The sequence below is a fragment of the Cibotium barometz genome, chromosome 8 (assembly GCF_041138505.1).
Source record: "Cibotium barometz isolate CiBa-2024 chromosome 8, ASM4113850v1, whole genome shotgun sequence".
Lineage (NCBI taxonomy): Eukaryota > Viridiplantae > Streptophyta > Polypodiopsida > Cyatheales > Cibotiaceae > Cibotium > Cibotium barometz.
The window spans coordinates 51,447,261-51,591,439 of NC_141053.1; the positions used below are offsets into that span (position 1 = coordinate 51,447,261).

The following is a 144,179-nucleotide window of genomic DNA, read 5'->3' on the forward strand; positions in this document are numbered from 1 at the left end:
GAGTGCCCTAATAGGCTACAAAAGATCGCTACTCAGATGCAACCAAATCAAGGGAGCACATCGGGAATGCCAGTACTTACATGTAATCGTTGTGGCATAGATCATTTGATTGCTCAATGTCCACATAATCCTAATGCACCCAAGATTACGCCATTGAATTTGGTTGAGGTCACCAACCAGGCACAAGGAACCACACCCGTTGTACCAGCGAATGTAGTTACACGGTCAATGCTTCAAAATCAAAACTACATTCTTGAAGAGAGGGATACTGCATCAATTGCTCGAGCAAAGAAAAAGAAAACGCGACAGAAGAGATCGCTTAATGCCACGAGCTCCAAGCCTAGTTCAAAGACTAACAAGGCTCTAATACCACCAATGTTGGATGTGAAAGGACATGCTCTGTATAGACTCACAAACAAAACATGCACACGAGCTCAGAGAGCAACAGAGACGACAACAATAGCTGGAATGTACTCCTATGTGATAATGATCAGCTGGAGTACAACTCTAGTAGCCCTAGCAATAGGGCTGAAATGGCTGCTAACACACTAACACACTAGTAGCCCTAGCACTAGGGCTGAAATGGCCAAAATGGCTACTAACATACAAAGGGTGTGTGCTCAATAGGAAAAAACCCCTACCAACATAGGGTAAAAAGTTCCCATGATCAACTCTGTTTATGCTTGAACTTCTTAAAGGCAAAAGACTAACATGTGGATAGTCAAAGATGTACGTGCTTAGAGTTTGGTTGGTCCCCCATCAATTACTAAGCATGGCGAGGCTTCATGTGGTAAAATGTGGGCATAAAAATTCTTGATGCAAGGCCTCATCTCTAAGGTTGTGAGTTGTTTGGGGCCGTACAAGGTAAGAGGTCCCATGGCTTTGCTTTATGGATTTATGCACCAAGGCCAATCATTTGATTAGCAATGGTAGTCCATAATTGTTTGGTGTAACAAGGTATGATTCCTAGATCTCATAATAATGAAACTAAATATTGGAGGGCTTCATTAATTCTTGTTGCATCAATGAAACTAAAGATTGACGTCCTTCATTGATGCTTATTGCACCTTTGCTGGTGAGGCCCTGGTTCAGATGGTGGCAAGTTATGATTCCCAAATCCTATGGTGGAACTAGAGATTATAGTGCATTTTTGTTGCTTGTTACACCTTTGGTGGGTGAGGTTCTCGTTGTCACGGGGAGGGTAGTCAAAGAAGAGACAAGGGTCCATAATGGAGAACATAAGGAATTGTTTTCTTTGGAGATCTAGGAGGTTCCTACACATTCAAAAAGAGAATCTAGGTGATGGGTTGTTACGATATCGAGCTCAACTAGTGTGGATATGGATGACAGCTCCCCACTTATGCCAGTAGTATAAGTGGGTGATATGTTGCCAATGGTTTACAGGCTGTGTGATAGCCACTTTGGTTCACTAGAGTTATGGCATAGTTGTAGCGCCAACTCATGTAAACAGGTTCACACTATAGCGCCAGCATATGTAGTCAGGTTCACACTACGGAGACCACTTTCCTTTATAGTATGTACTCTTATCTTTATGGTGGTTGTAGAGAAAGAGAGAGAATAGAAAAAAATTTAGCCATCCATCTCCCTTGTGTTCTTGTCTACTCTTATGCGTATGTGTTTGTTTGCAAGGAGCTTAAGCTTATCCTCTCTTCTAATGGTATTACAGCACCGGTTCATGTGAAGAGCTCAACAGGTAAGCAAACAAAGTGGTACTTGGGGAAGGGTAACTCCATCTCTTCCCCTTTAATTTGGAATCAAATCTCGACAAGTAGTTACTAGTTAAGAGCAACACAACATTAAGGTGCACTATCACATCTTGAGCCGCCCTTCACGGTAAAGCATAGAAGCATTACTAGTCAAGAGCAGTACAACAGTAAGGTGCACTATCACACCTTAAGCGGCCCTTCGCACGGTGAAGCAAAGGGGGCATTATGTTATGTGGAAGAAGTCCATAGGATTTTATAATTTGGATTTGAGGCCATCCCCCCCACCCCCCATTTTGGCTCTACAAGTTTTTTGCATGCACTTTATGAGAGCGTCGATTTTGACTATATATACCTAGTTTCTGGTTTGGTACATAGTTGTGGCAGAAATGGGTTGCAAGACATTCTATGAAGATAATTTGAGATTTGCAGGTTGTTGGCAGATGTATATTTATATGTCTGGTTTACATACAATTGCAATATAATAGGTTTTATAGTACCACCCCACAAGAGGTGATTCTGTTAGAGATTACAGGTTTGCTATAAGTGTAAAAGTTTCTACAAGCATTGTTGGTAAGTTTTTGCTGCGTAGGTAATCATGTCTGACACTTTATCCCAAATTATAAGTAAGAAGCTGGACGAGAACCAACTTTCAAAGGCATGGAAGTTCAGGATGAGAAACTTCCTAATGGAAAAGGATATTATTAGGAGTTTATTTCAGGTGACGCGAGAAGACGCTAAAGCTTCTAGAAGAAAATGTCACTCCTCAACAGGTGCAAGCCTTTAAGTCTTAGCATGAGAAAGCTAGCAAAGTGATATATTAGTTTTTTGTTATCGTGTTGTCGGATGCTATGACCGGCCATATACAGGACGCAATGACACCTAAGGATGCATGGGATACCTTGGTTAAGTTGTATAAGCACAAAGTACCAAGGCAAGAAAGATGCATTGAATGTAAGGATTGCATATTAATGTGCACAGGAGGAATAAAGATGATTACTTGCTAAAAGTGAAAGGATTTTAGACGCCCTCTCCTCTATTGGAGCTCCAATTCATGAGATGACATTTTGGTGTCACATTGAATGAGCTTGGCAAAAACTATGATCAGTTTCAGACATCTATCCAAACTTGAGAAACCTTCCCAAACTTTGAAGACCTTATAGCCCCTTTGACCACTAAGGAGATAAATTTTGGGAGTAAATCATCTTCCAGAAATATGAGAAAGTAGGCCTTCTACATGAACACAAGTAAAGGTAGAGGTAGATCTTCATCTAGAGGTCAAGGTGCATGCCATTTTGGAAACAAAAAGCATGGTCAGCAACAACATGAATCTAATGCACAAACATGTGGAAGAGGTTACTCTAGAGGCAGGGGGATCCAAAGAGGACGAGGTGAATGGCAAAGAAATCAGAGTAGCATAGAGTGATATTATTGTGGCAAACCAAGGCATGTAGCAAAGGACTACTATAAAAAACAAAATGACATCAAAAGTGGGAAGTTACAGTAAGAGAATTATGCATCCTCAAGCAAGGCATAGAAGTGGGCTACTTTTTGTGATACCACTCTTGGGTATTTTGGAGTCTAGTAGTGTGTCCATTGGTGTGAACACCCCCTTGGCATGTGAACAAATCTATGTCTAGGTTTAAAAATGAGGCTTGATACCTATAAAAGCATGTACTTGGATGGCTCCATTACAATAATGACTATCATTTGATTTGTGAAACATGTCTCTCTTGTGGTTTATCACATTTCTCTCTCTCACTCTCTCTCTCTCTCTTCACTAATGTCATGGATTGAACTTTCTCTCTCTCCTTGAACCCTCATCTCTCTTTTCTACACTCACATCATGGATATCTTGCATCCCTCCATATCTTGCTCTCTAACTATATGGATACCAAGGAGCATGTTCATATGCTTCATTCTCTTTTTCTCATTTTTGAGTTTTAGGGTTTTTGTTTGCATTTTAGGGTTTGATGTTGATCAACCATCTCGTCTATATGTTGATGCCCGCCTGAGATCTCACCATCACTACTATAATGTGTATGTTACCATCCATGGTTTATGTCTTAAGGTTTGTTGCTCATCGACCATATTTTGTCCATTTATATGTTGATGCCGACCTGAGATCTCACCATCACAACTACAATGTGTGTATCACTATCCATGTTGTGTTTTTTATCCTACTATTGCCATTATCATCATCATCATGGTGGCTACATTTTTTTTCCTATTATTGCTATCATCATCATATCAAGGCTGATGATATCACCATCATCACCAAGCACCTGTGTTTTTCTCATCATCATTCATGGATGAAGAGAGAGATTAGTTCCTAAAAATCAAGAAAGTTCTCTCAAACTCTAATGGACGTCTAAAACTGATTGTATTCCTTACCAAGACCATTCAAGGTCACCGATACTATATCATTGTCATCTACTGGTGTATCCAATTGAAGCCAGGGCATCTGCAAGCCCTTTAACCATCGAGTAATCATTTATGCTTAGCTTCTCTCTAGTCACATTATGCAACTCTTAGCTACATCTTCCGAGCTTGAGCATTTGTATGTACATCTTCACCAAGGTGTCCTAAGCCTCCTTAGACATTTGTGTATCTTCTATATATACAATCATAAAGTTTGTCACATTGTCAGACAACTAGTATAGCACCTTTCTTGCTCTTTCATGCCATGCTTTATATGCCTACACCTATTGTGGGGTGGGATTTTCTCATTTTCATCACTTTGTGATGAACTCCCAATATCCTTTTTCCATAAGGAAATTGGTCATCCTGAATTTTCAAGCTTGGAAATTAGTCTTACTTAACTTCTTGACCATAATCTGTGATGACAAGCTATCAAACATCTTCACTTGTAACCAACCAAATACTTGTAATAGAGTTATCTTTATACAACTTGCAACACTACTCAATCTACAATGAACTCACTAGTGGCACTTCTTCTTACTCAAATAGTCATAAACAAGTGACTAGAATACATGTACATACATCCACCTGTAACAACTTGCAACACTACTCAATCTACAATGAACTCACTAGTGGCACTTCTTCTTACTCAAATAGTCATAAGCAAGTGACTAGAATACATGTACATACATCCACCTGTAACACTTAAATATATATGAACCAACACTTGTAACACTTAGAATATGTACACAAATTATATACGCACCAAATTCATACTACTTCTCTATAAAAACCATAATTTGGGCAAAAACAATCCTGAAACAACACTTTCCCATAGTGCCTATAGAGGATTAACACACTCCGAGCGACCGAAACAGAGTAGAAAGCATCTCTGAGTGGGTCCAAAAAAATCTAGCTAACGATTTTACCAATGATGATATCAAAACATACATTCTCCGTGTTAAATACAAGAAGCCAATGGAGCTCAACTTTCCCATCAAGAAAGTATCCCAAAATATCATCGTCTTGGATTCATTGTCACCCTTGACCTTATGCAAGCTAGAAATATATCTCAATCGCATGTCAAAAATGGAATGCTACACCATCAAACAAATAAACCTACATCCAACACTACACTCGAATCCTCATAGAAGCAATTTTTTACAGCTCCATATTAGCCAGAGATTCATTGCAAAAAAAATAAATCCATTGACATGGAACACCTCTATATTAGACAAAGATCCATTGTAAAAATTAAAAATTCACTAATGTGGAACATCTCAAAACAAGGTACATTCAACCTCAATAACTCTATGCATAAATAGCCTATGAGGATTTTAAAGGACCAAAACATGGACAAACAACCAAAACCCAAACGTACTTCCATCCAACACCACAAAGTTGGACTCATTTGTCCTAATTATCCTTCTCCACAGGGGATTATTAAGCCAGATCCAGCATCAAGGCATAGTGTCAAGGCGTAGTGTGAGACTTGCTTCCTAACAAGGCTTGGAATAGCTCCACCTTAGACAGAACAGCCTGATGCATGAAGGATTGAGTCCGTGAATCTAAATTGAGCACCACTGGGGTATCGAGGCGACCCCAAAAACCAAGTGTAAGAGCACCCTCATTTATGGACTTCCCAAAAGGATTGATCAATTTCCTACACCTCATTTTGTTCTTCAAAAAAAATCCAAAACACGTGACCATGCTATGCAGTTTAGTTCTTTGAATAGCCCACATGGTCTTGTTGACATCTACCTCCACAAATCCATATTGAATTGTTTTTGCAGCACACGTGGACCCACTCGCTAATTCGCTATTATGGTCACGTACTTTAGCCTGTGACTATCATTCTCATCAAGAACAACACTTGGAGTCATACACGGATGAAAGGATCATACACATGGGCACCCGTTGTAGACCAGCCTTGAACTCGATGCACATGGTCAAACTGAATCCACATCTCTTGGAGATTTCCACCACGATGCATTCTATTCACAAGGTCCAAGCCACTCCGTGGTCCAATAGTGGACATTTTAAATACATGCGGTTGGTGTGAGGTCTCTAGTTGATTAACAGAATGCTGTGAATAAATGGATATCTACATCTATTTTTTAGATCCAACACTGCACCCAATCCCTTTGAACTAACAGAACTTGCTCTCTTTGCATCCTCTCTACACACTTTTGAATCCTCGTCTTATCAGAAAGTGGAGTCACTACATCCACCAGAAGCTCTTTAAGGTCTTGGTGGCCAATAGTGTTGTTTGAAGTGTTGCTTTCCAATCATGGCCAATAGACTCCCTTGAAGTGTGTTGCTTGCCAATATGTGATGATGGATCTACATTCTGTACCATGGAGAGCATGTGAGTGTTTTCCTTTTTACCAGCACTGGTGGTTATGTGTGCAAGGATGATTGTATTATGGGTCTAATATGTATGTATTCCATGCATGATGGCATATGAAAAATCTATAGGGCCTATATGCATATATACTATGCATGAGCAAAATTACATATAATCTATGGGGTCTATATGTATATATACTATGCCTTCCATGGCCAAGCAACCCAATTACGCTTGGAGCCATGGATAATACACTAGATCAAGTACTCAAACTTCCCTCATGTGATTCACCTACATCACCTCGAACTTCTCTCGTGTCAGGCGTAGCATCAACCTTAAGCGGCAATGCTTATGACAGCTTGCATGGCCACCAATAGTGTTTCTTCCCAATACCTACAATTGAGCAGTTCATAGCACGCTTGGCCAACAGTGTTGTTAGCATTCATGTTGCAATCGAGTAGTTGTTCATAGCACACTTGGCTTCTGTATCTTCATGGTAGCTTATAGCATCATATCCATGATGCCCTTTGCTCATCAGTTGGCTTTCATGACATCCATTGGAATCAACTTGGCATTCACTCTATTACAACTAGCCTTTGTAATCAACTTGGCATTCACTCTATTACAACTAGCCTTTGCGCTTGCGTGGCCTTCGCAGCTTGTATATATCATGGACTTCGCAGCATGGATTTGTGTGGCCTTTGCATCATGGACTTTGTACTTGGGAATTCCCTACATAGCCCTACATGGCCTTTTCCTTCACATCGAGCGCCCACAACTAGCTAGCTGGAAATTCCCTACATAGAGTGTTCCACCGCTACTAGAACATACCCCCAACCACATTTGGGGATATGTTCCAAGCCTGACTTTGGCTTTAACATGGTTTGGGGACATGTCCTCTTTCCAAGCCTGACTTTGTCTTGAACGTGGTTGGGGGTATGTTCTGGTAGTGGTGGAACGCCCACTATGTAGGGCATTTCCAGCTAGCTTTCTTGGGCTAAGTTGTGTCATGTAGTTTTTTATCATCTACTAGTCACCATCTACTAGTCGACATCTGCTTGGCTGACTTTAATCGTTATCTACTAGTCAACTTCATAAAAATAGCACTTCTACTGATTACTCCCTTGTTTATGACAATAATAAATAATAAATATGTAATAAATAGTTGATTACTTCTCTCTCATTGAGGGTCACCCTTGTACTAGTGGGGTTTATGTGGATGGTGTGTGTTATCGTCTCATAGGTGCCCTTGACCCTTGCAGTGGTGCTCTCCATTATGGTAGGCAAAATAGGGTTCAATTTTCTCTCTTTGGCATGGAGCTCATTGTCTTCTCTAGGCAGGAAATTGAATTTATTTAGGGTTCAATAGATATTAAGTCAACAAGACTACTACAAAGGTGGTGTTGAGATCAGTATAATGCTAGGAGATGCAACAAAAAAGGTGGGATATACTAGGAGTATCGGGGCTTTGATGTACCCAATATGTGATAGTAAGCTCCTTGATCATTAAGAGATAATAATGTGCTAAGAGTAAACATGTGTAATATGTAGGGTTCCAAAATGTCTTCCACATCTTGCCTCAAGAATCTCAAACACCATCGGCACCATCCATACTATAACTTCCAATATGATATGCAAAGGTTGGTTGATTTTAAAGTGTGTAGGAAAAACTTTTGGTAGCACCTTGGCAGCTCGAGAGCTATAAATGCAACAGAGGGAATCCTACTCAACCTGTGCCTAATAAAAGTAGTGGGGGACATGCCCGCACCACTAACAATCAGAAGTGGGGAGTATCTTCATTCTCCTTCCCTAAAACTCCGCCAAGATGACTTGCACAATAACATGGCTTAAACTGTTGCAACAAGCCTTGAGTTGACTTTAGGGAAACCACAACCAAAAAACCAATTAGATCATTAGTGGATCTCCTCAGTGGGAGGCACCTCTCTATGGGAAGAGCAAAAAGAATCCGACCTCTATAGCATCCAAATCACTCAAAACACCCAATAACCTTGCAGCTGTCCTCTGACCCTTTATTGTTGCACTCCCTCGGTATGAAACTGCTAACCCACCAAAATGTCGGCTTGGGTCACATGTGGCTCTCAACAACCCTGGTCTTTGCTCCTAACGCCTTGGCTAACTTCCTTTGATTAGCTGTGAAACCTTATCTAGCCCTAGCTGATTGCTATTGACCACCTAGCTTATCCCTTCGTATTCCTCTGGACTTTCTAGTAGCTTCTAGTCCTCTAGTGTTAAAACCCTAAGATCTCTCTAGATAATTGTTATGCATAAACATGCATAAATGAGGCATAAACTCAACCACCCAACCACCCCCTAGCCCAAGGGATGCACACGAGTAATAATGAAATACATCATACCTCTACCTTGATGTCCCATACCATCAAGAGGTTTAAGTCCAATCCAATAGCATGTAGCTAAAGTGTGAAATGGTAGATGAATAGATATGGACCTCTACACAAGAGACCATAGCATAAGCCTCCGAGCCCCCAAGCCCCCTTGAGTGTGCCCCATGCCCCTATTATATAGGAGGGCCCTCAAGTGACTCGACTTTCCATTTCTCATGTGTGACCCTTGGATGCCTGACCCTAACCTTAACCCTTAAGGTTAGTCCTAACCCATGCTCCACTAGAGCTTGTTCCCATGCTCCCATGCTCACAAGCCTAATGTGGGTTAGCCTCCTAGTATATGCACACATAATGTGTATATAACATAGCACACATAATGTACATATAACATACTTCCCCTCTCTCAAAACATTACACTCTTGTAATGAAAAGAAGCACTGCGCTGAACAATCTCAATTGACTCCCAAGTCGAATCCTCAATTTCCCTATCTTTCCATCTAATTTTAACCTCAAGGATAAGTCAACTACAAAGTTTCCTTTCCCTGAATTCATGTACCATATCAGGTTCATGTGGAACATTGGATAAATCTTCGACTTCAACAAGTTCTTCAGGAGTAACTCTGTTATCCTCACCTCCCAGTTTCCCTTTCAATCTATTGATATGAAAGACTGGATGAACTCTAACAATTGGAGGTAGTTTTAGTTCATACACAACCATGCCATCTGATGTATAACCACAATATCTAGGAGATAAATTCGAGCATTTTCCCATTGACAAAGTCTGAAAATCTTTAGGAACATTAAAATAAACCAACATTCCTGGTTCAAAAGACCGAGATGAGCGTCCCCTATCAGCATAAAACCATGCCCTATCTTGAGCACTCCTGATAGAATCCCGAGCTTCGGTCAGCATTCCTTGCATATCTTGCAACAAGAAATCCCTCGATGCATCAAGCTCGATGTCCTTAAGACTGACATCAATAGGTGCCCTGGGTTGATACCCATACATAAGTATGCACGGACTAAAACCAATAGCCGTATATTTAAAACTGTTATAGGCGAATTCCATCATTGGAATATTTTCCAATATGATGATTTTTTAGAGACATATGCACGAAGCATATACTCTACAATCTGATTCATACACTCTGTTTGCCCATCAGACTACTGCGGATGATCAGAGCAATTCACATTCAAAGTAACTTCCTCGTTGTAAACCATTCTGAATAAAGTAGGAAAGCATGGCATTATAACAGCAGAAACCAGGGATTCATCGGCGCCCCGACATATCCACATCTGCATATGGAATAATCGACGTCTCGAGTTACCCATATCAACATAGAGAGTCATCAACGTCTCGATGAGTTACATATGTCCATCCGTAAACATTCAGGTTGACTATATAAATCACCTTAAGTACGGAACTAGAGAAAGAAATGCCAACAAAGGAAGAATCCAAATTTCCTTATCCGAACACAACAAGATAAACTTGTTTGAACTCTAAAGAAAGAGATTTCAACAAGTGAAAATGCCGACGAGATTACCTATAGATAAAAGAAATTTATCTAGAGAATCCCCACAGTATAACTTCTAGTGAATTTTAGAAAATAAGATTGTCTTTGAATGTTGAGGTCAACATGCTAAGTGATGTTAGCAAAGCAACAATCTTGCATAAGATAATATATGTGAGGGATCACTAGCGTCCCATACCACCATGATACCACCCATACCACCCATACATACCTTAACAATTTGAAACTCCCTAGTATGCCGTCTAGGAAAATATGAATAAAATCCTATATAAAAGGAATAAGATGGCCTTATCCAGACTTTCACATACTAAACCTGTCTCTATATACTTGAGACTACATCAAGGAATAACTCCTTCTGAGTACATCATTAGAAAAGAAATTGTATTATTGGCGCCTTTCTAATGATAACTACCCAAAACACAATAAAGTTAGGGTAGAAAAATAACTCACCTAGATATATAAGCAACTAAGTATCCGAGTTGGAATATATACAAGAGTATAAGAAATATACTCCAAAATTATGTGCAAAAAACGAAGGCAAATGCTACCTTCAAGGCACATGAAATTATCCAAAAGAACAAAAGATCCTTATAAAACCATGGATAAAAGCATAGAAGCTCCTCCAATCCATAAACACCATAGTTGATCATAAAAATCAATGCATACCATCTAATGGACATAAATCATGCCAAAAGAAGCATTAAAATTGGTGGCTAACTCATCAATCCGGAGTATATGAACGTTGTGTTGTTCAAATAAATCTCTAAAGTAAGAAAGTGAAACATATGTGTGTAGCACTCAATAAGAAAACCCTAGACACAAGTGATCTAGGCAGAACGTGATGAGTCTATATAAAACTTGGAAAACATCCAATAAAATCCACCAAAACAAACCGATCAACTAATCCATGATAGAATTTGTCTTAGGCTTAAGAAATTAAGCACAAACCACACTTAAAAAAAGTGCAAAATAAATTATCATGAAAAAGTGTCAAAGGTGAAACACACTTTGAACGAAAATTATAGCCATCAAAAGAAATTAAGGAACATGTCCAAAAAGAATGGCTAAACAATGGTAAAAAATCATGAATACATCGTTTAGAATTAATCCAAACATAAATATCCATTAATACGAGATATAATCGTATTAATAATATACGAATAACCCGCATCTATCTAATGTCAGTACGAGAAAACGTACTTCAACATTAAATAACCCTCGAAAATATTAAATTCTCAAGAAAAAGAATTATCATGATTTTTTCCTAATTTTTCCTAATTTTCTAGGGCCTCAAAATATTATAATTTTGAATTCCACCAAACCTATCTTATGGCATTCCAAACCTATATTTTTCCAGAAAATTTTTAGCAATTAATTTTGCCAAAATATCATTGATATTTTAAAAAATACCAATTTTTAGGATTTCTAAAAATAATATCTAGAATATTCCTAATTTTTCCTGAGAATCCCATCGTTCACAAAATTTCCAATTCCGCTCAACAATTCTAAAATCCAATGAAATTATTTAATTTTAATAGATTTTTTAATTTTCTGTCAAAAATATATATTTTTAAAGAAATTTGAATGGTCACGGGTGCCTGAATGGACACACCACATGCCAAACACTAACCCCACATTTTTCCAAAATTTAAAATAACCTTTGTCTAATTTTTTACTAATTTTCAAGAATTTTTTAAAACTTTTAAATTACCCCGAATGCATTTAGAATACAAACGGTCAAAAAATTTCGGAATTCCAACGGTTTTCTCGGAATACGGAAAACCAAAAGTTTTGGGAAAATGAAAAGACAAAAAAAAAATCGGAATGTGAAAGGTCAAAGGTTTCCGGAATACGGAAGGTCAAAAGTTTTTCCGGAATTCGAAAAGCCAAAAGGTTTTGGGAAAATGGAAAGCCAAAGGTTTTCCGGAAGACGAAAAGCCAAGAAATTTCAAGAAGAAATTTTCAGAGAATTTTTAGAGATTTTTTTTCTCAAATCCCCTATTTTTCAGTATTTTTCGGGCTTTTTTCAAGCTTTTTTCTGAAATAAATTCAAAAGCTTTTTTTTAAATAAAAAACTCATTTTTTTAAAAAATGAAAAAAATAAATAAATAAGATTCTATTAGCTTATTTAGTGATTTTGATATTTTAGGGGGGGCGTTTTTTTTCGTCGGCTGCTGCTGTGCGCAGCCCCCCCTCCCGTCGCCTGCGCGTAGAAGAGTGAGAGAGAGAGAGGGACTCTCTCTTCTGCCCTCTCTCCTCCCTTTCCTCTTCATTTCCATCTCTCTCTCTCTCTCTCTCTCTCTCTCTCTCTCTCTCTCTCTCTCTCTCTCTCTCTCTCTCTCTTAATCAAAGAGATTAACTTAATCCATGATTAAGTTTTTAATTAAACTTTTTTAAATCATAATTATCATTAATTATTATTAATGTTTAAAAAATCATTTTAAAGAGATTTTCTCCCGAAAAAAGAAGAAAAAATCAGATTTGAGAGGCGGAGAGAGTCCCACGCACACGGGAGAGCATCTCATGCATCAACACGCTGTCCCCTATACTGAATTTCAGTAGAAATTGACAGAAATTTGATCACATTCCCGCAAAAAATGTATAAAAATACATTTTAAATCAAAAAATGCTTAAAAATTTAGAAAAAAATTCTAGAAATTCTAGAAATTCAAGGAATCCATTCTAACAAAAATATCCACCATAAACTCTATGGTATTTTTGTAAAAAAATTTCCATTAATGCTTAATTTTAACCATAAAAAATAAGAAAAAATAGCATTAACTCACGGAATTCTCCCCGCAACGTCGATTCGTCCATTGAATTGAAGTAACACACGTTCCAATCACCATATCGATGATCCATGTACAATTCATCAACACAAATCAACAAAATAACATTTTATTAGTAAATATTAAAATTTACTAAAAAAATCAACAACAATTAAATAGAGATTGCTCTGATACCACTGTTAATACCCTAAGATCTCTCTAGATAATTGTTATGCATAAACATGCATAAATGAGGCATAAACTCAACCACCCAACCACCCCCTAGCCCAAGGGATGCACACATGAGTGATAATGAAATACATCATACCTCTACCTTGATGTCCCATACCATTAAGAGGTATAACTCCAATCCAATAGCATGTAGCTAAAGTGTGAAATGGTAGATGAATAGATAAGGACCTCTACACAAGAGACCATAGCATAAGCCTCCAAGCTCCCAAGCCCCCAAGCCTCCTTGAGTGTGCCCCATGCCCCTATTATATAGGAGGGCCCTCAAGTGACTCTTGACTTTCCATTTCTCATGTGTGACCCTTGGATGCCTGACCCTAACCTTAACCCTTAAGGTTAGTCCTAACCCATGCTCCACTAGAGCTTGTTCCCATGCTCCCATGCTCACAAGCCTAATGTGGGTTAGCCTCCTAGTATATGCACACATAATGTGTATATAACATAGCACACATAATGTACATATAACATCTAGACTCCCAAATTTGCCTCTAGAACCAATAACCCTCAAATCCCTTGCTCCAAAACCCTGCTAATCATGTCAACACCCCTCTATTGACTCTTGTCTGATTCAACCTTGACTCGGCTGAGTTCAAACCTTCCCACTTATGTGTCCTCTAACACAAAACTCAACCATCCACACAACAGGTTTAAACCCAAGAGTAGGAATCAGAGGAGGCAGAATAGAGGAGTCGGAGGAGTCAGAGGAGGTGTCAGGGGAGGGGTCAAAGGAGGTGTCAGAGGAGGGGAGTCAGCGGAGTCAGAGGACCGAATTTAGAGGAGGGGTCAGTGGAGGAGGGCTAAAAGGAGGGGTCAACATCCCTCTGTTGTGACTGCCTATACTGACTCCTGTCTAATTTAGCCCTGACTCAGTTGACTTGAGACCTTTCCATTTTTGTGTCCTTTGACACTTACAAACCCTCAAACACCTTAGATCCCACAACGATTTAGCACTATAGTCCCTTATCTAGTATTAGGTGACCTCTAGCTAACCCTGTTTGACATCCTCCAACTCACAAAACTTTGCTTGTCAGATTTGACTCTAAATGGCTTCCTCTCAGCCCAAAAGTCTTATTTCTACCCTTCTACACTTTCAGCTGACTTATCTGACACTCAGCTGACACTAACTGACCACTATTGATCCTCAACTGACCATGTTGCTAGTCAACCAACTCCTAACACTAACTTAGACATCACTCACAATTAATCTTCTTAGCAATCTCAATCAAAACATCATTACCACCATAACCAAAACACCATATCTCCAACATGACATTGACATCGAGGTCTAGCCCATATCACCTAGAGAACTATATGGTTTTTGCAGTCACTTGAGTTTGGGGCTTGCCTAGTTATGTTCGCTCGGTGTCTTGTAACAGTTGTGTCTATAGAAACCTTGCAATGCCCAAAAGGGGCCTGAATTGTCCTCAAAATATGCAAAATTGCAATTAACTGGTTAACTGCACACAATAGGGTCTTCTTCCTTCACCCAAAGGATTAGTAGTCGATTTGAGACAATGACTTCCTTGCCTATAGCTCTCACACCTACCCAGATGTTGCTCAAAAATTAAAAAGAAAAAGAGATGGAATTACTCTTGCCCATATACCGCGCCCATATACCGCTTCCTTTGCTTGCCTCTTGATCTCTTCACACACAAGCTGCTGGCACTCTGATATACCATGAGAAGAATATAGGATTAGCACTAATTACCTTCTTAATAAAGATAATTTCCTATTAACAGAGCAGATAATGATTTGCCAATTAAAGCTTCAATGATTATTGTTTTAAAAAAATGCTTAAAAGCAAGAAAACTAATCATTTTGCTAATTTATCCTATCCTAAGGTGCATAGCCACTAAAAGGATGATGGGTGGCTTAAATACTAGCTAGAGATTTGCATCTAGAGTGAATAGGGTGTGTAGAAATGGATTAGAATCAACATATTAGCATGCTAGAAAGCAAGAAAGAGATTAACACTAATGATAAAATGAATCATAATGACAAGGTAATAGGTTTAGCTCAAAAGCGCATATGTTTGATCCATAAGATAGAGCGCCTTTTTATAGGCTTGAGTACATCTCCATTAGCGCCTTTTTATAGGCTTGAGTACATCTCCATTAGGTTTAGCTCAAAAAGCTCATATGTTTCATCCATAAGATAGAGTGCCTTTTTATAGGCTTGAGTACATCTCCATTAGCTATTAAACATGGCCCGTAAGCTTGCTTAAGCATCCCATAATCTTTTCTAGATTTGAGCACCATCTCCCTTGAAGTGAGCACCATTTGGCATCCTTTTCCACTTCTTCTAGGTGTCTACTTTTGGCCTCCACATGGGCTACTAACCATTCCACATTTTCCTTCATTTGAGCTCCCTTTGAAACTTTAAACCATCGTCTATGACTTATGCAACTCTTACAAATGTTTGAGGGTCACATACCAATCCCTCTCGCTCTAAACATTTACTATGAAGCATAGTATATGACTTATACAACTCTTACAAATGTTTGAGGCTCACATACCAATTCCTCTCGCTCCAAACATTTACCCCACATCACTCGCTTTTTCAAGGGTCACATATCAATCCCTCTCGCTCCAAACATTTACTCCACATCACTTACTTTTTCAACATTCATTTCTAAGCGTGTAAATGTTTGAGGAGGGGTAGTTTATTATGTACATGATGAAAAGCAATAGGGGTACCTAGTCTCATCTAGGGGTTAGAACTTAGGAGACCCAAGGATTAGGAAAAGTAGGCTAACTATAAGGGTTGAGACCACGTGTGATAATCCCATAAGTATAGTGTTTATTGATAGGCTATATAAGTGAGGATTACGTGATATTACATTATTATGCGGTCCATGGTCAATACTTGGGCCATGAGTGACCTGCTCTTGCTAGTCCAATAGTTAGATATAGACATTCTACCAATGGCCCCTTAAGGTCCTGGTGTCATGGGATGCCAAGGTTGAGTGGTGTTTGTATAAACTGGAGCCTTGACCCCTATGCTTAAGGGTGTATACTCGTAGGTGATTCGATGTACTGGAAGCCTATGCTAATGTATTGGATCTATGATTGGGTGGTGAGATCGAGCCTATGAATTTCTCCTTTTAACTCCATGCAAAAATGAGGGAGAGTGAGGTCCTCTTTTTGAGGCACCACCCTGTATCTCATGGGCATCTGTGGTTTGCTCAGCCTACCTCATGCTCGTGCTCGCTGGTGGGCCTTTGTATGGTTTTCCTTACATGTCATGGGCATCTATGGTTCGCTCGACCTACCTCATGTTCATGCTTATTTAGCCTCTATATGGTTTGCTCTACATGTCATATGGCATATGTGGTTCCCTGGGCGGCCTACCCCATGCTAATGCCCATCCTTGTTAGGCCTCTGTATGGTTCCTTGGACCTAGGGTGTCTGCTATCTGTTTGTGTCTATGTGTGTTCCCTAATGTTTGTTTGTATTTATGTGTATTGCGTTTTGTGTGCTAGTATGTCTTCTCCTAAGCATGCGAAGCATTCTCTAGCCAATATTACAAATGCTGTAGTGGCTTGTGAGGATGTTGCTGTTGGATCATTTCGTCAACACAATCTGATCCCACTTTTCCACAGCTTTTTTGCAGGTGACACGTGGCGGCGAATAGAAGCACTCGATTCTTGGATCATTTTCGTCTCGAATCTTTTTTTTTGGAATCGTTTCGATTCTACTTTTCAACTTTCCTACTCCAAGGATCCTACTTCCACTTCGTCAATTCTAGTTCTTGTGATCGTTTGATTCTACTTTTTTGGATCGTCTAATTCTATTTCTAGGATCATCCAATTCTACTACTAATTTTTCTCAATAGTTTACAGATTGCTTCATAGTGTCTATTGACTTCAGTTCAAGCTTTCCTTTCGTATCTCTCCTCAAATTCAACAAAACAGTTAGATATGGATAACAACTTTATAAATGATTTGTTTGGTATTCTCTCCAAAGAGGATAAATTAGATAAATCAAATTATTTCCTATGGAGTTTTATGGTAAAAAAATGTCCTTGTTGCAAAGGACTTATGGAGGCAATGTGATTGATGAAGAAATCATAAGGGGACATGAGCAATATGAACTTTATAGGCAGGGTAATTCAAAAAACAAAGTTTGTTTGTCATCTATCAACTTGTTTGATCGGGCATATGTGTACATGGATAGTTACATACCAAATAGGCGCGGTGCAACCCTTGAGTTCACCTTGTTGCGCATGCTTCGTAGTGGGAAGTACTACCCAACTGTGTATTGAATTATCCCAAAGATAGACACTGGCATGGAGAAGAGAAGGGCTACAACAGTGTGGAAAGTCATGAAAATGCCGCATGTTACTCAATGCAGACGTTTATAAAATCTTCTTTTTCGAAAATGTTTCTTTCACGTACTTCAAGGATGGTCACGGTCTTGGTAATGAGCCAAAAGGCTACGGTGATGGTCTCGTAGAAGAAAGAGAAGATGGAGAAAATGATGTGCTTGATAGCAAAAGCAACCCAATCTTTTGGATGGCAATGAAGAATGAAAACCGAATCGTTCTCTAGGATAGCTTGTGGAACACTTGAGAAATTCAACACATAAATTCAACCATGAAAACACATGCTTTGCAAGTTTCAACAAAATCAAATAAATTGAACAAAAGAATAGCAAACATAATACTTAGCTCCAAGACAAACATGCTGGGTGCAATCTTCCCCCCCCGCTTGTGCGTGGCCTTCCCCACACAAGAGTATTTTTATTAGCTTTCCACCAAAAATAGGCCATAGCCCCCAAAAATATACAAAGTGTGCTTTTAGAGAGCATGACACTCTTCCACAACAAAAATAGAGTGTCCCAAAAATTGGGGCTAGGGTAAAGCCTTTAGGCTTTAATAAATTCAACATTATAAATGTATTTTTCCCAATGTATCAAAATGGAAAAATCAACTACTAAGGTTAGCTTGTAAAAATAAATATGATGCACATAAGAAACATTCTCCTCGACATTATTCATCAATCCTCGTAATCTTCATCACCTGAAAATATAAGCCCAATTAATAATTAAATTAATCCCACAAATATTAAACAGGCACAAACCATCACCAACTCATGACTACCAGGCGTAAGTACCCCAGGAATCACCCTGCCATACAAACCTAACTGAAATAATCATAGACGGCCCCAAGCATACGTCATATACCGCACGTATTAATATTTATAGTGGTGTCACCCACGATATTAACCTCGCCGGCATGACGCAAGAGTAACCTAGGCGTCCCCAAATTACTTAAGAGGGAAAAATAATATTCTTAAAGAGGACTTAAAATATATTCTCATGACATCCCTCTTGCTTGAGTTTGCAATTGCCCTCAATTGCAAGTTTGTTGGGTTTGAAAAGAACGAAGGATCTCAGGATAAGCTCGGGAAAATTTCTCGGACATCCATTTTGCATCTTCTTGAGGATGGTTTTTGAATGTCAAAAGATATTTGATGTATTGGTTCCCAGTTCTTGTTGTTGTTGTCTCTTGATCAATAATAGCATCAGGAACTAAGACTTCTTCCTCTCCTTCAACAAGAGGTGGTTCCTCATAAATTGGGTAAGAAGGAATTGTTCCTTGAAAGGGTTTCAAGAGATGAATATGGAAAGAGTTGTGGATATTCCAATTAGGGCAACTCTAGTCTATAGGCCACATCGTTAATATTTTCAATAATTTTAAATAGTCTATAGTATCTAGGTGCAAGTTTAACTGCAGGGAATTTTTCCACACTCTTCAATCGTCTCTTTTCAATTCTCAAAAGTACATAATCACCTTCTTGAAATGAAAAATCTTTACGCTTCCTATTTGCTTTAAATGTATACTTCTCTTGAGCTCTTGCAATACAATCACGCACTTCAAATAAAATGCGATCAAAGTCTCGAGTATATTGGTCAGCAGCTTCAATCTTATGGGAGAGTCTAGTAGCCGGAATAGGCAAGGCTCTACCATAGATAATCTCAAATGGTGCTAGACCAGTAGTAGCAGAATGAGGAGTATTATTATAAGCAAATTGGAGTAGATGTATGTACTTATCCCATGAACTAGGTTGCTGGGAAACATAGGCTCTAAGCATATCCAAGATAGTGCTATTCGTGACTTCGGTCTGTCCATTTGATCCAGGATGAAAAGCCGTAGAAAAATCTAACTTAGTGCCTAAGTTTGAGAAAAGAGCAATCCAAAAGCGACTACAAAATTTGGAATCTCTATCAGAAACTCACTTTGGGTAGACCATGATGAACAAAGATTTGCTTGACAAATATGGTCGCAGCTTGCTGAGAAGTCAGTGTCTTTTTACATGGAATGAAATAGGCTTGCTTACTAAACCTGTCCACTATTATCCAAATCATGTCATGATGATTGGAAGTAGTAGGAAAGCCTGTAATGAAGTCCATAGACACTTGTTTCCATGGTCGGTCTGGAATGGGTAAAGGCATAAGCAATCCCAAAGCTTTGCCTTTGTAGCTTTTAATTGCTTGACAAATGTTACACTTAGCTACAAATTTTGCTACATCATTTTTTAAATGAGGCCAAAAGAATTCTCGAGAAACTACTTGAAGTGTTGTGGAAACTCCTCTATGTCCCATGAATGGTGGTTGGTGCATCTCTTCCAAGACAAGTTGTCTATAGGGTTGAGTAACACATAATCTTTTCTCAAAGAATAGATAGCCATCATTATGAGTATCATTTCTTTGAGGTGTTCAATTGTTTTCACGTAATTTGATCCATATCTCAGAAAAATCTGGATCTACTTTATAAGTTTCTTTCATATTAAGTAGAAATGGTTCACTTTCAATAGCGAAAATGTTGTTGATATGAGGTCTTCTACTTAAAGCATCGGCAACAACATTTTCCTTTCCAGGTTGGTATTGAATCATGGGTTGGAAACTTTGTATGAAAGATGTCCATTTGATGTGCCTATCTGAAATAAGGGGTTGCGAAAGCAAATGCCTAATGCTGTGTTGATCAGTCTTAATAAGAAATTCTGAACCCATTAGGTAATGCTTCCAAATCTTCAAGGCATGCACAACTGCTGCCAATTCCTTGTCATATGTACTATAATTTGTTTCAGCAGGTTTTAGCTTTCGACTTTCATAGACAATAGAATGGTTGTCTTGCATAAGCACAGCACCAAAACCTTTGCCACTAGCATCAGTTACTACCACAAAGAATGGTCTTTGAAAGTCAAGTAGTGTAAGAGCTGGTGCATGAGTTAATGCATCCTTGAGTACTAGAAAAGATTTATCTTTACTTTCGGTCCAATGGAAAAATGTAGTTTTCTTGAGAAGTTCCGTCAAAGGATGTGCAATATAAGCGAAATTCTTGACAAACTTCCTATAGTAACTACATAGACCTAGAAAAGATCTAAGGTCATGAATGTCTCGAGGTGTAGGCCAAGAGGCTATACACTCAATCTTCTTAGGATCCACACGGATTCATTCATCTGACACTATATGGCCTAAGTATTCAATCTCTTTTTGAAAGAAAGAACTCTTTTCAGGATTGACATACAATTCATTTTCTCTCAAAAGGTTAAACACTTGCTCCAAGTGTTGCTCATGCTCTTGACGATTCTCGCTGAAAATAAGAATATCATCAAAGAACACCACAACAAAGCTTTGGAACTTTAGGAAAATGTGATTCATCATACAACTGAATGTAGCTGGAGCATTGGTCAAACCAAATGGCATAACCAAAAACTCATAAATAATGGCCAGTCTGGGTTCTAAATGCAGTCTTGAATATGTCTGACTTAGTCATGCGTACTTGATGATAATCAGACTTTAAGTCAATCTTGCTAAAGACCTTTGAACCTCTAAGCTTATCAAGTAAGTCATCTACCCTAGGGATAGGGTATCTGTTCTTCACAGTGATTTTGTTCAATGCTCGGTAGTCAACACACATTCGGAAAGTTCCATTCTTCTTTTTAACAAGAAGGACTAGAGCTCCAAAGGGTGAACTACTAGGTCTAATAAGGCCTCTTTCTAACAAATCCTTGATTTGTTTTTGGATTTCTTTTTGCTCTAATTTGTTGACTCTATAAGGAGCTTTACAAGGTGGAGAATTGCCTGGCAATAAGTCAATACCATGGTCTTCAGGCCTAGACTTAGGTAATCCTGGAGGTAAATCTTCCATAAAACAATCCCTGAATTTGGAGATATAAGGATCAAGTTTTGGACTTTTGGATGTGTTAAACTCAGTGCTAAGCTGCTTAACCCAAACCATATTAGTCTTCTCCCTTTTCCTAAAAGAGCTCGCTTTGCTTGAGTATGACTCAATAAAGGGCTCGTCTCTCCTTTGACTAGACATTGGAGGAAAATATTTTCATTGTCCTTCCTTACACAAATGCTATGTGTATCATAGTCTATAATAGGGTTGTACATATGTCTCCAAGGCATACCCAATATTACATCTACGCCTTGTAAAGGTGCAACTAAGAAATCCCTTTTTTCTGTTAAGGAATTGAAGCTTAAAGTTAAACCTTTCACCTCTTGCATGCAATTATACTTGGTTCCAGTAAATGCAGCTTTGACTCTATAATGTGTAGGTGAAGGTTGAATGTTTAAAGCTCTAATTTCCTTTTCAGAAATAGAGGCATGAGTGCTACCATCGTCATGCAAAACAATAACTTCATGCTCATTAATTTTTCCTTTTACTTTGAGTAGTGAATGAGCTTGAGGCTTACCTTCTGCTTCAGAATAGTTGAGGTCGGAGTTACCCTCTTGCTTGAGCGATTCATCTTCATTGTCGTCCCCTTCAAGCATATTGACTCGTGCCGCAGGTGTCGGATTCTTTGCACGTTCTGGGCAATTTGGTGCTATATGTCCTTCTTTATAACATCGAAAACATTTGATTGGAGGACATTTGGGCTTGCCACCGTTGACTTTCTTTGAATTTGATTCGCATTTGACCATCTCCTTGCCTTTGTTAAACCCTGGCTTATGAAAATTTCTTGAAGCATGAAAAGGTTTAGAAAAAGGTTTAGAGTGGTTACTCTCAAATGACTTGGCCTCTCTAGGAAAACCATTTTTGCGTTCGGAATTTGTTGCTAAAGATATAGCTGTAGAAAGTGAATGAGGTCTAAACATATTCACATTGGCCCTAATTGTAGACTTAAGGCCTGAAATGAATTTCCTCTTTTGGTCCTTCTCATTAACTTTCTCCACAACCTGTACCTGTAGTAATGTATTCCAAAACTTCTCCACATACTGAGACATGCTTTCTTTTTCAAGTTGATGCAATGTATCCCATTGATGCCTAGTTTTATATTTAAATCGTGAAGGTAAGAAATGCTTTTTCACTAGCCTTTGAAACCTTTTCCATGAATCCGGTTTATCACGTCCTTGCTTGATGACGCTCCACCATAAAGCTACGCTATCCACCATGTGATTAGCCGCACATTTGATCTTGTCCTTCTCGGAAAATTTCTCCCCCAAAAAGTAGTCATCCAACTGGCTAAGCCATGCCAAAAGGACTCGAGCATCTTTCTTGCCATCATAATTCTGAAATGAAAAAGCTTTACGACCGATTTTAGAATCTTTCCGTGAATTTTGTGCTTGAAGTGTAACATTGACAGCTCTTTGGATGATGTCGTCTTCGTCATCATAAGATGGCAAAGAGTCATGCTTACGCCTTCGACTCGTGAGCTGTCGTTCCAATTCAATTCGCATCTCTCTCTCTTCTACAATTTGTTATTGTAGAGATTGGAGTTGCTCTTGAATTGAAGGTAAAATGGAAAAATTTGCCATAGTGCTAATGCAAACAATGTAAATAAGTAAATTTGATATTATTTGATGTATGTAAATAAAGCAAATGATTGTACTTATCTCAATTCTCCCGCAATTCGATTTGTATTGAAACTAAACAAATACTTTGGTTCAATGGTTGGGTCGAATTTCCTTCGTTTCGCACAAGTCCCAAGCAATTCCGAGTGATTTAGGAGACTTGGGCTAGTCGAAATGCTGAAGAAATAATTTTTTGCACGTTGAACACTGCTCAAACAATTCTCAAAACTTGGCCAAAACTTTGTAATAATTTTTGAGAATTTTTAGAATTTTTTAGAAATTATTTTGGAATTTTCTAGCATTTATTTGGCCTTTTTAAGCCTCTTTGAGCCTTGAAAAATCAATTTTTCTGCACCCAAAAATCTGAAAATTACAATTCTTTGGAATTTTCCTTGAAATAGGAAAATAGGTAGTGTGAAAGCTCCAAAAGTTGATGTGACATGCATTGGGCTTGGGAAAAATAGAATTGGATTAAGTTGAGGATTTGGCTTAATAGAGATTAGTAATTAGTAGCTTCTTCTCACGTTTTTTTTCGCCCGTATGAGGCTGCAAATCGGCGCATCGCTTTGGCTTCTTTTTGATTAATTTACAAAGCTAGTTGCTCACAAAACATGCAGACCGTCAATTATAGGATTTTTGCAGCTTGAACCTCTTTTAATTCTGAGCAGGGCAGGTGAGGTTTTTGGCCATGGGGAATCCATCTGTACGGTCAGATCTGAAATTCATGGAGCCTTGAGCAAAACCACTTTTTGATGAAGAAGAATGGTTTTGGGAAGAGGTAAGTGGGTTTGAGAAGTAGAGCTAGTTTGAGAATTTGAATTTTTGGTCAAAGACCTCCAACACCTCCTTCTGTCCACACCGGTTAAAAGCCTGCAACTTTCTTGAGAGTTGTGTTGATGAAGACCTTTCCCACCTTTCCACAAATCTCCTAGCCCAAGCTTTGATACCACTGAAAACGGAATCGTTCTCTAGGATAGCTTGTGGAACACTTGAGAAATTCAACACATAAATTGAACCATGAAAACACATGCTTTGCAGGTTTCAACAAAATCAAATAAATTGAACAAAAGAATAGCAAACATAATACTTAGCTCCAAGACAAACATGCTAGGTGCAATCTTCCCCCCCCCTTGTGTGTGGCCTTCCCCACACAAGAGTATTTTTATTAGCTTTCCACCAAAAATAGGCCATAGCCCACAAAAATATGCAAAGTGTGCTTTTAGAGAGCACGACACTCTTCCACAACAAAAATAGAGTGTCCCAAAAATTGGGGCTAGGGTAAAGCCTTTAGGCTTTAATAAATTCAACATTATAAATGTATTTTTTCCAATGTATCAAAATGGAAAAATCAACTACTAAGGTTAGCTTGTAAAAATAAATATGATGCGCATAAAAAACATTCTCCTCGACATTATTCATCAATCCTCGTAATCTTCATCACCTGAAAATATAAGCCCAATTAATAATTAAATTAATCCCACAAATATTAAACAGGCACAAACCATCACCAACTCATGACTACCAGGTGTAAGTACCCCAGGAATCACCCTGCCATACAAAACTAACTGAAATAATCATAAACGGCCCCAAGCATACGTTATATACCGCACATATTAATATTTATAGTGGTGTCACCCACGATATTAACCTAGCCGGCATGACGCAAGAGTAACCTAGGCGTCCCCAAATTACTCAAGAGGGGAAAATAATATTCTTAAAGAGGACTTAAAATATATTCTCATGACAAAGAAGCTTCCTGCCTTGACTACAGTGACAAATATCCTTTTGAGTAGAAGAAAATCCACCTAGCAAAGCCTACTGTCGAGTCTAATGATTTTATGCCTTTTTCATTTGGCTAAAAAGGTAAGGAGGCAGTTTTCATATAAAATGTCTCGAACTATAATATAATTTGTCATCGGAACTTACTTTTTCGGCTTTGCTGTAAGCACATCTTTACATAATATATAAAGTTTCTCATGTTGATCTTTAAAAATTATTTATTTTAATATTCAAATTTTCATCATTGGTAAAACTATTTTTAAACTTTAATTTTAGAATTTGTTTTAATTTAAATAGTTCCATAAGTAATAGCAATAAAATCGTAGATTTTATTTCAATAGAAATTAGTTAATTGATTGAAAAAAGTGAATATGTCACTAGGAGACCCTCACATTTGAAGAATGCGAGGGTCAAATTCTATTTGCTATTAATGAATGAGCGAGAGGGAAGACGTGATGCCTAAAAACCTTAGAAGAGCTTTTAGTTTTTGGGTTATGATTTAATTCTTCTGGCGACTTTTGGAAACAACCAATTTCTGGAGATGTATAAGAGTGCGTAGCCGTGGGGGAGAGAGAGAGAGAGAGAGAGAGAAAGAGAGAGAGAGAGAGAGAGAGAGAGAGTGTTGTCGGTAGGGAGAGATAAGAGGGGGAGAGTGGTGTAGGCAAAAGGAAACAGAAAGAAAGGAAGTTATATTAAACGTCTTTAAAAGACCAGTGGGTCTATGAGACCAAAAGTGATATAATAGATAGATAGAGAGAGAGAGAGAGAGAGAGAGAGAGAGTGGTACACGCAAAGGGAAGGAGGGGGAGAGAGAGAATAAATACAATTTATTTTAGGTATGTTAGGTCTAAGGTAGAACCTTAATTCATTAATCACACGTAGTTCGATTAAATATATATGTAGACTGAATAATATATGTGTGTGAAGAATATATAACTATGGGATTTGTATTGTAATTTGCCTGCGTTTTCGTTCCCACTGCGCGCTCTCTCTCTCTCTGGCCATGGCCGCAGAGGAGGCTCTTGATCGCGACACTCTTTTTCGCAAGCTCAAGTCCAAGCCCGAAAACAAGGTATTCTTCATTCTCTCTGAACGTTTTGCTTGTTTTTTCTGGCAGATTTTCTCCTTTTCTAAATTGCCCAAATTTTAATTGATGTTAGTCTTAATGTTTTAAACGGACGGAAGATATAAAGGTTTTTTTTGGACAAAACAGGGATGTTCACAAAACCCTAGCCGGAAAAATTGAGGTTTACATTTTTGCCATCAGGAAGAATTCATTTTTTGTATCTGGGATAACCTTTTTTAGATCTTTGGTTTTTAGGCAGGAAGACATACAGTGAAGCAAACAACTGCTTTTACTTGATCATGTATGTATTTATGCTATATGTATGTGTGTGCACTTGTGCATGTGTATGTATATTTGTATGTATGTATGTGTATTTGTGCGTGGGAGTATATATGTATATATATCCAGAGAAGATTAAGAGGAAGCTATGTGTGTATTTATGTATATATGCATGTGTCTGTGGTTGCACATTGAATATGTATGCATGTATATCAAGAGGAAGCTTTGCAATATAGTCATCACCATTTTCCCTCAAACATCTGTCACCTGTGTATATGAAGGCTGCTTGCAAGGCTAAAAAAGAAAGGTTTGAAATACCTTCACTTGTTAAGTTTCAAGTTTTTGATGTTCAGTAATCCCTCCACGATTAGCATGGCTTTGGATTGGAGTGCATCAAATCATGCCCTTGTAATGCATCTGCAGAACAGGTTTACTCTATCCTCATAGGGGCTTGGGACAAAGGATAGATTCAAGAGAGGTTGTTGAAGCAAAAAGGAGTCCTCCTTTGATTTATTCACAGGGTGCAATCTAAGGCGGCCTTCTCAGCTTTACTGTGTGAAATGAGACCGCATGAAGAGGATTAGATGGAGCTAAAATGCTTCTAGATATTCTCCTCTAGCTGGGGTGGGGTCATAGTTTCAGAAACGGCGTTTCTGGAGCACTTTCCACGTTTCGGAAACGTTTCCAGAAACGGAAACGGCGTTTCCAGCTTTTATTTTTTCCAGGGTTTCAAAACCCGCGTGCTCTCTTCGCCGGCATTTTTCGCCTTCTTTCCGCTGCCTGTTTGGAGCTGCTCTAGCCATCTACCTTGCCCTCTACTCCTCTACCTCCACATCAGCCCTCTACCACGCCCTCTACCTCTCTACTTGGGGCCTCCACCTTTGCCATCTAAGCTCTACCAAGCAAGAAGGAGTCACACCTTGCTCGCAGCCTGCAGGACCAGAAAAACAGCCTCCACTTCTCGAATCTCTCCGAGTCTTCCGACCTCGAACCGCACAAGTAAGTTAAGTAACATGGCTCGGACTCCGGATCCTTTTTGGCAGCATGTGGAGCAAGTGGGGGCTTATGCAGGATCTGGTGGCTCCAGGAAATGGAGATGTAAATATTGTGGGTTGGTCAAAACGGGGAGTGTCACCCGTGTGAAGGACCATCTTGCTCATGTTCCAAACAAAGATGTAGGGCCATGCCCCTCTGTTCCTCTAGATGTTCGGAAAAGCCTTGAAATGTGGAGGCAAAAGCGTTTTGCCATTCCCGAAGAGGAAGTATCTACAGCAATGGGTGGTCAAGAGCATGAAGCTGGTTCAAGTCAAGCAGCAGCAGCAAAGAGGGCTAGAGGCAGAGACACAGGATCAGATTTCTCCTCAACCTCAGTGTCGGGTGTGCATGCAAGGAGGACTCCTTTGCCAGGTGATGTATCACATTCACAAGACACCCCTCCAATAAATACTGTACAAAGGGCTAGCATCCAAGCAGGATTTCAAAAGCAAGCAATTGCAGAGGCAACTAGGGAGCTCACCCGGATGTTCATACGGTGTGCCATTCCCTTTCATGTGGCCAAGACAAATCAATGGAGGAAGACCATGAGGGCCATCAGCCGCATTGGATGCGAGTGGGATGGGCCTACATCTGAGGCTCTGCGGACACGAGAGCTAAAGCGGGAAAAATCATGCATAGAAGTGCAGCTAGAGCCCTTGAAGGAAACATGGAAAAAGTATGGCTGCACTATATTGTGTGATGGGTGGTCAGATGTACGCAGGAGAAATGTATACAATGTTTTGGTGTCATGCTGCAAAGGCACTATGTTTTTGAAAGCCATTGATGCCTCCCTCCCAGGTCTCACAGTTACAGGTGCATTTATTTGGACACATATAAGGGAGGCTATAGTGCAAGTTGGGCCTGAGAATGTTGTGCAGGTGGTGACAGATAATGGAAGTAATTGTAAGTCTATGGGCTCTATGCTAGAGGATGAATTTCCAGCCATTGTGTGGACCCCTTGTGCATCACATAGCCTCGACTTATTGATTGAGGACATAGGTCAAATACAATGGGTTGAAGCCATCTTTTGCACCGCACGAAGCATGGTGAAGTTTGTGAAGAAGAGGCCAAAAGTCTTGAGCATGTATCGGGCCTACAGCACTCTTGAGCTATTGCAGCCTGCAGCCACCAGATTTGCATACATGTTCATTGTGCTTGAGAGACTCCTGCGAGTCCACAGAGAGTTGGTACGCACTGTCTACTCAAATGAATGGCTAGAGTGGGATGAGAGAGAGAGCCCCAAGGCAAGAGCTTTTGTGCGTGATGTCATGAGAGAGGAGTGGTGGGTAGAGGTTGAGGGGTTGATCAAAACTCTCAACCCCATCTACACAGTGTTACGCATTACAGACATGGAGGGCAGTACTCTAGGCCTTTTATACGAGTACATGGACAAGATTGGGGAGGCTCTCAACAAGCAAGACTACTTGAGAGCAGAGCAGTAAGTCTCCTCAGTCATGGCTACCCTTGCTTTACTTCTTATCTTTATTTTACTCTTGAGTCTTTACATTGGTCTCGACTCTTGACTCTTGTTTTTTGTCCTTTTTTATCTTATGGTTTGATCTCTAAAGGGTTGATGAAATCAAGGCTGTGTGGAATCGGCGATGGGATTGGTTTCACAGGCCGATTCATGCAGTAGCACATGTATTGCATCCTTTGTGGCGAGATGAGGAGCAATACGAGAACGAGGAGCTAGAAGAAGGCTTCATGACATACATGAGGAACTTGACATCTGGTAATGTGCACATGCTGAAATGTATAGAGGATGATCTCTTGGCCTTTCGCAACCAGACAGGGAGCTTTGGTCGAGAGACTACAAAGCTTCGAGAGACTCAGCTACAGCCTGTCTCATGGTGGGAGAAGTATGGAAATTGTGCTCCCACGCTGGTAATTCACTACCCTTAACTACAGTTTACATAGTACACTGTACAATGTGCATCTTTCTTGTTTCCACTTAGTTCTAATTTCTAATTGTATGTGCATTTCAATAACAGAAACGCATCGCCATTCGAGTGCTCTCACAGGATTGCAGTTCGGGTCCATGTGAGAGGAATTGGAGCACTTGGGCCCTCTTCCATACAAAGAAGAGGAATAGGCTGAGTACCGCTCAGCTAGAGCGGTTGGTGTTTTGTCATTGCAACCTCCAGCTCCTTGAGAGGAATGCCCGACATCCGGAGCCTTCACAGGTGAATGTGGATAAGATCGACATCATGAGGGAGAGGTTCATCCCAGAGATCCCACGGAATGAGCGTGATATGTACACCTTGCTTTATGAGGAGCTGACAGTGCCGAGCCACAACACCCGCTGCACCACCCATTCTCAGAGGTAGAGGGGGGGATCCATCGCTTCCACTTCAGCAGAGGCAAGAGGACCATGATCCTACCATTTCTTCATCTGAGCCTGACTCTCATGAGTCGGAGGATGACTCCTCCATGGATGATCTTGATGAGTGATTTTTGGAGCACTTAGCTCTAGGATTTTGTCATGCCAGCAGCTGCTGCCAGCCTGCCAGCCACATGGATATTTTTTGATCATGTTTTGTATTTACTATAGTCTATACATATGGATTATGGATGATGGATGATGGATGATGGATCTTGTTTTGTATTGACTCTTTTCAGGCTTGAGCCTACAGTTGTCATTTCTGAATTTTGATCTATCATTTGAGTCTTTGACATTGAAGTTTTGAACTTAAGCAAAGATGTATTTTTCAAGCTTTTGTAATGTTTTTATTAATTATATATGTATGTATTAAACCCTAAAACCGAAACTCCGTTTCCCCGTTTCTTCCCGAAGGCCGAAACTCCGAAACTCCGTTTCCCGCCGTGCTCCGCACCCCCGTTTCCGAAACTCGTGGAAACTATGGGTGGGGTGGAGACGAGCAAACCATAAGGTGGTGGGTGCATGTTATACTCTCTTTGGCTGGAAGTAGTTGGAGTTATGCCCCCTGTCGAGCCATGTTTTTTGGCTAGAGAGACAGACCCCTCATGCTATCAAGGCCTCACTCTGCTAGCGCCTAACAAGAATAGAGTTTTCTTGCTTGTGAAGCAGTGGGTGAAAGAAGTTTTTCTTCAATAGAGGCCAGACCTGCTTAAGCTGACCTTCAAGCTCAATCTGTAAGCGTGTGTCTTGGTTCTCCTTGCTTTTCTTGGAACTCCTTGCACAAGTACTCTCTAGGGAGAGGCGAGTGATCACAAGTTGGCGGAGGGGTGCAAAGTGGGGAATCCTCAAATAGATTCCCATCCTAGCATCACTAATGAAGTGAAGCCCTCCTTGAAAGGCTTTGTTACATTGGCGTAGCTGGAAGCTTCTTAATTGTGGTTAGGTGTGTGTAAATTGCTGATTATGGAAAGAGCTGGACAGGAGAAGACATTGCGAGAGAAATGGAGCATACACAACACACTGGATGGGGTTCCAATCATCCCAAACTAGATAGAATCATCAAGGTAAAAGCAAAGAAGATGACGGAAGATTTGTATGAAAATCAAGATGGTGGTTCAAGATGATTTACGAAAGCAAGTCATGGTCAAAGTCTAGGAAAAGGAAGTCTAGCAAATAACAATCGAAGTGGAGAAGAAAAAGAAAATTGAGCCGGTTAGAGTTGAAGTCAAGGAAAAGGAGTAGAGGCAATCAAGGCCCTACATATTTGTGTGGGCAGTTTAGTTGAAAAATGGTACATGGATGGAGACGAGGAGGGGTACTTAGGAGTCGAATTAGTCAAAGACATGCCAATGATACAGTGGGATGCGGTCTATTCTAGAGTTTCACGACAAGGCAATTATGTAATAATTTCTCAGTGAACCAAATTGGAGAAGATTGAGCTGCTCAAACATTTAAAGATACTCAAAGGTACCAAGACGTGGATTGCACGTTCCTAAAAGGTGAATTTGGGCATGTTCTTGTATTCATCTAGTTATATATATATATATATTACTAAAGAACTAACTTCAATGCCCGCCCCAACCTACAGAATTAGCCAAAGTTCAAGCACTGCATTGTAAAGAAGGAAACCGCGAGGGAATATTCTCATTGAACCAAAATCCCAACCCCAACACAAACGCAAACCCATATTAAAACCTAGTTATTCTAGGGATGCGCTTTGAGATGATTGCATTTGATGCTTGGCATTGTAGATCTAAGATTGGTATGACTTTTCTTTTTGTGGGAAGTTTTTCTTTTGTTGGAACTCCATAATGTTGTTAAGATTAATATTGATTAATGTTGGAGTATGCACAGGCGGAAACACACACACACACACACACACACACACACACACACACACACATATATATATATATAGATAGATAGATAGATAGATAGAGAGAGAGAGAGAGCGTCTACTAAAGACCTGTTATTGTCAGAATACGCAGCGGAGATGATGACCAGATCTGGGAACACGAGAGCAAAAAACGCATGCAGAAAAACAGCACAAGAGAGAGAGAGAGATGTAGGCGTGTAACTCTACTTTGATATACACAAGAAGATCCCGGTGTTGGTACAATGAGTGGTATGGGGTTGTAACTCTACTCTGATATACACAAGAAGATCCCGGTGTTGGTAAATAGGCCCCCACATGAGCAGTCGGCCTGCTGTAGGCAGCCGATTGTTGCTGAATCTCCACGACCAGCTAAAAACAGCCAGTCGGCCAGTGTGTCAGCAGTCGGCCATCTCAGTAAGGGAGTCGTGGACTAGTGCCTTCAGTCGGCCAGCTACTGGGCCCTCCCGCCACCTCAGGGCTGCCTCCCAAGCCACAGAAAAAATGGGAAAAATAGGAGAAAAATACGAAGAGTGGGGAAAAATGATAAAACACCTGATAAGGGCGGGCACACCCACAACAAAGGCCCTGGTGTATAAATCTAGACAGGAGATGACTTCTAACACCCCCTCTTAGCTCCTGGCTGTGAAACCAACCACATGGAGCTGGGGTGCCGCCTGAGCAAATCCTGAGAGAGCGACTTCGTGAAGAGGTCCACCGTACTGTCCTCCGTCGAACAGAACTCTAGCAAGATGTCATCAGCAACGATCTGTTCACGAACAAAGTGCCTCTGGATGACCATGGGTTCCTCCAGTGGAAGCCCAAACCTGCTATGCAACCTCTGCATCCTCACCACCTCACAAGCAGCATCACAAGCAGCTCGGTACTCTGCCTCTGTGCTCGACAAGGCAAAAGATGACTGCTCGTTACTGCTCCATAAAACTGCTCCTGGACCTGAAGTAGATCTCCTCGTGTCCGGATCTCCTCCCCAAACCGAGTCACTCCAATCGTGGAGTCGGCGGACTCCATCTAACAATCCCCCTCCTGTGTACAAGAGTCCATGATCCTTCGCAAGGCGCAAAAACCACAGGAAACGCAATCCTGTCTCCCAAAGAGTCATCCGCAACCATGAGCTCAACTGCCTCATCAGGAAGCTCCCATCCAATTTGGTGTCCATCAACCAGATCAATGAACCATACAGCTTCTGAGTCAAAGAGGCATCACACTGCTCACAAGGATCAACACCTGTTACGGTGCACAAACAAGTCCTGGAAACCTTTTGAAGACCACGCAAGGCCTTCTGAAACCTGTCAACCACCCCCTCTGAATCCGGAACCACAAAGCCTGGAGAAACCACCTCCTTCTGCAAGTAATCAGCTGCCACCTGCCTGGCTTTCCGAAAGGTCCCCGTGGAAAGAACATCCTCATCTACTGGAGGTTCTTTGTCCCGAATACTACGAGACATCAGAGCATAAGTTACCTGTTCAGTTTCCTCTGACTGATGAACACAAGAACTACTAACATCAGTACTGGAGAGTTCCTGCCAACTGCTGCCATCTACTGGCAAGCTGTCATGTGCATAAGCAATGCCATGGACCTTCTCAAGGCTAAATCCAGAAGGGGGCAAACAGATAAAGACCATGAACCAATAGAAGATAGGTAGAACCAGAATGTAGGAGCATTAGGTGTAGCATCTGTGGTGGACATGGAGCAGGACAAGTGGGATCATGGAGGGAAGCAGACGGCTGAAGCGCATGATCCAGATAAGGGCTGTCGGCCGATTCCAGAGGGGCCAGGGGCTGAAGCGCATCATAAAGACAAGAGCATCTAATAAAAGTACTTGCGTGTTGGTATTTTCTGGCAGGGCTGCTGGCTGACCAGCAGTCGGCCAGTTCCCCAAGGATCCCAAGGGCTATAAATAGGCCCACTTGCTCATTGTTCTAGGCATTCACTCCCTCTAGGGGTGTGAGTCATTAGGGGTTCCATAGGGGACAGATTTTGGTGTGTTCCCACCTTTTATGTAAGGCAGCCCATGGCTGCAGATTTAGGTACCTTTTTGTACCATAGAATATACTGAATTTTCCAGCACCTCTCTCTCTCTACTCTCTCTCTATACCTGCGTTTTTGCATCAGATGGTTCTCAAGAGTGTTTAGGGCTGAAAGAAGACTCTCAGAGCTTCCGCGCATTACATTGGTATCAGAGCATCAGGCTTAGCAAAGCTAAACACTAATTCAGTCCCATATGATGGTGTACAGGTCCAAGGTACAGGAAAGTACACGGATGCGAAGCCCAAGGCAAGGAGCACAGAATCGGGAAGAACTCCCAGGAGGTTTGTTGGTGGTGTTCCACAGTGCCAGATGGGGATGGCAGTTTCGTGAGCCAGATAAGTTCTCAAGCAACGGTCCCAAGGGAGGTTTGTCCTCCAAGGGTGATGTGAGAGTGCCAGACTCATTTCTCAGGAATGAAGACCAAGACGGTGTTCAGAGTCAGGGCAGGAATGGATTGTGGACTAGATGGAACAGATGCATAGATCTTCGTTGGAGACAGAGTGGTTTGGAGAACGTGCCGGGATTTCAGAGAAAAGGGTTTGCTAGGGATGAATGGATGACAGAGGGACTTCGGGAAAAGGATTGGGATGATGACAGTCATCCAAGAGCAGGTTGGATTCCCGTCATCAAGTTTAGCAGAGGGGGATGTCATGTGCATAAGCAATGCCATGGACCTTCTCAAGGCTAAATCCAGAAGGGGGCAAACAGATAAAGACCATGAACCAATAGAAGATAGGTAGAACCAGAATGTAGGAGCTTCAGGTGTAGCATCTGTGGTGGACATGGAGCAGGACAAGTGGGATCATGGATGGAAGCAGACGGCTGAAGCGCATGATCCAGATAAGGGCTGTCGGCTGATTCCAGAGGGGCCAGGGGCTGAAGCGCATCATAAAGACACGAGCATCTAATAAAAGTACTTGCGTTTTGGTATTTTCTGGCAGGGTTGCTGGCCGACCAGCAGTCGGCCAGCTCCCCAAGGATCCCAAGGGCTATAAATAGGCCCACTTGCTCATTGTTCTAGGCATTCACTCCCTCTAGGGGTGTGAGTCATTAGGGGTTCCATAGGGGACAGATTTTGGTGTGTTACCACCTTTTATATAAGGCAGCCCATGGCTGCAGATTTAGGTACCTTTTTGTACCATAGAATATACTGAATTTTCCAGCACCTCTCTCTCTCTCTCTCTCTCTCTCTACTCTCTCTCTATACCTGCGTTTTTGCATCAGATGGTTCTCAAGAGTGTTTGGGGCTGAAAGAAGACTCTCAGAGCTTCCGCGTGTTACATTGATGTCATGTGCATAAGCAATGCCATGGACCTTCTCAAGGCTAAATCCAGAAGGGGGCAAACAGATAAAGACCATGAACCAATAGAAGATAGGTAGAATCAGAATGTAGGAGCTTCAAAGCTATCCACCATCTGGCCGGAAAGCCTGCACCTACAGCGTATCCACACTTGAGTGGCCATTACCAGACTGCCACTCGTCACAACCTTGAGGACCTGGGGGAGAGAGTGCTGAAAGCTTGTAAACTCCATTCTTCACTCCTCCTTCCCAGACCACCTGGCCTGTTGCTTTGTCCCGAAGAGCAACAAAATGCTCATCAAACTCCACCCGTACGCCAGTCTTGCAAACCTGATGTACTGACAACAGATGAAAACCAAGTGTCGGAACATACAACACCTGGGAGGAATGCTTCCCCCCTCTGCCATTGGGAACTATCTCCATCCTGCCCTCACTGTGAACTGGGATAGTGGACGTATCCCCAGTAAGAGTGTGACTAGAAAGCCTGTAGAGATCCTGTAAACCGGAACGGGAAGGAGTCATGTGCCTGGAAGCACCACTATCGAGAATCCACTCCCGAGTAGAATCCTCCAATCTCCTCCCTGTCTGAAGAAAATGAAACATCGGTGTCCACCACCTCCAGGTGCACAAAAGCCGGAGTCTTCATGATTGCTACTGAGGAATCTTCACCCTTCTCGGTCTTCCGCTTGGGACACTGCCTCCAATAGTGGCCTTTCTCGCCACAATCATTACAGGTCCTCTCTGCCTTTAGTTTCTCACGGTGAGCGTCGGACTTCTTCTCAGAAGACTTCTCCGATGAAGCCTTCCCTTTGCCCGAGATACGGCCTTTCGACCGTTGGCCAGTTAAGGCCTCCGAACCTCCACCCTGAGGAGGGTTCGTGAATCGTTCCTCCTGGTCCAGGACCATGGGCACAAGCTCCTCCCACGTGATGGTGCTGAGCCAGCCACTAGTAATCAAAGACGAGTAAAATGCTGAGTACGAAGAGGGCAAGTGCGACAGCAACGTTATGGCCATATCCTGTGATGATATCTCCTTCCCAGCCTGAAGAACCTCTTGCTGAAGAGCATGCAGCTTGTTAATATGCTCCCGCATCGTGGACGACTTTGCAGGGCTCATAACCCGCATTTGTACTTCCAAGGAAATCCTCTTCATGGGCGATACCCTGTTGTAGAGAGAAGCCAAATGCTGCCATATACCCCTGGCCAGCGTCATATGCTTTACATGATTGATTACCTGTGGTGTGCAATTGAGAAAGATAAACGAACGGACCCTGGCGTTGACACGATCCCACATGTGTGTCTGAGCCGACCTCTCCTTTCAGGTTGACGGTAACTCCCCTTCCTCAACTTCCGGCCGTGGAACCCCAACAATGACGAAATCAGCGAGGTCGTAGGACTCCAGAACAGATTCCATCATAACCTTCCATATGCCGTAGTTACTCCCGTCCAACTGACGGTCCACCGGGAACGTGGGGAGTGTCGGGATCTTCACATGCCTCTCGGCCATTTCAAACAGATCTGCCATTGCGGGGATGTACTCTGAATAGGGTGGGTGGGTGGGAACAAAGAAGAACTAAAACCTGCAAGTGGCTGTCCAGCAAATCAGCCCGCCTTCCTCTTGCTTCTCCTCTTCCCAAACAGTCCAAAACAGTCCACCAATCAGCCACACAACAGTCCCCCTCTTGCTCACACAAATCCCAAGACCTATCTAGAGCCTAGGGCTCTGATACCATGTCAGAATACGCAGCGGAGATGATGACTAGATTTGGGAACACGAGAGCAAAAAACGCATGCAGAAAAACAGCACAAGAGAGAGAGAGATGTAGGCGTGTAACTCTACTCTGATATACACAAGAAGATCCCGGTGTTGGTACAATGAGTGGTATGGGGCTGGGGGCCTATTTATATGCCCCCACATGAGCAGTTGGCCTGCTGTAGGCAGCCGACTGTTGCTGAATCTCCACGACCAGCTAAAAACAGCCAGTCGGCCAGTGTGTCACCAGTCGGCCATCTCAGTAAGGGAGTCGTGGACCAGTGCCTTCAGTCGGCCAGCTACTGGGCCCTCCCGCCACCTCAGGGCTGCCTCCCAAGCCACAAAAAAAATGGGAAAAATAGGGGAAAAATACGGAGAGTAAGGGCGGGCACACCCACAACAAAGGCCTTGGTGTATAAATCTAGACAGGAGATGACTTCTAACAGCTACATGCGGAAGCTCTGAGAATCTTCTTTCAGCCCTAAACACCATCTAGAACATGCCGATGCAAAAACGTAGACAGAAGGGAGAGTAGAGAGAGAGAGAGATAGCTGGAAATTCAGTATTTCATATGGTACAAAAAGGTACATAAATCCTTGCAAATCTAGTCCTATTCTAGACCCACACCCAAAGGGGGAGTGAATGAATCTAACTATGAGCATTAGTGCCTTTATATAGGCCCTTGAAGTGACTAGGGGGCTGACTGACTGCAGTTAGACCAGCCGACATGACACTTTAGCTTCACGACCTGAATTTCCTTGCAGCCGATAGCAGCTTCTTGCACTTCTACATAGATGACAGGTCTTCCTTGTCCTTCTCCTAGTCCAACACTTGCCAAATCTGCACTTCATGCTCCAAAATCCTTGGTTCTAATCTCTTTTTCTGGCTGCCCCTTCAGGACTAGCTTCAGGACATGTCCATGGGCAAAAGCTTTGCACATGACATCCCCCTCTGCTAAACTTGATGACGGGATTCCAATCTGTTCTGTCATCAACCCATTCCTTTCTTGGAGTCCTTTTGTCATCCACTCCATCTATGGCAACCCTTTTCATTGAAAACCTAGCCCGGTCCCCAAATCCACTCTAACTTTGAAGAAGATCTATGCATCTGTTCCATCCAGTCCCCAATCCGTTCTTGCCTTGTCTCTGAACACCGTCTTGGTCTTCATTCTTGAGAAATGAGTCTGGCACTCACTCCACCCCTTGGAGGATCATCCTCCCTTGGAACTGTTGCCCGAAAGCCTTTCCTGGCTCATAGGACTGCCATCACCTTTGGGCTTTGTGGAACACCACCAACCAACCTCCTGGGAGTTCTTCCCGGTCTTGTGTTCCTTGCCTTGGGCCTCGTACTTGTGCACTTTCCTGTACCTTGGACCTGTACACCTTCATATGGGACTGAATGAGTGTTTAGCCTTGTTGAGCCTGATGTTACATGCGGAAGCTCTGAGAGTCTTCTTTCAATCCTAAACACCATCTAGAACATGCTGATGCAAAATCGTAGACAGAAGGGAGAGTAGAGAGAGAGAGAGAGAGAGAGAGAGAGAGAGAGAGAGACAGAGAGAGAGAGAGAGAGGTAATTGGAAATTCAGTATTTCATATGGTACAAAAAGGTACATAAATCCTTGCAGCCATGGGCTGCCTTCTAGAAAAGGTAGAATTCCCTAAATCTAGTCCTATTCTAGACCCACACCTAAAGGGGGAGTGAATGAATCTAACTATGAGCATTAGTGCCTTTATATAGGTCCATAGGGGGCTGACCGACTGCAGTCGGACCAGCCGACAGGACACTTTAGCTTCACGACCTGAATTTCCTTGCAACCGACAACAGCTTCTTGCACTTCTACGCAGACGACCGGTCTTCCTTGTCTTTCTCCTAGTCCAACACTTTCCAAATTTGCACTTCATGCTCCAAAATCCCTGGTTCTAATCTCTTTTTCTGGGTGCCCCTTCAGGACTAGCTTCAAGACATGTCCATGGGCAAAACCTTTGCACATGACAAGACCCAATGGGCCTATGAGACCAAAGTGATACAATAATGTCCATGGCATATCTCATCATGGATTGGAAAATAAAACAGAAAGAAAACATAAACATAGCTATCTCACTGGGGTGATACAAAACTGTCCATGGAAACTCATCATGGAATACTAAGAACATAGAAACATGAGAGCAGTATCAGCTCTGCGTAGATGGTATACCACTCTCCAAAATATCAAGCATGGGGCTAATGAGTATGGCCGAGAGGTCTCCCTCAGCTATGTCACGTGGAAAGGTAGCTCGATGGCGGTGGAGCATGTCCTAGATTTGGAGCTGATGAGGTGATCGTGGCCGACGACCGGGGGGCCGGGGTCGTCGAGCATGCTGCAGTGTGGAGGCTCGTTCTGAGGTAACTCCTCTCGAGGGAGGTGGGTCCGGAGTAGCTCTTGTATGGTCCACAAGATCCACTAAATCGGTGTCCACCACCTCTTGGGTCTGGAAGAAATTGGTGATGGTTGGCCGGTGAGGGAGGGGGCAGGTGGTTGGGGCCGAAGCTCTCTCAAGAAGGTGTCCCTGTGTAGGAAGAGGCCTAGGCAACGTTGGTCCTGGAAGTCAATGATCCTGGAGAGTGGACCAAATCCCTCACGAAATAGATAGGGAAACCTCCCATGGATCTTATAGTATACTGGGCACCAACATATGTAATGCTCCTCTGTCTCAACCTCTGTGTGGCATAATCGGCAGATCCCCTCCTCTCTGGGTCTCCGTATGAGCTTCTCGGCTCTGAAGATGCGCTTAGCTCTACCTGTCTCCACTCTGAGGCAGTGGAGTGAAACCCGTATCTAACCAATCGCAATCCGCATGGCATGGGACATGTGAACAGTCAAGTAGCCCGGTTGCAGGATGAATCCATCCTCAGTGAGTGTGAGGAAGTGATCTCTGTATAAGTGCATCTTCGTGGGGAGCTCCAAAGGTGTGATCCTTGTGCAATGGGTGTTGAGGCTGAGAAGATCTAACTGGATAACCTGGTTGGTATCCTTGTGAGAGAGCCGGAGAAAAGGGGAGTCCAAACTGTACTAAAGGAGGTAATACAATGCGTAGGGATTGGATACAAGACAAGTGATGAGGGAGGCCCTTTATATAGGAAGACAAGAAGCTGGGGCTGACTGCTCACGACTAGCATAAATGAGAGAAAAAATATATAATCCCCAAATAAAAGGGCCGGTTCCCACACTGAGATGCACAATATTCTAACTCCCCCTCTGTAGCTCATAGTGTGCAAAAGTCTTAAGAAGATTAAGCTGATGAAGATGCAAGCATGGATGCTCCAGTATTGCATAGTACCGGGTACACCTTGGAAAGAGCACCTATCAACCTGACTCCCCGAAACAGAATGCCACTGTGAACAACAAAGAAATTTGCTTGGCTTCGAATTCCGACACCAATGTGCAGTGAACTCCAAGTATACAGAATGATGAGCTCACGGATATACAACGCCCATAATCTCCCAACAGTGGACTGTGAACACATCACGTCAAACGGTTCCCATGCACTAGAAAATGGAGCTGCTAACAATTCTCTCCCACCCACAAGCCTCATCTAGCTGGAAGCACATGGGGGAAACTATTTGTATAACGAGAGAAGAACACCATCCTGGTCCTCCCAAGCCGGAAGCACCCTGGGAGCCCTAGATGAGTCACTAGAAGTATTTGTATCATTGTCCTGTGTTGTGTCTTTGCCCTTCTTCTGACATGAAGACTTACCCTTGCCCTTGCCCTTCTTCTTCTTCTTGGACAAGTAGTCCTTAGACAAATGTCCTCTCTTCCCACACGAGTAGCAAAACAACTCAGACCTTTCTTTTGTACTGAAGCAAGTGCCTGATTCGGACTATTAAGAGACACCTTGATCTTACCTTGAGAAACGAGGACGGACTCTTCTTTCAAAAGAAGGGAACTGAGGTCATCAAAATCCAGTTGATTGGTTGTGACCTGACAGCTCAAAGCCCGAGAAACCACACCATACTCAGGGGGGAAGCTTTGTGAGGATAAGTGTAGCCAACTGAGCGGAGGACAAGGTAGCACCCATTGCTAGGAACTGGTCATGGATAACCTTGGCCTTTATAAGAAACGACTGCATAGAAATACTAATAGGAAATACCAGACTGTAGAATTGCCCTTGCAAAGTAACTGTCCTCATCGATGAATCTCGAGCATAGAGATCCTCCAACTAGGACCAAACTTGACGTGCATTGGCAAGAGTTTGCACGGCTGGTGAGACCTCCTTCGTAATAGTCCGCACAAGCACTTAGTGCGCCTTCAAATCACGATTCTCCCAATGTTGTAATTCCGCAAGGAGTTCATGCTCTTGAACTTGGGTCCAATGCCTCGAGTTCTGAGGACGCTTGGGCTTTGTCTCATTGCCTTGAACAATCTCCCACAAACCCTTATGGATGAATGGGATCCGCGTATTCAGCTTCCAATGAGCATAGTTGGTTCCGTCCAACTTGTCCTCCTTGTTCGCAAGGGGGGAGCCATATCCACAGCAATGAAGTATGTTGCAAAAACACAAGTCTCATTACTCCAAGACTTCTCTCGAGCACTTTCCAACGGAGCAAGGCACGAGGACCAATCAGCCCCCTCTCAAATCTGAGAGAGAAAGGAGCTGGACAGTGGCAAAACAGTCCACCAAAACACACCGGAAACACCCAACCAGAGGGAAGGGAAGCCGAGGAAGTAGGAGGGTTGTCGGGGTTGCCTGTCGGGTTGCACCATGCACAAATAAACCACCTCTAGAAGCTGTCCCTGCTGTAAAATAGCCCACACTCCTCGCAAAAAAACTGCTGCAAACGCTTAGGAGAGCAAAACGCAGCACCTCCAACATAGCACCTGGGCACCCAGCAGGGAGCACGGCAGGAAGAAAACGTTGAGAGGAAGGAGGGCAAGCAGGAGAAAAATGCAGCCACCTGGTTGCTCCAGAAAACGCAGCACTTCAATAAGAACATAGCACTCTAGAAAATGCAGGAGGAGAGGGAATCAAAACGCAGATGATGGGCAGCCGGGACCTAGTCGTCTGATACCATGTTGGAGTATGCACAGGCGGAAGCGACAAAGAAAGAGAGAGAGAGAAAGAAAGATATATTAAGCGTCTACTAAAGACCCAATGGGCCTGTGAGACCAAAGTGATACAATAATGTCCATGGCATATCTTATCATGGAATGGAATATAAAACAGAAAGAAAACATAAACATAGCTATATGTCACTGGGGTGATACAAAACTGTCCATGGAAACTCATCATGGAATACTAAGAACATCGAAACATGAGAGAAGGGGAGAGAGCAATTTGTTGACAAGATCACCTTTATTAGGCAAGAGGCTTACAATGGCAATAGCTAGCAGATGGGTAATACAATGTGCAGGGATTGGATACCACAAGTGTGATGAGGGAGGCCCTTTATATAGGGAGGCTGGAAGCTGGCTGACTACATATGGAGCTGGCCGACTACTTCCACCTATGCATACTCCAACCTGGTATTAGAGCATAGACAAAGAAAGAGAGAAATGAAATGAAATGATATATTAACGTCTTCAAAAGGCCAAAATGACCTATGAGACCAAAAAGGTTACAACAATTGGTGGATCTGATACAATGTCTGTGTAAGGAAAGCTAAAAACAATTAAACAACTAACTGAAACTGAAACAACTATGAGGAAAAGTACAGTACCAGGAGCTCCTAATGGATAACATGTGGGAGGAAAACTCCAGCAACAAAGGTAAGCATCATACACATCACTATCCAAAGATGTCTCTCATCGGTCGATGGCGGATATCCTCAATGTCCTCCATGGTGAGTACTCTGACTGGACGTCTCCCATGCCGTGCTAGTATGGTCCTGATCCTCTGTTGTAGTCTCAAGAGGCTTTTATTAAGATCAATTGTTGACAAGAGAAAGAGCAATTGTTGACAAGATCACCTTTATTGAGAGAGAAGGAGAGAAAGAGCAATTGTTGACAAGATCACCTTTATTAAGCAAGAGGCTTTTACAATGGCAATAGCCAATAGATGGGTAATACAACGTGCAGGGATTGGATAGAAGACAAGTGACGAGGGAGTCGTTCCCACACACAAAGATGCACAATATTCTAACAATTAGTGTGGGAATAAACTTGTGCTAGGTGGTGGTGTAAACTAGCACTCCAGTGTGTGAATATAGGTTTAAATAATGCAACTTTAGTGTGTGTGTAAACAACTGCTAGTGTTTAGGTTTGTGTGTGTGTAGGAATATCATCTTAGAAGTAAGCAATGATGTGTAAAGTTGACACCTCTTAGGGACACTTGGCATTATGCCTTGACATGTAGCATGTGTGAAGGCAGCATATGCACACACCTTGTAAAGGGGCCTCTCCTATAAAAAGGACCAAGTATCATAATACAAATATGCTTTCCACGACTCATGTGTAACACAATTAGTCCCCTTATTAATCCTTTGTTAACGTGTTGATTATATTGTTGGTCAACATCACTCTCTCTCTCCATCAGTTGTGCTCCTTGTCCACTCTCAACTGGGACAAATAGTTGGTATCAAAGCTCGCGGTCACCTCGGAGAACTAGTCGCTGTCTCACAGAGTCGCTTGTCACCGAGCTGCTACCTCCACAGTTGAGCATCGTCGCTTCAGAGCTAGCGTCGTGTGGAGCCTCAACCACAGTGGGCGTCACCACTGACTTTGCCGCTAGTCAGCCTGGGCAGCGTGAGTGGACAAGGTCTGCCCATTTCAGCGGCATCGCCCGATTCTGCTCGTCTCAGCCATGCTGGCCATGAGTTGCCGCCTTTGCCTTGTTGTTTTGAGTGGCCACTTTTGTGGAGTGCAATCACCGACTACCGATGCCCTGTTTTGAGTGGTTTTTTGTTTTGTACCTAGCACTAACCCATGGGGTTAGGGACTAATCCAACAGGGTTAGGAGAGCCTTGGGATTAGGAAAAGAAGGTGGATTTAGGTGGCTACTAGGGTTCAAATTTAATAAGCACTATATGAGTGAGTCTTGGGTTATTATGGTTTGGACCTAGACCAAGGGGCTTACTCTTGCCATGGACATGGCAGATCACGGGTAGTCTTGCTAAGGGCCCGTGTGGGCACGCACGGGTGGTATTGGACACTAGGGCTGACTGGCATGGACTCGTGGGAGTGGAACCTTAGCCTCTGGCTCGAGGGAGGTTGAGCTTGCGTGCACCTCTTTTATTTGGTTTTTTGAATCTTGTTTATGCTTGTGTATTAGGTGATCCTTGGGAGGAGCCTTTTGCAGTTGGTATCGGAGATTTGTATGCATGTGTGCGGGTGAAATTGTCCTTCTTTTTTGAAAGAAACCCTAGGTTCTCTGAATTGTCAGTGCTATAGATTGGTTGTGTTTTTTCATGGTGTATGTGGTCACTTTGCATGGTCTGTGCCAGGCATGCAAAGATGAGGCGACTATGTGCAAATTCCATGGGATATGCAGCAAGCAATTGGTTATGCTTTGAGCTGGGAGATCAACATCAGTCGGACAAAAGGTGTTGGTAACTCTGGATTGGGTCATGGCGGGAGGTAGGTACTGTTAGAAGTCATCTCCTGTCTACTTTTATACACCAGGGCCTTTGTTGTGGGTGTGCCCGCCCTTATGAGGTGTTTTATCATTTTTCCTCACTCCCCGTATTTTTTTCCCTTTTTTTCCCCATTTTTCAGTGGTGTGGAGGGATGCCAGAAGTTGGCAGAAGACTCTGGTGGCTGGCCGACTGCCCATTCTGCAGTCGTGTGGCTGGCCGACTGCCCAGACATCAGTCGTGGAGTATTTTACGGCTGGCCGATTGGATGTATGCAGTCGTGGACTTCTGTACTGCTGGCCGACTGCTGATGCAGTCGTGGAGTGCTTTTACAGCAGGCCGACTGCTCACATGGGGCATATAAATAGGCCCCATGCCCCCACCACTTTCTCATTCAGTCATTTGCGGGATCTTGTGTATAGAGAAGAGTTTACACACCTATCTCTCTGTGTTTCTTGTGCTGCCTATTTTCTGCATTCTACTTGCTCTTGTCTGCCCAAGTTTGGTTATCATTTCCGCTGCATATTCTGACATGGTATTAGAGCCCTAGGCTCGTGATAGATCTTGGGAGTTTTTCTGAGCAAGAAGGGGAGCGTTAGGTTGCTGATTGGTGGACTGTTTTGGACTGTTTGGGAAGAGAAGGTGCAAGAGAAAGGCGGGCTAAAGGTGCTGGACAGCCACTTGCAGGTTTTACAGATTTTTTTTCCCACCCACCCACCCTTTCACTTTACTCCCCGCGATGGCAGATTTACTAGAGATGGCTGAGAAGCACGTGAAGATTCCGACTCTCCCCACGTTCCCAGTGGATCGTCAGTTGGACGGGTCCAATTACGGCATCTGGAAGGTCATGATGGAGTCTGTGTTGGAGTCATATGACCTTGCTGATTTTATCATCATCGGGGTTCCACGGTCGGAAGCAGAGGAAGGGGAGTTACTGTCGATGAGGAAGGACCGAGAGGCACAGGCACACATGTGGGATCGTGTCAACGCCAGGGTCCGGTCATTTATTTTCGTCAGCTGCACACCACAGGTGATCAATCATGTAAAGCACATGACGCTGGCGAGAGGCATATGGGAGCACTTGGCTTCTTTGTATAACAGGGTATCACCCATGAAATGGATCTCCTTGGAAGTGCAGATGCGGGTTATGAACCCTGCGAAGTCCTCGACGATGCGGGACACATTAACAAGCTGCAGGCCCTTCAGCAGGAAGTCCTACAAGCTGGGAAAGAGATATCATCTGAAGACATGGCCATCACTTTGCTGTCCCACTTGCCTGCTCAGTATTCTGCTTTCTATTCCTCGTTGATTACGAGTGGCAGGCTCAGCATTATAACCTGGGAGGAGCTTGTGCCAATGGTCTTGGACCAGGAGGAACGTTTCACGAACCCTCCTCATAGCGGAGGTTCGAAGGCCTTAACTGGCCAATGGTCGAAAGGTCGGAGTAACAACAAGGGCAAAGGGAAGGCTTCACTTGAGAAGTCTTCTGAGAAGAAGCCTGATTTAGAACGAGAGAAGCTGAAGGCCGAAAGATCCTGTAATGATTGTGGCGAGAAAGGCCACTATTGGAGGAAGTGTCCTAAGCGGACAGGGAAGAGTGCTGATTCCTCAGCCTCAGCTGCAAAGACTCCGGCATTTGTGCACTTAGAGATGGTGGACTCCGATGCTTCATCATCTTCGAGCGAGGAGGCAGTTGGCTTCACCGCGAAGGATACCCGGGAATGGATTCTTGACAGTGGTGCTTCCAGGCCAATGACTCCATCTCGTGACTTCTTTCTGGATCTTAAACGGCAGTCAGGTCGCATCTTTATTGGCGACAACTCCACTATTCCGATACATAGTGAGAGCCGGATGGAGATTATTCCCGATGGCAAGGGAGGCAAGCATGCTTCCCGTGTTCTTTATGTCCCTGCTCTGGGTTTTCATCCTCTGTCAGTGCATGAAGTATGCAAGACTGGCTTTCGGGTGGAATTTGAGGAGCATTCAGTTGCTCTACGGGTCCGTGAGACTGGCCAGGTTGTTTGGGAAGGCGGTGTGGAGAATGGTATCTACAAGCTCTCTGCACTCTTCTCGTTAACAGGTTCTCAGGTCGGAGATTTGTGGCACTTTCGTTTTGGCCACTTAAATGTGGATGCATTGAGGCGAGCTTTTCGAGACCAGATCGTGGTTGGCTTGCCAGATGTTGGTAGTAGGCAAGGGCGCTGCAGTTCTTGCATACGTGGTAAGCAGCACAGGGAATCCTTTCCGAAGCAGGCTTCGAGGCGGGCTTCGAAACCATTGGAGTTGATTCACACTGACCTGTGTGGACCTCAGCAGACACCATCTTTGGGAGGATCTCTCTACTTTATGCTGCTTGTTGATGATTGTACTAGATTCACGTGGGTCTACTTTCTTTCCCAGAAGGACCAAGCTTTTGCTCGGTTCAAGGATTGGCACGTGATGGTGGAGAAAGAGTTTGGATTTCAGGTCAAGACTCTCAGGGCTGATAAAGGAGGTGAATTCTCCTCGACTGTATTTCTCAGATTTTGTGCAGATCAAGGCATCAAAAGGGAACTGGCCAATACAGGATCGCCTTCGGAGAATGGAGTTGTTGAACGCAAGAACAGGATTGTGGTGGAGATGGCGAGGACCATGCTGGAGCATCGTGATCTTCCTCGTCCACTTTGGGGAGAGGCTGTGGCAATGACTGTCCATACCCTCAACCGATCTCCGACGACTTCAGTACCCCATATGACTCCATTTGAGGCATACTTTGGCAGGAAACCTGATGTCTCGCACTTCCGTGTCGTTGGGAGTGACGTGTATGTACATATTCCGAAGAAGTAGAGGGGGAAGCTTGACTCCAAGTCCCGCAAGCTTGTATTTGTGGGGTATAACTCTCTTTCCAAGGGATACAGGTTGTATGATTGAGACAGGAACGAGATTGTTGTCAGCCGGGATGTGGTCTTTGACGAGCATGTTCCAGTATCTACTGTCGAGGAGCTGCCACTTCTTGGAGATCGAGAGGAGTCTGACGATGATTCCCAGACCATTATTTCAATTGATCAACCTCAGTCAATACAGGAGGTTGAGCCCGCAGCTGGAGTTGAGCCCCCGCGACCACAGGAGGCTCCACGATCTGTTCGAGTACCTAGGTGGTTGTTAGACACCCTTCGGGAGTCAGGTGGCACGGAGCTACCCTTCGAGTGGACCACAGAGGACGGCCCTCGAAGATCACATAGAGTCCGAGATAAAAGCAACACAGCGGAGCTTCTTCAGGTGAACTATGCTTTGATGTCTCGTATTATGCGGGACAAAGAGCCCACTTCCGTAAAGGAAGCCCTTTCACAGGATACTTGGAGGAAAGCCATGTGGAACTTGATGCCATCGAGAAGAATAACACTTGGGAGTTGGTACCGAGGCCGTCGAAGCGGTCAGCATTGGTGTCAAATGGGTCTTCAAGACCAAATATGCGTCTGATGGGTTGGTGGACAAACACAAAGCCAGACTTGTGGCTAAAGGTTATTGTCACCAGCCTGGACATTTCCCAGTCTGAAAGGGGTCTGGTGGACTCCAGGATGTTTAAATATTTGGAAAGTACAAGCTTTGGGAATGGGAGATTATCCTAGAATACAAAGAACCATACTCCTAAAATTTAGGAGAGTTGCTATTTTTGGCCCGACTCCGATGGAAATTCTGTTCGCGTCATTACATCTGGAATTGAGCAGATACCAAGAGTTGGCAAAGTGCCTATGACAGAATGTCTACCAGTTGGGATATTTTTAGAGATAAAGTTTATGGAAGGACCCATCTCTTAGATTGGGACATGTGGCAAGGAGGTGGACCAAAGTGAGACAAGTGGCCTGACACTTGTTAGAAAGTGGATCAAAGTGAGACAAGTGGCCTCACACTTGTCACTTCAGCTATTGTGTGGCTCTCCACTTGTCATTGTAGCCTTCTCTTGCCGTTTTAGCTCATGGGAGGCCCAAATCTATAAATTGGAGCCCTCTCTTCATTAATAGAGGCTCTCTTGCTCCACACTAGTCTCTACCACCGTTACAGGTTGCTCTAATGATGGCTACTCTCTTTCTCTCTCACTTGAAGGCTGCCCATGAAGAATACCGGCTGTTGGGGACTGTTTTGGAGGCTTCCATCGCGAAGAAATACTGAAGGCAAGGGTATTTAATCATTTATTATGATTACTTGTTGTACCAGCATTTGTACTTGTTGTACAAGCTGTACCAGCCCTTGTACTGGCTGTACCAACTTCTGTACTTGCTATACCACCCATTGTACCGGCTGTACCAGCCACTGTACCTGCTGCACCAGCCCTTGTATTGGTTGTACCAGCTTTTGTACTTGCTGTACCACCCATTGTACTGGCTGTACCAGCTTCTGTACTTGTTGTACTTGCTGTACTTGCTATACCAGCCACCGTACCAGCTGTACCAGCCACTGTACCTGTTGTACCGGCTTAATGGAGAGTTGTACTTGCTGTACCCTCTCTATTGCATGAAGACCCGTGGTTTTTGGGGAAGAATCAGTACCCACACGGAGGTATATGGATTATATTGTTGGCTCAACATTTCTACAGCCTATGTTCCGGCTTGGTTGCCTCGTGTTGGGCTGTGTTATGGCATTTGTATATGGATAATCCGGCATCTCTCGTGGGGAGAGTAAGGCCCTCAAAGCTTGTACATGATATTATTCTCCTTGGGTAATAAAATACTCCAAGGGGGGGGGTCGGCCCATTCCGGCCTCTATGCGGTGTCACATGTGCAAGCTCCATTTTCAGCATTTGTGGATGTTTTGTCCAGCTTTATGTTTTATGCAAAGTGATGATGGATATGTGTTAAGGCTGTGGCCATGTTTAAATGTTTTAATATGCATTGATGGTATCAATAAGTGTGTCAAAGGCCCTAGTCCCCCGGGCACCCGCCGCGAGTTTCATTGGTTTCAGAGCATAGGCTTTCTTGGAAGCGGAGGCTTCCTTCTATCAATAAGGAAGAGAAAAGATCTCAAGTGGGGACCACACTTACCATCATTGCTGTTAAGCATGGCCAGCCACTTCATAGCTTATGAAGCAAGAGCATGAGCAATAGACAGCTTGTTGATCTAAAGATTTATGAATTCACAGAATTTTATCGTGGAAGTGTGAAGTTGGCTTTATGTGCACACGTTTAGCACTCTTTCCATATGGGTATTGTGGATTATATTATCAAGTTAACAGGCAAGCTATATGGAGATATATCTCGGGATATCTTAAGGATATGGTGACGAGATATTTCTTTTGGCTTCATGACCAACCTGGCAAAGAACAGCGAAGTATACTTTGAGTTTGCAAAGTTGGTGCTTTTGCTATTTAGTATGAAGTGTTTTTGATGTTCACTAACCCTTGTATAGCTATGCAAGGAGAAAGGTGGTGTTGTTTGCCTTGAGATGGTTTCAGGGAAACATTGTTTATGGCTCCCTTTATTGGGATGGATTATATCTATGGAGATTTCTTTCTTGGACGAGATTTATATAGATATTGGGCTTTACAAGCAATTTCTATAGACGAATCTGTCCGAGTTTATAGAGAAGAAATCTTTGGATATCTCATGGATATGATGCTTTTATGGATAAAGTCCACCTCTACTCCAAGGTGTGTGGTTAACACAGAGTATGTGGTAAGAGTTATGGTATACAAGGATTATGGTATACAGGTCTATGGATTCTTGGACTTCTTTTCTAGGAATTTGGATCCATCCTCAGGTTTATGGATTATGTTTATGACTCCCTTTTACTGGGATGGATTATTCTTTTTGGCTCCCTTTATTTGGGATGCATTGGACTTATGAAACTCATGGTTCACATACCCTGTGTAGTGTTCTCTTGTCCTACGTGCTCTCTTGAAGATTGTTTCTACCATGTGAGGGTGGAACAATAGAGAGCAGATGGAAGGGAACATGGGCACTTCAAAGGGTAGTGACAAGCACAACATACCCTGTGTAGTGTTCTCTTGTCCTACGTGCTCTCTTGAAGATTGTTACCATGTGTGGGTGGAACAATAGAGAGCAGATGGAAGGGAACATGGGCACTTGAGAGGGTAGTGTGAGTTGGTGGCCGAAATGCCTACAAACTATTGGTGGCCGAAATGCCTAAAAACTATGTGTAGCAGAAATGCTTATGGAACACCAGGTTATCTATGCCTGCGAGTGATTGTTTTATCTTGTTACTTGAGCCCACCTCTCATCCAAGATGTGTGGTCAGAGTACCAACACGGAGTGCAAGTGGTAAAGTGGACATGACGGGACTTAAGTCTATGCCAAGGGTCATGTGGACCGATGTCTTGTTGGCAGGAGACTTATTTTGTCTCGCCCATTTACTTGGGACATGGATTATGATATCTGGACTTATGGGACTGTTTTGTCTCGCCCATTTACTTGGGACATGGATTATGATATCTGGACTTATGGGACTGATTTGTCTCGCCCATTTACTTGGGACATGATTATGATATCTGGACTTATGGGACTGTTTTTTGTCTCGCCCATTTATCTTGGGACATGATTTTGATATTGGTATTATGGAGACTTATTTAGTCTCGCCCATTTCTTTGGGACATGGATTCTTCAGTTATATTGGATTTTTGAGACTCTCGTCTCGCCCAATCGATGGGACATGATTATATCTTGAATATATGGCTTGAAGCTTAAAGTTGCGGACAACTTTTAAGAAGCTGGGGAGGATGTCACCAGCCTGGACATTTCCCAGTCTGAAAGGGGTCTGGTGGACTCCAGGATGTTTAAATATTTGGAAAGTACAAGCTTTGGGAATGGGGGATTATCCTAGAATACAAAGAACCACACTCCTAAAATTTAGGAGAGTTGCTATTTTTGGCCCGACTCCGATGGAAATTCTGTTCGCGTCATTACATCTGGAATTGAGCAGATACCAAGAGTTGGCAAAGTGCCTATGACAGAATGTCTACCAGTTGGGATAGTTTTAGAGATAAAGTTTATGGAAGGACCCATCTCTTAGATTGGGACATGTGGCAAGGAGGTGGACCAAAGTGAGACAAGTGGCCTGACACTTGTTAGAAAGTGGATCAAAGTGAGACAAGTGGCCTCACACTTGTCACTTCAGCTATTGTGTGGCTCTCCACTTGTCATTGTAGCCTTCTCTTGCCATTTTAGCTCATGGGAGGCCCAAATCTATAAATTGGAGCCCTCTCTTCATTAATAGAGGCTCTCTTGCTCCACACTAGTCTCTACCACCGTTACAGGTTGCCCTAATGATGGCTACTCTCTTTCTCTCTCACTTGAAGGCTGTCCATGAAGAATACCGGCTGTTGGGGACTGTTTTGGAGGCTTCCATCGCGAAGAAATACTGAAGGCAAGGGTATTTAATCATTTATTATGATTACTTGTTGTACCAGCATTTGTACTTGTTGTACAAGCTGTACCAGCCCTTGTACTGGCTGTACCAGCTTCTGTACTTGCTATACCACCCATTGTACCGATTGTACCAGCTTCTGTACTTGTTGTACCTGTTGCACCAGCCACCGTACCGACTGTACCAGCCACTGTACCTGCTGCACTAGCCCTTGTATTGGCTGTACCAGCTTTTGTACTTGTTGTACCACCCATTGTACCGGCTGTACCAGCTTTTGTACTACTTGTACTTGCTGTACATGCTATACCAGCCACCGTACCAGCTGTACCAACCACTGTACCTGCTGTACCAGCTGAATGGAGAGTTGTACTTGCTGTACCCTCTCTATTGCATGAAGACCCGTGGTTTTTGGGGAAGAATCAGTACCCACACGGAGGTATATGGATTATATTGTTGGCTCAGCATTTCTACAGCCTATGTTCCGGCTTGGTTGCCTCGTGTTGGGCTGTGTTATGGCATTTGTATATGGATAATCCGGCATCTCTCGTGGGGAGAGTAAGGCCCTCAAAGCTTGTACATGATATTATTCTCCTTGGGTAATAAAATACTCCAAGGGGGGGGTCGGCCCATTCCGACCTCTATGCGGTGTCACACGTGCAAGCTCCATTTTCAGCATTTGTGGATGTTTTGTCCAGCTTTATGTTTTATGCAAAGTGATGATGGATATGTGTTAAGGCTGTGGCCATGTTTAAATGTTTTAATATGCATTGATGGTATCAACAAGTGTGTCAAAGGCCCTAGTCCCCCGGACACCCGCCGCGAGTTTCAGTTATGCTCAGCGGTTAGGCATCGACTATGAGGATACCTTTGCACCGACAGCACTGATGTCCACGATTCGGACCGTTCTTGCCCTTGCTTCTTCTCAGAGGTGGCCCGTGTATCAAATGGATGTAAAATTTGCGTTCCTTAATGGCGACCTGCAGGAGGAGGTGTATGTTGAGTAGCCTCCAGGCTTTATTGTTCCAGGATCTGAAGGGATGGTTTACAGGTTACGTAAGGCCTTGTATGGTCTTAAGCAGGCTCCTAGGGCTTGGAATCAGAAGATTGATTCCTTCTTTATTCGGACTGGATTTCAGAGATCGGTTGTAGATCCAAACCTGTATCTCTTTCGGGAACGCGGCATGGTCACGCTTATCATCCTTTATGTGGATGATCTCATCCTCATTGGTGGTCATGTGGAGCACATTAGAGTGACGAAGGCTGCCTTGTCACAGGAGTTTGAGATGACCGACTTAGGTTTACTCCACTTCTTTTTGGGATTGGAGATCTGGCATATCGAGAGGGTGTTTTTCGTCTCTCAGCAGCGGTATGTTCATGAGTTGCTTGAGGCCTTTGGGATGGAGAACTGTAAGCCTATTACTTCGCCGATGGACCTGAACACAAAGTTAACCGTTACTGATCCTTGTGAGCCAGTTGTGATGCCTCACAGTACCGGAAGTTGGTTGGTTCATTGATCTGGTTGCTGAACACCAGATTGGACTTGAGCTTCTCCGTGGGGCTGTTGAGCTCTTTTATGCAAACGCCATTGAAGACTCATTGGGACACAGGATTGCGGATCTTGCGGTATCTGTAGAGTACGAAGGATCTGGGACTCTTTTACACAGGAGGGGATGGAGTCAGGCTCCAAGGTTGGAGTGACTCAGATTGGGGAGGAGATCCAGACACAAGGAGATCTACTTCAGGATACAGTTTCACCCTCGGCTCAGGAGCCGCAAGAGGCAGCCAACTATTGCCCTTTCTTCGACAGAGGCAGAGTACCGGGCTGCTTGTGGTGTTGCTTGTGAGGTTGTATGGCTGCGGAGGCTGCTAGGCGAGATTGGGTTTCCACAGAGGGAGCCCACAGTCATCCAGTGCGATAACCAGAGTTGTATAGCTATTGCTCGGAACCCGGTCTTCCATGCCCGGACCAAGCATATAGAGATACAGTATCACTTTGTACGTGAGAAGATCTTGGCTGGTGACATCTTGCTACTTTATTGTTCGACGGAGGACAATGCGGCGGACCTCTTCACGAAGTCTCTACCTCAAGCTATGCTCAGGCGGCGGCACTCCAGCTCCCTTGGGTTGGTTTCACAGCCAGGAGCTGAGAGGGGGTGTTAGAAGTCATCTCCTGTCTACTTTTATACACCAGGGCCTTTGTTGTGGGTGTGCCCGCCCTTATGAGGTGTTTTATCATTTTTCCTCACTTCCCGTATTTTTTTCCCTATTTTTTTCCATTTTTCAGTGGTGTGGAGGGATGCCAGAAGTTGGCAGAAGACTCTGGTGGCTGGCCAACTACCCATTCTGCAGTCGTGTGGCTGGCCGACTGCCCAGACATCAGTCGTGGAGTATTTTACTGCTGGCCGACTGGATGTATGCAGTCGTGGACTTCTGTACTGCTGGCCCACTGCTGATGCAGTCGTGGAGTGCTTTTACAGCAGGCCGACTGCTCACATGGGGCATATAAATAGGCCCCATGCCCCCACCACTTTCTCATTCAGTCATTTGCGGGATCTTGTGTATAGAGAAGAGTTTACACACCTATCTCTCTGTGTTTCTTGTGCTGTCTATTTTCTGCATTCTACTTGCTCTTGTCTACCCAAGTTTGGTTATCATTTCCGTTGCATATTATGACAGGTACATCAAACATAAAGAACGTAAACCTAAACTAAAGACCAGGATGCACGAGAGACTACATCTTTGCAAGTGTATTTGTACATTATGATGATGGTCCTTTAAATGGGAGAGACCCCCCTTACAACGTGTGGTCATAGGTTGCCACCACATGTCACATGTCAAGATGAGGTGCCAAGTGTCACATGCATCCCGCACTTGGATGCCATGTGGACATATGGTCCCTTGTGAGCTCCAATCCGGGACGAGTCAACCAAGTTCCACTCTAAGCGTCCAAGTTCAGGTGTACAAGTCCCGTACGTGGTCTTGGTTAGGTGTGCAAGTCCCGCACATGAAGCAGTGCCAATCCGTACTGTGAGTCACCCTCTGGAATGATGACAGCTGTTTTGGGTATTCGGTTTATAGCCAGATGCTGGGCATTTGAGGAAGCGTATGGTTGCATTTAGGAATGCATGAAGAGCAAGCCCATAGGACTACCCATGCTGTCCTACTCTTGGGCTACGATTGGGGGCAGTCCATGGGCCATGGCATTGGCCCATAACAGCCCCAAATAGGGCTATTGCCCAGCTAGCCAGCCCAAGAAGGGGCCAGGCCTTGGTCGGCCAGCCCTAGATGGGCTAATGGTGTCATGTGCATCATAGATGCCATGGACATTTTCAGGGCTAAATCCAGAAGAGGCAGCCAGATAAAGAGTAGAACCAGGATGATAGAGCACAGAGCACCTTTGGCAGTGTAGACTGGAGACAGGCGTGGATCAGATGGCTGTCGGCTGCTCATGGACGTGGTTGGCTGAACCAGGGGACGGGCAGCAGCATGCGCATCATGAACAAGGAAAAGACCAGTCGGCTGCGTCAAAAGGAGCATTAAATGCATTTAGGACTGGCCGGACTGGCCGACCAGCAGTCGGCCAGTCTACCATTTGTCCAAGGGACATATAAAAGGAATCAAGTGCTCATCATTGAACTCATTCACTCCCTTATGGAGTGGGTCATCTATGTAGGACTGTTTTGGTGTATTCCACCTTTTCAAGAAGGCAGCCTAGGGCTGCAGACAAGTACCTTTTTGTACCATATGAATATTCTGAATTTCCAGCACTTCTCTCTCTCTCTCTCTCTCTCTCTACTCTCTCTCTATATCCGCATTTTGCATCAGATGTTTTCCAAGAGTGTTTAGGGCTGAAAGAAGACTCCCAGAGCTTCCGCGCGTTACATTGGTATCAGAGCATCGCTCAGCAAAGCTAAGCACTGATTCAGTCCCAGATGATGGTGTACAGGTCCAAGGTACAGGAAGGATTGAAAGCCCAAGGCAAGGAACACAGATCGGGAAGAACTCCGAGGAGGTTTGTTGGTGGTGTTCCACAGTGCCAGAGGGGATGGCAGTCCTATGAGCCAGATAGGTTCTCGGGCAACGGTCCCAAGGGAGGTTTATCCTCCAAGGGTGATGTGAGTGCCAGACTCGTTTCTCAGGAAAGAAGACCAAGACGGTGTTCAGAGTCAGGGCAGGAATGGATTGTGGACTAGAGGAAAACAGATGCATAGATCTTCGTCAGAGACAGAGTGGTTTGGAGAACAGGCCGGGTTTTCAGAGAAAAAGGGTTGCCAGGGATGGATGATGACAGAGGGACTTCGGGAAAAGATAGGGATGATGACAGTCATCCAAGAGCAGGTTGGATTCCCGTCATCAAGTTTAGCAGAGGGGGATGTCATGTGCATCATAGATGCCATGGACATTTTCAGGGCTAAATCCAGAAGAGGCAGCCAGATAAAGAGTAGAACCAGGATGATAGAGCACAGAGCACCTTTGGCAGTGTAGACTGGAGACAGGCGTGGATCAGATGGCTGTCGGCTACTCATGGACGTGGTCGGCTGAACCAGGGGACAGGGGCAGCAGCATGCGCATCATGAACAAGGAAAAGACCAGTTGCGGCTGTGTTAAAAGGAGCATTAAATGCATTTAGGACTGGCCGACCAGCAGTCGGCCAGTCTACCATTTGTCCAAGGGACATATAAAAGGAATCAAGTGCTCATCATTGAACTCATTCACTCCCTTATGGAGTGGGTCATCTATCTAGGACTGTTTTGGTGTATTCCACCTTTTCAAGAAGGCAGCCTAGGGCTGCAGACAAGTACCTTTTTGTACCATATGAATATACTGAATTTCCAGCACTTCTCTCTCTCTCTCTCTCTCTACTCTCTCTCTATATCTGCGTTTTGCATCAGATGTTTTCCAAGAGTGTTTAGGGCTGAAAGAAGACTCCCAGAGCTTCCGCGCGTTACAAATGGTTCTGTCTGCCAGCCCTTAAAGGCTGCACAGCCAGGCAGCCAGGGTCAGCCCAGCAGGCGGCCAGGCCATGGGCAGCAGAAAGAGCAAGGCGGCCAGCATAATAGGAAAAGCGCCCAATATATGCTGACTTAACAAGTCGTGGGGATTAAATAAACAGGCTGACAGCCTTCTAGAACCCACCGACCAGCATCTAGGAATACTATATAAGCATTGGCTTAGTCAAGAGTTAAATCATCTCATAATTCACAAAGTGCTGCGGCCAGGACAGCCAAAGGGAGCATAACGCAAAGTTGAACTTGAAGTTCAAGAACCAGGTCATCTTCAGGCTGAAGGTTTACAGCCAAGGAAAGATCTCCAGAAGTCAGTCTTTTTCTCATCATTCAATAAAGCAAATACATAATCCTTGGTGGGGGCCTTGCAGAGGGTTTTTGGCACCCTTGATTCTTCTCCTCTCTCTCTCTCTCTCTCTCTCTCTCTCTCTCTCTCTCTCGTGCCCGCTTCGCTCTGCGCCCCCATCTCTCTCTCTCTCTCTCTCTCTCTCTCTCGCTGTTCCCCTTTTTGCCCCTGCCCGCCTGTTCGTCTCTGCTCGCCCCCCTTCGCTTTTGCGCCGCCCTGCTCGGCCCGTTCGCTCTCTCTCTCCCCCCTGCTCGGCCCGTTCGCTCTCTCTCTCTCTCTCTCTCTCTCTCTCTCTCTCTCGTGCCCGCTTCGCTCTGCGTCCCCATCTCTCTCTCTCTCTCTCTCTCTCGCTGTTCCCCTTTTCGCCCCTGCCCGCCTGTTCGTCTCTGCTCGCCCCCCTTTCGCATTTCGCTCTTCGTCCGTATCTGCTCGCCCCCCTTCGCTTCTGCGCCGCCCTGCTCGGCCCGTTCACCTTGTCGCCCCCCCCCCCCAGTTTCAGTCTCTGTGCCCCCCTTTCCCCACCCACCCTTGCTCAGGCCCCCAAGGCAGCAACATAACTCTCCCTTGAACCTGTAGCTGAGCATCTTGTAGGTCGCATTTTCTGAGTCTCCCCCAAAGATGTACTTACAGCACAACTGAGCAAAGTAGTCCCCTTTGTGGACTTAGGAGACCCTATCTCTATTATAGTAAAGGGTACACAGGCAAAAGTCTTCTATATGGACAACAATGAGAAAATAGCAGTGATGAAACAAACAAGGTCTCTCCAAGGGACAAAGGTATGGATAGCTGATGAACTCACCCCGCTACAACTCAAGAACAGATCGGCAGAGCTGAATAAAGTTAAAGAAGCAAGAAAGAATGGCAAATGGGCAATATACAGAGGAGGACAAGCAATCATTAAAGAATTCCGTACCCCACCCCCCTCAAGAGCAAATCCATCCATGGATGAAATATAGCTATTTTTATTTTGAACCTCAATTTCGAACTAGATGCAATAGAACCCATTGTAATTTAAACTCTTAAGAGTCTTAAGAGTTCATTTTGAGTTATTTTTTTTTTCAGTTTTATGCCTCTTTGGCATCGATACCCAGAGTGGAATGTAAATGGATGTACTTGATCTGTCCCATAGGTCGGATTCGGCCTCCCGTGGACGTTAATATAACTGTCTTTCTTTCTTTCTTTCTCTCTCTCTCTCTGTCTCGCACTCTTACTTGTGCTACATTGTGCAATTGTCAGGAACCAAGGTGCTGAATATTCGTTATCTAAAGTATAATCCTGCATGTAAGCTTCCGCATGTTACAGTGGTATGAGAGCTTTGCCTTTTGGTTAAGAGATTCAGCCAAGAAAAAAAGAAGATTTCTTGCCCCCCCCCCCCCCCCGCTTGTGTGGTTGGTTCTCAGACACCGGTTGCACTCCCATTCCGGTGTGACAATTGTCCCTTGATTTCTAGCCTCAAGAAGCGATTGGAAATATCTCCCACACACAGAGTGGATGGTATTGTCGTGGTCAAGGAAAAACTTGACCACTCTCACTATGGCGAATTCTGACGATGAGAGAACAGTCGATCCTAGTAGAAACTCTTTCTTTGACAGCAACTGCTTCCAAAAGCGAGGTCATTAGTGATGATATGAATGCCATGTTCTGAGAATTTATGCACCTCATAGTGCAACAAGGGAAACATTTGTAGGCATGTATTGCTTCTATAAAGGCCTTGGAGAAACGGATACCTCTTCAAGAATCCTTGACACCCGCCCCCCTCCCTCTCTTCCGCCAGTCGTCACCGAGATCCCTTCCTAGACCCCTTCCCAGATCCATGCTTCGGTTATCGAACACAGGTGGCAGCTCGAGCTGCCGCACTAGAGGACCAACGCCGACATGTGGAGCATGTGCGATACCTTGCAGTTCTCGACGCAAGCACAATACTGGTGACTTCTTGGACTCATCTTGAGGAGAATGGTAAACTCGATCCCACAACGCTTTATTCTTGGATTCATCAGTTTGAAGCCTACTTTGCTATTGGCAGGTTGTCAAACATGAGACATCGAAGCGGAAGCCATCTCAGGGTGGACTCATTGGGCCCATGGTCAATTCCAATTATGGAGTGGTTGCCTACATTTGGGACCAATTTTTCAATGATCTCAAGAAGCGGTTTCTATCATCTCATTATCTTCAGCGGCTCGAGGGCGAGTATTGGGGATTGCCCTAGAACGCACTACTTGTCCTTCAATTTGCAAATAAAGTCACTCACGTGGCTTTACAGTTGCAGAAATTGGATACAGATAAAGGAGGTCAATTCCTCTATGGTTTGGACACTTTAATCCAGTGGGATGTGTGTATGTTTGAACCATAGACTTTTGATCGGGCACTTTTGCTTGCCCAGAGTGCCAAGATGAAGTATAACAATGGAAATCCAAAGACTTCCTAGCCCGGAGTAGCCAAGGCAGCCACTGCCTCTGGCAAGGGCCATAACTCTGGCTTTATGAACTCAAACAATGGACTTTGCCTTACTCAAGACCAGATTGCTGTGGCCGACAAGATATGTGGGAAAATTCGTCCTAAAGAGCAGGAATAATATAAGGAGGATGGCGGTGTTTCTTTTGTCATATAAAAGGACACACTTCTAAGGTTTGCCCTAAGAAGACTCCTTCTCAGACTACCACCCTTGCTTGGATAGCTGCTGTGGTGAGCCAGCCTACCACACTGACCCCCCTGGTTGTTGCTAGTTCTCCAGTTCCCACACCTTCGGTTTGTGCCATTGTCAGTCGGGAGCTTGAAGATAGGCTGAAGGGCAACCATGATCCGGAGTATGAGCGAAACGAATTGCTCAAGACTTTTGGCTATATAGGTGGCCAGAGAGTCGTTGTCTTGTTTGACAACGACAATACAGAGGACATGAAGCATTGGAAACATTTTCTTCATGGGTGTGACTTTGAGGTTCGCACAGATCTCTAGGCTTTGGGTTGGCTTTAGACAATGCCAATTGCAAATTGAAGTGACCGTCAACATTGTTGGAGCTAGATTGTCCAATAGTTTGGTGGACTGATCGAGTACCTTCCAAGCAAAGTCACCCCAGTGGGGATGCCTTGAGTAAGAAAGAAATCGTGTCCCACATCCAATCCACACGGATGGAATTTGCTGGTACAGAATTAGATGAAATGAAGCACAAGTCCATGGAATTCGGTACTCATATGTGGGGACATGCATTGAACGCCACAAGACCATGTCATTTTTTGATACGTGATGGTTGGCTTTTCTACAAGGGTCGACTTTGTCTGTTAAAACAATTCTAGGGGAAACTCTTCTCCACGATGCCCGTGATGCCATTATTGGTGGTCATAGGGGCATGAACTTAACTTTGGTTTTATTGGCCAAGAATGAGGCGAGACGTGTTCACTCATGTGCAGCAATGCTTGGTTTGTCAAAAAGTGAAAGCTCCTCATGGGAAGAAGATAGGGTTGTTACATCCTTTACCCATTCTCGAAGGATCTTTTCAAGATATCTCGATGGATTTTGTGATGAACTTGCCTCCCAGTCCGGGTAAGCATAATACGTAGTGTTTGACGATTGTTGATCGTTTTAGCAAATTTGTTATGCTTATTCCTTGTAGAGCTAATGTGAATGTTGAAGATGTTGCTAGGTTGTTTGTCAGGCATTGGTGCCCCATAGGTGGCATAACCTAGGACCATTGTGTCCAATCGAGATGCCAAGTTAATTTCTGAAGGGCATTATTGAAGGAGATAGCACAGGCGGAAGCATAAACAGTAAACATATGAGAGAGTGCAAAGTAGAATGAGAGAGTTGGACAAGATCACCTTTTATAACAGCAGTAAAGCTTTACAATGGCAGTGGCCAACAATTGAGTGTTGAACTATGTGCAAGGGAAGTGGATGAAGGAGTGAATAATGGGGAACTCCTTATATAGTGCATGAGTGAGTTCACTGACTGCTCACAGGACAAATAAACAGGAGAAATACAATAAAATAGCAGATAAATGGTAAAGCCCCAGAACACAAAGATGCACAATTCTAACACCCTCTCTGCAGTTCATAGTGTGCAAGAGTCGGAAGAAGATAAGTTGATGAAGATGCAACCAAGGACCCTCCAGCACCGCGAATACTGGAATCACCTCGGAGAGAGCATCCACCAACCTGTTTCCTCGAAATAAGATGCCACCACGAACAGCAAGGAACTTTGCTTGGCCACGTGTCATGTGCAAGTTTGCCCATGGACATATCTAGAAGCTAATCCAGAAGGGGCAGCCAGAAAAGATGACTAGAAACCAGAATTTTGGAGCATGAGGTGCAGTAGAGGCCAAGGTTGGACTTGGAAGACTTTGAAGGACCTGTCGGCTGCATGGTATAGGTCGTGGATGCGCTTTATGGAGAAAACTGCCAGTCCGCTGGCCGACCAGCAGTCGGCCAGCTCTTCTATTGTTCAAGAGGCCTATAAATAGGCAATAGTGCTCAAGGATAGATCATTCAACTCCTTTTGAGTTGGGTCCAACATTAGGATAATTTTGGGTGTATTCCACCTTTTATGAAAGGCAGCCTATGGCTGTAGATCTAGAGTACCTTTTTGTACTATATGAATATACTGAATTTCCAGCTCTCTCTCTCTCTCTCTCTCTCTCTCTCTCTCTCCTCTTCCTTCTATTTGCGTTTTTGCATCAGCATGTTCTAGGTGGTGTTTAGGGCTGAAAGAAGACTATCAGAGCTTCCGCGTGTTACACCACAAATTCCTACACAAGTGTGCAGTGAACTCCAAAAATAGATGATGAGTTGTTGGACACACTGCGCCCATAATCCCCAAAAGTGGACGGAACACATCACGTCCCAAAAGTCTCGAACAATGAACTTGGAACAGATCTAGTTCATAATCTCTGCTGTACGAAAGATAACCATGTCTTGCCAGATGTCTAATGCTTGGAACTCCGAATCACGGTCCCCATGCACCCGTAATCTCCTGCCCACAAGCCTCTTTTGGCTGGAAGCACATGGGGGGAAACTAGTATGTGTACTAGAGAAGCACACTATCTGGGGCCTCCTGAGACGGAAGCGCCCTAGGAGCCCTAGAAGTGGTACTAGAATCTGTATCACTATCCTGTGTCATATTTTTGCCTTTTCTCTGAGATGAAGCCTTGCGCTTGGTCGTGTGCTTCTTGGACAAACAATCCATGGACAGATGTCCTCTTTTCTTGCCAGAGAAATGACGACTCCGACCTTTCTTTTGAACTGAGGAAAGTGCTTGGTCAGAATTGTTGATTGACACCTTCAACTTACCCTGTGAGATGAGAACGGACTCCTCCTCCAAAAGTAGGGAGCTAAGATCATCAAAATCCAACTAAGTGGAAGTGACCTGGCACCGCATAGATCGAGAAATAACATCATAGTCCGAAGGAAGCTTAGTGAGGATAAGAGCAGCCAGTTGAGAAGAGGACAAAGCAACACCCATAGCCAGTAATTGGTCGTGAATAACCTTGGCTGTAACACACGGAAGCTCTGAGAGTCTTCTTTCAGCCCTAAACACTCCTGGCAACATGCTGATGCAAAACGCAGATATAGAGAGAGAGAGTAGAGAGAGAGAGATGTGCTGGAAATTTAGTATATTGCTATAGTACAAAAAGGTACTCTTACACACAGCCCTAGGTTGCCTTGAAATAAAAGGTGAATAACACCCAAAACTGTCTCCCTATGGGACTCCTACTGACCCAAACCCCTAGAGGGTTGAATGAATCTTTCAAGGAGCCTCTTGTGCTATTTATAGTTCTTTTGACTTTATGGAGAACTGGCCGACTGCTGGTCGGCCAGTTGATTGGACAAATAAATCATGTTTTGATGCGCTTGTAGTCCCTTTGCCATATCCTGATGCGTTTCAGCCGCCATGCTCGCTGGTATAGCCGACAGAGCCTGTGTCCAGCCAACAGTACCCCCTTTCTAGGCAGCCGACAGCATCCTCTTCTTGTTTTCCCCAAGCCTTGCTCCACACTGCCCAAAGCACCTGTGCTCCAATCTCTGATCCTATCTAGTTCATAGTCTTTATCTGGCTGCCTCTTCTGGATCAGCGTCTGAAGATTGTCCATGGCATTGATCATGCACATGACATTGGCCTTCATGAGAAAAGACTGCATGGAATTGCCTTCAGGAAATAACAAGCCGTAGAGCTGCCCCTGCAAGGTAACTGTCCTCATCGATGAATCTCGTGCAAAGAGATCCTCCAATTTTGACCATACTTGATGGGCACCGGTGAGAGTTTGCACTGTCGGTGAGACCTCTTCGGTGATGGTCCGCACAAGCATAGAATGCGCCTTCGAGTCCTGATTCTCCGAGTCTTGTAATTCCATAGCAAATTCATCCTCTTGATCCTGAGTCCACTGCCTAGAGTTTTGAGAATGTTTGGGCTTCCTTTCGGTGCCCTGAACAATGTCCCACAAACCCTTGTGGATGAACTAGATCCGCATCTGAAGCTTCCAATGAGCGTAGTTGGGTCCTTTCAACTTGTCATCCTTGTTCGTATAGGAGGGAGCCATATCCACAGCAACATAGAACAAACCTCAGCTCTCAAACACTTCTCTCAAGTGCTTTCCAACGAAGCGAGGCACCAGGAACAATCAGCCCCCTCTCAAACCGTAGAGAGGAGGCGGGTCAGCTGCAAAACAGTCCAAGATCCACCGGGAACCTCCTACCGGAAGGGCAGGGACTCGTGGAGGAAGAAGACAATGTAGGGCCACTTGTCTGGCAGCACCACACACAAAGAACTCACCTGGTGCAGAAAACACAGCCACAACTCCACCTTTGGCCTCTGTAGAAGAAAACGCAGCCAAGTGAACTGGCCGGCTTGGCTCCGTAGGAGAAAACACAGCCACCAAAACTGGCCGGCAGCAAACAGCCGGCTGGCTGGACCTGAAAATGCAGCACAGTTGGGAAACTCAGCCACTTGTTGTCACAGATCTACAGCCGGGAGAGAGATGGAGAAAAACGCACAGCAAAAGGAGTAAAAGGTGGGCAGATTTGCAAAGTTTGGAGCAGCTTGGACCTAAGCGTATGATACCATGAAGGAGATAGCACAGGCAGAAGCATAAACAGTAAACATATGAGAGTGCAAAGTAGAATGAGAGAGTTGGACAAGATCACCTTTTATAACAGCAGTAAAGCTTTACAATTGCAATGGCCAGCAATTGAGTGTTGACCTATGTGCAAGGGAAGTGGATGAAGGAGTGAATAATGATGGGGAACTCCTTATATAGTGCATGAGTGAGCTGGTTGACTGCCTCTAGGGCTGGCCGAGTGCTCATAGGACAAATACAATAAAATACTAGATAAATGGTAAAGCCCCAGAACACTGAGATGCACAATTCTAACAATTATTTGAGAACATTAGAACTAAGTTGAATTTTTCCAGTGGATTCCACCCACAGACGGATGGCCGGATAGAGATTTACAATCGATTGGCGTTTGACTTGCTGAAGTGTTATCACGATCAGCAAGTTAAGTGAGAGCATTTTTTGCCGTTAGTTCAAGCTGTGTTGAATGACTCTTTTTCTTTAGCTATTAGCAGGACTCTATATGAGGCAGCATTTGGAGGACTTTTAGTCTCTTTTGACCAGGACATCATCCTTTGTGTTGCTTGAAGCTAACAAATTGACGAAGTCTTACTACGAGATTTTGGAGTCTGTAAAAGATTGATTGGCTACAACAGAGGAGGCCTATACTCGATAGGCTAACAAGGACAGAAGAGATGTGATCTTCTCAGAAGGAGATTGGGTATATTTTAGGATAATGAAGCAAAGGTTGAAATAGGTGGCAACGATGCCCAAAGTTGTAATTTCGAAGCTTTGGACCCTTTCCCATTCTAAAGAAGATCAAATGAGGTTTCCATGAAGCTGAAGCTTACCTCCCAGTTGGACCATGCATGATGTGTTCCATGTCAGTTGGTTGAAGCTATTTTGGATCTCCTCTCTCCGATGTCCATGATGAATAGGAACCAGACATTGTGGACAAAGCTAAAGTTATGGTTCTAGAACAAATCCTTTTACATCGTTTTAAGCATGGCTCTGGCTGAAAAGAAAGACAGTTCCTTACAAAGTTTCAAGACCAAGGGACACACGAAGCGGTGTGGCTTGACAAGAATTTCTTCGAAGATTTTCTGGCATTATTGAGGGACTATTTGGAGGCTTTGTGGCTTCCGTCAAGTTATGCAGAAGGGGATGTCACGTGGACATATTTGTACAAGCAAATTTGTAAATGAGTCGGTTTTGCCTTTAGCCCACAAAACTTTGTCCAAAAAGTCATATTTTGTGTTCATAATGTGTCCAACTTGTGCCCCAACTGTTGGGCTATGTCTTGGGTACTTTTGGGCATCGTTTGGGCTGCCAAGACTGCTCAAATTGGACCATGTTTTGCCCCTTATCTTGCCCATATATTTGCTGATGAGGATAAGCATGTCCATGAGGCTTAGCATCAAGATCAACAGATGCACATGACATCTCCTCTTGCTAAGCCTTGAGTACTGGGGTAATCCATATACCTTTGCTCCGATTCCATTCCGGTCCAATTGAAGACTCCACTTTATATCCACTCCTTAGTCACATGGATCCCCACATGTACTAGACTAGCCCTGGATTTCTCGAGATAGCTAGCACTTGAGGGCCACCGTGGAGTATGGTATGCCAGTCTTCAGAGTTTCCACTTGGTTTTTAGGATATGGGCTCTGCGTGGACTGCCTCCCACCCCTTTAGTATAGTTTAGACTCCCCTTTTCTCCAGCTCTCTCATGAGGACACTAACTGGATTATCCAGTTAGATCTTCTCAGCCTCTACACCCATTGCACATGGATCACACCTTCGGAGCTCCCACCGAAGATGCACTTCTATAGAGATCTTTTTCTCATGTCACTGAGGATGGATTCATCCAGTAGCCGGGCTACCTCAGTGTTCACATGTTCTTTGCCATGCGGATTGCAATTAGCCAACTACGAGTTTCATCCCACCGCCTCAAAGTGGAGACTGGAAGAGCTGAGCACATCTTCAGAGCCAGGGAGCTCATATGGAAACCCAGGGAGGAGAGGATTTGCCGATTATGCCACACAGAGGATAAGACAGAGGAGCATTACATATCAATATACTATGAGATCCGCGGGAGGTTTCACTGTCTATTCCATGAGGGATTTAGCCCACGTTCCAAGATCATTGACTTCCTGGTTCAACGTTGCCTAGGGTTGTTCCTGCTCGAGCTCTGTAGACACATGGATACTTTCTTGAGAGAGCTTTAGCCCTGACTACCCTGGACCCAGGAGCAGGAGGACACCCATATAGTGGATCCCGTGGACCCACCTCGCCCGATTGGAGTTACCTCGGACCAGGCTTCCGCATTTCAGGGTGCTTGACGCCTCCGGCCTCCTTCCCTCGAATGTCGGCCATGGTTCCCTCATCAGAATCCCCTCGTCAGCTCGAGATCCAAGACATGCTCCATTCCCATCGAGCGACCTTTCCACCTGACATAGCTGAGGCCTGAGGGAGACGTCTCAGCCATACTCATTAGCCCCATGCTTGAGCTTTGCTTCTTTGGCATACAACTGCCTTTTGACATGCTCAATCTCAGCCCTTAACACATTAGGGTCTTCCTCGTACATTTTCTCTTTCCCGCGAGAGTGCTGTCCCACATGTGTATAAGACACTTCATAAGCTGGAAGGCATGTACCTGTTTTGAAAGCATCTGATGCATGGGTACCACTTGAATGGCCACAAGAATTTGGCACTTCCTGGCTGTACATTGTGTATGATGGCGATTTCACATGGTATCTGTAAGCCCATCGGGGCGTGCAGTGACAGACTCAACCACGTGTCCAAGAGAGAAAGATATAGAGAGGGGGGGGAGAGAAGGGAATAGGGATCTTGCACAGTACACCACACTGAGTGGGGAACAGGCCCGCCCCTTGTCAGGAATTTATTCAGGAACAATCCACGAGCATGCTGGCCAAGATCAATACAATCAATGAATACAAAACAAACAAATATGTCGATGTAGGATATCCAAGTCGAGGTCGATGTCGAGGCACGAGATCTTTGATGCTGAGCACACCATAGGAATGACCCACAAGTATCTCTCACCGGGCTAGTACCAGATCCAATATCTAAATCCAAATCCAATAAATTCAAGTCTAGATCCAAGTCGAGATCCAAATCCAAGTCTAGATCCAAGTCCAGATCCAAATCCAAGTCCAAATTCCATGACCAAGTTCCATGTTCATGTCCAAGCTTTATGCCCAAGCTATATGTCCAAGTTCCATGTTTATGTCCAAGCTTCATGTTCAAGTTCCATGTTCAAGTTTCATGCCCAAATTCCATGTTCAAGTTCCATGCCCAAGTTTCATGTTCAAGTTCCATGCCCAAATTCCATGTTCAGGTTCCATGTTCAAGTTCCATGCCCAAATTCTATGTTCAAGTTCCATGCCCAAATTCCATGTTCAAGTTCCATGTTCAAGTGCGGAGATGGCTTTGGGGCGGTGGAAACTGAAGTGAAGCAAATAGAAAACACAGATGTATGCCCAGGTGCAAAACCTGTAAATGTTGGAAACTGATGTGTGTTGCTGAAAACTGAGCACGAGGGAAGCCCGTAGGTGCTGTACAATGGTAAGAAGCAGTAGCAGCTGCTAATGACCTCAAGTGAATGCTGAAAAATGAGATGAACTGGGGAAAGGGGGATCAGCCCTTATATACTCCCCCATATGTTGGTCGGCCGGCTGTAGCAAGCCAACAGCAGCACAATAGCATAAAATGCTATATAAATGCTAAAAATATAATCCAGTACCTCGTTTTCAGCGCCAGAGGGGCACGTTGAAGTAACACCTCCATAGTAGCTCTCGGAAGTGGCTTGGTGAAGAGATCAAACACATTGTCCTTGGTAGAACAGTAGGGTAGTCGAAGAAGTCCCAATTCGATCTAGTCGTGTACAAAATGATAATGCACTTGGAATCCACCAAGGGTGTATCATCCTCGTTGGATAACTTGGCATTGGGATCCATGTGACAAGAGAGAGGTGTACAATCTGACAACCCATAAAGGGAGAGCAGCTTCTTCACATACTTCTGCTGAGAAATGAAGATACAGTCATCTTTTTGCCAAATCTCCAGCCTAAGAAAATAATGTAGAAGGCCAAGATCAATCATCTCAAATGTCTCTGAAAGCTTGGACTGAACGTGTGTGATGGACCTAGTATCTGAGCCAGAAAGAATGAGGTCATTAACATACAAAACAATGACACAAATATCTCCATCAGAAAGAAGCACATAGAGATTGTTGTCAGCATATGCCCTCTCAAAGCGAAGAGATAACAAGAAGGCATCAATCTTCTGATACCAGGCACGGGGTGCGTGTTTGAGACCATAAAGAGCCTTTTGCAGAAGATACACATGGTTGTCTTGTCCCTGGATCACAAAACCAAGAGGTTGCTCAACATAAACTTCCTCCTCTAAATCACCATTCAGAAAAGCGGATTTGACATCCATCTGGAACACGGGCCATCTGAAGTGTGGAGCTAGAGCCAAAATAATCCTGATGGTGGTATACGTGGCTGTAGGAGCAAATGTCTCATCAAAGTTTTCACCTGCCTTTTGAGCATATCCTCGAGCAAATAATCTTGATGGTGGTATACGTGGCTGTAGGAGCAAATGTCTCATCAAAGTCTTCACCTGCCTTTTGAGCATATCCTCGAGCAACAAGGTGGGCTTTGTACTTGTCCAAAGTACCATCTACATGAAACTTGACTTCGAAGATCCATTTCACACCAATAACACGACGATGTAAAGGTCGTGGCACCAAAGACCAAGTGTTATTCCTCTCAATAGAGGCCATCTCTGTTTCCATGGCTTGCCGCCACTACGGCTGTGAAAGAGCCTCCTCTGGATTCTCAGGCTCATCGATCTCCTAGAGAGAACTCATGAGAGCATAATTCACTGTGTGATGAGATGTGGAAGCCCGAGATGAATGGCTAGGTCCAGGGTGTTAGAAGTCATCTCCTGTCTATACCTATACACCAGGGCCTTTGTTGTGGGTGTGCTCGCCCTTTTAGGTGTTTTCTCATTTTTCCCCACACTCCGTATTTTTTCCCCATTTTTCCCTATTTTCTTCGGCTTGGGTGGCTGCCTTGTGGTGGCTGGAGTACATAGATACTGGCCGACTGTTGCTTCAAGTCCACGACTTTACCTATGAGCTGGCCGACTGGGTGCTTTCAGCAAGTCGTGGAGGAACAGGTCCTGTCGGCTGCCTCTGATATGGGGGCCATATAAAATGGCCCCATAGCCCCCTTGTCATTTCATCTTGTATCATTCCGGGATCTTGGGTATATAGAGCAGAGTTACACGCCTATCTCTCTCCTTCTCTTGTGCTGTCTATTTGCTGCACTCTACTTGCTCTTGTGTTCTCAGATTTGGTCATCTCCGCTGCATATTTTGACATGGTATCAGAGCTCTAGGCTCTTGATAAATCTTGGGAGTTGTGTGAGCAAGAGGGGGATTGTTGTGTTGCTGATTGGTGGACTGTTCGGGACTGTTCGGGAAGAGGAGAAGCAAGAGGACGGCGGGCTGATTTGCTGGACAGCCACTTGCAGGTGTAAGTTCTTCTTTGTTCCCACCCACCCACCCTTTTTTCAGTTACATCCCCGCAATGGCAGATTCGTTAGAGATGGTTGAGAAGCATGTGAAGATCCCAACTCTCCCCACGTTCCCGGTGGACCGTGAATCGGACGGGAACAACTATGGCATATGGAAGGTTATGATGGAATTTGTTCCGGAGTCATATGACCTTGCTGATTTCATCATTGTTGGGGTTCCACGGCCGGAGGTAGAGGAAGGGGAGTTACCGTCAACCCGGAAGGACCGTGAGGCACAGGCACAGTTGTGGGATCGTTTCAACGCCAGGGTCCGTTCATTTATCTTCCTCAACTGCACACCGCAGGTAATCAATCATATTAAGCATATGACGCTGGCCAGAGGCATATGGAAACACTTGGCTTCTCTTCATAACAAGGTATCGCCCATGAAGGCAAAGGGAAGGCTTCATCGGAGAAGCCTTTTGAGAAGAAGCCTGATGCAGACCGAGAGAAACTGAAGGCTGAGCAGACCTGCAACGATTGTGGCGAGAAAGGCCACTATTGGAGGTAGTGTCCTAAGCGGACAGGGAAGAGTGCTGAATCTTCAGCCTCAGCTGCAAAGACTCCTGCATTTCTGCACTTAGAGATGATGGACTCAGATGCTTCATCGTCTTCGAGCAAGGAGGCAGTTGGCTTCACCGCAAAGGATACCCTAGAGTGGGTTCTTGACAGTGGTGCTTCCAGGCACATGACTCCTTCCCGTGACTTCTTTTTGGATCTCAAACGGCAGTCAGGTTGCATTTTTATTGGTGACAACTCCACTATTCCGATACACAGTGAGGGCCGAATGGAGATTATTCCTGACGGCAAGGGGGGTAAGCATCCCTCCCGTGTTCTTTACTTCCTTGCTCTTGGTTTTCATCTTCTGTCAGTGCATGAAGTATGCAAGACTGGCTTTTGGGTGGAATTTGAGGAGCATTTAGTTGCTCTATGGGACCGCGAGACTGGCAAAGTTGTTTGGGAAGGGGGTGTGGAGAATGGTATCTACAAGCTCTCCGCACTCTCCTCATTGACAGGTTCTTAGGTCGGAGATCTGTGGCACTTTCGGTTTGGCCACTTAAATGTGGATGCTTTACGACGAGCTTTCTGAGACGAGATGGTGGTTGGCTTGCCAGATGTTGGCAGTAGGCAAGGACGCTGCAGTTCTTGCATACGTGGTAAGCAGCATAGGGAATCCTTTCCAAAGCAGGCTTCCAGCGGGCTTCAAAACCATTGGAGTTGATTCACACTAACTTGTGTGGACCTTAGCAGACACCATCATTGGTTGGTTCTCTATATTTCATGCTGCTTGTTAATGACTGTACCAGATTCACATGGGTCTATTTTCTTTCACAGAAGGACCAAGCTTTTGCACGGTTCAAAGATTTGCATGTGATGGTGGAGAAAGAGTCTGGATTGCAGGTAAAGACTCTCAGGGCTGACAAAGGAGGTGAATTCTCTTCGAATGCTTTCGTCAGATTTTGTGCAGATCATGGCATCAAGAGGGAACTAGCCAATACAGGATCGCCATTCAGAGAATGGAGTTGTAGAACGCAAAAACAAGACTGTGGTGGAGATGGCGAGGACGATGCTGGAGCATCGTGATCTTCCTCGTCCACTTTGGGGAGAGGCTGTGGCAAAGGCTGTCCATACCCTCAACCGGTCTCCAACGACTTCAGTACCTAATATGACTCCCTTTGAGGCATACTTTGGCAGGAAACCTGATGTCTCCCACTTCCGTGTGTTTGGGAGCGATGCGTATGTACATATTCCGAAGAAGCAGAGGGGGAAGCTTGACTCCAAATCCCGTAAGCTTATATTTGTGGGGTATAATTCTCTTTCCAAAGGGATACAGATTGTATGATCCAGAGAGGAATGAGATTGTTGTCTGTCGGGATGTGGTCTTTGATGAGCATGTTCCAGTATCCACTGTCGAGGAGCCGCCACTTCTAGGAGACCCAGAGGAGTCTGATGATGATTCCGAGTCCATTGTTCCAGCTGGACAACCACAGCCAGTACAGGAGGTTGAGCCCCCAGCTGGAGTTGAGCCCCCGCAGTAGCAGGAGGCTCCGCGGTCTGTTCAAGTACCCAGGTGGTTGATAGACACTCTCCGGGAGTCAGGTGTCACGGAGCTTCTCTCCGAATAGACCACAGAGGACTGCCCTCGTAGATCGTACAGAGTCCAAGACAAAAGTCATTCAACGGAGCTTCTTCAAGTAAACTATGCTTTGATGTCTCGTATCATGCGGGACAAGGAGCCCACTTCCATCAAGGAAGCCCTTTCACAGGATACTTGGAGGAAAGCCATGCAGGTGGAACTTGATGCCATCGAGAAGAACAACACATGGGAGTTGGTACTGAGGTTGTCAAAACGGTTAGTCATTGGTGTCAAATGGGTCTTTAAGACCAAATATGCGTCAGATGGGTTGGTGGACAAACACAAAGCCAGGCTCGTGGCTAAGGGTTATGCTCAGCGGCCAGGCATCGACTATGAGGACACTTTTTCACCGACAGCAAGGATGACCACGATTTGGATCGTTCTTGCTCTTGCTTCTTCTCAGAGGTGGCCTGTATCAAATGGATGTAAAATCTGCGCTCCTTAATGGTGACTTGTAGGAGGAGGTGTATGTTGAGCAGCCTCCAGGCTTTGTTGTTCCAGGATCAGAAGGGATGGTTTACAGGTTACGTAAGGCCTTGTATGGTCTTAAACAGCCTCCCAAGGCTTGGAATCAGAAGATTGATTCCTTCTTTGTTCGGACTGGTTTTCAGAGATCGGTTGCAGATCCCAACCAGTATCTCTTTCGGGAACGCGGCATGGTTACGATTATCATCCTTTATGTGGATGATCTCATTCTCACCGGCGGTCAGTGGGCACATTGGCGTGACGAAGGCTGTCTTGACAGAGGAGTTTGAGATGACCGACCTAGGCTTACTCCACTTCTTTTTGGGATTGGAGATCTGGCAGACCCAGAGGAGGTTTTTCGTCTCTCAGTATAGCGGTATGTTCTTGAGTTGCTTGAGGCCTTTGGGATGGAGAACTGCAAGCCTATTACATCACCGATGGACCCAAATACAAAGTTAATTGTTAATGATCCTTGTGAGCTAGTTGATGCCTCGTAGTATCGGAAGCTGGTTGGTTCGTTGATCTGGTTGCTGAACACTAGATTGGACTTGAGCTTTTTCGTGGGGCTGTTGAGCTCATTTATGCAGACGCCATTGCAGTCTCACTGGGACGCAGGATTGCGAATCTTGCGGTATCTGCAGAGTACGAAGCATCTAGGACTCTTCTACACAGGAGGGGGATTGATGGATGGAGTCCGACTCCAAGGTTGGAGTGACTCAGATTGAGGGGGAGATTCAGACACGAGGAGATCTACTTTAGGTTACAGTTTCTTGGAGCAGTAAGAGGCAGCCAACTATTGCCTTATCTTTGACAGAGGCAGAGTACCGGGCTGCTTGTGGTGCTACTTGTGAGGTTGTGTGGCTACGGAGGCTGCTTGGCGAGATTGGGTTATAGAAGGAGCCCACAGTCATCCAGTGTGATAACCAGAGTTGTATAGCTATTGCTCGGAACCCGGAAGAAGATAAGTCGATGAAGATGCAACCATAGATCCTCTAGCACCGCGAATACTAGAATCAGCTCGGAGAGTGCACCCGCCAACTTGTTTCCTCGAAACAAAATGCCACCAAGAGCAGCAAGGAACTTTGCTTGGCCATGAATTCCTACACAAGTGTGCTGTGAACTCCAAGAATAGATGATGAGCTGCTGGACACACCGCACCCATAATACCCAACAGTGGACGGAACACATCACGTCCCAAAAGCCTCGAACAATGAACTTGGAACAGATCTAGTTCATAATCTCTGCTTTACTCTAAATAACCATGTCCTGCTAGATGTCTAATGCTTGGAACTCCGAATCATGGTCCCCATGCACTAGTAAGTGGAGCTGCAATCACCCCCCTCTCGCGCCCACAAGCCTCTTCTGGCTGGAAGCACATAGGGGGAACCTGCATGTGTACTAGAGAAGTACACCATCTGGGTTCTCCTGAGCCGGAAGCGCCTTGGGAGCCCTAGAAGTGGTACTAGAATCTATATCACTATCCTTTGTCGTGTCTTTGCCTTTTCTTTGAGATGAAGCCTTGCTCTTGGTCTTGTCCTTCTTCTTGGACAAACAATCTTTGGATAGATGGCCACTTCTTTCACAAGTAAAGCAGCGACCCCGACCTTTCTTCTAAACTGAGGAAAGTGCCTGGTCAGAAGTGTTAATTGACACCTTCAACTTGCCCTGTGAGATGAGAACGGACTCCTCCTCCAAAAGTAGGGAGCTAAGATCATCAAAATCCAACTGAGTGGATGTGACCTGGCACCGCAAAGATCGAGAAATCACATCATAGTCCTGAGGAAGCTTGGTGCGGATAAGAGCAACCGGTTGAGAAGAGTACAAAGCAGCACCCATAGCCGATTTTTCCTCGTTTTTGTTCTTCTTTTCTTTTGGCTCGTTCCTTGCTTGAGATCCCCCTTTGAACTTCTTCTTTTGGGACGAGTCTGGATTCTCATTCTTTGATTTGCCCACCATCCAAGGCATATATAGAGCTTCGGCTTGCAAGGCTTTGTCTTGGCCTTCTTCCAAGGTTGTAGGTCCCATCATATAGATTGCTTGATAAAGCTTTGGGTGCAATCCATTTACAAATTTCCACATTTCCATCAATGGTGGGATAGGAGTATATTAGTTAAACTTCAATGAGACGGGTGAAAAGTTATTAAGATATGTTGCCACACTTTCTCCCACTTTTTGCTTTACCTCATCCCATTCCTTTTGTTCATCTGCCTCAAAGGTAGCGGGAAGGAACTTCTTGTTGACCATGGTTTTGAAATCAGCCCATAGAGCTTTCTGAGGGTCCTGCTTTCCATAAAAGGTATCAAACTTTACGTTCGTCTCTCCTGGCTTGAAGTCTGCTTTGCCGGTTGAAGGCTCCTTTGCCTTCTTCTCTTTTGCTTGGCCGGAAGAGGCTGCATCTGGTAGAGCGGGTCTAGGGGTAGCTTCTCTCTATCTTCCATGAGTGATCGATCGGGTGGCTCTGGGTTCTGTTAGAATTTGCCCATCTCTATGTTTTGGGGCTTTACCATTTATATGGTATTTTATACATTTTACTCCTATTTATTTGTCCAGGGCCAGTCCGCCAACCCTAGAGGCAGTCGGCTAGGTCCCTACTGCACTATATAAGGAGCTTCCCATTATTCACTCATTCATCCACTTCCCTTGCACATTGTTCAACACTCCGTTGCTCGCTATTGCCATTGTAAAGCTTTACTGCTGTTATAAAAGGTGATCTTGTCCAACTCCCTCAATCTCCTTTGCACTCTCTCATATGTTTATGCTTGCCCCTGTGTGCTCTCTCCTTCATGGTGTCATACTCTTAGGTCCAGGCTGCTCCAAACTCTGCAAATCTGCCCACCTTTCCCTCCTTTTGCTGCGCGTTTTTCTCCATATCTCTCCCTGCTGCAGATTTGTGACAAGTTGTTGCGTTTCCCAACTGTGCTGCGTTCTCAGGTCCAGCCAGCCTACTGTTTGTTGCCGGCCAGCTTTGGTGGTTTTCTTCTACAGAGGCAAAAGGTGGAGTTGTCGCTGTGTTTTCTGCACCGGCATCTGTTTTTTGGTGAGTTCTTTGCATTTGGTGTTGCCAGACAAGTGGCTCTACATTGTCTTCTTCCTCCACAAGTCCTTGCCCTTCCGGTAGCAGGTTCTCGGTGGATCTTGGACCGTTTGCTACTGTCCAGCCTCTTTCTCTCTCAGGTTTGAGAGGGGGCTGATTGTTCCTAGTGCCTCGCTTCATTGGAAAGCACTTGAGAGAAGTGTTTGAGAGCTGAGATTTGTTCTTTGTTGCTGTGGATATGGCCACCCCCTGTACGTACAAGGATGACAAGTTGAAAGGGCCTAACTATGCTCGTTGGAAGCTTCAGATGCGGATCTGGTTCATCCACAAGGGTTTGTGGGACATTGTTCAGGGCACTGAAAGGAAGCCCGAGCGTCCTCAAAACTCTAGGAGGTGGACTCAGGATCAGGAGGATGAACTTGTTGCGGAATTACAAGACTGGGAGAATCAAGACTCGAAGGCGCATTCTGTGCTTGTGCGGACCATCACTGAGGAGGTCTCACTAGCAGTGCAAACTCTCACCAATGCTCATCAGGTATGGTCAAAATTGGAGGATCTATTTGCACGAGATTTATCGACGAGGGCAGTTACCTTGCAGGGGCAGCTCTATGGCTTGTTATTTCTTGAAAACAATTCCATGCAGTCTTTTCTCATGAAGGCCAAGGTTATCCATGAACAGTTACTGCCATTGTACCAAAAGAAGCTATCTCGCAAGCAACTCGAGGATTATGTCAAAGAAGGTAAACGTTTGCAATGTGGAAAGAAAGGACATATGGCTGCAAAATGTCCTGATAAACTGAACCAAGAAGCCAAACCGCCCCAAAGAAATGCATTACCTAAAGAACTTCAACATCAAGATGATACTCCATCAGAGAAGAGGCAACTCTTCAAAGCTTGGGGTAAAGTGGCAAACCAACCAGTACTTATCCACTTCGATAGTAGTGCTACCCACCACTACATCCATCCACGAGTGGTTGAAGCTATGAACCTCCCTCCAGATAGGTTCGGAACTCCTATTACAACAGGTGCCACTTTTGAAGGAATGTTAGCCGAGGTGACTCCTTTTTTTGGAAAAGCTCCACTGACAGATTGGAGACTATGTGGATCATGAGAACTTTGTGGTTGGTAAAATTTGACATTGTGATTTGAATTTGGGTATGCCTTGGCATAAGAAGATAGATCCGGCCATTGATTGGGTTGGAAATAAGATTCGGTTTCCTTTTAAAGGTAAGAATGTAACTTTTGATGTAGGAGTAGAGGGGAATTCCATTCCACTCATTAGTCATGTACAAGTTCCTAAAGCAATAAAGCAATCTATTTCCTTGTACTTGATATATGTAAGAGATCCAAAGCAATAAAGCAATCTATTTCCTTGTACTTGATATATGTAAGAGATCCAACGGAATCTGAGGGTGATGAGTCACTCTCAACTCTTGATCATGAAAAGAAAGACTTCCTAAAGAAGTATGAGGATTGGTTTGCAGATACTCTTCCAGGAGAGTTATCTCCAATGAGACCGGAAGATCATAAGATTGACATCATGCCAAGAAGTTCACCTCCTAATAGACCTCCTTATCAAGTGAGTCAAGCTCAACAAGAGGAGATTATGAAGCAAGTGACAGAGCTTTTGGAAAAGGGTTTGATTCGACCTAGCTCACACCTTTTTTCTCTCCAGTTTTATTGGTTCAGAAAAAGGATGGTTCTTGGCATATATGCATTGATTACAGGGCTCCTAACAAGATCACTGTAAAGAACAGGTTTCCTATTCCTAGGATTGATGATATCCTGGATAGATTGGATGGAGCTACTATTTTCAGCAGGATTGACTTGAAGAGTGGATACAATCAAGTCAGGATTGTTCCAGAGGACATTCACAAGACCGCATTTAGGACTACCTTTGGACTTTATGAGTATTTGGTGATGTCTTTTGGTCTTACCAATGCCCGTGACTACCTTCAAACCGAATGATGGAAAGAATATTTCGAGCACATAGAAAGTTAGCAGCTACTTTCTTTGATGACATTATTGTGCATTCAAAGAATGAAGAAGAGCTTTGGAAGCACTTGGATATGGTATTTCAAGAATTGCAGAAGCAAAAGTTGTTTGTGAATGGCAAGAAGAGTGAGTTCTTTTTGTGTGAGATTCACTATTTGGGCCATATAGTGTCCAAGGAAGGGGTCAGGATGGACCCGGAAAAGATCAAGGCTATTGTGGAATGGCCAGAGTTGACTAGTGTGCATGCAGTTCGAAGTTTCCTTGGCTTATGCTCTTATTACAGGAAGTTCATCAAGTGGTTTGCTGTGGTAGCAAGTCCACTACATGATTTGACAAAGAAAGCCGTGGAATTTCGGTGGACCAAAGCTGAAAAAGAATCCTTTGAAGCACTAAAAGTTTATGCTAGCAAAGGACTAGTATTGATTATTCTAGATTTATCGAAGCCATTCGTGTTAGAATGTGATGCTTCATGAGATTGCATTGGAGCAGTCTTAAACCAAGAAGGCGATGCCGTGGTCTATGAGAGTCGAATACTTCAAGGAGCCGAGAAGACCGCACCCACTTACGAGAAAGAATTGATGGCTATCATACATGCCTTGAAAATTTGGAAGCATTATCTTATGGGTGTTGAGTTTGTTATCAAGACAGATCATCAAAGTCTTAGGTATTTTATGTCTCAACCTAAGATATCAGAAAAGCATATAAGATGGGCTAGCTATTTGGCCCAATTTCATTTTCAAATTATGCATACTCATGGGAAAGATAACAAAGTACCAGATGCTCTATCTTGAAGACCCATGACCCATGCAGTTTCCATGGGATATCATTTGGACCTCACTATGATGAAAGATCTTTATGCTACAGATAAATATTTCAAGTACATTTGGGACAGGTTGCAGAATGGAGACTTGGTGACTTCTTATATCATCAAGGGATGCGAACCCGTTTATGTGTGACCAAGGATTTGAGACCAAAAGTAATGGAAGAATGCCATGCCCCACCTTATATGGGACATAGGGGTATCATGACAACTCCTCAGGCCTTGGAAAGTTATTTCTTTTGGCCTAGCATGAGAACGGATATTGAGCAATATATTCGAGAATGTTTGGTTTGTCAGAAGGTCAAGTTTGATCGACAAAAACCGCAGGATTGTTACAACCTTTGCCAATTCCCAACATTCCATGGGAAAGTATTGCCATGGACTTCATCTTTGGATTGCCAAAGTCAGGATTTAAGAATGATAGATATTCAGTAGATCTTCAAACATCATGGATTACCCAAATCCATTGTAGGGGATAGAGATCCTTCGACTACTAGTTTCTTTTGGAGAGCACTTTTTGATAACATGGGGGACAAAGCTGAATTTTTCTTTGGCTTATCATCCTCAAACAGATGGGCAAAGTGACATTGCCAACCTCACCATATTGGATATGCTAAAGTGTTATGCTCTCGAAGCAAAGGATCAATGGGAGAAATACTTGCCATTGGTTGAATTTGCCTATAACAACACTGTTCACTCTTCGACAGGCAAAGCTCCTTTTGAGATTATCTATGGCAAACCATTGTTGTTGCCTATTTTGAAGACCAAGGAAGAGATCTTTCATGCAGATGAGTTTGTTTGAGATTTGGATACAGCCTTTGCACAGGTTCAGAAGGCTATTGAGACATCTCAAGCCAAGCAAAAGAAAGCTGCAGACAAGCATAGAAGGAAGGTCACTTTTGAAGAAGGGGCTTGGGTGTTATTGCGATTTGAAAAAGCAAGACTTAGAAAGTCAAAAGCTAAGGATACATAATGCCTTCCATGTTAGTTTATTGAAGCCGTATACAGGACTACTCCCAGAGGAGCTTGTATTGGAGGCATAGTCACAAGGGACGGGGGACGGGGACGGGACGGGGGACGGCCATAAGTAGGGAACGGGGACGGGGGAGGGAACGGCACTCAAAAAATACTTTTTTTTATAAAATTTTTCTACTCTCCACTTATTCTACTTTGGAAGCCCCGGCATGTGAGGAGGATGCCATGGTTGAAGATGGCTTGACTCTTGAGCCTTGAGGAATGAGAGAGAGAGAGAGAGAGAGAGAGAGAGAGAGAGAGAGCCTAGAGGCTTGGAAGTTGGAACTTGGAAGACTCAAGAGGCTTGAGGGAGAGGTGAGAGCCTAGGCCCTAGAGCTTGGAACTTGGAAGTTGGAAGAGAGAAGATTCAAGAAGCTTGAGCCTTGAAAGCTTGAGCAATGAGCCTTGAGAGTTATGAACTTGTGTGTGCTTGTAGCCTTGTAGAGGTGGGCTCTTATATAGATAGGCAAGAGAGAGAGAGGAAAGCCTCAAGGGCAAGAGAGAGAGAGAGAGGGCCAAGGCCCAACAGCCATAAACGGCTAGAAGAGCCCAGGCCCAACAGCCATAAACGGCTACGAAGGGGCAGGCAGGCGCAACGGCCAGAAACGGGCGCAGGCGCAGGCGCAACGGCTCTCTGCCGTCCCCGCACAGGGCCGTCCCCGACAGCCGTCCCCGTCCTTGCGCCGTCCCCGGTTTGAAACGCCCGTCGGGGGACGTCCGTCCGTCCCCGTCCCTGCGCCGTCCCGTTTCGGCGTCCCAGCGTTCCTAGGCTCCGTCCCCGGCGTCCCCTGTGACTATGATTGGAGGATCCACCAAAAGTGGAAGAACAAGAATACATAATGCCTTCCATGTTAGTTTATTGAAGCCATATACAAGACTACTCCCAGAGGAGCTTGTATTGGAGGATCCACCAAAAGTGGAAGAACAAGAATACATAATGCCTTCCATGTTAGTTTATTGAAGCCATATACCGGACTACTCCCAGAGGAGCTTGTATTGGAGGATCCACCAAAAGTGAAAGAACAAGAAGAAATCTTATAATCGGAACAAATTGTATTGCATTCCGTGAGAAAAAGAGGAAGGATAGTGGTCAGGAAATTCCTCTTGAAGTTTAAGAACTATTCGCCTATGGATGCGAAATGGATGCCAGAAGAGTACTTCAAGGACTACCTAGATATTCTTCGAGCTTATGAGGAAGCAGTTGGTCCAGATGTATTTGAAGTATAGGCTTAAAACATCTTGTAATCAAGACAAATTTAAGAGGGAGGGATCGTAGCCCTAGCCTTCTTCATTGTATATATATTTAAAGTGAAATGGAATTGATCATTATCTTGCTTATGTAATGGTCTTGATTGGATACCTTCTAGTTTGGGTGGCAACGATGCCAGAAAGCCCAAGGAACAAGATTTGTATATGGGAGGCAACGATGCCAGAAGACCCATTTGACGGCAACAATCCTAGATATATTGGAAATTTGCAGTCGGGCGGTCATTGCGACCAGATGGCCGAGATGACTGTATTGGATTCCGCAGTCGTGCGGTCATTGCGACCAGATGGCCCAGTTGACTGTATTGGATTTCGCAGTCGGGCGTTCATTGCGACCAGATGGCCCGTATGATTGTATTGGATATCATAGGTGGGCGGTCAATGTGATCCGATGGCCCAGATGACTATTCATGAACTCTCAGGCGGTCCTAGAGACCAGATGACCTTGAGGGAAGACTGAGCGGTCCTAGTGACTTGATAGCTCAGCATGGTTTCGATGAAGCCAGACAGGACAATCCATGAACAGGAGGATCATTACTTGTGCATTGCATACTGATGTATGCTTGAATTTCTTTGACTTTGTGTGCTATTTTTGACGCGTGGACAATGCTTGGATTTATGGCATGACACTTGGCCAGTACCTGGAATACCCAGTAGACGCGAATGATGCTTACTTGTTTGTTGACTAGCTTCTGTCTAGTTTTTGCAGAAGCTGAATATGCATTTATCATATATAATCCTTGATATACAGGCTATGAAAAACATGTACCATCAAGAACAAGGACATCGGTCAAATAAAGGTATAAAGATGTTGCCAAAGGAGCAAAAGACACCACATATATGAGGAAAGACCAGATGGGGCTAGTACCACGATCATATCTATTCCACAGTTGAGGAATGTAACTATTTGGTCCTCCATGCTCTTTTCACATGATAGAACTCATGCCCGGACACATGGACATGATGATGGACACATGGAAACAGGGTTCCTAAAGTTGGAATTGGAAAAAGCACTCGTCTGGGTCAAAAAGTAGGAAAAAGCAAAAGTCAAACTTTGTTGACCAAAAAGCTGAGGGCACCGTTGGAAAGAGGGCATCGAACTGGATCAAAAAGCTAAAAGCCACTTTTTCAAAAAGCAGCTCCAAGGCCAAAAAGCAAGGCCCTGAAGTTGTAAAAGCATAAATCAAGAACTTTGACTATTATTAAAGCAAAAGCAAGAAAATAAAAGAAAAGCCAAGTGGAAAAAGGCAAAAGCAAAGCATGGTAAAAAGCAGACATCCCCTCAAGTCTTTAAAGAGGTATGCATCCTCTAGGTGGATCATAGAAGAACTCTTGGAGAACTGGGAGAAGAGATTCATCATCGTCATCTTCCTCCTCTTCTTCACGCCACCTAAGTTCTAACTCCTCCACCTCAGCTGGCGGCAGCCATCCTAGCAACGCCCATCTCTGCCACCTTTGCGCCGCCAGAAAGCTGTGCCGCCTATATTGTGCTGCCATCTGTACTGTAGCAGAGCTGCGTTGTGTAACCAGCCGCCTACGCCTGCAACAGTGCCGCTTTTGCCCACTGTCTGCCGCCTCTACTTTGGAGCACCGCCGCGTGCAACACTCTGCCCAGCAGGGCCACCTTTGCTGCTGCATTGCCCTATTGACGCCAGCGTCATCACCATCTCTGTCAGGAGTGCCACTGCCTGCAACGCTGTGCCCAGGAGCATCTCTTGCACATAGCCGCCTCTGTGTGGCAGCAACGCCGCCATCTGTACGTTGCCTCTGCCTTGCTGCAATTTCGCCTCTTTGTGTGCCACCTTTTATCATAGAGCAGCACCGCCTCTTATTGCTGCCCGTGAGAATATTGTTTTACACTAGAAGCACCACCCTAATCTCTACTGAGTTGTCATCCTCAAAACTCCGTTGAAGTGTTATCTTCTCCTCAGTGTGGGTGTATCTTGGGATTACCTTGTTGTCTGGATTGGATTGAGAACAAAGAGCTTTTGTGGATATTTGGGAACGTCAAGCATTGGATTTCGGTACGAGCTCGGTATAAGTCTCTTGTGGGTCATCCTCGTGGTGAGCTCGGCATCAGTTATCGTGTGCCTCCACATCGACCTTGGCCTGATCTTGACATTGACACTTTTGTTTGATATTGTATTCATTTGTGTAGTGGTCTTGGCTTGGAAAAGCCCATGGCTTGTTCCTGAAATAAATTCGTGAAGAGGGGGCGGGGCCTGTTCCCCGCTCAGCGTGGTGTACCATGTGAAACCCCTATTCCCATCTCTCTCTCTCTCTCTCTCTCTCTCTCTCTCTCTACAGCCACCCTCCATACGTCCGCTGCAGCCGCCTTCCCACACTCTAGAGCCACCTTTATGTCAAAACCCCATAGGATCTCCTTGTAGAACGCTCCTGGTACGAGACTCGAACCTGCAAACAAACCAAACAAACAAGAAGGGGGTGCAGGCCTGACTCACCACCCAACCATGACAGCCGTGGGCAAGCCCACAGACTTGGCTGTCCCCACCGAGCCACGAGCTGAGCTAACTAGGTTGACGTACCGACCAATCTCTACCTTGCGACGTCCCATACCGCCACGAAGCTACCCTCGCGGGCCACGAGATTGCTGCCGGCCTCGACTGCGTAAAGCAGGTGCACGTCTGCACTAGATCCAGGCTCCAGACCATAGAGCTCTCACAAATCACGTGAGACTCTATATGACTAATGACTAACCTTGGCCACCCTTTTATAGGCTCTTGGCCGGTCATCGGGCGTCCACACTTGGGCGCCCGCCCGTCCATACTTGGGTGCCCGCCCGTTAGTCTATCCCTAACTCAGCTCGGCAATCAGCCTGCCTAGCTCCAAGCTTCCCCAAACCTCGAAGCTAGTCTTGCGTGCGTGTAGCACACGGTAGATACACACTGTGCACATGACACCCTACATCACCAGGAGGGACTGTCCCACAGAATAGCTGGTACGACGAGGAATGTCGTGATACCCGAGCCCGTCTATATCGGGAGACGGCACTAGGATCCACCACTCACCAGCAGGCGCGAGTGATCTTTCGACGTCTCACACGGAGAAAGAAGAGAGCCTACCTAGCCAAGCTTGAGCAGGAGTATACCAGCTATTTCTTGGAAGGGACTGTAAGGAGGCCTAGAGGATCTTCCAGGATCATCGCCCTCCAACTCCGATTACTTCACCCAGCACCTGGCACACCTATGCCACCTCTCTCTACCATGTCCCTGAGCAGCCACCTCTCCCCCATCCACCCGAACCTCATCCCCCACACTATTCCTTCTTTCACCTCGGCATGGTGAGAGATGCTATTGATAGGATGCAGACTGGGAGAGCACAAGATCATGATGGACTCCTCACCGAGCATTTCTCCCATGCTAGGGACACGCTAGCCCCTTTACTGGTTCACAGGTTTAACATGGATTTATGTGAGGGCTTCCCTGTCAGGTGGTCATCGAATACTATTGTACCTATCTTGAAAGCAGGTGACCCCATGGACCCCAACAAAAATAGGATTTTCATGATTGGTCACACCTTGGCCAAGATTTATGGTTCGATTTTGGAGCATGAGCTTAGTAGATGGTCCTAGGAGCAGAGACTCGGAGCACCGGGGCAGGCAGGCTTCAGGAGAGGGCACCCCACACTAGATCATATCTTTACACTACGGGGGATCATTGAGGAGGGGAGAGCTCGTGGGCAATGGATATACTGCTACTTCGTGGATTTCCGCAAATCTTTTGATACTGTCCCACGGGCCAGACTGATCAAGAGACTGGAGGATATGGGAGTGCCAGCATAGATGCTGTGGAGGATCATTACACTCTATGAGTTAGTCACAGGCAGAGTACGGGCTCCAGGAGGTGACTCAGAGATCATACGCACTCTATTTGGTCTATACATTGACGAGATCTCGGATTACATAGATAGATAGGGAGGACAAGGAGCACATTTGGTAGGAGTCTTGATACCGATCCTCTTGTATGCAGATGATATTGTTCTTATTTCTGATTCACCAGAGGGGTTGCAAAGGCATTTGGATGCATTACGGGCCTTTTGCGAGGATCGAGACCTTACTGTGAACCTTGGAAAGACCAAGGTCACGATCTTTAACACCTCCTCACAGTGGATAACTAGATCTGCAGTACAGCTTACATACAGTGGAGAGCCTGTCGAGTATGTTACCTCATATGTATACCTAGGGATCAATTTTCCTGGACCTCAGTTCTCGATGCGGAAGGCAGCCGACGCTAGATTGACGAGGGGATATGTAGCCCTTGGCTCGCTAGAGAGGCAATGGTCATAGATACAGTTTCAGGAGCCGAGGACGAAGCTTTGGCTATTTGATACTCTAGTTACACCTGCACTACTGTATGGTGCCCCATCTGGGGTCCTAGCTTATACCACAGGAGGAGACAAAGGAGAGAACCGGCCGAGACAGGTACAGAGGAGGTATATGATGGGTGGAAGCCGATGGAGAGGCCCCTAGTGGCAATGATCTCACGCATGATTAGGAGTAAACCATCAGTGCCACATGAGATTGTGCGGGCAGAGATGGGCGCCGCACCGATAGTGACAGAGGCTCTATTCCAGACAGTGACATACTGGCATAGGCTATGGGAGCTTCCACTTGATAGATACCCCCGGCTAGCCCTGGAGTCCTCAAGGCAGTTGACACTTGAGGGAGATACAGAGTGCTGGTATGCACAGGTAGGCACTTGGTTTGGCATGCACGGTATGCAGATGGAGGCACTCCCTCCCTTCGAGTACATCATAGAGGCCCTGTCATTTGCTCTCAGCTGCACAGAGCAGAACAGGGTTATCAGGAAGGACATTGTCAGACTGGAAGCACTCCGAGGGCCGATCCACCCATCATACCCAGACCACAGGCTAGTGTAGGAGCTCGGCCAAGAGGTGTGACACTCGACAGAGCCACTGAGCTATGCAGAGCTCGACGTCCCAGACCCCATGGCCCTCGCCCACGGCCACGCCACCACGGGAAGATCCGGCCATCATCTCCCATCATCGCAGGACCTTCTCGCGCCAACTCAGTCTTACCACCTTGAGCACCATGTCACAACGGCCCATGAGGGATGTATTAGGGTGATATGAGAGCTCTCTGTACCTAGATCAGATTTTAAAGTTCTAGATTTTTGTTATCTTTCTTTATTACTATTTTGTACCCAGGATTATGTACCTCATGGATATGATGTAACCTTTTGGTCTCATAGGTCATTTTGGCCTTTTGAAGACGTTAATACAACTTTCTTCTTTCTTCTTCTTTCTATCTTTATCTCTCATACACGTAGTTGCATTTGTCACTGCACGCTCCATTGGGCTTACACACTGACTAAGTAGGCCGCCAGGAAGGGAAAAAGAGGAAGTTGTTATTTTTGAAGCTTCCCTAGGAAACGGTTAAAACCAAAAGGTATGTGTGCTGTTTTTTTTGAAGGAAAGCTTCTAAATAGGGCAACTTTGGCCGCTTATAGAGTTTCTAGAAGAGAGACACCTCTTTTTTTCAAAGAAGAAAGCAATATGGGCAGCTTCTTTTTTTAAAAGCTAGACGTTGACTCCTTTGTTCAAGTGGAACAAAAGTGTTGGGAGGCAGATTTCGGAAGCCTCCTCTTGTATACGGAATAGGGGCAAGTTTTTTCCTCCAGATTTTCATGCGTAAAATGTGTTTGTTCCTCTCGATTTTTTTGTGATTTCCAGAATCAAGATGTATTTTATTATGATGTTGTAGCAACAGAAAGATCCCTTTTGAGAATAAGATAGGCACTTGGGTTCGGCATTTGTAGTCACGACGGGAGCGCTTATTTACAGTGGCACCTTCTTTCACCTCTGAAGCATTTGTGGGTGAGGAGGAGCAGACTCGGGGAAAATGGGGAAGCTTGGTTTGCTTTCGCAGGATATTTTGAGCAGACTCAGTGGGAAAATGGGGAAGCTTGGTTTGCTTTCGCAGGATATTTTGTGCTTCCATGTCCCACCAAACCCTCATCTCATCGCACAAGGCGTTAATCCTTCACCGCATTACTTTATGGGGTGGTCGTTTGGGGAGTGACTTGATCCGAACATATTTCTGTTTTTGGAGTTGAGTTTTCCTGATTTATGCTTTTACAACTTCAGGGCCTTGCTTTTTGGCCTCGGAGCTGCTTTTTGAAAAAGCGGCTTTTAGCTTTCTGATCTAGTTCGATGCCCTCTTTCCAACAATGCCCTCAGCTTTTTGGTCAACAAAGTTTGACTTCTGCTTTTTAGCGTGCTTTTTGACCCAGACGAGTGCTTTTTCCAATTCCAACTTTAGGAACCCTGTTTCCATGTGTCCATCATCCTGTCCATGTGTCCGGGCGTGGGTTCTATCATATGAAAAGAGCATGGAGGACCAATACACAGTGCACATCTGTACCCACAAGTGTTACAGCCCCACGGATCTCCTGTGATTAGTACAAACCCCCTAAGAGGGGTGGAGGCTAGCTCACCTCCCAACCGTCATCTTGACAATGGAAACTTTTGTTAAGAGGACAAGAGGGGGTGGTCAATTCCATGGATCCACTCACATGGAAGGGGCTGTTTGCCTTGACCAGCATATGTTGAAACAACAGGATGAGGGCACCACTTTTAGGGCTGAACTGGAGTCCCTCAAAAAAACTCAGGTTCACCATACAGGCCGAGGCAAAAGATACGACCCTGCAGTTAGAGCTGAAACAGCTCAAAAAGGAGAACACTAAGTTTGGCAAAGAGATTCAGGCAGCATAGGTTGAGATGTGGAAGGACTTTGTTTTGGGGGGGGGGAGAGAGAGAGAGAGAGAGAGAGAGAGAGAGAGAGAGAGAGAGAGAGACGATTGTTGCGTGCTGTTTTGCAGGTCTGTTTTGATTGCAATGCAAAAAATCCCTCTTGGGCATCTGTAACATATGGGGTCTTCATTTGTTTGGATTGCTCGGCACTTCACCGCAGTCTTGGTGTTCACATTACATTTGTGAGGTAAGAAACAATGCACAAATGCTCTGAGATGGACTTTTGAAGATGTCTCAGTGGCATCACTTTGCATTTGTGATTGGCAGATTTTTGTGACTTTAAGAATCTTTTTCATATCATTTTAGGTCGACAAATCTGGATTCCTGGACTCAAGAACAGTTGAAGTTGATGTCGATTGGTGGGAATGGGCGAGCAGGGGTGTTCTTTAAGCAACATGGCTGGTCAGAGGAGGGTAAAATTGAGTCAAAGTATACATCACGAGCAGCTGACCTTTACAGACAACTGCTTGCCAAGGAAGCAGCAAAAGCTGCCGGTGGATCCTTCTCTTCTTCTGTTTCTGCTTCTGCGCCTGACTCTCCAACTGCTTTCAATTTCAAAGAAATTTCAGCTGGCAAAGATGCAGCAGCAGCAGACTCTGGTGGAACAGAAGCACTGGACTCTGATTATTTCATGGTTGAGCAACCGAAAACTACCCACATACCACCTGCAGCTCAACATGTTGCTCCTACTATAAGAAAGCCCACTGCCTTTGGAGTCAAGAAGACATCTGGTGTGAAATCAGGCGGCGGTCTAGGTGTCAAGAAGTTGACCACAAAAGTAAAATGATCATATGCCCTACTGCATGAGTTTGTTTTCTGTTGATTTAGTTTTTGGTTCATTATTTGGGGCTTTGCTTTGATCAATCTGCAGGCAAATGAAAGCATATATGACCAGAAGCTGACTGATTTAGTGTTTGGTTCATTATTTGGGCCTTTGCTTTGATCAATCTGCAGGCAAATGAAAGCATATATGACCAGAAGCCGACTGAACTTCCTCCCGAGCCTGCGCCTCCAGCACCGTCTTCAGTAACGCAACCTGCATCACAATTATCCAGATTTACTTACTTGGAAGACCAAGAAACAGAAAGTAGAAATGGTGTTACCTCTGGAGCCTCTGGACATGTGTTGGCTCCGCCACCAGGAGGGGACTTCTTCATGGAATTTGGGAGCTCTTCAGGACCTCGTAAACCGAGCAGTTCCAGCCGGTCCAAGTTACAGGTGAAGAGTATCCTTGGCAGTGCTATTTGGAATTTAATAGTCGCATGCATGCATGCACACACAGCATATATTCTACTGCTTTATGGGAGCCTGTTAAGTCCATGTGAAATGGTGGCATTTTCTCTGGAGCAATGAAGGTAGGCAAAGTAGTTGCCTTTGTCAGTCTCCTAAATGGTGTAACTGGCTGGTCAGTTAGTGAGAGAAGTTGAGGCAGTATAACATTCTGAAATGGCTGTTGTCAGCGTCCAAGCGAATATTGAGAGCTGAGGCTCTATATTATGGTGGTATTAGATCTCTTAGGGGGTAGGTACTAGGCTTGGATACTATGGTACACCAGTGGCTGTATGCTTTAGTAAGGCTGGACTAGTTGGGTCGTCATGAAGAAAGAAAGAAAGACATATTAAGCGTCTACTAAAAACCCAATGGCCAAAGTGATACAATAATGTCCATGGCATATCTCACGAGTCATGATGGAACGAAAAATAAAATAGAAACAAAACATAGCTATCTCACTGGGGTGATACAAAACTGTCCATGGAATCTCATCATAGAATACTAGGAACATGGAACATGAGAGGAGCATCATTCCCCAATAGATGGTTACTCTCCAAAATATAAAGCATGGGGTTAATGAGTATGGTGGAGAGCCTAGAGGTCTCCCTCAGCTACGTCACGTGGAAAGGTCCTGGATCTAGAGTTGATGAGGGAATCGTGGCCGACGTCAAGGAGCAGTAAAGCTTTTAGATCCCATATGGTATAGTACCTCCTGAGTGAGGGAAGGAGGTGAGGGCATCGGAGGAGGGCCATTGGGACATCCGGTTATAGATAACAAGACCATGTCCACAGCTCCCAGCTCTAAGAAATTTCTCCCACACGGTGATCTTATGGTCTTGTGATGATCTCTGCAGCCCCGTGTCGGTGATGTCCAGCTTTTGTAGTCTGATAGGGTCGCCCAAATCAAGTAGTGGGTCCTGCTGACTACCCATCCTGGTGTTGAAGTCCCCGAGCAGGAGGACTTCCCCCAGCTGAGAACTCCATAATATTCCCATATTATGGTAAGTACGGTGATTGGCCACGTTGTGTGGCGTAAGGGGAGTAGCGTGGTGCAAAATAACACACAACAAGGTGGATGACTGCCCACTGCTAAGCCATGGCTGCACCCAAAGATACCGTGCATCCTCGTCCTTTCGGACGATGCTGAGAATCCGTCGGAGATGGGATCTAAAAAGGATAGCTACCCCTCCTGAGCCACATACTCCTCTTGATGTGTGGGTCTCGCCTCGGAAGCTTACTCCCACTCATACTTGACTACGTATGGTAAGCCCCTCTCAAGACTTTGATGAGTCGCTGTATAGAAAATGACATCCCTACTTTGAGAATCTCGCTCAAACCTCCTGGATTTGACCACAGGGTGCCATTGCAGTTCCATACTGCTAACCTCAGGTGTTTGGTCTCATTGATAATGACCCTACCATCTCTGTAGACCACTTGCTTGCTCTATTGGCATCATGAGTTGTCACCATCGCCTCACGCCGGTGTGCCACCTGTGTTGGGATGAGATCATCCCCCATGTGCACCTATGTGTTCTCGAGGGCAGGCTGTCTATCTCTGCTAGTGTGTGGGCTGCTCTCGTGTCATATCCTTGCTTGCCCTCCATGTATTTGCAAAGGGGGCGACGGTCCTGTCCACTCCTATCATCTGGCAAAGTGTCATGGCATCTGCCTTGGGGGAAGCCCCCACCTGTAGCCCCTGCACTCGCACATGGAGGGCCCTATCCTTCTGCGTCTCTCTTCCTTGAGAGTCTTATGTATGATGATCTGTGGGGGGTTGTGCTTCTTCACCACCTCCACCCAATCTTTCTTGGCGGTTTCTTGCAACTTAACACTTGCAGCCTTTAGCTGTTGCAAGTCCCCTTCCTCCACTGTGTGGTCCTTAACCATAGCCTTTAGGGCTTCCATTTCTGCCCAGAGTTCCCCTATCACTGGGTCAGCCTTTGGCATTACTTGTTGTTGCATCTTGTTGGTGGACTCACACACTCACACACACCAATGTTTCTTGCAGATTAGGTTAGGTGCAGGAAGAAGAAGCTCACAGAGAAATGAGAGAGAGAGAGAGAGAGAGAGAGAGAGAGAGAGAGAGAACACCAAATGTGTGGTAGCCACAAATGCAAGTCAACCCTTGCATGTGTGTCACGTTATATGGATAGAGTGTTCTTTCACACTTGATATCCAAGGGAAAAAGCCACATGGGAAAAAGTGTCCTTGGTTAAGCCCTATTCACATGTAGTACTACCATAAGCGAGCATATGCCTACAAATCCCCCCTGTAGTGAAAAAGTGAACCTGTACAAGGTAGCAGATCACTGTCTGTATGAGAGTAAGCCCAAAGCTTTGTGGAAAGCTTCAAACTTCTCTCGAGGTAAAGCCTTTGTGAATAGATCTGCAACATTATTCTGTATATCATGCATAGCAAGCCGTACTCCTGGTTCTACTGGAGTAGAAATGGGCTTACATTTATCCATGTGAAACCTTTTTAGCAAACTTTTTATGTCCTTAGTTTGTTGCATAACAATGCCATCATCTGTATGCATAAACTGTATGCCGAGATAGTAGTGTAAAGGTCCCAAATCTGACATATCAAATTCAGTTTTCAAATCAGCTTTGAAATTTGAAATTTGTGCTTTGCTAGTCCCTGTTACGAGCATGTTATCTACATACAAGATGACTACGAGAATATCGGCACCGGTTTTCTTCACATACAATGTGCTTTCAGTTGGACTATTCACATAACCTTGGCTGGTTAGATGAGCATGTGTTTTATCATACCAAGCTCTTGGAGCTTGCTTTAACCCATGCAATGCTTTGTGTAACCTGCATACTTTATGTTCCTCACCAGGAACTACAAAACCAATGGGCTGATTTACATATACTTCCTCTTGTAAATCCCCATTTAAGAATTCAGTTTTGATGTCCAATTGATACATTTCCATCCTTTATGTGCAGCCAATGCAATCACTGATCTTATTGTAGTCATTCTCGAAGTAGGAGGAAAAGTCTTCTCATAATCTATTCCCTTTTTCTGAGAGTAGCCTTTAGCCTCAAGTCTTGCTTTTGTACTTGTCAATAGTACCATCAGACTTCCTTTTGACTTTGTACACCCACCAAACATACTTGCCTTTCGGCAAGTCCACAAGATCCCAAGTATTGTTCTTCATGATAGAAGAGATTTCATCTTGCATGGCTTGCACCCAGTGCTCATTCTCATGTGCTTCTTCATAAGAAGAAGCTCTTTTGAATCAAAGAGACCACCCTGGCTAATGCAAACTCCCCATGATGCATATTCAATGCATGGCTGAAACTAGCCCTTGTTCTACCTGTTAGTGGAGCTGCAAGTTTGCTTTCTTGCAAAGTTTTTAGCAACCATCTTGGCTCCGACTTGGCTGTATCTATGGCTGTTTGCTCTTCGTTGACAAGATCATCTACTTCTTCCATAGAAGGGGGCTGAATTGTTGGCTGTTCCACATGTTCTACATGAGGATTTTCTTGTGTAGGGGCTGGCTGATCTGAACCCCCCCTAATTGCAATGGGTAATAGTCCCTCAAACATGTCCTGTATGCGTGTATCAAGACTTTTATACAAGCTGTACATGGGCTGTACTAAATTTTCTGCAAATACCACATCTCTACTAACAAAAATCTTGCGTGTTGTTGGATTATAAAGATGGTATCCTTTGCTCTAATTGGTGTAGCCCACAAAAATGCATTTCATTACTTTATCATCTAGCTTTGTTCGGAGTTGTTATGGCACATGTGCATATATGCCAAACACCGAAATGTACGCATATAATCCACTTTTGGCTTTCGGCTATACCAAGCCTCAAATGGTGTTATGGTTTTCAAAGCTTTTGTTGGATACCTGTTCAACACGTGAGTGGCAGACATTATAGCTTCCATCCAAAAATTGTGAGGCAACTTTTGTGCTTTCACCATGCATCTTGCCATCTCCATGAGAGAGCTATTTTTCCTATCAGCTACACCATTTTGTTGCGGTGTATAAGGCACATTACATTGGTGTTTGATGCCCTTTTGAAGCATATAATCCTTGAATGCATTTGACATGTATTCTCCATCTCTATCTGAGCGGAGTGTTTGGACTTTACATCCACACATATTTTCAGCCATTGCTACAAAAGTGTCGAAAGCATGTAAACACCTCTGCTTTCGCTTTCAAGGGGTAAACCCAAGCAAACCTGGAGTAGTCATCAATGAATGTGACGAAATAAAGATGCCCCCCTATGGATGGTGTCCGCATTGGACCACATACATCACTGTGTGTGAGCTGTAATTTACTGTCAGCTCTAATAGCTCCATCCTTGGGGAATGGTTTTCGATGCATCTTTCCCAAAATACACTCCTCACATACATGTCTTGTTGGAGACTCAAGAGGCAGCATATTATCAACCATATGATGCTTTTGGAAAAGCATATAACTCTTAAAATTTAGATGCCCAAAACGAGCAAGCCATAGCTTTGCATCATGCATAGCAGGAGTGTGGGCAGCCAGTGAATTTGCATCATAAGTACGCTTGTCATAGCTGTCTAGCTTGTACAAGCCTTTGTATTGTGTTCCAGAAGTGACTATTTCATAACCCTTTGATGGGTCTTTTACCAAGCACTTCCCATCTTCAAATTCAACCTTTAAACCTTGGTCGTTTATGGCTGAGACGGAGAGCAAATTTTTCTTTATCCCTGGAACATACAACACATTTTTCATACATATATTGGCACCATTGGCTGCAACAAGTATGACATTGCCAATTCCCTTTACTGGATATGTGGTATGATCTGCACATGATACACTGCGGCCATTTGAAGCATAAACCAAGTGCTGAAATACATCTTTGCATGAAGTGATGTGGCTCGAAGGACCACTATCAAAATCTTGTCTGTCAGATGCAATGCAAGACATCATTGTCTGAAGCATTTGGTGTGTCACTAGTGCATGTGACCAAAAAAGTGTACTCTTCCTGAATTACATTAGCCGATTGCTGTGCTTTGTCATCAGAAGAGTCTGCTACTGCATTGCCTGCATCTTTCTTTTTCTCTTTTGCAATCCGCTTACTACATTCATTGATGCAGTGGCCAGGCTTATGGCAGTAGTGACATTTGCCCTTCTTTTTAGGCTTGTTTGCATCCTATTTGTCAGACTTCACCAGAAGAGGGTTGTCCATGACCAGTCTTACTAGACTGTTGTCTCCCATGCTTAAAGCTCTTTGCTTTACCCTTATCCTTGGCTGTAAATGCCTTGTCTCCACCACGGTTGCTAGATAGGTTTGCTCTTGTTTGCTCTTCTTGCAAGAGTAAACCCACCAGCTCTTCAAAAGTGACAGGATCACCACCTCCTCTCATAGAGAGGTTGAGAGAGGTGTGAAAGTCCAAGGAGGAAGGTGTTAAAGAATGAAGAGTGTTGGTGACTAGTTGTTTGTCTAGGATAACCTCATCAATGTTGAGCAATTGTTCCTGCAAATCTTTCACTTTGGTGAGATGATCTGACATGGAGTCACCCTCATCCATAGAAAGAAGATCCAATTGCCTCTTCAAGTAGGCAATTCTTGCCTCGTTGTGTACCTGATACATTGCTTCCAATGTGTCCCATGCAAGCTTCGATGTCTTGCAAGATCGAATGTGTGGAATAATAGACCTTTTCACTGAAAGGGCTATCAAGGACATGGCCTGTGCATCCCTAGAGTCCCATCTCTTCTGCTCGTGTGGGAGCGGGTTCAACCTCAGGAGCTGTTTGAGCATCTCTCCTCTGAGGCGTTGCTGGCTGTATGGAAAGTGGGCGTGTGTCATCACCACACACGATGCCCCAAAGCCCTTTGGCTACTAGCAAATTACAGATCATGAAACTCCAGAGGGAGTAGTTTGATCCATCCAACTTGTTCTCCTGGGTGAGCACACCAAATATATCTGTAGCATTTTGAGCCATGTCGACAAAATACACCTGCAGGCAAACCAAGCACCAATGTGCACGGCTAGGCAACCAAATGTTCTGAGCAAATTTTTGCCTGCACCAAATTGTCCAATTACACACAATGTGTATACATATGTGATAAATCACCGCTGAAATCCCCAATTACATGCTCCAATCTGAAAAGCCCCAATTTTTATGCACTGCAATTGCTTCAATGTGTAGTCAATTGCCGAATGTTCACAAAATCTTCAAATTTCTGCAAGTAGAAGAGGCTTAATTTTTTGATTTTGAACTTAATTTGAGAAACCCCCAAATTCCAACCAAAGCAATGTTCAATTTGTGGCAATTCTGTAGCAAGTACTTTCCATGCAATTCTGTCTCCTGCAATTTTCCATGCAAAGGGGGGATTTTTGCCAAACCCCCAAATTTTGATGAATCTGCACTAGAATGTTTGGATTTTTGATTTTTATATTTTGAAATAAAAGTACCTGCAATTGAGATGACCAGGTACAACAGGCTACGTGGCGGTTGTCAGACGAGCAGGGTGTAGGGTTCGTTGCAAACGACGTGAGGAAGTGCAGGCCGGCGATGGAACGGAACTGTAGGCCGGTCGACGGAATTGCAGTTTGGCCAACGGATCTGCAGATTGGCGACTGCCAATGGACGGAACTAAGCTGGGGACGGAACTGGCGGTGGCGACGGAGCTTTCCTCTGGGCACTTGACCTGCTGCGAGCGCCGCCAGGAAGCAGGGCGGTGGCGGTCGTCTGTCTAGTAACTCCAGTCTCCGCCGGCGAGGCAGGGTGGAACGAGCGGCGGGCGAAGGTCTCTCTACGAGCGCCGCTGGCCAGGGAGGCCGAATCGGGCGGCGGCGGACCTCTTCCTAGTACCGTGCAAGGAGGCGGAATCGGGTGGCATAGCGAGGGCGATGGACGGCGACGGAGTTGCTGGACGGACTGCGTTGATAGAATTCAGGCGACAGAGATCCACAGAGGCTGCCTAGCTATGATACCAATTGTCTGTGGACTCACACACACCAATGTTTCTTGCAGGTTAGGGTTAGGTGCAAGAAGAAGAAACTCACACAGAAATGAGAGAGAGAGAGAGAGAGAGAGAGAGAGAGAGAGAGAGAGAGAGAGAGAGAGCGAAAACACCAAATATGTGGTAGCCACAAAATGCAAGTCAACCCTTGCATGTGTGTCACATCCATATAATATAGAAGTACAAAAGTTATATGGATAAAATGTCCTTTCACACTTGATATCCAAGGGGAAAAACCACATGGGAAAAAGTGCCCATGGTTAAGCCCTATTCACACCACATAGCACTACCATAAGTGAGCACATGCCTACACATCTGGGTCTCTTTCAACATCCGAATCTCCTCCTCTTGGTGGTTCACCTTTGTTGCCAATTCTTCAATCTTGTTATTCTTTCCTTGTATCTCCTTCCAGAGGCCTTGCAACTGTTTTTCATGTTGGCATGGACAGCAAAGAGGGTGCAGCTGGGCAGGCATGCGTAAAACGTGGACAGGGGGGAGCGCAATGGACAACAAAGAGGGCTCAACGCGGACAGGGGGCAGCGCAATGGGCAGGCACATGCTGCAGCAAGGAGTGTGGGCAGTGATGGGGAGAAACCTGAATTAGGGTTAGAGTTCATTCATGGGAGACATACACAGAGAAGAACAAGGGAGAGAGAGAGAGTTGTGGGGATAAGTCAACTCATGAAAAGCATGAGTGTGTGACTCCCCTATCACACATGTATATTGCACTAGTACACATAGTGCACTTAGTACATTAAAAGTACTAAGTGTACTATGTACTATAACTTATGGGCTTGTACACACTATAAGGGTGGGCATAACGCCTTTACCCCAACAACCTCCCACTTAAAGGCAAAGTGCCCTTAAGGAAAGGAAAAGAAAAAATCAGCATGTACATGATAATATACAAGGCCATATCAAGGCTGAAAATGGCCTCATCCAATGCCCATCAAGTGTCTGCAATGAGCAAACCGCTCCGGAGGCAAACTCTTCGTCAACAGATCAGCCGGGTTGTCATCCGTATGAATCTTAACAAGCTGAATTTGCTTGTTCTCTATCACCTCTCTGATGAAGTGATACTTCACATCCACATGCTTCGTCTTTGCATGAAAGACAGGGTTCTTTGCCAACTGGATGGCACTCTGACTGTCACAATGCAACAATGGAATATCCCCTGTATAACCCAAATCAATCACTAACCGAGATAGCCATAATGCCTCCTTGCAAGCCTCTGTGGCTGCAATATACTCGGCCTCTGTAGTAGATAAGGCAGTGCACTTCTGCATCCTGGATATCCATGACACAGCACCTCCTGTGAATGTAAACACATAACCGGTAGTAGACTTCCGGTTATCTGGATGACCGGCATAATCCGAATCCGTGTAACCATGCACTAATGCATCCTGTTTGCCAAAGCAAATGCACAAATCCTGTGTGCCCTTCAGGTATCTCATGACACCTTTCACTGCTTCCCAATGCTTCTTGCCAGGGTTGGCCATGTATCTAGAAACCACTCCCACTGCAAATGCAATGTCCGGCCTAGTAGCAACCATGGCATACATGAGACTGCCACAAGCTGAAGCATACGGAATCTTGGCCATATCAGCCCTGTCACTATCCGACTGTGGGCTGTCCATAGCACTGAGTTTCACATATGGAGGCAAAGGAGTACTAGCTTTCTTCCCCCCGTCCATATTGAACCTCTGCAAGACCTTGCCAATGTAGTCCTTCTGAGACAAATACAACACATGCTGATTTCTGTCCCGAAGTATCCGCATGCCCAAGATGTGATTTGCATCACCCAAATCCTTCATATCAAAGGTTTCATGCAGCCTCTTCTTTAAAGCATCCATCTCTTTACGAGATTTCCCGGCAATCAACATATCATCAACATACAAAATGAGAATCAAGAGACTGCCATCCAAAGCTTTCTTGGTGTACAAGCAGTGATCTATGTCACTTCTCCTGAATTTCTGAGATTTCATGAATGTATCAAATTTATGATACCATTCTCTTGGTGCCTGTTTGAGCCCATAAAGACTCTTTTTCAGCTTGCATACAAGCTTCTCCTTTCCACTCTCTGCATAACCCTCTGGCTGCTGCATATATATCTCCTCATGGAGATCACCGTGAAGAAAAGCAGTCTTCACATCCATCTGAATCAAGTCCAGATCATCATGCGCAACCAAAGCCAACACAGCTCTAAGTGTGGTCATTTTGACCACTGGAGAGAAGATCTCCTCAAAGTCCACACCATATTCCTGCTTGAAGCCCTTAGCCACTAACCTGGCTTTGTATCTTGGCTTAGCATCTGATGCAACTTTGAGCCTGTATACCCACTTGCATGGCAAAACCTTCTTGCCTGCAGGCAAAGGCACCAACTTCCATGTTCCATTTTTATGCAGAGAATCCATCTCTGACTTCATGGCACGCTCCCATAGAGCTTTGTCTGCCCTCTGTAAAGCCTCTTTGTAACATGAGGGCTCCCCACAGTCAGTAAGCATCAAATAGTCAACCCCTGGAACAAACCTGTCAGGGACTCTGGAGGGTCTTGTGGACCTCCGTACCCAATGACCATCATTTGCAGGTTGCTGTCCAGCCTGCATATCACCCATTGGTGGCTCCTGTTCCATGCCATAAGGCTGAAATATCATGCCCGGTATATCCTCCAACTGTGGTATATCCATAGGGATATCTTCTGCCATATCTGGCTGTCCATTTGGACCATTTTCAGCACCATTTAAGGGCTGGTTTTCTTGCTGTAATGGCTGATTTACAGCCCTTTGTTGTTGTCCATGATGTCCATCATCATCAAAGATGACTCTGCTAGGCTCCTGTTGCCTTGCAGGCTCCTTATACATGCATGTTTCATAAAAAATGACATCATTGCTGCGTATGATCTTTCTATTTATGGGATCCCAAAGTCTATACCCCATTTCACCTCTGTCACCATATCCTAGGAATATGCATTTATGAGACTTGGGATCAAGTTTGGTGCGCATTTCCCTGCGTATGTGCACGTACGCAACGCAACCAAACACTCTCAAGTGCTTGTATGACGGAGGCTTCCCTGTCCATACTTCTTCTGGCACTTTCCCACCAAGCCTCGTGTTAGGTGACCTGTTTATAAGGTGAACGGCTGTCATAACAGCTTCAGCCCAAAAACCATGAGGTAATGCAGCATGTGACAACATAGAACGGACCTTCTCCTGTATGGTCCTGTTCATCCTCTCTGCTGTCCCGTTTTGTGGAGGATCATAAGGAGTAGAGAGCTCCCTCTTGATGCCTTTAGCATCACAAAAGTCCTGAAACTGTTTGGACATATACTCTCCACCATTGTCGGAACGCAAAGCTTTCAGTGTTTTGCCAGTTTGATTCTCAACATGAGCAACAAACTTCTGAAACACTGAGAATGTATCACTCTTCAAACGAAGAGGATAAACCCACACCTTGCGTGTGGCATCATCTATAAAAGACACAAAATATTTTGCCCCTCCCAAAGAAAGCTGAGGCATCTCACATACATCTGTATGCACAAGCTCTAACTGAGCATCTTTCTGTCCAAGAGCTTTCTTGTGGGGGCACTGTAGTTGCCTACCATATATACAATGCTCACAAAATTGAAAACTTGAAAACTTTAGAGAAGGCAAGTAACCCAAACGAGACAATTGCTCCATTCCTTTGACACTCATGTGTCCCAACCGGCTATGCCACATAGAAATTTCCGGCAGCTCGGTTGCATTTACATTAGCATGGTGACAAACACCTGCATGCATGAAATAAAGAGTGTCCACCTTAGAGCCTCTGGCAACAACCAGTGAGCCCTTACTAATCTTCCACTTTCCACGACCAAATGTGGTAACATAATCAGCATCATCAAGCTGTCCAGTAGAAAGCAGATTCTTCTTGATCTCAGGCACATGCCTGACATCATGGAGCATAAGCTGTGAGCCATCTGAAAACACAAGTCTCACATCACCTCTGCCAAGTATCTTGCATGCATGGTTATCACCCAAATAAACCACTCCTTCATTGCCAGCAGTGTACCTGACAAACAAGTCTCTGCAACCTGTGACATGAAAGGAGGCACCTGAATCAATGATCCATGAGTGCATACCATGACCACCTGTAAGAAGTGAATGGGCATCAAGTGAAGAAGTAAAGAGGACCTCATCCTCACTGCCACCTGCATGTGACACATTGATTTCTTCGATCTTGACTCCACTTTTGCCCTTTGGCTTTACATCTTTGGCTTCATCCTTCTCTTTGTCTTTGCCTTTTCCCTTTTCCTTTTGATCATTTTTCCATTTGTAGCATTGCTTTTTGATGTGTCCCTTCTTGCCACAATAATGGCATTCCAAATCCTTTTTGGAGCGAGACTTGCTCCTTCCCCTTTCTTGGCTTTTCCCCCTTTGCTGGGATCTCCCACGTGCATTCATTGCATTAGACTTGCCAACAGAGTTGTTCTTCCTGTTCATTTCTTCTTGAAGAAGAGCACCCTCAACATCTGCATATGACAGCATAGCATTCGAATTGCTAGTGGCTGTCCTGAATGTGTCCCAACTCTCTGGCAAAGTGCATAACAAAAAGGTGGCTTTGAACTCATCGTCCATTGCCAACTTTTGATTTATAACCTGGCTGACAATACCATTAAACTCATTGAGATGGGCTGTCATAGAAGCCCCTTCCTTCATCTGAAGACCTATGAGTTTCTTCAACCAATACACTTTGCTTGAGGCACTTTGTTGGGCATACAAGTCCTGCAATCTCTGCCACATTCCCCAAGCTGTCTTCTCTTCACGAATGCTGAAAAGTAATGAGTCTGACACAGACAACATGATAGTAGATCTTGCCAGCTCATCCATATCTTCCCACTCTTCAGCTGTAAGAGAAGCGGGCATCACACCCCTTTCTTTGATAGGCTTATGTTGCTTTTTCTGAAGCAACACATTGTAGCACTGGGTTTGCCAAATATCATAATTATGCGAGCCTTCAAGCTTCTTGATGTGAAGCAATGAAGAGCTCTCACCTGTGGTTGCCATAGCAAAATACAACCTGTAATGCCTGACTCCCTGCAAATGTGCAAACACTGCACCCAAGATGTGCAAACACTGCACCCAAAGCACACAAAGTGCTTACAAATGTTCTCCCAAGCTTTATCTCCCACTGCGGAAGCAAGAATGCAACTTTTCTCCCACTTTTTGTGATGAAAACACCAAAATCTGGTTGCTGCAGATTTTGGACAGCACCTTAAATGTGCTCTTTTGCCCTTCCAAAGTACTGTACAGCAGTACTAAGCGCTCACCAATGATGTACCAAACCTGTACCGGCAATTTCAGCAGCTGAATTTGAACCTTTTGATCACTCAAAACAATGTACAGCCATGCCAAAACATGCACAAAGCTGTGCCAAATCTGTACCAGCAGGTACAATAGCAATAAATGCTCTCCTGGCTGTCCAAATGAGTGAAAATCAGACTTTTACAGTCCTGTACACTGCATAAAACAGTCTCGAACAGAAATTGGGCAAAAGCCCCTTGACTGCAAGCTGATTTTTGAGGATTCAAGGCATAAATGGCTTGCCTGCTGCTTTGCCAAGCTCAACAAGCATACGAACTTGAAAAGCCCCTTGATTTGAGATCAATTCCTGATCATGCATGGTACATTGACGCACATGAAGGCATCCAGAGTGTTCACGATGCTTCCCCCTGGCCACATATACATCAAATACATGAAAGCCCCTTGATTTACAGGCACATTGAGTGCTTGTAAGGCATCAGCACATTAACCACAGCATCAAATGCGATCGCCTGCATGCAAATCGACCAAATCGGCACAAAAGCCCCTTGATTTGCACTGCAATTTGCTGCAAATATGCCCAAATGTGCGATTTTTCACATCATACAGCATGTATGAGTGCTTAATTGCACAATTACATCAAAAGCCCCAAATTTCAATGCCCAATTTACTGCCAATTGACTGCAAATGTGACCAATGTCACCGATTTCCTGCCAATTGACGTGGGATGTGACCAATGTCACCCAATTTTGCCAATTTTGCTCAAAAATTGAGCAATTATGCACCTGTACCTGCTCAATTAATTGAATTGATGAGAAATTCCCAAAATTGAAGCAAAATACCTCTGCTTTTCTGATTTTCGGGCTGAATTTGAGGTTTGCAGGTTGATTTCTGTTGCAGGAGGGGGGGCGTGATGAATATGCTGCTGTATTGCTGTATTGATGCAGGCAGGCCAATGGACGATGGACCAGGCGGAGCCGGCGCTGCAAGCGAAAAGAGTGAGAGCGATGAGCCACGCGAAGAAGAGCAGGAGGATGTAGAACGCCCAGACGCCTGCTGTGCGCTGGAACTCCACGCTCAGCTGCCTAGTATTCGATGGACGCCCGCCACCAACTTCGCCTAGTCGCCAGCGTCGTGTAGTGCTACACGCTTCCCAACGTCGAATCCAGGACTACGCCGATGCCCCCTTGGATTCGCACTTCAAGATTACACGCTTCGACTAGCGAAGGTAGCCGGTGTCGCCCAACCTTCGCTAATGGCCAGGCGCTGCCTTCGCTTAGCACCAGTCGACGCCCAGCGCTACACGCTTGCGCACCTGTTCGCCTGCGTGTATCCGCCTATCGTTGACGCCCGCCTGTGGTGTGATGCCCGCTTGTAGTGTGCTACGTGTAGCTCTGCCACGTCAACACTTGGTCGACTGTCTTCAGCTGCAGCCTGCGAAAGTTGCAGAGAGCTACGCTTTCCTACGTTCAACACTCACACACAGAGAGAAAAAATCAACGCTTGAACCTTCTTCTCCTCTACAGCAAATTCGACACCACCAGTTGGAAGTGTAGGCTCTGATACCAGTTGATGGGGAGAAACCTGAATTAGGGTTAGAGTTCATTCATGGGAGACATACACAGAGAAGAACAAGGGAGAGAGAGAGAGTTGTGGGGATAAGTCAACTCATGAAAAGCATGAGTGTGTGACTCCCCTATCACACATGTATATTGCACTAGTACACATAGTGCACTTAGTACATTAAAAGTACTAAGTGTACTATGTACTATAACTTATGGGCTTGTACACACTATAAGGGTGGGCATAACGCCTTTACCCCAACAGGCAGCAATGGGCACCAAGTGCTAATGCTAGCAGCACGAAGCACAAGTAGGGCAAGGTGCATAGGTTCACGCCATCGCTAACGAGCAGGGCAAGGTGCACAGGTTCCTTACCACATGATCACTATGAGACATCCTGTCGTAAGGACTATGAGAATGACTTACATCTTTTGTATAATGATGATGTATACATCCGACCTGGTCAACATATCCTATGCTTGCAAATGTGTATACGTGAGTGTTCTGGATTTAATGTCATGTGCACTCGTGCATTGTGGTACACCGTACACGGTGACAAATTGGCTCATCAATAGTGCAAGAATCATGTATAGAAGTAGTACCTTTTAGGATTTATTTGTCGTATGCCGTGACCCCTTTGTCAGCCTAGTCGGGGACATGTTAGGCACGAGCTACATAGGTCAGTCTCCCAACCTTAGAGTGTCAGGTCAGTCCTCTTAACCCACTGGAGAATTTAGCCCTCTTAACACACTAGAGAATTTAGCAAGTGTTCATTATATAGGGCATGTAGATGTCAACCATACCAGTAGATGCATGTAGGGCATAGAAATACATTGCATATAGAAAGGGGCCAGCCCCAAGGCAGCTCCAAGAGGTGGCTAGCCTTGCAAGGGGTAGCCAACCCCTTGCCATGCCTACAAGACCATGTTAGCTAGGCCCTTTGACTTGGGGCTCTAGTCGGCCAGATGTGGCAGCCACCTGACCAGCTACAGGCAACCGACTAGCATCTTATGCTAGTCATGATCAATTGCTGACAGCCGACTGATATTTAATGTCAATTGTGGACACTTTTTGCCAATCGACAGGCTTTAAGGGGCAGTCGACTAGGCACCTTGAAGCATATAAAAAGGCAAGGCATATTCAGTCCATAAATCATCAGATATAAACCAGAGATTATCATCAGAAGTCAAGCATGTGTGCCTAGGCTTGTGCCTGTGCATACTGATAGCCATACTTGTGCTCTCAGCCCAAGGCAAAGAAGTTCAGTCTCTTCAAGATTTTTCAGCACACCTTCCCTCAGTCTTGGGATGGTGTATGTTGCCTAAAGCTTATGCACAGTTCTGCCCAACATTTGGTCGCTTTGTCCTTGCATTTGGTGGTCAGTCAGTTAGTTTGTCCGCTCAGTCTTGTGGACACAGTTTAGCTTGTTTACAGCTCTCTAGAAGAAGAAATAAAGAAAATACTCTTGCTTGCAGGGGGGCCCTTTAGTGGGTAATTTGGGACCCCATCTGGTGTCGTCTCTACTACATCTCTGTCAGATTCATGTATGCTGTTTTAAAGGATTGCTAAAGACTCACTAAACTCAGGTTTAAAGAAAGGCTTTGTTGTTTCACACGGTCCTACCTCGGCGCATGTTACATTGGTATCAGAGCTTGGGATGTGATTCAACCAGGCAACTTAAGTGAGGGCATCCGTTGGATGGTAGAGCTGAGATGGGGAAAAACCACTTGCCCATCCACAATGGCATCAAGCTTTGAAGACATCACTAAAGAAGAAGAACCATTTGAAGAAATGCTTCCGCAAAAAGAAGATGATGACAACCAAAAGCTAAAGGAGGAGATACGGCAACACCAGATTCAACTCGAAAGAGTGCAGATGGAAAAAAAATTGGCAGAATTACAGGCAATCGTGGCCCAGTAGGAGACACCTAAAGAATTGTCAAATTCCCAAGGGTCTGCTTGTACAACAATCTTGAAACATGACCCGAAACGTGCAAAACAAAGCCATAAATCGTGAAGGGGATGCAATCCTGACTCACCACCCAACCATGATAGCCGTGGGTAAAACCCACAAGACCTGGCTGTCCCCACTGAGCCATGAGCTGACCTAACTAACAAGACGCTCCGACCAATCTCTACTCCATGACGTCCTGTACCGCCACGGAGCTACCCTCATGGGCCTCGAGATTCCTGTGGGCCTTGGTTGCATGAGCAGGTACACGTCTGCACTAGATCTAGGCTGTTGACTACAAAGCTCTCGCAAGGACTCGGGAGACTCTGTCAGATGTCTAATTGACTGACTTTGGCCACTCTTTTATAGGCTCTTGGCTGGTCACCGAAGATGGGCCGGTCCCCTCCCTTGAAGGATATGTATTGCCTTAAGGGAAGTAAGAATTTTACAAGTACATAAAATGGGTGGCTTGGCCTAGCCAGCCATACACCACCGTTTCTTCCAAAATGATTGAACATGAAAACAACTTACAAAAACTATACTTGCCCACAAGAAGACTAGCTACACGCTAGCAATATGGTGCCTAGCACCCTTCACCAAGATTGCCCAGCAATCCCGATTTTTGCAAATGTAGCTTAACTTCAATGAGATCAACCATCTAGTGGCTGAAAATCAGGCTTAGGAGAGTGCCCAACACTTCCCAAGGATTCTCCCGCATAGAACTTGTAGCAACCGGAGCCAAGATGATTCTTCCACAGCTTCAATCTTTAGAAATAGTCTTCTTCTTCTTCTTCTTCTAGCTTGAATGGAGACTTTCAATTCTGAAAATCAGAATTCAGCCAGCTTCCAAGTGTGTTGGAGAGGTAAAAACACTATGGTATGGCTGGAAAAATACTCTATAATAAGTGCATTAGATAGAGCAATAAACAAAGGCCAAGGAGTGTCTTGAAATGGGGCTGAAAATCTGAATTTATAGAGCCTAGAAGGAGGTGCCTACAAGAAAAGGGGTGGATGATATTGCTCATAAAAAGATGCGGTAGGGAGAGGTTTGAGCTAGACTTTTGGAACAACAAGAATGGCTATAATTCAAAGAGCAACTCTTGTAGCTAAAAGAGGAGGAAAAGTTTACTTTGCATCCTTTCCTTTGAGTTAACTAGCTTGCATGACTCTTTTGGACAAAAGTGAGCTTGCATGCTTTACTTTTAAGAAAAGTAAACTTGCATGGCACACTTTTAGATGCATGAAAAGATAAGGCATTGCATGATGCATGCACGTAGCTGAAAAAGCTTGCATGTCGCATGGGGGTTTTTGGCCGTGCATGTCACATGCATGATGGTTTTTGGCCATGCATGTCGCATGCATGGGGTTTCTAACTATGCATGTCACATGCATGGGGGCTTTGTGTGAATATATGCTCTTATGTGTGTGTGTGTGTGTGTGGAGTGCGTGCGAGAGCATATCTTGATACAATGTTCTACACCCATTATTGGGCACTAATGACGTTAGTGGGGATGTCGAAGTATCTAGTCCATACTATGCATAATGGAGTTATATAGTCTTGTGGGTTGATTACCATGAGTATATAACATGCACGTTCTTATATATATATGCATGTCACATGCATGGGGGTTTCTGACCATGCATGTTGCATGCATGGGGGTTTCTCATGATGGAAAAGAAGTTTATCAACCATACTTAGTTAAACTGTCATGCATGCATGCATGGAGATAGAAAACATGCATAAGAGTGCGTTGGCTTCAAAATATTAATTATTCCTGTACAAATCCATCAATACATTAGCTGAAAATGGATTATGCAACATACTAACCCATGGGTGCAATCTAGGTGTTCCCAGATCCATGAGCTTCTCATGGCAATAAAATCTAGGCATTGTCTCGGCAAACAAAATAATACTGACAAATAGAAATAAGTCATGCCTACAAATGTATGCATTTGAACACATATTTTGGAAGAAACCCCATCTATTTACATGTACTTGAAATTCACAAAAGCTATGGCATTTGGCTTTGCAAGCTCCATCAAATGTCTATGGCATTATGTGTTGCATGTGGTTCTCCAAGATCCATCAAATGCCTAACATGCTTCTTTGCAATTAGGATTTCATAGATACAGCTAGCATACACATACATAAGAAGCTTTAACCATAAACATTTCATGGTTGCATGTAGTGTCCAACACCCATGTCCATGAAGAATAGAGAATTTACAATATGAATCTTGAGAAATTAGGGAGTAGTTACATTCCCCGGCTTCTAAACAGTTGTCCTCAATTGAAAAGCTTCTAAATAGTTATTGAGGAGATCGGGATATTCTTTGAGATTTGTTCTTGCATCCACCTTGAATCCATAGGTGAATAATTTTTTGAATTTAACCAAATACTTGCGTATAACCTTGCCTCCCTTAAGCTTCCGTTCTTGATGGAAGACAATATATTCTGGTTGAAGTACCTGCTGTAAATCATCCACTTGTGGTGGATCTTCTATAACTGGTTGAGAACGCGGAGTTCCAGTGTATAGTTTCAACAAGATGATGTGGAAAGCATTATGTATCTTCCAATTATTAGGCAAAGCCAACCTAAAAGCCACATCATTAATCTTTTGAATAACTTGAAATGGACCATAGTACCTGGTCTCTTACGGAGATGTGCCTTTTCAAACTTGAGAAGAACCCAATCCTTCTCTTTGATGTCCATATGGCATTGATGCTGATCGGCAGCCTTCTGGTGCTTTGCTTGAGAGCGTTTTATGGCTACCCGAACTTGTGCATAGGCGGTATCTAAATCTCTAACATATTCATCAGCAGCAAAAATCTCATCCTTAGTACGAAGGATGGGTGGAAGTATTACCTTGCCATAGATAACCTCAAATGGAGCTTTGCCGGTGGAGGAATGGATTGTATTGTTGTATGCAAACTCAACCAAGGGTAAATACTTCTCCCATGCTGCCTTTTGATCAGAAACATAACATTTGAGTAGATCGAGGACCATTGAATTAGCTATTTCACTTTGCCCACCAGTTTGGGGATGATAGATAGAAGAGAAATTGGGCTTAGTACCCATATTGTCAAATAGAGCTCTCCAAAATAAGCTTGTTGTCCTTGGATCTCTGTCTTCCACAATGGACTTAGGGATTCCATGATGTTTGAAAACATGAAAAAGAAAGAGTCGAGCCTTGTGATTAGGCTTGATAGTCTTTCTTACGGGAATAAAATGAGCTTGCTTACTAAAGCGATCAATAATAGTTTGAATAGCATTATTACCATAAGCAGATCGAGGAAGATCTATGATAAAATCCATTGCTATGATTGAGGGATAGGCAAAGGCTGAAGTAAACCAAGCAACTTATGCCTGTCATACTTAACTTTTTGGCATACCACACACGAATATATTTTTCTATATCAGCCCGCATAGAAGACCAATACAAATATCTTTCCAAAGCTTGAGTAGTGGGCAAAATACCTCTATGACCTGCATAGGGAGGTGCGTGTGCTTCATCCATGACCTTTGACGAAGCTGCTTGACTACACAAATGGCTTGATGGTGATATAAATAATCATCCTTGATGGAGAAAGGATGGACTGATTTTGTAGCCTGTAAATCAGCCCATATCTCTTTGAAATTTTCATGAGTAGTATACATTTGAGGCATAGATGAAAGGGCCTCATGGTAGGCAGTGGTGATAGCATTCACCTTGGGCCTACGAGATAATGCATCAGCTACTAAATTATTCTTTCCATCTTTAGTGGTGCATTTGTCCTATCAACTACTTATTTGCTATACTAATTCTTTCTATTTGCTACTTCCCTTAGTGCTAGGCTTCATTATGGGTGAGTTTGCCCTGCATCTCCAGAGGTTTGATAGAAACTCAGTACAAAGGGCTTTGTGTGAATATATGCTATTATGCTCTTATGTGTGTGTGTGTGTGTGTGTGTGTGGAGTGCGTGTATGAGAGCATATCTTGATACAGAGTTCTACACCCAATCTGCTCTTTGACAAAAACTAAGTACGAATGAATAGACTTTATATTTGTTTTTTAATGGCAATATGGCCTACAACGGGAATTACCCCAAGTCTGCGGCTATTTGGATCAGGTGAGGTACTGCATTAGAAGAGGGTGGGGTTGCATGGGTACCCTTCATCATTAACAAGGTGAGGACATTCCCTCTTCATGTGGTCTTTGCTACCACATCGGAAGCATTTACCTTGCTCTCGGTACTCCTTAAGTTGTTCAGAACTAAGGCGGTTTGATTTGTTCCTACCCTGGCTTTTTTTTTTGTCAAACCCCTTCTTCTTTTGTTCTCTTTCTCCACTTCTAGCTTGATGTCCATCCTTGAACATCTCTTGATTTGCCCTCTGTTTAGCTTTGTATGAGCTACTCTTGCTTTCTGGGGGTGTCCTTTGAATGCAAATTTTCGGCAATAATTGCGGACTCTATCATGTGCTGTAAGGTACTATTAGGTAGAGTTTTAGGCTCATCCTAATAATAGGTTGGAGACCACTTTCAAACTTTCGCATCTTCTCATCATTAGCAATCTTTATAAAGAGGGTTACTTTAAGCAAAACAGTCCAAAACTTATCTACATATGTAGACACACTTTCATGATCTTTTTGTGACAACCAATCCCACTCTTTCTTTACATCTTTCTCAAAGTCAGGAGGAAGAAACTGCTCATAAAACTGAATTTTAAAATCTTCCCAAGACTTTGGATCCTTGTTCTCAAGAATCTTGGCCAGCCACCAATTGTTGGCCGTATCCTTCAAATACATGGCGACATGACAAAGTTTAGACTTCTTGGTAAAATTGCCATTCACAAATGCAACCTCAAGCTGTCTAATAAAAGAAAGAGCTTTAGTAATATCCCGTTTACCATTGTAAGATTCAAACTTAACATCTTTATCCCCAACGTTGAAAGTCTTCAATCTCTTTGAGGGCTTTCCAGTGGGAGAAGGAGAACGGGCTTTGGGTTTAGCATGGCTTTTATGACGGTGAGAATGGCTTTTACGATGGCTTTTACGAGGAGAAGAACTGTGGTTAGGTGAAGGAGAACGGTTATGGGCATGAGATCTTGAAGAGGCCTCTTGAGAGGCATGAAGTCTTGGTCCCCTATGCCTCTTCTTCAGAGACTCAAGAGTATGCTGAATTTCTGGGATGGCCAAAATAGATTTCAATTCAGTCACTTCCAACTGTAATTGCTAAATTTCTGGGATCGCTGTCGGAGTTTCCCTTCCCTCAGCAGAGCAAGGGAACACAACTCAAAAATTCTGTCAAAGCTATCCAAAACAATGCTTTGCTTGCAACTCAATTATGTATATCGAAGACCAGTCGCTACGTGCGTCTAAATATGATACGGAATAGACCGCAAGGGTACAACAGTGCCCCTACACGGAGAGGAGGGCCACAAGGTCTTTCCAACACGCTCACGACCATCAAAACCATTGGTACCTCCTTTCGGAATGTGACAATAAGAGGAGGACTACCTTAGAATCCCAACTTTCCCTCATGGATAATGATTCCTCCACGGTCTTATCCAGTATCATAAAAAGATTTATGCAAAGTAAGAGAACCGGAGCTTTGATACCATTGTCACAAAGGGGTGCATGGTTATACAAAATTTAGTACTGAAATCACAAGATTATCATCCTTTGATCACTACCATATCCCACATACATAGCCATAACAATTGATTATACAATGTGGAAGTGTGAAAAGAAATGATATTGCACTAGGGACCGGAAGATGGGCTGGTTCCCTCCCCTTGAAGGATATGTATTGGCTTAAGGGAGTAAGAATTTTACAAGTACATAAAACGGGTGGCTTGGTCCAGCCATATACCACTGTTTCTTCCAAAATGATTGAACATGAAAACAACTTACAAATACTATACTTACCCACAAGTAGCCCAGCTACAGCTCCAATTTTTTGTCCTAAGGACCATCGTATTGAATTGGTATCTGGAGTTGAGCCACCCAGTAAGTTTCCGTATCGTCTTTCCAAGGCGTTGGAAACTAAGTTGGAGATGCAACTAGCACAGTTGTTGCGGAGGTCTGGTTTCATCAAGCCTTCATCCTCTCCTTTCGCTGCACTGATTCCGTTTGTGTCGAAGAAAGATAAGACCGCACGTCTTTGTGTGGATTACCGAGCCTTGAACAAGTTGACAATCAAGAATAATTATGAGTTTGTGGTCATGCCTTTCGGTTAGACCAATGCACCGGCAACATTCAGCAAGAAGATGTCACGAGTCTTTGCCACACTCATCGGTATGTCTTTTCATTTTTTTGGATGACATTCTTGTTTTTTCTGCCGCTACAGAGTAACATGTGAAAGATGTGCAAAAGGTCTTGCAGCTTTTGTGAGACAACAAACTCTACATTAATGTAAAGAAGAGCATATCTGGAGTTCAAGAAGTTAAGTACCTGGGCTATGTGATGGCATTCGCCTTGATCTTGAAAAAATAAAGACAATCCTCGATTGGGACGTTCCAAAGACAACCCAAGAGATACGTTCCTTCGTGGGCTTGTGCCAAGCATATAGCTCGCATATGGATCGGTTTTCTAACCTTGCAGCACCATTGACAGATTTGCTTAAGGGCTTGAAGACTAGAAGACAGAAAGTTTCAGGTAAGGCTTTAGAGGCTTTCGTTGTTTTGCAAAAAGCAAAGAAAGTTTCAGTCACAGGTAAGGCTTTAGAGGCTTTCTTTGCTTTGCAAAAAGCAGCTTACGAAGCTCCAGTTCTTAAACTTGCATCACGGGATGATCCCTTCGAGGTGATCACCGACGCTAGTAATCTCACCATAGGAGCAGTTTTGCAAAGAGCAGACAGACCAGTGGTGTAGTACAACAAAAAGCTGAATGATGCATAAAAAATTTATTCTGTCTATAACAAAGAGCTGCTAGGAGTTATCACAGCCTTGAAACAGTGGAAACCTTTTCTTTATGGAAGGGAATTTACTGTGAAGATAGACCACCAGGCCTTAAAGTGGTTACAAACTATGCCAAGTGCCCAATGGAGCGATAGACAGCACCGGTGGAGTCAGTTGTTCCAAGAGTTTGGCAGAATGATTATGTACGGGATAAGAACATCCTCGTCGAAGACGCTCTCAATTGCAAAGGTAGTATTCAGACAGTACAAGAGTCTACTGTGTTGGAGATACAAGGAAAAGATTTAGACATTATGAAGATATAGTATATAGATTGTCCAAAATTTGGAACTCCTTACAATATGGCCCTTTATTCCGAACTAGGTCATTATACCATTCAAGACGGTTGGCTCTTTTACAAGGGTCGACTGTGTGTTCTCAGGGAGAAAAGACCGGCACTCCTCCATGATGCCCATGATTCACTTGGTGGTGGTTATCGTGGGATCAACATTACCTTGGAGAAGTTGGAAAGATTGTTTTATTGGCCGAAGATGCGCAGAGATGTGTACAACTATGTTTCTCAGTGTTGCATTTGTCAAATAGTGAAAGTATCTCATACCAAACAAGCAGGGTTGCTTCAGCCATGGCCCATTCCTGAGGTTCTGTTGCACGACATTTCGATGGACTTTGTTGGACCTCTTCCCGTATCTACTGGATCTCGGAATACTCAGTGTATGACGTAGTTGATAGATCCAGTAAATTTTGTATATTTATACCATGCAAACAGATGGCCACAAACATAAGATATAACCTGGCTCTTTCAGTGACATCAGTATCTAGTTTGTGGTTTGCCACAGACCATTACTTCAAACCGGGATCCAAAGTTTACATCTCACTTTTGTTCGACAACTTTGGTACCAAATTGCAATTGTCTAGTGCATTTCATTTTCAGACTGATGGCCAAACCGAGATTTATAATCAGTTGGCTTTCGATGTGCTTGAAGTGTAGTGCAATGATCGGCAGTTGAAGTGGGAGCTTCATCTCCCATTGGTAGAGGCGATTCTCAATGACACTCACTCATCCAGTGTTGGTAGAACTCCGCACGAGGTAGCCTTTGGTCAAAGATTTTCATCTCTTCTCACGAGGATGATCTCTCCTGCCTTGGAAGCCAACAGACGACAAACTTTTTCAGCCGACATTGACTCCGTCAAAGAGCGTCTTACCAGAGCTTAGGAGGCTTACACCAGATAGGCAAACAAGTCACGAAGAGACGTCAATTTCAAAGAAGGTGAATAGGTATATTTAAGGATCATGAAGCAAAGACTCAAGCAAGTGGGCAAGCATTGACCAAAGTTGTCATTCAGAAGTTTCAGTCCTTTTTCCATCATAAAGAAGATAAGCGATGTCACCATGCAACCTAGATTGCCAGATAGTTGGATGATGCACAACATCTTCCACGTCTCTTGGACCTTCATTGCAGAATGTTCCAGAAGAACAGTAGCCAGAAATGGTGATGTAGCAGTGGTGATAGAGCCGGAGCGGATCCTTCTACATCGCTGGAAGCATGGTTCTGGACGATGCCTTCCCCAATTTTATGCCAAATTCAAAGATCAAGGGACCCATGAAGCCGTTTGGCTAGATGAAGAATTCTTCTTGGAGTATCCACAGTTATTGGTGGACTACCTCAAAGCTATGAACCTCCCGCCAAGCTAAGCAGAAGGGAATGTCATGTGCACCCATGCACTATGGTACATGACGACATATTGGCTTATCAACAGTGCAAGAATCATGTACACAAGTAGTACCTTTTAGGATTTATTTGTTGTGTGCCGCGACCCTTTGTGAGCCCTGTCTGAGACATGTCAGGCATGAGCTATGTAGGTTAGTCTCCCAACCTTAGAGTGTCAGGTCAGTCCTCTTAACCCACTGTGGAGAATTAGCAAGTGTTCATCATATAGGGCATATAGATGACAACTATAGCAGTAGATGCATGTAGGGCATATAAGTACATTGCATATAGAAAGGGGCCAGCAGGCAGCCCCAAGAGGTGCCTAGCCTTGCAAGGGGTAGTCATAGCCTTGCAAGGGGTAGTCAATCCCTTGCCATGCCTACAAGACCATGTCGGCCAGGTCCTTTGACTTGGGGCTCCAGTCGGCCAGATCTGGCAGCCACCCGACCAGCAACAGGCAGTCGATTAGCATCTTATGCTAGTCGTGATCAATTGCTGCAGCCGACTGACATTTAATGTCAGTCGTGGACACTTTCTGCCAGCCGACAGGCTTTAAGGGGGAGCCAACTGGGCACCCTGAAGCATATAAAAAGGCAAGGCATATTCAGTCCATAAAACATCAGATATAAACCAGAGATTATCATTAGAAGTCAAACATGTGTGCCTAGGCTTGTGCTTGTGCATACTTACAGCCATACTTGTGCTCTCAGCCCAAGGCAAAGAAGCTCGGTCTCTTTAGGAGTTTTCAGCACACCTTCCCTCATTTTCGGGCAGTGTATTTCTCTCGAAGATAGCTTCAAAGTCGCCTAAATAAAGCTTATGCACAGTTTTGCCCAGCATTTGGTCGCTTTGTCTTTGCATTTGGCGGTCAGTCAGTCAGTTTGTCCGCTCAGTCTTGGACTCTTGTGGACACAGTTCAGCTTGTGTATAGTTCTCCAGAAGAAGAAATAAAGCAAATATTCTTGCTTGCAGGGGGGGACCCTTCAGTGGGTAATTCGGGGCCCCACCTGGTGTCGTCTCTACTACATCTCTTTCAGATTCATGTATGTTGTTTTAAAGGATTGCTAAAGACTCTTAATGTATGAGACTGGCTTTGGTCACCCAAAGCCAGCTTTTTGCCTTAATTGACGGGTTTCAGTCTTTGCACAACCCGACCACCCACGTCTTAAATTGGCCTTGATGTATCTGTCGATGTCGGACTTGTTGGGAGACGGTGTGAAGGCAAGTGCACCCACCCAGCTGCAATTCTTGCCACATGATTGGCTGCAAGCTACACAGTCTTGTTGTGCCCTTGCCAAGCCTGCCTAATTGTACTAGGTTTTTTATGAGTCGATCTGAGTTGGGAGATGCGAAACTAAATGTGTTACCTCAATGTGCTGAAGATGTATTGGACTAAATACATCATTCGAATTTATCAGGTTGAGGAGAGTGACGAGGCACAAAAGAAGTTTGCAAATGCCAAGTCCATATCGTCTTCTCAGTTTTTTGGAGAGGAAAACAAAATTGTCGATGCCAACAGCCAAGTACGGCTGCAAAAGTTTGCAGTAAGTTTTCACAGCACAATTTTCTGAGACCAAGTTATGCTTCCACTATCACTATCATTATTGTTGTCATGATGATGCATGGCTGCTGGCAGAGTTCTAGTTCCATTTCAAGTGCAGATTTTTTTGAGCGCAACGAGGGAGCATCCAATGTGGCTGCAGATCTAACAGCTAGTGAACTGTTGACGAGGCTTAGCTTTCAGGTGCATTTCTTTAAGTTGATTTTTAAATTCTTGGGTCAGTATACTTTGTGTACTTTTTCCATTATCCAATGTATATATGTGCGTGCACACATACGCACATATACATACAGACATACATATACTTACATACATACATTCACAAACACTTACTTTCACACATACATACATGTGTGTGTGTACCTACCTAACTACATACAGATGTATGTTTGCATGCTTGTATGTATATTTGAGATGTGGGCATACATGTATGTATAAATGAATGTATGTGTATATGCACGCGCTTGTGTGTGCATGCGTGCGAAGTTATGGATACATGTATTACTGAATAAGAAGGCAAGGATATTGACCTGAGATATAATGGGATTTTGAGGCTTATCATTAGCAAAATTTTGCAATTGTGAAGGCATCCCAGGACATGTCCTCCTTGAAGACTTTAGCTGGACAAACTGGAAGAAAGCTCACTACAATTGCAACGAGTCTGATTTCTGATCTTCAGGATCGCATCAGATGAAAGTGAAGTGTGGCTTTCGAGTAAAAGTGAACCCTGTTATGTGTACTTGTTGTCTGGAAGACCAACTTTGCACTATACTGCAGTCTTTGTTGATATTTTAACAAACAGGGAAGAACAGCTTATTCAACTATGATTCAGCTGCTGAGCCAGTCACTTATAATATTCACGTGGCATCAACATTTGTTCTTGAAAGCTGCAAGTAGTCCATGGATTTAGTTTTAGTACTTTTTCTTTCTGGGAAAACAAACAAGCTTGGCAGTTATAAGCCTGGCTTTACATGGCGTAAGGAGTCCAAACTGGGATGGCAATTATTGTAAGTTTTTTTATACTTTACATTACTATAGCTAGAGATAAGGAGGTATGGCTTCTGATCTTTATTAGTATGGAGAGTTGCTGTTGATGTGCATAGAGATAACATCAAACTAAGGTTTTCTTTTGGTATCAGTTTTGAAACATCACTTCAGATTGCTCCTTTTTGTTCTTTTGTAAGGCGTTCTCAGCTTGTGTCTTTATGTCGGCTCCTCAACTGCCTCTTATTCTTCCACCTTGTTGGTGTAGGTCCCATTGACTATGCTTTCGCTGGGCTTGAGATGGCAATGCTCTCTCTCTCTCTCTCTCTCTCTCTCTCCACGCGCGTGTGCGTGCAAAAGGCTCTTTGTAGTTCTTCTGGCCTTCACCAAAGGGTTTATGGGTTTTGTTTGAAGCATTTCATCTTGCTATATCCATGGCCTTTCCAGTCGAAATCGGCCCTTTAAAGTTTGTCCATTGTTTAATGGACTCTTGGATGTTTGGGATTCAAATAACAATGGATTACAAGTCCGTGACCAGTCATTTCTCGGATTTGATTTAGATTCGTATGGGTGGCTTGTGAAAGTGTATGCCGATTGCTGAAGGTGCTTTGCCATATTAAAACTTGCTATCTAAATGAACAAAAACAATTGTTAAATACTAAGGGTAACAGGAAGTAAGATGTGGTGCTTGGCTTTGTGCATCAGGCTTCTTATGGTCTATTGTAGAAATACCAATTTTGAGGCTTCCTCTTCAATAGTTGTGAGTGGAAATCTTGATGGTGCTAGCCTAGCATCCGCATCCTCACTCCGTCGTCACACTAGAGAGCTCCCATGTATATGAGTGGAGGGAGAGCTCTTTTACCTAGGAGGAGGCAAGAAGAGGGTTGCCTTCATGGTAGTTCTCACTGACAAAGGTGGATTGAAGAGAAGCTCATGAGAGGGAGGAACCTATAATCAAACCTATCCATGTGCATATGTCAGTCTATGCAAGCATTCAACAAAATATAGAGAGAGCTTACAAGTATTATATTTTAAGGGGAATGATTGTACGAATGACTAGTTTTCACACTTGGCTGGCCATAACTTAAAAGTGGTCAATGTCCATTATTTCTAGCCCATTAGTGTTAAGAAACTTCACAGTACTATGTGGATAGAAAGGGTTTGTTGGTCTAGGCTTTATAAACCATTGTCTTGGCTTGAATGGTGGTCTTGTTTAGTTCATCTTCCCATTGTTGGGTGTAGGTTTTATGTGAATCAGTGGCCTCAACATAGCAAAGGTGCATGACTTTGGAGAGAAGATACTTGTTAGGCTTTCTATGTGGTTTTCTCCCTCTTGGCCGGGTGACTGTGGGAAATGTAGAAGTTGATCCTCTTTCAGAGGAGTCATCGCTAGATGAATCACTAGCTGCTCTTGGTTCGGAGTTAATTTTGGCTCTCAAAAGGGATATTGCACTTGGCATGAATATGGAGGTTATTTTCATCGCATCCAATCTTGCAAACCTTGTTCCAAGCTTTTGTGAAAGAGTGTCTATGGTTGCCAAGACATGGACCCAACTCTTAGAGTCACAGAGACTTTGGAAGAGGCTCTAGTTTTGGTTCTCATCTTCCCTATCTAGCAACTTATTACAACATTTATACGTTGGAGAGTTGTGTTAGACTCATTGGTGAGAATGTTTCATCCCATGGGATGAGCCTTCCTTGACTTTAGGTTGATCTTCAAGGACTAACATGAACCAAGCTTGCTTTTGTTATGTAAGGCCTTTCGAGGATCATTGTATATGACCCTTTCATTGAAAATCCATCACCATAAATGTGTGGTAGAAGCCTAGTCTGAAGGTCTAGAGCTTTTCATCTTGTGGGAGACCTAAGGATTTGGTTGTGTTTTCATCGACAAGGTTAAACATGAGGCTTGTCTACAAGTGGTGGTGGGCTATTCTTTATGATTATGCTAACACCAGCGCCACCATCCAAGATTGCGAAGGTTGCATCAGTCCCTTGTTTACGGTAACACTACATTCATTTTATTGTTTTCAAAATAGTTCCTTGATTTGCTCATGGGCACTTTTGGTTGTCCTTTAGTTTTGGTTATGGATGGAGGGTGCTCGATGGGACATGACTCATCCTCCTCTTTATGTTTAGATTCAGTGTGGGTTCTCAAGTTCCCATTTATACAATTGGATAAAGCTCTCCAAAGTTAGGAGTTTCCTTGCAAAAAAGAGAACTTATTGGAACTCAGACTTCAGGGATAGACTCAAATGGTGGGGTTGGTTTGGTTAATACTCGACCACTTGCTCTAGTACTACTGGCTCTAGTTCAACTTGCACCTTCCTCACAGCTCTTAGGCTTGTTTCATTCTGACACGGAGTTGGGATACTCCTTGAGATTCTTTGGAATGTTTTTGTAATTTTTCTTGGAAAGAGTTGCTTTGTGTGGGAGATGTTGACTATCTTCCTAAGGGAGGAAGCCTCGGAGCTCTCATTTAAACCACTTTCAATGGTTATTACATGCTTGTCATTGGCAATGGTTTTGTGCATTGCGTTTCTGCATGCTCTTTGGGCTCTTCTTCTGTTGGACCTCTGATTCTAGTTTATTAGTCTTTTGAGCGGCTTTGCTTGTTTTGAACTTGAAGCCTAGGCTTTCGACTTATTGGATGCCTTGGATGTTCCCTTGACTAGTGCCCTTCCCTTTTGGCTTGAGCCTTATTGTGGCATTAAGGAGGGTTGTATGAACAAGTCCTCCTTGCACGCTCAACAAGTCAAGGCTCATCGAAGTGGGGTGATAGATGCATCTACCACAGAGGGGCAACAATTGTCACTTTATTAGGACAATCTTTGTAAGCATTCTTGTGATTGGCGGAATGAGGGTCAAGATCACTATGGGATAATGTACATGAGTAGATGACGTCTTGATGCTCAACCAAGGAGTATGCCTAGATCTCACAACATAATGCTTAGAGATTAGACTTATTCGTGGTGAGTACTTTGGCTAGGGCAAGGTTGTGTTGGTGCTAAATTGGAGTCAAAAGTAGAGTTTGCATGCATTAAAGTTCTTTGGAGGTACATGCAAGGTTGAGGGTTCTCCACGTGATGGGTTGTACCATGGTCCAGACTTACGATCATGGTAGAGGTTAAATGCATTGAAGCTCTTTGGAGGTACTTGCAAGGTTGAGGGTTCTCTAGGTGATAGGTCATACCATGGGCTAAGCTTACACCTCCATGGATCCCCATTGAGAGCCTCCCATCGAGAGACGTACTTAGAGGCTTTGTGTGGATGAAGTTTGTTGCAGGTGCATGTGTGAGTGCATAACATGAGATGCGAGATGTGAAAAAATAATGATGTCCACGGTGAAATAAGTAGGTGACATGCATGGGCAATGGAATCAAGGTGTGCTCATATGTGTGCACTGCACCAACACATAGACTTCTCCAACTTAACTACTTTCTTCGACTTTGTTTGGTGTTGACTTTGACATTTATTCGACATCCCTTTTTTGGGGGAGTCAAGATTATTAGATTGGTGATTCAAGGTATCTACCCATAGCTACAATGAAGCTGGGTAGTCTCTGGGACTTGAGGGACTTGGGGTTAGTGAGCAGGAGTGGTCAACGAGCAGGCCACGAGATGTTTTTGTTTATTTGAGGAGGAGCCAAGTGATGTGTCATTGTACCATGGGTGGGCCCAAGATCACGTCACTGCTATGGTCCCTCCCATCCAGAAACGTACGTGGAATCGCCATTAGCGATGGCGAGTAGGAGTGGTCGAAGGTAAAGCCACGGGATGTTCATGTTGATTTGAGAAGGATCCAAGTGATGAGTTGCCACTCCCAAAAGATATCATAAAGCCACTGGTAGATCTCTTCTAGTATAATTAGCATTTGTATACCCATGTAGTCGTATCTCTCTGTTGGTCTCATAGAAAAGTCCATAACTAACTGTGGAGTCATGGACTTTATGTATCTGAGAATCCATCTAGCCACATCCAAGGGGGTCTACATGAAAACTGACTTGGAAGTCCAACAACATAGCTCAAATCTAGCCTAGTAATGGTCGTATAGATCAATCTACCCACTATCCACTTGTACATAGTGGGGTTGTTCACTTCTGTGGAAAACTTAGTGTTCTATTACAATGGCACTGAAAAATAGGCTTATAGCCTATCATGCCATACCTAGACACAACATGTTCAAGCCATACTGACTTTATAACAACAAAATGCTATCAACAAGTGATCTCACCACCTCTATACTAAGAAATTATTATAGCTCATCCAAGTCCTTTCATTTTAGGGAATGATCCCTTTTTTCACATAAAGTGAAAAATATGCTATGGATATATGAAATCCAATGGTAACAAATACGGACACAAATGTGAAAGAGTTAGGATGCAATTACAAGGTGAAGGTGTTTCATGAGAGCTTCTGAAACCCCTCCTCCCCTCGCTTGCATGTCACCTACGCCTCCCCTCCTATTGTGCACCTCAGCTCGCCCCCCTCTCCCTTCTATTGCATAGCTGCCCCCCGCTCTATGCGCGTTCCAGCACCCCCCCTGTTCGCCGCTGCCCCCCCTCGCCTTCTTCGTACCTTTGGCCCCTCCTCTCTGTGCATTTTAGCGTCGCCCCCCCACCCCTCTCTGTGCATTTCAGCGCCACTCCCCCTCTCTTCCTTTGTTTTAGGCCCCCCTCCTCCCCTTGCATTGCTTGCACCGCCCCCCTCTCTCGCTTCTCTTTCCTCCACTCTGCCACGTACACTACTCCCCCCCCCTCTTCCCTCAGCGCCTCCATCTCCTCCCGTCCTTTCTCTGCTATCCTTAGCCCCCCTACCCTATCCCGTCTCTTTTAAGAGCCGCCCTCCCTTTTTTCCGTCCTTTTGTTTGTTCTTTGTCTCTCTCCTTCTCTTCCCTCCCGTGTAGGTTAGTGCCTTTAGGCTCTTTGGGGTTTTTTCTGTATTCGACAATCTTCGATCTATTCTGGTCTTCACCCTCAAGAGGACTCCATGGTGGCAGTCACTTTGTTATCCCCCTGACCGAGGCCGTTGTTGCTTGCATTTTCTTCTCCATAGCGGATCTTTTGATTCTTCCCACATTGTTGCCTCACTTGAGACCTCCACCCTGGTTTGCAACATTGTTGGTAGCTTCTCTGTGTGCGAACAACTCAGGGATCTTTTACATGCGAGCCTCATTGGTGGCGAACCTGCAAAGATTATCGATATTCATCCTCTGGGGTGCGAATATATCACTAGGTGGAGTTCAACTCGCCATCGATGTCAAACTGAGTCATGCAGCTAAGTCCCCTTGCATTGCGTACGATGTAGACCTCTGCACGATGGCAACACGGCTTCGATCCAATGTTTGACCCTTTGGCTAGCGTTTCAGGCTTTCGAGTTACAGTTTGTTTCACAGGCCTTAAGAAGGCGTTACCATTCTCTTCTCTCGGTGATTGGTGGTGCCATCAGGAAAGTGATGGAGTCCCCCCCCCCATTGCTGCCTCGGCCCTTGCATGGGCAGTTGGGATTCCATCCCTCTGCATCTGTGTAGCCTTGCCGGAGTCTGTGCTGCTTTGTGTATCTATTCCTAGCCACCGGGAGGGCCACCCCATATAGCAGTGCGTGGAGTATTCAAGCCTTCCAAGTCAACGCTTCATTTGCAGGCAAATGGGTCATTTTGCCAGAGCTTGCCCCCTACGGCAATCTAGGAGACCACCTCTAGTGGTTTCTCCCCCCATTTCTCGTGTTGATCCACACAAGGGGGTAGAGAGAGACAGAGGCAGGCCCTTAGGCAGCGGAGCACCAGGCCCCAACTACAGACAACTCAGTTGGCTAGCGAGTGGCGGACGGTTGGCCCACGCCCAGGCCGCCAGACGACCACTAGAGCCAAGCTGCTGTCGCGTGCGGTAGGCTGGCAGAGCTCAGGAGGATTCGGTTCTATCAGAGAACCGTTATGAGCACTTATCTCAGCATTTTCCCATTTGTGACACGTCCTCTCCAATCAGGAAGTGGGTCCCTTCGCCCCACCTGTATGGCGGGTGATCCCTCGTTGAGATTCCCCTCCCGATCTCGAGTATTCTGTGAGGCCGGCTGACCTCTCTGAGCCCCCAGTATAGCAGGACCCTACCCGCAACAGCCTTCCTCTCCGATGGATCTCTCAGAATAACAATGTAGTCCTCTCTATGCTGCTGATAGTCTTGATTCTAGTGCTAATGACATTGCCCAAGATGTCTACCATTTGGAGACCTCAGTGGGAGAAAGAATTAGGGACACAAAACACCCATGTTCATATCTCGAGCTCCTCCTCTGAGAGTGACTTGAATGGCTCAGCAACTGTTTTGCAACCAGGTGAAGGCACAAGCAATCCAAACGGTTCTAAGCACAATATCTCTGAAGATGAATGTATTACTTCAGAGAGTATACTTTTAGTTCTTCGTCGTAAGAAGGAGCAACCTTCTCTTCTACGTTCATTGCTGGAAAAAGTTACTCGAGTCATCCAAGTCCAGGAGGTGCCAAGACATTATGATGGTGATTCCATCCTAGAGTTTCCACCAACATATGGCAAAATAGGAAATATGGATGGAATGGAGCAAAAATATGATGGTCACCTATGGACACGTCCAGTAACATCAAACATGTTTGTAAGTTGTACCGTGCGTATTAGCTATTATGTTGGTGCTTTGGAGTGCCATAGGCTCAGCTATCCTTTTTTACTTGAACAATAAAAGTTATAACAACATCTTCTTTCATTGACATCTAACAAAAAAGATTGCAATTGGACTTCTGACGGAGGATGAGAAAACTAAAATAGTTTGTCACTTTTGTTGCAAAACTGCACAGTGTGTGCAAGTGTGTAGATGTGTTGTGTATTACGTAATGCCTCGTGACACAACTATTACAAGAATGATGCTCCACACTGGGCTGCATGAACATCCAGTTCAGCCAGGAACTTCAAGGTCAATGTTGGAGCGCGTGAAAATGTTTGTTTCTCAAGTGTTGAAAGCCAGAGAAGTACAGGTCCTCAAAAAATACAGATGGATATTGTGAAGGATATGCTGTTTTCCTCCATGATGAATCAAAATGATGAGCTACCTACAAGTATTGGGGATCATGAGCTTTGCAATTTTTTGGAGGAGTTGAGTTCTCTTGTGGAAAACCAGAGGTGAGTATTCATTCTGTAACTTAATAATATTTGGATGTATTTTTCTACATTCGGTCCTCTCTTTATTGTGAAATTATGTTTTTTAGGTTTAGACGCATTGTATCCTAGAAGAAAAGAAAATTGATGCCAACAGGAGAGGGCTTTGATAGCATCCTTCTTATACAGAGAAGATCTCGCTGTTCATTTATACAAGGTAGCCGTTTCCCAGGACAAGGTGGCCCTGATGATAAATGTTATCTCTTTAAGATGTTTGCGCGAGGACCAGCATCAAGCGTGGACTTGGTGAATCGCATGCGGTGTGGTAGTGGAGGTGCCTTGGCAAAGTCATGGGTTTTGTTTGATCACAAGAATCAAGATTAGTAGTTGCCCAAATTATGATCAATTACCCTATGGGTGGTTTGATTTTTAGAAGACCACGCTCCCCCTGCGATATAGGACTAGGTATTACGTATGAATCGTCTCCTTGAATCTTTGCATGGTCAAGGTGTCGATGAGAAAGAAATTTTCTCCAAGCTAAGACTTAGTGGACTATCTTACTTGTTTCCCCTATTTTGGAAGGGGGGAACCTTACAAATGGTATCAAAGCCGATCTTAGTTCCTAGGATTTGTTTTTCAAAGGTTAACCGTCAAGGGATTAAACAAGTGATTGTTTATCATATGAGAAGAAATCAATCATCTCTACTAGCCATAGAAGTGATTTGAATATCCTCACATGTTGAGACAATCATCCTATGAAACTGTGCTTGTATCTTGGGGGTGCACACGCAAGATATTTATACAATAAATTTGAGAAATAAGATTGGGGAGGAAACCTTTTGAGGAAAAACATAGGGTGACCAAATTAAGAAACTAGTGAGAGACTAAATGACTAGAAGGATAGACCGAAACTTTGTTTAGAGAAAATTTGAGGATATATCTCATTAATTTGCATATTATGAATTATGAAGATTATAACTCCATTAAGGTTTGAATAGTTGATGTATGAATGCCATCCATTGGATGCTTTACACTAGGACTATCATCCAAGATCTTGAACCCATCTCAGACAAACATGGGTCTTCGGATGTGTAATTCCCAGAGGATCATGCTCTTATATGTGTTAATCCCAAGATACTAGATGTGTAATTTTCAGAAAACTAATAATCTCAGACATGTTAATCGTGATAATCTTTGGATGTGTTAATCGTGATAATCTTTGGATGTGTTAATCGTGAGGCACTAGATATGTAATTCTAAAAAAAAATGAAGATCTCAGATGTATTAATCCTGACTGCCTTCAAATGTGGTGCTATGATAAGTATTTGATAGTTTTGAACTTTTAATGGATACAATGAAAGAAGCAAATTCACCCTTGCTCACGTCTAAAAATCGTAAGAAATGCCAAATTAGTTATAAGCACTGTTGTCAATCCAACCACTCGAACCAGAATCAGTTATGGGATGCCATGAAAGTACACCTTCGAGAAAGGTTTTGTCCTCCACGATTTTGAGAGGATAAAATGAATGAATTTTTGGAGCTAACCCAAGAAAGGAAGACCCTAAAAGAATACCACAAAACTTTTGTTAAACTTCTCTGATTTGCTCTAAAGATGGATGAGGTAGCTCTTCTCCCATTGATTCATTTGGAAGCTTAATCTACCATTGAATAACCTCGTCAAGAATGCAAAACCATCCTCTATTTCATAAGCCATAATTATATTCAAACACTGTGATAAAGTTTTTTTATATAGAAAGTGTCTAGAAGGACATGAATCCTTCCATGTTAATCAAGAAGAGGTCCCCTGATTCAAGAGGAACGTTGAGCCCACCCTTGGCTACAAGGAATCATGAGCTAGAGAAAAATTAGGTCAAAAAATAGGGATAGTAGGGTTAAAGATAATCGAATTCAACAAGTATTTCTATGAGTAAATGGAAGAGGATTGGTGCAAGATTCGTGTGGACTAATGTACATGATGGATAGAGGTATTCTAGAAGACGATACTAAGATTATGCAATTGCTATCACATAGGTTAAATTGCGTAAAGGATTGATTCCCTTACATTTTCCCATGACAATTTGTTAAGTACCATATTACATGGGGGTATAGAATAAGGAATTCGAAGATTCATATCGTATGAGAGGTATATGGATGCATGAACTTAGGATAATAAGGCCAATTAACTTTAGAAAAATAAAGACCTTTTGGGGGCACAACAAAACAAGCCAAACACATGAAATAAGGGACTCTTTAGGAACAATGTTTAGATAAAAGAAGATTTCTACCTTGTGTGGGGACACCACTTTGGAAGAGACAGGAGGATTTACTTAGATACTACCCCAGCTCGCAAGATGAGGACATCTCGAATCTTTTAAGTAGGGGATATTGTAAGGTCCCTCCTCCCAAGCCATGTATGTGTCTCTTTTAATATAGATTTCAAGAAGGAAAGAGAGTGTACTTAGAGAAGAGTGAGACAATAAGGCTAGAAACATTAGGAAAGTGTTAGAATAAAAATATTAGCTCAAAAAATCCTAAAAGAAATAAGAAGACAAGAATAGTTCTATTAAGAGATAAGTATCTCCAAAAATAGAAATTCGAATTTAGGTGATAGGAGGTCGTATTTAGAGAATTTTTGCATATTTAGAGTCCATGCATACTAAAAATGTGGAAAAGCAATGCGTTTCTAAAGATGGCGAGTTTGCGGCTATGTACAGGTGTTTTTGCCTATTCTACCCACGTTGGCTTGTAGTAGAATAGATGCCTTCCGATTCTTTTGACTAGTTATACAACCATATTCTGAGTTTTTATCAGAGAGTTATGGCCAAAACAATTTGCTAATTCTGTCAGGGTCTCTACACAGGGAAAACTGTAAGAAGGCAGCAAGTAGCATTCTAGAGCTTGAGATGTATATATCCCTTCATTCTTATCTAATCTCTTAGAAGAGAAGGTTAGATTGCTATGGTCTTTTGAAGGAAGAGACTAGAAGGTTAGATTGCTATGGTCTTTCGGAGGAAGAGACCACGGGCAAGAGAAGGCTATTTTACCATAGACCTTTGAAAGAGAGAAAAGTCAGAGTACGAGTAAGAGGAGATAAAGCTTGGGGATGATCAAATGATTTTAATCGTAAGAGAAGGTATTAGAAGACTCTCTATTCTCATATATCAAGTTTTGAAACTCTTATTAACGAGCAAAAACAACGATAAATGACAAATTTCTATAAGGTATATATATATTTTTTGTTTTTCAATTATATATCATTCTTAGGGGTTGATGAGGTATGGCCATGGCTTCTCTATTAATTAGGTTCGCCGATTGAGGCGAGTGATTGTGATGCTACCTAGTTCTGAGGACCCAGGCTAGTGCAGTGAATTAGCTCACCCTAATACGTAGACATCCCTCTGAGGGGCAGGAGGATCGAGCGACAGAGCCTGAGAGGGTGACAGGCCGGCTTGAGTCCTTGCCACCATGGCCGACGATAAGGTGGTCTCGTAGGGTTTTTCCCAGCATGTAGAGGCTGGAAGGCCGAATTCTAGATCATCGACAGTAGAAAGGAAAAGAATAAGAAAGCCAATTTGTCTTGTATGGGATTGATTCATGTATAAACTTTTTTTTTTATAAATCTTGTCTTTGGCATTATTGTAATATGGAAAAAGGCTATTTTAACAACCTTGTGAAAAAAAAGGGCCTTAATTAAGGAACATGTTTATTTATGTCATACAGTGTGGTAGGATTAATTAGAAAACAAATTGATGCGTGAGTAGGGTGGAAAGTGGGAGGATGGAATGCCTCAACGGCACCATCCTACGGACGGTGGGTGCACCCGATTAGTCGGGTAGCTTTCCAACAGATTAAGTGAAAGCCCTATGCTAGATAAATAGGTTCTTGAGAAACTCTATTCTAGGAGACTAGGCCAGTGGTTGTGCCTTGCATGGATGAGGAAAAAAGCATTGTCTCTAGGAATCAAGATTAGTAGTTGCCCAAATTATGATCAATTACCCTATGGGTGATTTGATTTTTAGAAGACCACACTCCCCCTGTGCGGGATAGGACTAGGTCTTACCTATGAATCGTATCCTTGAATCTCTGCATGGTCAAGGTGTCGATGAGTAGGAAATTTTCTCCAAGCTAAGACTTAGTAGACTATCTTATGTGTTTCCTCTATTTTGGAAGGGGGGAACCTTACAACTATCCTCCTACGTGAAGGTTGAAAAGAGAGATGAAATAGATACAAGGGTAGAGAGGCAAACCCTAATTAGCTCTCATTATCTCAAACCATCAACATCTACATGATAGAGAAGCTCCATAGCTTTTTTTCATTGCACAACACACTACACTAGTAATAAGTTCACACTAAAAATAACCTAAGTCTAATGTCCACACATTTGGCTAGCTCGATGCAACCATTATTGTCCACACACACATTGCTAGACTGTTGTCCACATGCTACCGCTCAGATCCCGATGAGCTTGCATTCTCAACACTTCCTGTCAAGCTCACCATATCCATCTCATGTCCTCCAAGCCTGTCTCTAAAGTACTCAAACTTCTCTTTACCATGTGGTTTGGTAAACATATCTACAACCTGTTTTTCAATATTCACATATGTCAACTCTATCTGTCCATCCAACACTTTTTCCTTGATGAAGTGATAGTGGACCTCAATGTGTTTGGTCCTCGCATGATAGACTGGATTGCTTGCCAACTGTATGCTGATCATGTTCTCACAATGCATGATAACTTTCCCATCACATTTCTGTCCCAAATCTTCGAGTAGCTTTTTCAGACATACCACCTCACATGAAGCCATAGCCAATCCTCTATACTCTGCCTCTGTGCTAGATAAAGTAACTGGGTTACTTTTTACTACTCCAACTCACCACTGCACTTCCCAATGTGAAAGCAAGTAGATCTTTTGTCATAAGAACCACCTCCCTGATTTACATCTGCATATCCATGAACATCCATAACTTTGCCATGTGCATAAAGGAGTCCATAATGTGTTGTAGCTTTCACATATCTCAAGATTCTTCTCACTACATCCAAATGTGGTTTCCTTGGGCTTTGCATAAATTGACTCATAAGTCCAACCGCATAGCATAAATTCGGTCTAGTGATAGTCATGTATATCAAACTACCAACCATCTTTCTATACATTGTCACATCCTCAATTTCTTCACCACAATCAGCCCTTAGCCTCACATTTTGTTCCAATGGTGTGCTCATTGGTTTACAACCTGACATGCCATACTTTGCCAGCATGTTCAATGCATATTGTCTTTGAACCAACCAAATCCCTTTCTTTGTTTTTACCACTTCAATGCCAAGAAAGTATCTCAATTCTCCCAAGTCTTTCATATCAAATTGACCACATAGTGAAGTTTTTACATCACCAATTTCCTTGCTTGAATCACCTATCACAATTAAGTCATTTACATAGATAACAATCACCACAATACCATGTGTTGTCTTCTTTTCATATAGTGATGAATCTAATGTTTCCACATTGTTACATATCCGTAACGCCGCTACGGGCGTTACCACAAGAGGGGACGGCCTTTGGCTCACCACCCAGCCATAGAGGAAGAATGAGGATTGCCCCTCATCCCCCATGCTATATAGTGTGTGGCCTGCCGTCCACACTAGCCTGGCCGCCCATGACTCCGCATGGGCGTCCTCTCCCACTGAACCCCGGACATGGCCATCCGGTCTACCGTCGATCACAAGCATTACAGCCTACGTGACATTACCCCCCCTTAAGAAGAGTTTTCGTCCTCGAAAACAAACTGGGGAAACCTTTTGGAAATTGCACTACGGCGTTCCCAGGTTGCTACTTCTCATCCCTATCTGTCCATTTAACAAGTACCTCCTGGTACACTTTATGTCGGGTTTGTCTGTCACGATACTATAGAATCTTTTCAAATTCATGTGGTATCTTTGGTGGCTCTATCAAGTCCACCAAAATCTCTGGAGAAACTGCGTTCTCTAACCCGTGAACCGATTTCTTCAGTTTACTGACATGGAAGACAGGATGAACTTGAGAACTCTCCGGTAACTCAAGTTTGTAGGCTACGTCCCCAATCTTCTTAAGGACCTTGAAAGGACCGCAATATCTAGGGAAGTTTATCACACTTTCCCATTTTCATGGTTGCTGACTGCGCAAGAACCTTTAAAAATACAAAGTCACCTTCTGCAAAGGTCACTTGTCTGCGTCCTTTATAGGCAAATGTTTTAGCGCGATCCTGTGCGCTACGAATGCTCTCGCGTGCAGCTTTGAGCATATCATTCATATCTTCAAGGAAATCCTTGACAGATTGAATCTTCTCCTTTTCTAGGCCTACAACCATCGGAGATCTCGGCTCGAATCCATACATTAACATGAATGGTGTAAATCCAGTCGCTAAGTGTTTGGAGCTGTTATAGGCAAACTCCAATAAGGGCAAGTACTCTTCCCAATTAGATTGCTTCTTACTAACATAAGAACGCAACATATCCTCTAGAATTTGGTTAACTTTGTCAGTTTGACCATCAGACTCCGGATGATCTGCCATACTCATACTCAGAGTAGTATCCAGCCTTTTGAAGACTTCCCTCCCAAAGTGGCTGTTGAACTTTCTATCTCTATCTGACACTATATCTGCGGGCAGGTCATATAGCTTGTAGAGATGTTCAATAAAGAGTTTTGCCAACTCTGGCATTTTTACAGTTTTCTTCGTGGCAATAAACTTTGCCATTTTAGTTAACCTGTCCACTACCACCCACACTGAGTCATTCCCTCGACTCGGTAAACCGGTAATGAAATCCATGGAAATGCTTTCCCATTTCCCTTGAGGAATCTCCAGCGGATGGAGTAGTCCTCCAACCTTAAGACGTTCATGTTTATTGACCTGGCACTTACTGCATTTCAGCACATAAGTCTGGACGTTCTTAAACAAACTAGGCCAATAAAACTGTCTTTTAACTAGTGCATAGGTCTTCTGAATCCAAGGATGACCCGCACTTGGACTATCATGATTTTCTTTAAGAATTTGGGTCCGAAAGTCACCAATAGTTGGTACACATACTCTACCCTTGTAAAGTAAGTACCCATCACGTCAATGGAGTAATTAGCATATTTCTCCCACGTGTCCGGTCGAGCTAGACCGCCGCTATGGGCAATCCGACGTGCCAAGGCAATCTACGTGCCATTACAGGGGATAAAGAGTTTTCGTCCTCGAAAACAAACTAGGGAAGTCATTGGTAAGCAAATGTCTAGTAGTACTCACGCAAACCGTGATTTGGTATTTCAACCAAAACCCCAAGGCAAATTTCATGCCTTGATTTTGCATCATGTCATTAGCACAGAAGCTAATGTACTGGAGAGAACTCTAGTAGCTCAAGTTCTCAGACTATGCTACTAGATATTTGTAGACTACGCTACCATGTTGCATCACCAACTTGTTAAAACTTCTCCTTGGAAATCTCTACGGCCATAGGAGAAATAAACTAGAGCCAATCTAATCATGCATCACAAGGATTAGTTCCAAAGTTGAGAGATACTTTCTCTCTTAGAGTAACATCTTTGCTCTAGAATCTTGTTGAGTTTCTAACTACCATCAATCTACGGATGGTTAAACTCCACTCTAACTCAGAGTAAATGTAACTTTTGAAAATTTCCCTTCAAATATAACAATCAAACTTCCTATCTCTTATGCCATAGTATATCTGCAGGCAGATCATATAGTATGTGGAGATGTTTGATAAAGATTCTTGCACCACTACGGGTGTTTGGAGTTACATCCAATCACTTACAACTCTTTGTTGCTATTTCCAGACACATCCCTTCAAGTATTGTCTGGACTCACACAACTATTCGAGTTTATGTGATATTTGAAGATATCCCTGCTTTCCCTCAAGAAAGGTTTTTGTCCTCAAAAACTCTACTCTCAAGCGGACTACGCGCTAGTGTCATAGGTCCAAGAACAAATCTAGACCATGCTTAATATCATATGTTATATTCTTGAGTCCTTCCAAGAAACTTTTAGACATCTTGCAACGAAGATGTGGTATAGTGTCTACGCACATATGGTGGTACTATTGATAAACTGCTTTGCAACAGATCAGTGGTTTCACACTTGTAACAAAGTGCTTCATTGTTGCATATTATTACCCTTCATAAGCGGTTACACACTTATGAATCATTTGGGTGGGTTGTACCATCTATCAAGAAAATTTCAAACTACTAATAACTACATTATCAATCCACAGATAATGACTGAGCTTGCTGCGAAGCCATAGGTTGCTAGATAATTGATGGTAATTACACAAGCCCAATGTCTCATTACATCGTACATTCAATATAAATGCAAACATCACAGTACTTCGTGATGATGAACTTAGGAATTTCATCCTATCCCTGTTTGGTGTTGGTATGAAGTATAACTAAGAGAACATTATTTGTTGCCGCCTCATTATAGCAGCAAAGCTACCTACCCATCACAGGTGGCAATCTCTACCAAGCTATAACCAATGACAAGCAAATAAACGAGTACTCTTGTAAGAACTTCATAACCATATCTCACACCAAACTCATAATCACTACGGATTAAATGCCAGGGCTTGCAAAATTGAATGTTATCTGATAGGTAGAGGGGATCATCAAACTACGGATGACCTCGACAACTCACTAGGACTAGTGATGTGTAACTTTTAAGTTACTCCACTCTCCTTGCTTTTCCATACCATCGAACAAATCGGTCCCTCGATTTGAGCAACGTCAACATATTTATGAGTACCTCGATACTCATGGATTGTGGTTCGGTAATTTAAAATGTTGATCTAGAGTATCTTTCACTCGAGGATCTTAATTTTATTAGCAGCTATGTATTAGTAGTGAGTAACTACGTACCCACTATCATCACACTAGTAGCTCCATACTAGTCTGTGAGTAACTCCGTACCCAATGGCGTACCTCCCCCGAGTGGGAGTACCATATACAACCATCTATAACAAGATGCTTAAGTCACTTGCTGCTAAGAAGTGACTACACAAATTGACCCCTCCATTGCACATTGCAGTACAATCTCTGGTATTACAACACGAATTTTTGGACGTCCTTATCATAGAGGTCAACTTAAAAACTAGTGCATAGGTCTTGTGGAGTCTCGGCTGACCTAACCACACCACTGGTGACTTCCTACAAAAAATGTGGCGCCGAAGTCACCACCTATGTACTTTAACTCCGTAAAGTACATGGTCTTCATTTATCATTTATGGAAAGTTGTAAAACATTCCTGCGATGGATTTTTATCACCCTAAAATTATTGTGTACTATTTTAGTGTGAAGAGCTTTTTTCCTGGGTACCATGGTTCACCCCAAGCTCATCTTTTGCTAAATTCTCCGATTTAACAAAAGATATGTCTGCCTCCGAACACTCCGGTTCAGCTTCAGACTTTGAGTTTACTTCTTAACACTCCGGTTAAGTCAAAACTCACCAGATACAGTAGGATTTACCACTAAGCTCTCCGGCTTAGCCTTCTATCCTAACTCAGCCCGAGTTTATATACACTTCATATGTCAGATCCGATACTACTAACAACCAAGCTTATCTGGAGTGAGATACTACTCACTATTGCCATGTAAAACCTTATTAAATCCATGGAATGCTCCACTCATTCCCAAGGGGTCTTACGACTTATAGGGTTTACACGCACATGAACTTTGTAAGCAAAATAGCCTGTCATGCAATATTACAATTGCTTATGTAGGAAAGTAATATATTTCCCAAATTCATATGGTAGCAACTAATATGTGCTCACAATCGCACACTTATGTTGAACATAGGCAAGACTACGCTTGCAAAATGCTATAGGGCGTCCCCCATGCATGAAACTGTCCAACCAAACTAGTCTTACTGCTAACTTTTAGATTTAGATCACTCCGGAACTAAATCACTCTGTTAGCACTAGTACACCCTCATGGTCTTGCTACCTAGAGCTTCTCCGAACTCTGTAAAACTGGGTTTTATCCCAACTTATGGCTATATTTGGTAATTTGCAAAGTTCAAATTTTATCTTGCACACTTTATCACTACAGACAAGTGTACATACAGACCTGCCAAAGAGTCAAGTTACATGCACAAGCCTTGGCGTCCCATTCCACTAAGACTACAATCGATTCCATGAGAATTTGATGTCCCATACCATCAAATTACCACCAAACCAATTGATGTGACATATAAAAAGGCTCTTTCCCCCCTCGAAAGATCACCACAAACTCTCGAGCAGTGGGATGTCGACGCATGGCAATAAAAAAGAAGAGAAAACCATGCTAATAAGTTTAAGAACAGTTCTCTTCGATCAACTTCTATAAGGGCATTGAGCATTACATCTCAAGACTATACCCCTTCAGATTTACCTTTGATTTCTACAAATCAATCCTGAATCTGCTATTATTATCTAGGCGTACGCTAATCCTTCAGATTTGTACTCCTAGATAAACCATTCAATTGAGTACTGCTAGCAGCACTGCTAGCCCCTTTATCCCAAGTAATACACATCTTAGGGATTACTTTTACAAGGCAATTAACGTGACTAAATCAAGCTTATAGTCATTTCTCTAGGCCCAAGTAGTGACACTATTTTGTTACTACCAACAAGGGCCAGCTTGCCTCTAGGCGCCAAGGCTCTTTTGTTGCTACAAACTGTAAGCAACTTGTTTGGACACAAGGCATAACCACATCAAGACTACGCTTGTATTGGTTCTCAGTTGCCAAAGTTTATCACAATCTTCTAGCATCTGTTAAAAGATTGTGAAAGGTTATGAGCACTACTGCTCAATTAGGCTTACCTTGATTTCTCGTGATAAGCACTTCGTTTAAATTGGGCACAACTGACGCCATTGCCGGTCCTCTTAGCCCAAGTAAAACACACCGCAGTTTTAGATTTACACTATAGCCAAACTACGTGACTTTGATGGTCAATACTAAGTCTATGCTCAGCTTAAATTTAGTTTCTCTGAACCAAATGTGATCACCACATGTGCTACTTTTCGAGGTGCTACGGTCATAGACGTGTTCACTAGGCACAACGGCCATAGAACTGCTCTCTCTCAAAGGACTCGGTATTCGGCCTTGGGATTTGTCTCTCTCTTAGCACGCGGCGCTACGGCCATGTGCGGTGGGTCTACTTTGTGGAAAACGGGCACTACCACCACCGACACGACGGCCGTGTGGGTTTGTTTCGTGGGGTGTGCCGTTGTTTTGTGTTTTTTTTTAAAAATAATAATAAAATAAAATAAAATAACGGGCCGGGCCGGCCCTCGTCGCTTCGGACGTGGCCGCCCGCCCGTGGGTGGGGAGTGTCCTTAGGGCCGAGTCTGGCCGCCGCCGCTGGCTGGCCGCCCGCTTCATTTTTAATAAATTAAAAATCAACAATTAAAATATATGTTTTTTTTCTTTTTCGTGCGCTGGTCGGCTGCCTGATGGTCTGTTGGCCGCTTGGCCGCCCCCTAGGCTGGCCGCTGGGCTGGCCGCCTGCCTGGCCGGCCGCCTGGACTGGCCGCCCACTGGGTGCCTAAGGCTGGCCGCCCGCTTGCTTGGCCGGCTGACCGCCCGAGCTAGCCGCCTAGCTGGCCACTGGGCTGGCCTGGCTGCAGTGCCGGCTTTAACGCAAGGTTTCGCCCTCCTTAACGCAAGGGTCTTCGCCCTCTCAACGCATGCGGCTGCCTAAGGTTTGCCACACAGCCATCGCTTTTGACTCTTTGCTTTGGAAAGGCAGGCCCATCCCCTTCGCACAACAACCCTCACCGTAGACAGTGAGTCCGTGGGCTGCTGTTCTCTTCGGCGACCGTGCCTCGGGTGTCATTGTGGGCACTTTCTGCCGAACGGCACTGGACAACGCGCCCACCTTAAAACACAGTGTTTTCTGGCCATTGCCGTGGGGCTGGTGTCGCCCCCCCCACATACGATTGTGCTCTTCGCCCCACGTCTCCCACACACAAAACATTGCCTTCGAAACGCTTTCGTTCAGACAAGCTTCAACGACTTCTTCGTAGACAAGCTTCATTATCAAACAAAATTTATTTCGCATAAAGCTTCAACGCAGAGAAAAAACGAGCTCTTACCTGCAATTCGTATTGTTGTGTGTGACGGGGAGAGAGAGAGAGAGAGAGAGAGAGAGAGAGAGAGAGAGAGAGAGAGAGAGTTCTTCCCCTCCATTCTTCCTTGGCCGCCTTCCTCCACACCCTCCGTTCGAGATAAGGGTGAGAAGATTGTGGATGAAAACCATCGAGTGGGCTCACGTGCGGACTCTCACGATCCCCTCGAACCACGCTCTGATACCAGTGTTACATATCCATAACGCCGCTCTACGGGTGTTACCACAAGAGGGGACGGCCTCTGGCTCACCACCCAGCCATAGAGGAAGAATGAGGATTGCCCCTCATCCCCCAGGCTATATAGTGTGTGGCCTGCCGTCCACACTAGCCTGGTCGCCCATGACTCCGCATGGGCGTCCTCTTCCACTGAACCCCGGACATGGCCATCCGGTCTACCGTCGGTCTCACAGGCATTACAACCTACGTGACACACATGAAAACCAATGCTAATGAGATACCTGCTTATCTTGTATGTCCAAGCACACGTGGTGCTTGCTTCAATCCATACAAGGCCTTCTTCAACTTGCATACATGTGTAGGGTGTTTAGGATGCACATAGCCTTATGGCTGCTTCATGAACACTTCTTCTTGCAATTTAGCATTTAGAAATGCATTCTTTACATCCATTTGATGCATTTCCCAACCATTTAATGCAGCCAATGCAATCATCACAGATCTCACTTTTCCCATCTTAGCCATGGGGATAAATGTCTCATCATAATCCAAACCATGTGTATGTGCATATCCCTTTGCGACCAGCCTTGCTTTATGCCTTTCTATTGATCCATCTGCCTTACATTTCACTTTATACACCCATTTGCAACTAATGACATTCTTTCCACTTGGTAATGTAACCAAGTCCCATGTATCATTGTGTACTAAGGCATCCATTTCTTTGTCCATTTATTTCTCCCATGCATGCTTTCCAATAGCTTCTCCAAAACATGATGGTTCCACATGCTTTATCATTGATGTCATGTATGCATAATGCATTGCATACCCATCATATGTTAATCTCTCCACTGGATACCTAATCCTTTGTGATCTTCTCAAAACCTGTGGATCACTTTGTACACCCTGTGCTCTAGCATGTGGAGGAACATATCTCTCTTGCCTTACACCTGGAGTATGTAAGGATGGGATGCCAAGTTCTTCATCTAAGCTTTTTGAGCTAGATGACTTATAACCTGTTATACCAATTTGTTCAACCTTCTTTTTGCCTTTGTTAACAACACTTTCACTTGTGCTCACACTACCATGTCGTCTTAACCTTCCTGACCATGGACTTACATTATCACTTCCACTTCATGTTTCACCTGGCCCAAATAATGAAATAGTACTCTCTTTTGGCAAGTTCACATGCACATCTGCACCTATGTCATCCACCATAACATCATCTTTGTTTTTGTACCAACTTGCCAACTCACCAAACACCACATCTCTAGAAATGAGAACCTGTTTAGTTTCTAGATTATAACATTTGTAAGCCTTTCTAGTTTGTTCATAACCAATGAATATGCACTTCTCAGCCTTTGGGTCCAATTTCCTTTTCTTCTCATCTGGCACATGTACATAGGCAATACATCCAAAAACTTTGAGATTCCCAATGTCTGGCCTAAAACCTGTAAATCCTCATCTCAAGAGTTCTCTCATGTATGGCAGTTGTAGGTGTCTTATTCAAAATGTACACCATTGTGGCACATGCTTCTACCCAAAAATACAAAGGCATTCTCTTCTCATTCATGAGTGCTCTTGCCACTGCACCTATCACATGATTCTTTCTCTTAGCAACTCCATTTTGCTGAGGAGTGTACCTGCATGTAAGTTGCCTTCTGATGCCATGGTCTCTCAAGAATGCATCAAATGCATGTGAGACGTACTCACCACCATGATTTGTCCTCAAGCACTTAATCCAATGACCATATTGCTTCTCCACAAGTGCTTTGAACTCTTTGAACTTGCCCAAGGCTTCACTTTTCTCTTTCAAAAAATAGATCCATTTCATCCTACTGAAATCATCAATAAATGTGATATAATACTTGCTCCCATTTATTGATTAGGTTTGCGTGGGATCCCATATATCACTGTGCACAACCTCAAGCGGTCTTATACTCATTTGACTATCCCTGAGAAATGGCAACCTTGCTTGTTTCCCAAATTGGCATGCATCACACACGTGTACTCCCATTATATTTGAATCTAGGTAGACCACCAACAATGTCTTTTGTTTGTATAGACTTCACTTTTTAATGTTTACATGACCAATCCTTTTATGCTAAATATCAATGTTTGGCACTATCCCACAACTATGAGAAAACATGGTTGACTTCAATTCTGGAATGCTTGCATCTAGCTTGAACAATCTTCCTTCTTTTTTTACCTTTGGCAATTAATTTGCAGCCATGCTTTAAATCCTCAACAAAGCAACCATGTTCATTAAATCTCTTGCAATCCTTGTTCAACCATTTGTCCCACTGATGATAAACTCTTTGTATAGTCAATGCCACATACAACACCTCAGACGTAATTTTCTCCCTACCATCATGCATCCTCAATGGCACACTATTAACATGTGTAATAAGATGTTGAGTATCATCACCTGTAGCAACATAACCCTCATTTTGTGTTGGCATCATATTACCAAACCACTCTCTATGATAAGCCATATGGTTTGATGCTCTTGAATCCATGTACCATGTGTCATCACTCTCTTTACAAGATGTCATAGTACCCATCACATGCTTCATGGCAAACAAATGATCTATGTGTCCTTCATTGCTAGAGGATGCATAATTTCCATGCTGTACTCTACCACCATGAATATCATTTTTCTTTTTGTAGCAATCTCTAGCCATGTGTCCAAGTTTGCCATAATAATGGCACTCAATGTCATGTATATTTTGTTGTTGTGGTTGCCAATGACCTCTACCCACGAGATCCAAATGTCCCTCTAGCATGAGGGTCAAAACCTCTACCACCACGTGCACCAAATGATGACTATGAATCCTGTTGTTGTTGTGGTGGGTCCACATGCTACCATTATCCACCAGATCTTGATGAGCTTGCATTCTCAACAAAGGTGAAGGAAGAAGATCCTATTGTGTATGTAGTTAACTTTGTTGATTTAAATTTTTACCTGTTTTGGGCCTTGTTTTGGCTTTATAAATTTTTTGCATAGGCACTCTGTGAAAGTGTCGATTTCGATTGTGTATGCCCAATTTTTGGTTCGGTGAAAAGTTACAATAGCAATTTGGCTCTACAGAGGATAGTCTATAAAGATAATTTGAGATTTGTATGTTGTTTGTTGGATGCACGATTATGTAATTACTCCACATATATAGTTGCGGTTTACAATACTATTGTGGTGGAGATTACAGATTTGGTACAGTAGTGCAAAAGTTTTTTATAAGAATTTTTTGGTAAGTTGCTATGGTAAGTTGCTGTTTGAGAGGTTGTCACATAGATTGTGAGTGAGAAGGAGAAGAAAAACTTGCAAGAATGGAAGTTCAGGATGAGAAACTTCCTCATGGGAAAAGAATACTGGGAGTCTATTTTAGGTGATGTGAGAAGGAGCTAGAGCTTTCAGAAGAAACTATCACCTCTCAACATGGTTTTAATTTATGGCATGAGAGAGCCATCAAAGTGATATATTGCAGAGCAACATCTAAGGATACATGGGATACCTTGGTTAAGTTGTATAGCACAAGTACTAAGGTAAGATAAATATAGTTAAATCAAGAGCTACATAAGGTGCAGAGGAATAAGATGAGCATAACTGATTCCTCATTGAAAGGAAAAGGGCTTGTATATGCCCTCGGGTCTATTGGACCTCATGTGGATGTGGATGATAATGACTTGGTGTCAGTGATGGCTAGTCACATTGAATAGGCTTGGCAAAGAGAGTATGACCTATCAAAGATCTTGTTTCTACCTGTTTTAGCCTAGAGAGAGAAAATATTCTAGAGAGAGATTATTCAGATTTTGGATATTTTTGGATGGAAAAATATCTCTTCATATTTAAATAAGTTCCCCCGAAACAGAAGCTCAAAAAGATTTTCAGAAGGTGCATTCGAAATAAATTATAATTTGTTCAAAAAGGCCTTATCCTGTGGGTCCAGATTTTCTGAAAATTTTAAATTAAGGTTTTGAGGGGTCAATCAGATTCATCCAAATGTGTGGAGGAGATAAATGGAAGAAATAAAGAAAAATACCCACCAAAAATGAGTAAATGCTCACATAAAATGAAGAGTTGACTATGTACAAGGTTTATTAGTAAAAAACTATGAGTATTACTAAAAAAAAGAGATATTTTGGGTATAATGATTCCATTTTGACACATGTGTAAGGAAGGGGAGTCCCTTCAAGGAGGTGCCTACTTCACATGCTTGAATGAGTTTTAAACTAAAAAATAATGTGATATTTTTATCTCTTCTCTCTCTTGGATCAAACCGAATCAAAGGAACCAAACTAGGTCCAAATTTGGTCCAAATTCAACCAAACTGAATCTGGAAAATTCTAGAAATCAGTTGGCCTTGGTTAGAGCCTCCCTCTCCTATAAATAGAACCTGAGCCCTTTGTAAAAAAATAGGAGAATTATACTATGCCAGAATTATGTTGAAATAATGATAATTTTTACTATTCTCTAAAATTCTCTCCAAATTGAAGAAATTGGAGCTTCCCTCCTCCTTCAATCTCCATTGGTGGCTCCATCAGTATACCAAACCAATTGATTGGTTGGGGGCCTCTACCGTGATCAAAGAATTAAGCAATTTGTAAGGTAAAGTGCGAATTTTGATCTTTTTCCATAATTTCTCAATGTTTCTCTCTTCTCAACCCCTTCTCAAGCTTGAGAAGCTTAATTGGAATTAAAGATAGCTGATGCTGAGAAAAAGGCAATTAAATATTGGGTGTGTAAGTGGTGTGACTAGTTTTATGTTTGCATGAACATCCGGCTAGGGGGCCTGGGAACTCTTTTCCCTGGTACTCGGGACAAAACCTAACCAAATTCCTAATTGGATCCCATCTCTACAGTGGTTGGGCGGTTGGCTAACCCATGGGACTGGATGGGGTTAGGCTGGACTGATGGATCTGTAAATCGAGACTCAATTTCTGTTTAGTTCGATAGATGAAGTTGTTGCCATATATATAGGTAGTGATGTGTGTGAACACACTTAGGACCGCCGGGGCACTTTTTCCCTCTTTAGGAGGTTTTTTCCCCCGGCTTGTATATACGCCCATCCTTCTAGGGCTAACTTATCTTTTGTACATTGACACAATCTAAGACACTTTGTGTTGTGTGCATTCTTGCTTCTTCTTCTCCAAGCTTTGTGCGCTTTCCTGCAACCCTAATTCCAACAATTGGTATCAGAGCAGGCATCGGCTCCCAGGGCAACACCGCCAGCACCCTCCGACTCACGTTCTCCGATTGAGGTGAGTTTTCACGAGCGCTTGCAGGTCCCTATACTCTGCAAATAAGCCCGTAGGGCTTAGCGTTCTCAGAATTTGCATCTGAGGTCGTTTCGGGCTCCGTTTTTGCATTTCAAGTTCTGCACAGGTGTTTTCGTCATTTTCTGCAGAAATTTCGATAGTGCAGTTTTCTGTAAAACAGGCATACGTACTCTATTGTGGACCGTGCTACATAGCACGAGTTGTTTTCTGTTCAATCTTTGCTTCATTACAAGCAGCTTTTGCATCAGTTTCAGTCAGTGGCCATGGCTGATAACAGCAATGATGTATTTTGCATGTTGTCTGCTGAAGACAAACTGGATGGAGATAGCAACTACCCACTTTGGGCATACATGATGCAGCATGTTTTGGTTGCAAAAGGAGTGTGGAACATTGTGCAGGGTATAGATGTACGTCCAGGTTCTGTGGATGTAGGATCTGTTGAGGATGTTGCAGGTTCTAGCAGCTCTACTGTTGCTGCTGTTTTACCCACTGCTGAACAAGCTCGTTGGGATGGTAAAGATGCGCAGGCTCATGCCTTGATTGCACTTTCTGTCAAACGTAACATCACCCCACATATTCGTTCAGCTAAAACAGCAAAACAGGCTTGGGATATTCTAGCTGGTTTGTATGCAGGTCGTAACGAGGCAAAAATCGCTTACCTGCGTAAAGAGCTAGAATTGAAGATTATGCAAGAAGATGATGACATGAATGTTTTTCTTGCTGAGATTAAAGATCTCAAAGAACAGTTGATTTCTGCAGGTGAGATTATTCCTAATCATTCTCTTGTGCAGACTGTTCTTGATGCTTTACCTGAGACATATCAGACTTTTGCTTCCACGTGGAGACTTCTTAATGAGGACAGACCTGATGCTGTCAAGTATGATACTTTAGTCAACAAGCTCTTGCAAGAAGCACAGTCCAGGCAAAATAGGGCCAGGCAGCGTGCAGTTGATCAAGCATTTATTGCTGCCCAGCAACAGAGAAGAAGTGGTAAGGCAGCCCCTTCCACTGTTTCTTCTCCTATTAGTAGGTCTGCAACTTCTTCTCCTTCCACAGGTAGCAACAATAAGTCTGAGAAGGCTCTTGATAAAGGCAAGAAAAAGACCAGGTGCAACTATTGTAAGGCAAATGATCATGTCATTAAGAATTGCCCTAAGCTAAAGGCTAAAGAGGCAAAGAAGAAAGAGTCAAATGCAGCCACAATAGCGGATGCTTCTACAAATGCAGATTCTGCAAATGTTGTGTAGGATACAGAATGGGCGTTTAGCGTGTATTGCCAGTATGACCCATCTGTACATGATGCATGTTTGGCAGTTTCTGTTGACTCTCATGTTTGGTATTTTGACAGTGGTGCTACAAAGCACATTACCTCGCATCGTGATATGTTCACTTCTCTTGAGGCTGTCCCTAATGGGAATACTGTCACATGTGCCAATAATGCTTCTTACCCAGTGAAGGGCATTGGTAAAATTATGCTTACTGCTGCAAATGGCAGCGCTTTCACACTTTCAGATGCTTTGTATGTGCCAGGGATAAAGAAGAATCTATTGTCTGTCTCTGCGCTTGCTAGACTTGGATTTGTAATCAAATTTGTGGATGACAGATGTACTGTTCATGATTTGACTTCTGGTGATACGATTATTGTATCTGGCACCTTGTTTCGTGGGCTGTATAGGCTCAATTCTTATGACAAGTGTGTGGAAGATTCAGCAAATGCAGTTTCTGATGAAAAGGCAGTTTCAGATGCAAAACTATGGCATGCTCGTTTTGGTCATCTGAACTTTGCTAGTTTGCTGCGTTTGCAAAAATTTGATATGGTTGCTTCATTGCCCCCTCTTGAGGCACCATTGAAACATGTTTGTGAAGGCTGTATTTTGGGCAAAATGCAGCGTTCTGCGTTTCCAAAGGATGGTTCTGTGCGGGCCACTCGCAAATTGCAGCTTGTACATAGTGATGTATGTGGGCCTATGCAAACTCCGTCATTTGGTAAACACTTGTACTTCGTGACTTTCATTGATGATTACTCAAGGCATGCATGGGTATATCCACTAAAGGCAAAGTCCAAAGTGTTTTTGTGCTTCAAACAGTTTTTTCTTATGGCTGAAAATGTATCCAATTGTACTGTGGGCACCCTCCGTACTGATCGAGGGGGGGAGTACATGTCTAAAGAGTTTGATGCATTTCTGGCTAGTCGTGGAATAAAATACCAATGTACAGTGCCGTATACCCCTCAGCAAAATGGTGTTGCTGAGAGGAAGAACAGGTCACTTATGGAGATGGCACGATGTATGGTCAAGAGTCAAGCTTTGCCACATGCGTTTTGGCTTGAGGCTGTCATGTGTGCTGCATATGTACTCAACAGGTGTCCCACTAAGGCCTTGCAGTCTATTACTCCATACGAAGCTTGGCATGGCAGGAAGCCTTCTATTGGTCACTTGCGTGTCTTTGGTTGCTTGGCCTATGCTTTAGTGCCTGTGCAACAACGCAGAAAATTGGATGATAAGGCTGTCAAATGCATTTTTGTTGGTTATAGTGCTGAGAGCAAGGGTTACAGATTGTATCATCCGCAGTCAAAGCGTATCTTGATTAGTCGAGATGTTGTTTTTGTGGAAGATGCTGTGCAGCCCTTGTTATCATGTACCAAAGAGACAGGTGTAAGCTCACGGGATGTATTTGATACGTTGTTGCCTCTCTTTACAGGTGGGAATTCAAATGTAAGTCCTAATGAGGCAAATATTCAGCCTATGCAGATTTCAAACGACATCATAGATCAGCCTATTTCTGATGCAGATTTACAGGATGTAATTCATGAGGATAGGGCTGAAAATGAGCAGGCTAGAGGTATGCCTAAATGGCTGGTGCAAACCTTGCGTGATAGTAAGATTGATGCACCTATTACTAGTCGTACTCGTTCAGGTTTTCAGCATGCCTCTTATGCATCAGATTGTTATGCTTTGGCTGTGTCTAGTATGTGTGAAGAGGAAGAACCTCTTTCATTTGATGAGGCACAAAATTCAGAAAATTGGTTGGCTGCAATGCAAAGTGAATATGATGCTATAATGAAGAATGGTACATGGTCTTTGTGTGATTTGCCTATTGGTAAAAAGGCCATTGGATGTAAGTGGGTTTTTAAATTGAAACGAAAGCCAGATGGTAGTGTTGATCGCTATAAGGCTAGACTTGTTGCAAAGGGTTATGCTCAAGAAAAGGGCATTGATTTTGATGAGACCTTTGCTCCCACTTGTCGTATGACTACCATTCGCAGCATTTGTGCATTGGCAGCTCATAATGGTTGGAATATACATCAGTTGGACATAAAGACTGCGTTCTTGAATGGAGATTTGCATGAGGAGGTGTATGTATCGCAGCCTCGTGGTTTTGTTCAAAGAGGGCAGGAAAACAAAGTGTGCAGGTTGAAAAAGGCTTTATATGGTTTAAAGCAAGCTCCACGAGCTTGGTATGAAAAGATACATGCATATTTGACTGCACATGGGTTTCAGAATAGTCCAACAGAAAGCACTTTGTATGTTAAACGTGTGGATGGTGTACATCTAATCATTGCTCTCTATGTCGATGACATGCTACTCACAGGACCAAATGAGAGTCATATTGCTGATTTTAAGGCTGATTTGAATGCCTCTTTTGAAATGTCAGATTTGGGGCATTTGCATCATTATTTGGGGATACAGTTTAAGCAGTGTGATGGAGGTATTGCTTTGTGTCAGACAAAGTATATTGAGACATTGTTGCGGAGATTTGGCCTTGAAGACTGCAAGCCTATTGCTACTCCAATGGAGACAGGTTTGAAGTTGAGTCTTCATGATGCTGGAGATCACTTTGATGTCACACTCTATCAGACAGCTGTTGGTTGCCTCATTTATGTATGCATTACGAGGCCGGACATTCAGTTTGCAGTCTCACAGGTGAGCAGGTTTATGCATAGCCCAGGGTCTCAGCATTGGAAGGCAGTTAAACGCATCTTTCGCTACTTGAGTGGCACCATACATCTTGGGTTGTTTTATCCCAAGGGGAGATCGTTGCCGCCAGATTTACATGCTTTTTCGGACTCAGATTGGGCTGGTTGCTATGACACAAGAGTGTCCACAAGTGGTTTTTGTTTCATGCTCGGTAGCTCATGCATATCTTGGTT

General features: G+C 43.9%; 2 protein-coding genes across 2 annotated transcripts; both read left to right on the forward strand.

The window, feature by feature from the left end:
* The first annotated feature begins 25,726 nt into the window (after positions 1-25,726).
* On the forward strand, positions 25,727-115,515 carry LOC147636384 (putative ADP-ribosylation factor GTPase-activating protein AGD9). Its single transcript, XM_086801825.1, has 7 exons — positions 25,727-26,058; positions 87,215-87,333; positions 87,453-87,924; positions 88,101-88,364; positions 114,207-114,332; positions 114,425-114,532; positions 114,936-115,515. Exons 1-7 carry the CDS (start codon positions 25,990-25,992, stop codon positions 115,041-115,043), a joined length of 1,266 nt encoding a protein of 421 aa, XP_086657951.1. The 5' UTR covers positions 25,727-25,989; the 3' UTR covers positions 115,044-115,515.
* Positions 27,054-30,950, forward strand: LOC147636385 (uncharacterized). Its single transcript, XM_086801823.1, has 3 exons — positions 27,054-28,804; positions 28,935-29,250; positions 29,358-30,950. The coding sequence occupies exons 1-3, from the start codon at positions 27,345-27,347 to the stop codon at positions 29,691-29,693; spliced, it is 2,112 nt and encodes a 703-aa protein (XP_086657949.1). The 5' UTR covers positions 27,054-27,344; the 3' UTR covers positions 29,694-30,950.
* Positions 115,516-144,179: the final 28,664 nt, after the last annotated feature.

Bases quoted from the DNA above. Each gene is read 5' to 3' on its own strand.
- LOC147636385 (XM_086801823.1), top strand. From the start codon at position 27,345: ATGGCTCGGACTCCGGATCCTTTTTGGCAGCATGTGGAGCAAGTGGGG. The intron at 28,805-28,934 runs GTAAGTCTCCTC...TGATCTCTAAAG, and splicing joins GACTACTTGAGAGCAGAGCA to GGTTGATGAAATCAAGGCTG. The intron at 29,251-29,357 runs GTAATTCACTAC...TTTCAATAACAG, and splicing joins GAAATTGTGCTCCCACGCTG to AAACGCATCGCCATTCGAGT.
- LOC147636384 (XM_086801825.1), top strand. From the start codon at position 25,990: ATGGCCGCAGAGGAGGCTCTTGATCGCGACACTCTTTTTCGCAAGCTC. The intron at 26,059-87,214 runs GTATTCTTCATT...GCTGTTTTGCAG, and splicing joins AGTCCAAGCCCGAAAACAAG to GTCTGTTTTGATTGCAATGC. The intron at 87,334-87,452 runs GTAAGAAACAAT...ATATCATTTTAG, and splicing joins GTTCACATTACATTTGTGAG to GTCGACAAATCTGGATTCCT.